Source organism: Triturus cristatus, chromosome 12 (genome assembly GCF_964204655.1).
Source record: "Triturus cristatus chromosome 12, aTriCri1.1, whole genome shotgun sequence".
Lineage (NCBI taxonomy): Eukaryota > Metazoa > Chordata > Amphibia > Caudata > Salamandridae > Triturus > Triturus cristatus.
The window spans coordinates 759,983,561-760,127,739 of record NC_140595.1 but is presented as its reverse complement, the minus strand read 5'-3'; the positions used below and the strand labels follow the sequence as shown (position 1 = coordinate 760,127,739).

The following is a 144,179-nucleotide window of genomic DNA, read 5'->3' as shown; positions in this document are numbered from 1 at the left end:
ATAGAGAAACAGTCTTTAATGATAGCTCTATTTAGGGAGGTCTCTTCCTTTACCCAAATTGCGCGCCACAACACAAGTGGTCTTAGCGCAACGGAGTCTGAAAGATGTTGGATTCCAAACTCCCTATGCACCAGATCGGTAGAAGCCGATGTGGGTAAACTTAGAAGTCTTTTTAGGAAGAGATTTTCCTCCACTTGTAGACTTCCGCTCGGAGCGTGCCCCCAAATACCGGCACCATAAAGAGTAATAGAAAGACACCTCATTTGATAAATTTTCAGCATGTCTTTAAGCCGTTTATCCCCTATTTTAGAAGCGAACTGAAACACCCCGTGGGCACTTTTCGCCATTCTAGCCCTAACATGGTTAATCTCACTGGACCAGCTACCTGATTTGGAGAAAGTAATGCCTAGGTAGTTGAAAGAGTCCACCGTTTGGACCTTATGCCCTTCAATAAAAAACGAATGCGTTTTTTTACAGCCCTTACCACACTCCATAACAAAAGTTTTTGATTTATTAATCTTCAACTTCCTTTCCTTAATGAACAGAGAAAACCTGTCCATTAGGCGTTGAAGGCCGATAGGGGTCCTAGATAAAATAACGGCATCGTCCGCATAAAGTAAAACAGGGACGTGGGAATCAAGGGTTTTAGGGGTGTCAGCCACAACAGTCTTTAAAACAGAGTCGACCTCATTGATAAAGAGTGTAAAAAGTAGAGGGGCAAGCACACACCCTTGCCTAATACCGCGTCTAATAAGGAACTTAGGGGTGCACTCCCCTCCCGGGCCGTAACGAACACTTGATCTAAGATTGGCGTATAGCCGGGCCAAGAAATGAACAATGCTCTCCGGTGCCCCCATTTCTAGTAGTTTCTCCCATAAGATCTTATGGTTCACCATATCGAAGGCACTGCTCAAATCTGAAAAGCAGAGGAAAAGAGAACCTTTCTTGGCCTTCGTATACTTCCCTATAAGAAGTTCTAGGTTGAGGCACTGTTCTACTGTCCCTCGTCTCTTCCTAAAACCATATTGAGAATTTGCCAATATGTTGTTTGAGTCGGCCCATTCTTCAAGTCTAACCAGAAGCACCCTGCTCATGATTTTCACGGAGGAATCTAGAAGGGAGATTGGGCGGTAGTTCTTAACATCCCTCCTCTCTCCCTTCTTATAGATAGGTATTATAATAGATTCCTCCCAGGAGGGTGGGACACCATAACAGACCGCTGCGTTAAACACATTTGTTAATACCGGGCCCCATATCTCTGGTTCTTTTTTGTAGACATCTATGGGCACCCCATCAGGCCCCTGGGCCTTACCTCCCTTACTAGCAGAAATACAATCCTGAACCTCGGAAGTGGATATATCTAAAGGAATGACAGGCCAGTCACCTCGACCTACATCCAAAGATTTATCCGAGTCAAAAATCATGGAGAAGTGGGAGACCCAACATTCTGCACTAACGTTTGCCGTCAGTTCAGGCGTCTCCTCGTTCTTAAGAAAGGGACAATTAACTGTTGCCCAGAAAAGGGAGGAATCCGAAGTTTCAGCCGCCTGGTCTAACTTGTCCCAAGCGTCTTGTCTTAGTTCGGCCTTCCTATTTTTAACTGCAGCCTGATAGGTGGCTCTGAGCTCCCTAACCAAAGTTATATCCCTTGGTTTGGCAACAAGTGCCTCTTTAAGACCCTTAAGGGCAATAGTGCTAGCGTGGTCGAACCACCCCCTTTGCCCGCACGACTTACCCTTGAGAAGCATGGTAAATTTTGCATCAATAATGAGATTGATGTTAATAAACTTGGGAATAATTACATCCGTTAATTCTTTGCTCTCTAAAATAACGGCAATGTCGTTTACACATTTATTAATAATGGAGTTGGACAAAATATCAACTTTATCCCCCTTCCACCTAATTCTGGTTCCGTTGGGTCGGTGGGGTTCAATATTAGCTATTATGTTTGAATTGGGGCCTTGTTTCGCCTTCCATAGTACGGCCTCCATAGTTAGACAGTTATGATCGCTAATTAGATTATCAACTACCAGAGGGGCTGTACACCACGGGTTAAGGCTAGATGAAATGCAAATAAAATCAATCACCGTGTTTGCATTTCGGCCCGTGAATGTAGGGATGGTTTCACCAGAGGCACCTTTCAAGTTCTCCAACAATTCCAAATCATAAGTCATCAAGATTTTGTTTAATGAATCTCCATAGGGATTGTGGGGAAAATGAGAGACGCCTTCCCCCCAGCAATTTACAAAACCACAAACCCTGTGGGCGGGGGATGGACACACAACAATGTTAAAATCCCCTAGCCAAATGAAATCAAACACTATATTATTACCCGTGACTATATCTGCCAATGCGGACTCTAAAGCAAAAACTACCTGCTGCCTGGTATTATCAAATACATTATTATAAAAATTGATTAAAAGGATATTTCTACCCAGCTCCTGATAAAGCCATAAAATCTGGGAATGGGCCCCAATGGTTACATATTTCTTAACAATAAGTGGTACTTCCACAGAAATCAGAGTCAGAAGCCCACCCTTAGCTCTGCCCGAAGTGGAGGCCACAGCCGGCAAATGGTAAGAAACAAAACCCATATAATTAATGGGGACCAGACTCCAGGTTTCCTGAAAACAAATAATATTAAAATTATTAATAAAATCAAACCATCCTAAACATGTATCCTTTTGTGAGAGACCAGCAACATTCCAACAGGCAATAGAACACCGGCCCCTATTGTCTGATATAGTGGGTTTAGTTGGTACAACCCTATCCCTATCGCCAGAGGTCGGTCTTACAATTCCACTATCCACTGGGACATCAATATGATTAACACTGGAACCATTTATACCAATAGTCTCCACTGATTCTGGAGCCCCAGGGGCCGTACTACGCCTTCCCTCTCCCATGGGAACGGTCACAGTCCCTGGGACCACCAGGGGTAACACCAGTCAGTCGTTACAATCGAGGCCACTCAGGGGCTGGAATCTATTAAACGTGGAAATGGTGGGACCAACACACAAGTTCAAATCTCTGGACCTCCCTCGATGACACTCAGCATCAGGTTGAATATCAGAGTCTCTGTAAAAGAACCCAAGGGGACGTAGAGAAATTCCTTCATCTCGTATAGGAAGAGATGCAGCTTTAATCAACACCGTGGAGGTAAGTTGTGGGTTTCGAAAGTTGATAACGATACAATCCCCTCCACATGTCTTGCGGGATTTCCCCACCCAATTAGTTCTTCTTGTACTTAGGATATCCCCTGAAAGTGCTACAGGGAAGCCACACTGCCGGTGAAGCCAATCCACAGTTTTATTCTTTAGTGATGAATGCGATTCATCAGAGCCGTGGTTGCTTCCGGACACTCTTAATGGGGGAACATTGGTTAAAACTGCCACAAAAGGTGCACAGGTCGGTGGTAAATCCGGCTGAGGGCTACTAGAACTATTAAGATTTGCATTGGAACCCACCTGCTTCCTTAGTACAGAGCTAAAGGAAGGTTTAGTTTGGACCGGCAACTGCGGAAGAGGGTTGGAGACTGCAGGAATTACTTCACAATCATTCCCAGAACTAAAATTACTGCTCACGGCCGTTGTTAGAACTAAGTTAGGAGAGTTAAAGGGATCCTCAGCAGGTCCAGGTTCTTTATCGACGGTTTTTACTCCCGTGGCGGCATTTATGAATGTATCCACTAAACCTCCCAGTCTGACTACTTCGTCAGAAATAGTAGCGAGTTTGGTCAATAGGGGTTTAACAAGTAGATCAAGCTTGGCCTCAATAGCATTAAGCAAAAAATCAAGTTGCTCATTGTCCAAACTGATCGTGGAACCATCCAGTACCTTTATTTGGTCACGTTGAGTATTAGACAATGAGGGGTCGGCTCTTTTGGCGGGGCGATTCCCCCCTCGTTTAGGCTGATTAATCTTGCTATTGTTCCTGCATGAGCGTATTAATCTTTGTGGCCTCGGAACCTGCACGTTTGGAACTATTGGATCAGTAAAAGTTTCTGCACCGGATTCTAATTCGTTGGGGGGCCCGGAAACAACAATGGCCTCGCTTATGGTATCATTAGAATCAACCAAAATGGGACTAACCATTGGATTTGAAGAAACACTAACATCATGGTTGGAAATTGACTGGGAGGCTGATCTAATAGGAGAGGAAGGGCACAAGCTTTGAGGCCCCGGCCGTCCTAAGGACTTCCTCCTTTCCTGGTTGATTTTATCCACCATCTTAACCAAAAAGTTTGGCTTTAGGCATTTATATGCCGGGCTGGGCCAGTACCAATAATCAAGAACAGATTAACACCGCAACAAGCAACAACCTATGAACCTGTGCTATATATGGCTGCCCAACAAACAAATGATGGACGGAATGCTGACAATGCAGACATTCTCCCCCAGTCAAGAGATCTGGGTTAAATCCATCGTTCTTTTGCCCACTACACCACCCCAGTTCAGACATGGCCATATGCAAATCAGTCTTGACCCTGTGCCTCATGGGAACAGTCCAGCCCGAACTGCCAAGCCATGTCTTCCCTGGACCGGAATCAAGCATCCTAGGACCGGTTTCTGGCTATCAGCCGTCATCAGCCAGGATAGCTTGACTCCAGTGGCGTAGTGAGCACGGGACCCACGTCTGGGCATACCCATCCCACTTAGGGCGAAAAGCGTTACAACAAACAAATGATGGACGGAATGCTGACAATGCAGACATTCTCCCCCAGTCAAGAGATCTGGGTTAAATCCATCGTTCTTTTGCCCACTACACCACCCCAGTTCAGACATGGCCATATGCAAATCAGTCTTGACCCTGTGCCTCATGGGAACAGTCCAGCCCGAACTGCCAAGCCATGTCTTCCCTGGACCGGAATCAAGCATCCTAGGACCGGTTTCTGGCTATCAGCCGTCATCAGCCAGGCTAGCTTGACTCCAGTGGCGTAGTGAGCACGGGACCCACGTCTGGGCATACCCATCCCACTTAGGGCGAAAAGCGTTACAACAAACAAATGATGGACGGAATGCTGACAATGCAGACATTCTCCCCCAGTCAAGAGATCTGGGTTAAATCCATCGTTCTTTTGCCCACTACACCACCCCAGTTCAGACATGGCCATATGCAAATCAGTCTTGACCCTGTGCCTCATGGGAACAGTCCAGCCCGAACTGCCAAGCCATGTCTTCCCTGGACCGGAATCAAGCATCCTAGGACCGGTTTCTGGCTATCAGCCGTCATCAGCCAGGATAGCTTGACTCCAGTGGCGTAGTGAGCACGGGACCCACGTCTGGGCATACCCATCCCACTTAGGGCGAAAAGCGTTACAACAAACAAATGATGGACGGAATGCTGACAATGCAGACATTCTCCCCCAGTCAAGAGATCTGGGTTAAATCCATCGTTCTTTTGCCCACTACACCACCCCAGTTCAGACATGGCCATATGCAAATCAGTCTTGACCCTGTGCCTCATGGGAACAGTCCAGCCCGAACTGCCAAGCCATGTCTTCCCTGGACCGGAATCAAGCATCCTAGGACCGGTTTCTGGCTATCAGCCGTCATCAGCCCGGATAGCTTGACTCCAGTGGCGTAGTGAGCACGGGACCCACGTCTGGGCATACCCATCCCACTTAGGACGAAAAGCGTTACAACAAACAAATGATGGACGGAATGCTGACAATGCAGACATTCTCCCCCAGTCAAGAGATCTGGGTTAAATCCACCAGTCGAGGGAGGACCTGGCTTGGCAGTTCGGGCTGGACTGTTCCCATGGGGCACAGGATCAAGACTGATTTGCATATGGCTGGGTTCAAACTGGAATGGCATGGTGAGCAAAAAAACGATGGATTTAGGCCCAGATCTCTGTACTGGTGTGAATGTATGACATTGTTCTGCATTCTGTCCATCAATTGTTATTTTTGCATATATGGCTGCCCAGCACAAATAATCACTTCATGTTATACCACCATATAACTCACTGCCCTACCCTAATAGCAGTTACGTTAAGGCGGATCACACAACCAGTTAGGCAGGTTAACAGCATACAATGAAAAGCCAGATTATGGCCCCCTCCTACCCCCTCCTGTCCCGGACTGTCACAGACTGTCCGCCCTTTGTCCGGGCTTCGTCCTGGGCGTCCCGCGGCGCGTCCCGCGCTGCGGAGTCGATTGAAATTAGAGGGATACTGGGGCCAATGGTGGGCGGGTGGGCGGGCCGTGACTCAGGTGCGGTCAGGCACGGGCTCCTGGGAGCTGTAGTCCATCCAGCAGCCCCTTACACCCTCAGCGTCGGCCAGCGGCTCCAGGCACAGCCCCTCCAGACACAGCAGAGCACAGATATGCAAATGCCCCCAGCAGCGATGCGGGACCCGCGCCAGCGGGTTCCGCAAGCGTTTTTAAATGGTTTGTGGGCGGGCCGCGACTCAGGTGCGGTCAGGCACGGGCTCCTGGGAGCTGTAGTCCATCCAGCAGCCCCTTACACCCTCAGCGTCGGCCAGCGGCTCCAGGCACAGCCCCTCCAGACACAGCAGAGCACAGATATGCAAATGCCCCCAGCAGCGATGCGGGACCCGCGCCAGCGGGTTCCGCAAGCGTTTTTAAATGGTTTGTGGGCGGGTGGGCGGGCCGCGACTCAGGTGCGGTCAGGCACGGGCTCCTGGGAGCTGTAGTCCATCCAGCAGCCCCTTACACCCTCAGCGTCGGCCAGCGGCTCCAGGCACAGCCCCTCCAGACACAGCAGAGCACAGATATGCAAATGCCCCCAGCAGCGAGGAGTCAACATCCAGGAGTCCTTGTACCGGGGGTTGAGACTGGCTCTGCAGGTTGCTGGTGTTGTCCTCTGCAGTGAGATCTTGGTCACCTGTGGATCAGATGTGAAATGGTCATTGCAGTGCACCTGGCAAGCTTTGTGTTAGCTGTGTGTCATTCACTTTTTGTACACTGCACAATTGACATATCATCACATTGTTGACTATGTGCAGTACTGTGCTTCCTGACATGATGCAGTGGTATAGGCATTACTTGTCCATCGTGTGAGGTGTCAAGGCATACCATGCGGCCCATGCACAATTGAGGTTAGAGGGACTTGTTACCATCTAGGGCCTGGCACAACATGTGTTTTAATTGTACAACAGAGATGGCCGACTCCTTGAGCTTAATGAGGTGTTCAAATTGTGTGAAGTTTCCAATACTGTCTAAGAAGACACTGGGAAACTTATCAATTACTTTGTCTACCATCGTGTCATCATCCGATTCAATAAAAGATATGTGGGCATCTGCAAAATTAACTGGATTTTCTGACCCTGGAATTAGCAGCCAATTATGTTTCTCTCCTTGAAAGCTATGTACATTTAAGTAATGGCCCTGCTGTCCAGACAAGTAAGTGCATCAATAAAGTAGCACAACATGTTAATTTCCTATTTCCCCAAATGCATTTGGGCTAACATCAGTGTCATTTAACAGAGTCTTCTTCCATTTATCTTTGTACAAGGAATCAGAAATGATCATGATTGGAGCTCCTGAATCTGCCATCATATTTAATGCTGCATCTCCAATGAAAGCCTGACACCAAGGCCCTTTAACTTTGTGTGAAGTATCATTTCCAGTTGTAACCGTCAATGCAACTCTGGATAAATTGGTGGAGCATTAATCAGTATCCAGATCGATGCTACTGACTTAGGGTTGTGGTTTAGCATTGTGCAAACTTCTTGGAAATGGCCAACTCTGTTACACTGGTTGCTACATAAGAATGAACTATTAGCCAAATGAGATTTGACTCCACATCTGAAACATAATTTTGGTTCATTCTTTGTGAAAATGTTATATTTTTATTCCTTATAGAATGGCAGAAATAGCATTGTCTCAACAGGTAAATCCACTGTTGATACTCCCTGCATCAAAGATTCAGCAGCCATATGTTTGCTTGAAGCAATGGACCGCTCAATGCTTTTTGCAATGTCACTTGCCTCAGATAATGGCTGATCTCTACAACTCAGTAATCTCTCCTGAATTCTCTTTGATGAACAACTGTAAACAAATCGGTCCTTAATGCAAGTCATCAAAGTTGCACATTGAGGCTAATTCTTTTAAGGCTTATATATACTCCTCCACCGATTCCTTGTTGCTTTGTTTGCATTTAAAGAAATTAACATGTTCTAATAGTACACTGGACGTTTCTGAAAACTTGTTTGTAAGATGTGTTGCAGCTTCTACATATATTTCACATGTCAAATCTATATAAAGGAGCATCTACTTCCAGAAAGTTATGGAACATTTGCTGCCTCTCTTGTCCAAGATAACTAAACAGAAATGCCATTTTCATCTTAGGGTCAAATTCTGTTGCATCAATAACTATGATATAGTTCTCAAAAGTGCAAAAGCATTGTTTCCATGGCGTACCTGGTTTACCTGCATTTTCCAAAAAAGGTATATTATGCGCATATTAAGGCATATTTGTCATGACTGTTACTAAGTTAGAAATATATCACAACAACTACCAGTACCAAATTGTGAAATTTGAATAAGGAGAAAGAAGAGAAAAAAAACAAGAATTTTGTAATTCATAAATCCTGGTGTTCCAGACATGAATCATATTAATAATAATAATAATAATAATAATAATAGTAATATAATATAATGTAATAATAATAATAATACTAATAATAATAGTCAGACACAACATGAAACAATATTACAAATATGACTTTGTGGCTAAATCAAGTTAGACTGAAATCAGTACTTCATTATGGTGTGCCTTTCACTGAAAATCCATTTATTGAGCGAGTCATGGACAGGCAGACACGTGGAGTGCCTGTCACCCAAATGAAAAAAGTACCTTGTTGTGGTGTGCCTGTCCCCGACGATCCGTTAATTGGGAAAGTGACCCACAGGCTGACAAGCGGCATGTCTGCCACCAGAATAACCTGAAGGCTCTAACACGTGTCTAGAAATTAAGCTAACTGTAAACAGCAAATATTCCTATAACACTGTGTATCCCTGATTGAATATGGCAGCTCCACAGTGGAAATGTCACATTGATAGCTGGCGAATAGCTCATGTGAGCGCTTGAAATCTCACTTGAGCAGCAGTGTGCACCTGAGCTACGCGAATGCTCAGATTTAGGGAAAAATAATGGTGCACCCACGACACTCTGGTCACTGCTGAAATGGACTCCGATGAGAAACAGTAAAGGCTTCAGGATTTTCAAGCACGTACCGCATACAAACAAAGGAAGTTTTGTAGTGTTGAAAGCTTCCATGGTTATTTAGTAGGTGGCACATGCAAATCCAATCAGTTAATATGCCAGAGTAGCGTATACTGAAATATCGTCTGACATTGCTTGATATATAAGGTGAACAAAAATCTTCTTATTCGTGTACATTTTCTATTATAGTTTTGAAAATTATATCAATGACACTTTTATTTGAAACATTTTTCTGACAATGATATTTTGGCAGTGTTGTCCTGGACCGCATTGGCAGTATTAGGGTGAAGTTAATTCTCTTTAGTCCTGGGGAGCAACAAGGTTGACTTGCTTGGTTCTGAAATGATCAGGTGGCTAGCAGCCTTTGAATGTTTTCAGAGATATCAGAGTCATGAGTACTCTAGGAATGTGAGGCTGACAGTTTTAAATGTAGTTCATGCACTTAGAGTGTCTCACTGAGAACAAAAAAATAAGCATTGACAACGCTAATAGAGCTTGATTTTTAGAGGTGATTATCAGGTAGAATTGATGTATGAATGAGTCAATGGGTAGCTCTATGGGTGCACTTCCTCAATTAATAACCCAATTTCTTACAGGGACCATGTCCCTGAGTGCTGTAATAGCAACATGTTCTCCATGGTCTTCCCAGCCAATCAAAAAGAGGGTTCACATGTGGACCATCCTTCACATGCCCCTTGGGGTCAGATAGTGCTTATCTAGCCACTTATATTTTTATAGTTCATTTTCAGGACATATGGACCATGTTCCAGAGTCCTGTAATGGCTGCCATAACTAATTATTCAGGTTGTGACAAGCCAATCAGAATTGACTAGTCCATTTTAGTGTACCCAATCAGATCATATCTGGTCACGAATAGTCTACATATACCTTCATTTTTGGCCCCTTCATGATCACCCCAAGCAACTATGTAAATGCAAATGTATTGAAGAAGGCTGAATATATTTACAATAATTAATAAAAAACATCCTTTCTAAGAAAAGTTCGAACTTTCTGCCAAATTTGGTGTATTGCAATTCAGTCATTTTTTCTGTATTCCTCCCCAAAATTTACAATAGAAATAACATAAGAAATCAGGAGTAAGTAGCAGGCAGCAGTTGAACAGAGCAACATTACAGGCATGTAGACAGCAAAAATGCTAGGAGTGGGTATAACTTGCTGCGTTTCACTCCACCGCCTTCCGTGGAGTTGCATGAAAACTCAGCGAGATTCCGTGGAGTTCCGCGAACGGGCAGAAATTGGCAGAAGTGCTGCTCATGCTGATTCCTAGTGCCGAAGGCTTGTTCCGCACTGAAGAATCAGCGTGACTGAGGGTGCTGCGCCTCGAGTTGGTTTTGCTACCACTCGAGTAGGTTTTCTACTAGAACTGCAGCTTTCTCACAATGAAGATGGTGCACTCACCCTCGGACGCTGGATGAACGACTGCGCCAACACCTTAGCCCCGCTGAAAATGCCCACCAACAGAGACACCAGCAAAAGAGCCAGCTGGTTCACCCCGGAACTCCTCGCTTCAAAGCACACCTGCTGGAAATTGGAGAACATATGGCACAGCAACAAGACACCGGACAGCCGCGCTGCCCACAAAGACGCCATCCGCAACCACCACCACCTCATCAGGAATGCCAAAAGAACCTCCTTCTCAGACCACCTTGACGACAACGCACACAACAGCAAGGAGCTCTTCAACATCGTGAAGGAACTCTCCATCCCCAGCTCCAGCGCCAACGACATCCCGCCATCGCAAGCCCTGTGCGACTCCCTGCCCACCTTCTTTCGCTGCAAGATCACTGACATCCATGACAGCTTCAACCCCCAGACAACCCCTACAGGCCTTGACACGCCGGACCCACCGCACCCCACCAACCACGACTCCCTGACAACCTGGGTCAACGTGAGCATCCCCGGATTGTCTTGTTTGCAGTTTTCGAACTGCCTTGCTTGAATGAAACGAGTCGACAGACTGTGTATTGGTACGGTCTTAGGACTGTCTTGTCTTGAACTTGGTGGGGTGGCGGACCCTTGAAAAGACACAGAGTGTTTGCGAGAAGTCGGTCGGATCAACTGGTAATTTGGCCCATGTTTTATAAAAGGTCTGAGACTGTTCGCGAACAATCTGCCAGGCCAGCTGGAAATTGGTAAACACTCGAAAAGGTCTGCGGCTAGAGCCTGTCTTCTTGAACTTGGTACGGTCTCTGGACTGCCGTCTTGGATGTGATGCAGCCTCCGGGCTGACTTGTGGTTTGCTTGTTGTGTCTGAATGCTACAAGGTCCGTGGACCGACGTCGATGACGGCACTGGCGAAATGCTTGTTTGAGTGAGTAGCGACTGTGCTTTATGGACAGTTGGCCTTGATTCTTGAGTACGTTTTTTGATGTTCTATCTTTCCCTCTATTACATTTGTTGGTGTTATATTTGTCCGTTAGGTACACTGCATGTGTCTTATATTAAGATGCCTTGTTTAAGCAAGCTAGGTTGTTTTTGGATGTCAATGTTGTTATACTGATGCTCGGTTGGAAGAGAGCCAGCCTGCACCTCCGGAGTTAACCTCGAATTTTGACATATATGTCAAGCATGGTATTGGCCCTATTATGTTTAACACATTGTGGAACAAATATATGAGGGACAATACATAGCTACAATGGCCACTTACTGGCTCATTTGATGAACAGAAATTGAATTTTCTGCAGGACAAATTGCTCGTAGGCAGTCTATGTTTGATTCTTTAAGGGTGTGGCAGAAGGAAGCAAAGCAGCGGCGTATGAGAGCAGAAAAGGAGGCTTGAAGGAGATAGACGCAAACTATTACGCAGAAAGCAGTATCCTATGAAAGAGAAAAGATGGAGAAAGGCATAGAGTGTGCAGATAGGAAGTTTTGACTGCAGACTTACAAATGTTATGTCACTAGGGATGAAAGTGATGAGCTTATTAAAGAGCTATTGGATTCTCGTCCCCCACCACCCTATGCCCCTGAACAAATATACACTACAGTTCCGACGTCCTAGTCTTCGGCTTCTAGTACTGCGCTCTCTGGTTCTACTGTGTCTAGTACTACAGCCTCAGCCCCAGCCCCACTTACTTCTCCTTTACTCATGGCAGTAACAGGGGCTGGTGGCGTTACCTCCCATGCCTTGTCTCTTGGTTCGGTCTCCACCGCTACTCCCCCTTTCACCCCTACAACTCTGTGTTCCTACATGATGGTGCCTGTTTCTGCATCTGCTCTTTCCCCTGTGAGTGGGACACCCCAAAAGCTGCTGAATGTTGGAACGCCTGCACGTGGGACACAAGGCGTGAACTAAGCAGCAGTACGAGACCGTATGAAGAAAGTGTTAGTGTGCTCTGCCGTGGGTACTGAGGAGAAACAGATGGTGGTGAATCAGGCAGCTCAATGGGTCCGGCACTCGATCTATAGTGTGGAGGATGTGTGGAGTGTAATGAAAGATTATGAGCCCTTTATGTAGCAGCATGCCCTTAAGCACATGTCAGCCACGTTGATTGAATTGTGGGAGCAGTGCTTGAGGGTGCTGCACCCCAGATCATCTATGACACACGAGACAGAGTATATGCTACAGATATGGCCCAGAATTAGGTTTTTAGCAATGTATCTACATTGAGAGGTTACCGAGGTAGGTTACTCCACAGGGTCCCGAGGCTAGGGACACAGCACCCCATGAGGGAAGTCCACCCTATTTACAATCCTGAAATACAAGAATTGCGCAACTCCACGGATACCGTAATAAGGCCTCGAGTCGATGCTCGGTTTCAATAACAATGGATCTACACTCCTTGAAAAAGGAGTGAGGTCCTTTCTCTGAACAGCCAGTTGCCGGACACCCGAAAAAATCCCCCTGCATATTATAAGGAATTCACAGAGGCGGTCTCCTCCACGGTGATGACATTGGCTGACATAGAGTTATTTTTTGGATTGCTGGTGCCGGTAGATATATGGAGACAGGTCCATACTCAGGACCATGCATTGGAGTTGGGTGGCACATGGGATGAGATCAGAGCATGGGATAAGGAGCGCAAGCCTGGTGAGAAGCCCAAGGCAGAGCTATTGGTTTTGCCGGGGCGTATTAAATCCTACATGCACTCCCTAATCCCCCCGAAGTGAGTGGACTGGAATAAGTTGGCTGGGTGTCGTCAGAAGAGGGATGAGAGTGTGTTTGACTTCTGTACCAGGTTTGAAGGAGTGTTTCTAGATTTTAGTGGTCAGGATTTGTCACAAGAGGGGGGTGTACGTTTATTCATAAACAGATTTGTCACTAATTTGCTCCCTGAGGTTGCAACAAGGATGCAGGCCTCGGAAAGTACTTGGATGACCTCCTCTCCATCAGTCATATTAAGTATGGCACAGTACTATGAGCATAGAGAGAACGAGGACGAGGAAAGGGTGGAGAAGAAGTCAAAAGATTTAAAGACAAGGGTGTTGATGCAGCAAGTTGTAAGGGGAGGAGGAAGAGGACGAGGTTTGGGTTCCGACCCAAAGCCACCTCGCTCTAACAGGGGTTGTGCTGTGGGACCCAATCAATGTGTGTACTGTAAGAAAGAGGGACATTAGCAGAACGAATGCCGGGAATTGTTGCAGAAAGGTGGGGCCTGAGAGGTCGGGGTTTTGGAGGACATGGACGAGGAGGAGGAGGAGGCCGAGGGGGGATGCAGTCAGAGGACACATTGTACAATACGCAGAGCGGGCACTATTTTGACGACCCTCAAGGAAGACAGTACTACTATGATGACTATGATATGGATGAAGTGACGGGGCTATCTCACAGCTAGGACAGCCAGGGGCAGGGCAAAGGACCATTTCTGGTGCCTGTAGATCAACGTGGACCTTACGTTACTGCAGATTTACATGGTGCCACCGAGAAAGTTTTAGTTGATACAAGGTCTATGTATAGCTCTGTTAACCGTTCACTGGTCCCGGGGGCAGCTCTGTCAGGCCAAAATAATGTTTTGGTGGGTTTCTCGGACATGCCGGTTGTTAGCCCCATTTCCAAGCCTCTTGCTTTGACTATTGGCCCCTTCACGGTTGACTCACCATTTTTACTGATATCATATTGTGGGGAGAACTTACTAGGACTGGATTTATTAAAAAGGCTGCATGCGACAATTTTTTGTTCTCCAGACAGTTTTTACATAACTATTGGCCTGCAAGTGGCCCACGCCAAACAATGTTTCACAAAAGATGCCCCCCTTCCCATCGAGTTCCAAAATGAGCCACGCACATTATGGGCTTCTGGAGACACCGATGTGGGGTTGCTCCAGATCCCACCAGGCTCTATACAGATCAAGGATAATGCTAAATTGCCACGAATTCCCCAGTACAAGATATCACAGGCAGGAGAACGGGCATTATTGCAAATAATACAGAAGTTGATTAAGTCTGGTGGTGTGGTTGAGGAGACAGTTGTGAATGTGTGCAATAGCCCTATCCTTCCTATCCTTAAAAAGGCACCCATGGATTCTCCTGATGCCCACCCTGATATTTATCGTTTTGTCAGTGACTTTAGAGAGGTCAATGAAATTGTGGTTCCCCAGTATCCTGTGGTCCCTGACATTACCACGATCTTGACAATGATTCCCCCGTCAGCCAAATTATTTTCCGTGATAGATTTGAAGGATACTTTCTTTAGCATTCCAATCCATGCAGATAGCAGATATCTGTTTGGATTTGCAATAGCAGGTTGCACCTTTAGATTCTGTCGTGCTACACAAGGCTATACGGAAAGCCCCAGTATTTATAGTCAAGCTTTGAAAACACAATTGGACTCTTTGGACCTTCCAGCTGGTAATGTGTTGCTGTAAGATGTTGATGATCTACTTGTGGCTTCAGACACTGAGAAGGGTTGTAAAGAAGCCACAGTTAAATTATTGTTGCATTTGGAACACCATGGACACAAGGTGTCCCTATCAACATTTCAATATAGTCGACAGGAGGTCACCTATTTGGGTTACCTGTTGAAGGAGGGTCGCAGACTAACACCTGAATGCATTGCTGCTATTACTAACATGCCTGTTCCTAGGACCCAAAGCGAGGTATGCGCGTTTATTGGGATAACCTTGTATTGTCGGCATTAGTTACCTAATTACTCTCTATTAACAAAACCCCTTCTTTACCTGACTACCAACGACGTGCATGAACCTTTGCCTTGGACACCCGCATGCCAGCAAGCTTTTGAACAATTAAAGGTTGCGCTTTGCTCTGCTCCTCTGCTTGGTATTCCTGACTACCAGAAGCCTTTTGTGCTTTATGTACATGAGGCGGACGGTTGCGCGCTTTCTCTTTTAACACAGGGTTTTGGTGGTAAGCAGAGACCCTGTGCTTACTTCTCTGCTATTCTTGATAATGTCGCCAGAGCGCTCCCGAGCTGCATGAGTGCTGCCGCGGCCACGGCAGTTTCTATCAGACAATTGGCAGGGCTCGTCCTGGATACTGACCTCACAGTCATGGTACCCCATGCTGTGGACATGCTTTTGAACAGGACGAAGACACATCACCTCACCAGTGCACATCTCACTGGATATGAGTTGACCTTATTTGCTCCATACATTGCCATCAAACAATGTGCTACTTTGAATCCAGCCACGTTACTACCCCTTCCTTCGGAAGAAAAAGACAGTGATGTTCATGATTGTTTATTTCGGACTGAGGAAGAAATGAAGGGACGGGTAGACCTGACTGATGTTCCCTTATCTGACCCCCAAGGGGAACTATATGTCGATGGCTCTTGTTTCAAACTGCTGGATGGCACTACTACTGCAGCCTATGCAATCACCACGCTATACACTGTAGTTGAGACATCTCGTATTCAATATCAGTCGGCCCAAGCTGCAGAGTTAGTTCCCCTCCTTACGTCCTGTGAGTTAAGTGAGGGACTGGCTGGTAATGTCTACACTGACAGCCAGTACGCGTTCTGGATGACCCATCATTTTGGGTGCCTCTGGGCAGAGAGAGGGTTCTTGACCTTGCACGGACAGCGAATACAGAACGGCCCATTGATACATAAGTTGCTGTCCGCATTGACACTCCCCACTAAGTTAGCAAAAGTGAAATGCAGTGCTCATAAAGCCATTACATATGATGTTGGGAGGGGAAATGCTTTCGCAGACCAGACAGCTAATGGTTCTGAGACAGCTCAATATAAGATGAACAAAATGTTTGTGGCACGTCCAGCTAGATGGGTCCCAGACAATGGGATGTTTGAGGACACATTGGAAAACGTTAGGGAGATTCAGAGAGAGGCTACTGTAGAATAACTGGCAATATTGGAAGAGAGGACGGGACATTTGGATGAGGATGGGTGTTGGGCTGACTTGTCAGGGAAACAGAGAATGCTGCTGCCTAATGAGTATGTTCCCCCTGTTTTTACTATGGCCCACAGCTCGGCTCACATTAGTGCCAAGGGAATATGTAAGCGACTGGATCCAGTAGGTAGAATGACAATATCTCTAAGGTCGCCACACATCTAGTAAAGCACTGTATTATCTGTCTGAAACATAATCCTGGTAAGGGCAGGGAATATGTAAGCGACTGGATCCAGTAGGTAGAATGACAATATCTCTAAGGTCACCACACATCTAGTAAAGCACTGTATTATCTGTCTGAAACATAATCCTGGTAAGGGCACCCATACACCTGCAGGTAATGCCATTGCGTCCACCAACTACACCCTACTGGGAGACCTCAACTTCCACCTCAACAACCAACTGGACCCCAGCACCACATCCCTCCTGGACAACATCCACAACATTGGACTCACAACAGGAAACTCCTTCACCTTCAGCCACACCACCGAACTCCCATGGACTGACCATCGATGCGTCCACTTCACCTTATTAATAAGGATAATAATCCACATTTGTAAAGCGCAAACAATCACCCATAAGGGTCTCTAGGCGCTGGGGGGCGTCGGGAAGATTAAGCAAGCTATTGCCCAGAGTCACATGGTGCTGGGCTAATCTGTTGCTTGCGCCCGGGATCGAACCATGATCCCCAGATTCCGGAGTCAGTCGCCCTGGCCGCGGCGCCACACCTCTTCCTTCAGAACACCCACCATCCACAGACACCAGCACCTGCTCCCAGAATCACCGACGATGAGCTAACCTCATCACTCAGCAACTCCACACCAACCATCGTGGAAAATGACGACCCCAATGCCGCAGCCTGAACCCTGCACAGATGGATCTCTGACAGCGCCAACACCATAGCCCCACTCAAGAAAAACAACAACACCAACAAAGCTAGATGGTTCACCACCGAAGTTCGAGAGTCCAGACTCACTTGCCACCGCCTCAAAAAGGCCTGGAGGAACACCAAATCCACAGAAGCCCACAACACCTTCAGAGCTGCCACCAATGCCCACCACCAACTCATCAGAAAAATGAACAAAAAAGCGATTGAAGACAGAATCTCCACTCATGCACACAACAGAAAAGAACTCTTCAACATCATCATGGAGTTTGCCCAACCGACCAGCGAGTCCACCGACATCTCTCCCTCACAAGACCTCTGCGACAAACTCAGCACCTTTTTCCACCACAAAATCAAGAGCATCTACGACAACTTCGAAGAAGACAACAAACACACTGAACCCTCACCAACCACCCCCGACACCCTGAAGCCAGCGATCGACAACTGGACAGCCCTCACCACCGAAGACACACTGAAGACGATGAAGTCAATCCACTCCGGGGCCCCCATGGACCCCTACCACCACCACATTTTCAACAGAACTGCCAACACCATTGCAGCCATGCTCTTCCACACCATCAACCGCTCCCTGGCAACCGCCTCGTTCCTGACAACGGGAAACACGCTGAGATCAACCCCCACCTGAAGAAACCCTCGGCGGACCCCACCGACCTCAAAAACTACAGACCCATCTCCCTGCTCCTGTTCCCAGCTAAAGTCATTGAGAAAGCCATCAACAGCCAGCTCGCCACATTCATCGAAGAGCACAACATCCTCGACTCTTCCCAATCCGGCTTCAGAAAAAACACAGTACAGAAACCGTCCTCCTCGCCGCAACAGACAACATCCGCACCTTACTGGACAAAGGAGAAACAGCAGCCCTCATCCTCCTCAACCTCTCTGTGGCGTTCAACACAGTCTCTCACCGCACCCTAATACGCAGACTTCTCGATGCAGGAATCGAACACAAGGCACTCGACTGGATCCGCTCCTTCCTCTCCGGCAGAATGCAGCAGGTCAGACTCCCCCTTTCCTCTCTCCTCTCGGACCCTACACTTACCACCTGCGGAGTCCCCCAGGGTTTCTCCCTCAGCCCTATGCTCTTCAACGTCTCCATGGCTCCGCTCACCCCCATCGTCAGAACCTACGGACTTAACATTGTGTCATATGCAGATGACACCCAACTCATCCTCTCCCTATCCAACAAACTCAACACTGCCAGACACAACTTTTGAGAATGCATGGAAGCCGTCACCAAATGGATGAAAAAAAGCAGCTGCCTACAACTAAACACCAACAAAACGGAAGTACTCATCATGGGCCCAAACCACGATGCCTGGAATGACACCTGGTGGCCCCCTGCCCTCGGAAGCCCACCCACCCCCACGGACTACGCACACAACCTGGGAATCATCCTGGACTCAGAGCTCAAAATGGACCGCCAGATCAACTCTGTCGAGTCCTCCTGCTTCCACACCCTCCACCTCCTATGTAAGACCTTCAAATGGATCCCGCTCGAACACAGAAAGACCGTCACTCACGCCCTGGTCACCAGCAAGCTCGACTATGGCAACGCACTCTATGCCAGAATAAACAAAAAGCTCACCACAAGCTACAGAATATCCAAAACGCCACTGCAAGACTGGTCCTCAACCTGCCAAGACACTGCCACATCTCCCAGCACCTGCTCACACTCCACTGGCTCCCCATCGAACCTAGAGTCACCTTCAAGATGCTAACCCACACTCACAAGGCCCTCCACGACACCGGACCAGCATACCTGAACAGCCGACTCAAATTACACGCACCCCAAAGGACCCTACGATCAGCCCAGCTCTCCTACGTCATGGTCCCCTGCACCAGAAAGACCAGATCGGGAGGCCGCAACTTCTCCTTCTGCGTGGCCAGAGCCTGGAATTACCTTCCGCTCTACCTCAGACAGACAACATCGCTCCCCATCTTCGCAAGAAACCTCAAAACCTGACTCTTCGACAGACCCCCTCCTTGATGAATTGGAACCTGTGACCCTCCCTCCAACCCCCAGCGCCTTGAGACCCTTACGGGTGAGTAGTCGCGCTAAACAAACACCTACCTGATTGAATGACTTGTATGAGTTGTCTAAAGATCTCCTTTCTGTTCACCAACAGATCCAAGCCACTTTGCAACCAGTATCAGAGGGGCCCGGACACTAGCTGCCGCCCGGATGCTGCATCATGGCAAAGAATTTTCATCGACAGAACAGTTTGGAGCCGAGGTGGAAGGGTTCTGCCCAGGTGTTGCTTGCCACCGTACAGCCGTCAAGCTAGAAGGCAGGAAGAACTGGGTGCATGCTTCCCACGTGAAAAAGGTCCCTCTACCACTTCCGTATGACGCCAGGGTGCGTGAAGGCAATGCCAATCAGGAAGGGGAGCTAGTGCCCCACTTCACTCCTTTCTCTGACACCCAGTTAAGGGAGGCACAGACGGATGAGGAGAGCGACAAGGCCCTATTCGAGGTGATTCCCCCTGAGATAAGGGATGCCCCGGATGCTCTGCTTGTGGTGTAGAGATATCTGAGTCTCGATGCCCAACTGAGCTTGAATTCTTGCCCCTTTTTGTTGATGAAGAAGTGCCTGAGCGTGTCAGGTACAATCTGCGGCTCCGACGGAAGAACTGTGCACCAGTAGGACAGTCCAGGAGTTAGGGAAGGACTTGAGTTTAAGTTGAGGCCTTAGATTAGAGGGAACTACACTAGTGCACTGCACACTGACCACTGGACAGGATCGTTCAGGGTATTTACCCAGGAGGGAGGGTGCCCTATCCTGAAAGAAGAGGATTTGTTTCTCAGCAAGGTCTGTAGTTGTTTTTTAGTAAGAGTTGTGATTGTGCAGCTCCTCTGTGGGCGTGTCATTGATGAACAATAGGAGCCTGCCAGTGAGGCTCTGAAGGACACTGGGTGAAAAATACCCCTCTGGTCGGTTGTATTCTTGTGGCTCCAATTCTTAAAGTACTTTCTATGTATCTATTTGGTCGTACAATAATAAGGGCAGAGCAGCCTTTAGTGGCTTCTCCAGTGCAGCACAGTGGTCCTGGGTGGTCCAGTTGGTCTACCTGGAGTAGGATAGTGGTGGTGCTGTCCAATCTCTTGGTGACGATAACACTGTTTGGGGTAGTCTAGTACTTAGAAGAACAACACCCTGTGCATACTCTGTTAGGGACTACCCCGGCTCCAGTTGAGCATTAGTTTATTACATTGGCCCCGCATAAAGAAAGACATAGACAGACTTATACTCAGAATGCATTCATCCAGATGTTCCATCAGGTACACAGCACTACTAATGCCACGAAGTGTTGGGTGTGTGGGCTATTCCCCTCAGTAATGCATAAAAACGATCTATTGGTATCGCTGCCCCTGTCATATTTAGGTAGCTGTGAAGCTTGGTTTCAACTGCTCTCTATGGTATACATGCATTACTATGCGGATGCGATGAAAATGACACAGGCTGATTATGAGCCGGTTTTAGATTTTATAGTGACACAGCCAAGATATACGCCGGGGGCAGATGGAATGGAGGGTACCCTGCATCCTGTCTAACCCTGGGCATAGTGGGCTTACTGGGGCTACACGGAGCATCATGGAGTGTGCCCAAATCTACGCACACCTGCACACTCCGCGTAGACCCACTACGCGCCGCCAGCCTCCCTCCTGCCCTCATTTTAAAATTACTTAGAACCTTAAAAATAAAGAAAATTACTTACCTGAGCTGCGGCGTCCTGGGGCTCCATCTTCCTGCTTCCTCGATGGCTTCTTCCTCACAAATGCGCATGCGCGGGCGCCCCTCTATTAAGTTCAGCCAATCATGTGACTCTACCGTGGACTGTAAACACGCAATATTCCAGGAAATGTAAGATAACAATGCGGGGCACAACGGTGCCAACAATTCTAAACTACTAGATTGGTTACATAGAGGATCGATCATGCACCCCTTGTCTGGCTGGGTGGTCGGATACCCTGCTAACCCTTTTTTATTTCCAAGTACTGGGGTGCAAGTCTGACTTTAGTCATTCACAACAATCAAACCCACTGAGGGGGGCAAATCTGTTCTCAGTGCTTACTCCCATGCCACCTAAGTTGTCTTGAGCGCTGGGTTTAAGTCCGTTCCTCCTCATGGACCCACCAAATCCACCAGTTCCACTGCCCTGGCTGTGTTGTAGCTTAAAAAAGAACGCATAAGGCAGTGCTTTAATATCGGTGCTATCATGTGAGTTCCAACACAGTTGGTCTGTGAGAAAATGTGACATTGCCTGATTATTAAAATTTAAAATCACACAATCTCCCCTCAGGGTTTTTTAAAGTAGGTCCCAACCATTCCACTCTTCTAGCCATTATGATTTGGTTGCTCAATGTGTCCACCCTGATCCCGCGAATCCCTCTTATGTTTGCTTGATAGGTTAACCAGTGCAAAGATTTATTCATAAGTTGCATGGTGGACTCCAATTGCCCCTCCCTCAAAGGTGGGACATTTCCCAGAATCAATGTAAGTGGGGAAGAAGCCACAATGACCGGCACTCGATGTTGGACTGCCGTCGGCCCACACCTTGCTGTGGGGCTCCCGACTCTGTTCCCAACACCTTCGGTGAATGGCCGCAATCAATAGCCATACCTGTTGAAGCAATTACTGGGGGCTCTTTCCCAGGGTTAGGTATGTGATTTCTATTATTAAACTTGTTACCTCTCGTATTTCCCTGGGTTGGCAATAAAACTGTTATATTCCCTGGTAACTTTGGACCCTCTGCCTTTTGTATCCCTATCTGGGGCCCTCTAATTACCGCTGATTCTGAACCCACAGGGACTACTACAGGACTGGGGTTTAGATTTTTGCACATACGATTGCATTGACATGACCCTGACCTTTCTATCAGGCCCAATCGCTCCTCAATTGTTGTTAGTTTTCTTAGGAGAGGATTAAGCAAAACGGTGACCAAATTCTCTAGTCTTTTCCAATGATCGGTATCACTGTCGAGGCCCACTGTGATACAGGACATACTAGTGGACTTGCTAGCAGTAAACAGGCATTAATCATTTTCTGTCACCGTTGGTCCCGAGACCCCTGGTTTTGTAGTTGGTTGCTTAGACCTGGCTTTATACTTCAGTGAAGTGCCTCCCCGACTTCGTTTTGCGGGTGGCTCATTGATAGTTACAATAGGCGGCCTTGACACACCATCTCTCCGAGATATTTGGAATCTTGTTGAATACTCGCTACCCTCTAAATCACAATCCACTGGTGGGGAGGAAGTTACCAAAATTTCAGTGGTTTGGACCAAGCTGGCTCATTGAATAGGGGGTGTTTCCGATGATAAAGGTGGTAGTGCATCTCCCCCCCCCGTAAGTCAATGCCTGATGTTTCCTCTATGGTTATAGCGTCATGGTCACTCAATACAGGCTTGGGATCAGTTAAACCCCCTTCTCTGCCATGCTCGGAGGAACAGCAGGCTTGTTTTTCTAACGGGGAGGGTATAGGTGATTTGGCCATACCTATACCTCCTAGCGAGGACCGTTTCTGGATAGCTAAGGTGTCCAGTGAGAGACATTTTTCAGCTATCTGAATTTCTTTAGTTAGGACCGACTCGGCCCTTAAGAGAAAGGCGTCTAAGGTCCCCACAATTCCTCCCCCCAGAGGTGCACAAGTTTCTTTTCTTTTGCCCATTGTCTTAAAAGTGTACCTTTGTGTTGAGGCTCCTCGTACCTTATTCAAAACGTTGGAGAGTGTGCCCAGCCCGGCCACTTCTGGGCTCTGATGGGCGCAGATGGGCCCGCCCTTGGCCCAGGCATGCCCGCGCACGTCCCGCGTTGCGGGAGCCCTTCGGTCATTATAAAGCCAGTGCTTAATTTGTAAAATATGAAGTCCAGGTGCTCATATTTTTGTAGGAGACAACACCCATGTCCCCTGGCTCCACCCACTTCCTTTACTGGCTGCACCCACTTACTCTATTGGCTCAACCCACATCCTCAACTGGCATGACTGAAAGCCACATTTAATACCCAATCTGAATTCCAACCTTGGTAATATGATGCTTGACTTGATAGCGTTGGTTTTCAAGCTGCTTGGAAAGAATATCTTAATAAAATCAAGGCAAAACCGCAAAAGAGACTGGATGTCATGACTTTTGGAACCAAAGATAATGAACTTTTTCTGACCATTAAAGTCCTGACTCCAAACTAATTCTGATATGACTATCTACTTATGTTGTATTTTGTGTCTCCCCAGGCTTGACCCTAAACTGCCCCAGACCAGTCTATTACTAAAAGATAGTGGGATATATGACATTATGGAGCTCAGAGGTACAAGTCCACTATGAAGGCATCTATCACATTAAGAATATATTGGACTCTGCTAGAGGCACAATATGCACCTCCCTGGCAGATGCACAACCTGTAACTGATTTATGCACATCATTCACTCATGTAATATGCCCAATATTCTAATTGTAATTATTGTGGTACTTTAAAATTTGGGACCGCGTAGGAGGCAGGGCCCTACCCCTGTCTCTTCCGGTATTAGCAAACCGCGAATGGCCAATGCGGTATGTACAAGTGCTTTATATAACGTTTCATTGATAAATGCACTATGTATACGATATTATACATCACTACGTGGGTTCCATCTTAGAGCGGTGGCCATCTTATGGTTGCCCTCACATAGGCTACATATTATGAAGCAAATACGGGCCTTTAGAGCACATGTGCCTTCCTTTGACTTCTCTTTGACCTGGGCAGCTTGGCTCTGCTGCCCCAGGTCAGTCCGGTCTCACGAGCTCCCCGTCCTCTGGCCACCTGTGATTAGCATCAGGGTTTGACACACCATAAAGCCTTTTCATCCCACACTAGCCTCCGGCTAATCTCTTTCACACCTGACTGTTCCTGCTTTATGGCCTGTTTTGCAAACAGGAGCTGACCGTGTTTATTGGGGTCTGCTGATATCTGATGAGGGATCTGAGCCTCGCTGGGTAAATAATTGTGGGCTGGTTGAACAGGAATGTGGGATTGTCACCATGACTCTGCCTTTTCTTTGAAGCCAAAATATGTGAATGACCACTTGTAAAACAGGGGCGGTGTTGCCCAAAGCGTAATATTCTGTATAAAATAGAAGACTGGTTTTTGTTCTGCAGACTGCCTCATTCAGTTGATAAGGCTTCTGTGCGACGTAGTCTCACTCATTTGAGTTTAATAAAGATGTCTTTTTCATATTTCAGCTTCTTCTGCCAAGTTCTTTGTTACATTACCATGAGAGCGTCTTTTATAATACTACAGCAACAGGATAACCCGAAGTCATAGGGTGCTATCCCTGACACCGCTGGGGTCCTAAAATCCCCGGTACTTCAGTTGATACAGCATTTCCACCCCCGACGACATGTCAAAGCACTTTTCGGTGAGTAGCATGTGACTCCGGAACCCAAAAAGCATTAGTGGTGGGTTAATATAGGGAAATATATTTGAGCAATGGACATGTGAGTCTGTTAGTTTCATTGAATGGGATAATGGAGGGATAGAAGAGGGAAGCGTCTAGAAAGTGTTATTTAGGAGATCATAGTAGTAATATGAGGTTTGGGATGGGTCGAGGGAGGGATAGAGGTGGGGAGAATCTCGAAAGGGTTATTAGGGAGCTCATACTAGCAAGATGAGGCTTGGGATGAGTAAAAGTACAGATGGAGTAGGGACAAGCCTCTAGAAAGGGATTTACTCTCACAAGTGCATTGTAAATAGGCAGAAACCAAACATTTCTTACCCCAATTGGCAATCCTTAGCCCTTAAAATAATGTTCCCAACATTCAACAGTGCCTTTTGCTCCCTAGCATGAAGGTAATACACAAAGATGTAGCTGTCAAACCACCAACCAGCACAGAATACAATTGAAAACAGACCATAAAGAGGTCTTTATCTGACAGGGTGCATAGAAGAAAAGACATTGGACTAAAATTATTTGAATGTTGATACCATCCTGTTTTGTTTTCATGTATAACAAACGCGACATTTGAAGGTTAATAAACACAACTGTACAAAATGCACTACACACAATAATACACTAGGACACTAGAAACAGCCAAATACGCTCTGCTTGATTTGAGAACACGTTTCACATTTTGTCATTTTAAAACTTAAAACGTTTAATGGTTCAATACATTTTGTAACAATCAAACCGTAACCTTGCAACTGAAAAATTAAGGAAAATCACACTAAGCCTATATATTGGTATTTGTCTTTTTATTTTTTTTTTATTTTTAATCAAATTTAAAAAAAACACAAATTTGTCTTACACTTAAGAAAATTAATGAAACCCACAGCGTCTGTGGCCAAAGTGCATTCTGGCTGCGTTGAGTGCCATGTCAGAGCAGAGTTCTAAAACTTCTTTGTGGCCAAATTAGCTTTCATGTATTGGGGGCGAGGGAGGGATGCTGCAGCTCCTTAACTTCTAATTGGGCAAAGATATTTGGCTTTTATTTCATAGTTGGTGGTCTACAGCTGTGGATCACTATTACAGGACACAACCTAGGTAACAATTTTTCACTTGAGGCCTAATGAAGTAAGCCTTGAGAGGTTCTAATTGATTGAAGATTGATTTTATGATGTTGTGTTATTGGTGGTCTTTTATTTGGTAATTATATTATGATATATTAACTGAACACTAAAGTTTACTTACTTACTTACTTACTTGGTTCAACAAGCTCTTGTGCTGCCTCTCCAGAAGTAATGGTGTTGAGGTAATGGCCAAATCATTCAGAAAACATATGTTTCCTCTGTCTGCATTGTGATGTACCTTATCATAGAACACACCTTCCACAGAGGGGTGTGGGGGGGGGGGGGTCAATTCCTGTGTCCATGCATATGCAAGCACAATATTATGTAAATTAGAGGTGCGCCTGCACATGTACCAACTGCACCCTTTAATTTCCCGTAGCCAATCTCTGAGCATGCCCTCTGTGTGTAAAAACAGTATCATATTTTTTAAATGCAGCACATTTTACACATGCTCAAAATTAGCTTGTGAATAGAAGCTTGCACATCATGTGCCTTCTTTATACTTTGCACTTATTTGGGATGCATCGGTTGAAAAACAATATGGGGAATATGGCCCATATTTCCCAGACGCAGGAATGAAGGTCAAATGTGCTTTCGGAAAAAGTGGAGTTGTGACTCTTGAAAAGTACTTCAACTGTATAGCTATTCTGCAATTTCTTGTCCTAATCAATAATTTACCTAAAATTATAACATTGTCTGTATCACAAACCTAATTAATATATTGACCCACTTCTAATAAAAGCATGCAATGTATAAATATGTTTATGTTTCTAGTATTTATAAGTTAAGTACAATATAATCAATATAAAGAGGGAACATTTTCTATAACACGTTTGAGAGGATTAAGGGTTTTTACTGTAGCTTTACTTGTGGCTCCAACTCAGAAGATAAATGTAAAGATGATATACAAATCATGGCTGCAGATGATATATCCATATATGTCTGGTGGGTGTATTGGATATTGTTATGATAGTTTTAAACATATAGCATTTACACTGAAGTACAAAATCCATGATGGTTTTGCTGGTGATTCGTTCACTTGCTCATCATATATGCTTTAGAATTCATCTCAGGCCTCAGTAGGATAATGTAGCATTTGATGAAAAATATGCAGAACACCAGAGAACAACTGGAAGACAGAATGGCAAAAATCTCCATGGCCACCATGTACTTCCCCTTGGTGCTGAGGTATGCTGGAATAAATGAGATCCAAACACTTAGAAAAGCGAGCATGCTGAAAGTGATAAATTTAGCCTCATTAAAGCTGTCAGGCAATTTTCTTGCTAGGAATGCCACTATGAAACTCACAGAAGCCAAAACTCCAAGGTATGCCAGCATGCACCAGAAAGCTAAGGAAGAACCTTCATTACATTCAATTATAATTTTTCCAGGCTGAGAATAAGTGTTAATTTCAGAGAAAGGAGGAGAAATAACTAGCCAAGAAATACACAGAAGAACCTGAATGAGTGTACAGATACTGATGACTGTATAGGAGATTTGCGGTCCTATCCACCTCCTTAAGTTGCTGTTGGGTTTGGTGGCATTGAATGCGATGACTACTGTGATGGTTTTGGCCATGATGCAAGAGACACAAAGAGAAAAGATGACACCAAAGCCAGCCTGGCGGAAGAGGCATTTCCCTGTTGTTGGGTAACCAATAAACGTCAACGAAGAGAGAAAACACAAACTGAGGGACATGAGCAGGAGATAGCTGAGTGAGCGGTTGTTGGCTTTGACTATTGGAGTGTCCCTATGATGGATAAAGAGTGCTAGGATGATAACTGGAATTGCTGAAGAACAAATGCTGGTTGCAGTTAATGTAGCTCCTAAAGGCTCCTCATAGGAAAGAAATTCAGTGGTCTTCTTAATGCATCTATCTTGCTTTCTGTTGGGCCATTGGTCCCAGGGGCATTTGGAACACTCAACAGAATCTGAAACAGAAAGCCAACAGGATTTTCAGTTTGGGCCTGATTACAGCTCAGGTAGAACACAATTAGGTCTTACAGTTCTGGTTTCATATATCAGCTGAAGTTGTTTGCTTATATAGTAGTTACATTTATGTTCTATTATTTGCTTTATCAGAATGTGGATTTGCACATGTGGCTAAAAGCACGTTCATAGAAAGTCTTTTTAATTTCAGGATTTTTTTCCCTGAACATATTTGGCAAGGAAGTCTATACTTTGTATCAAGATCCAGGGTAATTTTCTTCTTGTTGGGATGGAAAAGTCCTCTGCACGGAAAAAGATGTGTACCTCTGTCCTGAGTGCTCAACTGTAGTGTTGTCTGGATCCCAAATGCTAAATATTTGTCATAGGGGGATCATGTGTGTGCACCATAACATAAACCTGTGTCAGGTATTGTGGTCTTGTTGGATCAGGAGTGAGCCGAAAGCACTATTCTCATAGTGGTGGAAGGCTTCCACCTTCACCAGGAAATTATCAGCACAAGCGCAGTGGTGGCAGCATACCATGTAGTGATCAGTAGTAGTAAACAGGACCTTTCTACTTTGTGTCACTGGAGTGAGGCCCAGAGCCTCACCCACCTTTTTAAAACTTCCACTGCTGTGTGCTTAACTCACCCTTGGCCTGCACCAGGTAAGTCGTGGAGTGATGCACAGTACAGGAATAGTCACTCTGTGTTAGTTGTATATGTGCCTGAAAAGGAAAGGGTACTGCACAAGGATGGTGCAGTATTGGCCAGTGCATGTGTGGTTTGTAAATGCACTGGGTGTATGTATGCCTGAGAGGAATACATTAAATGAGAAATGAAGTGCATGTGTGGATAAAACATGTGCTGAGTTCATGTGTGCTTGCGCGGAGTGCAATACATGAAGGATGAAGTGTTGTGCAGCTTGCACAGTGAGTGTGTGTGCTGACAGTGTGTGTGTTTTTAAAGAGCACACCCTGGTTAAGTACAGAAAAGCTTCAGTGCTGAACAGTGCACACAGACTGTGTGTGAATGATGGATGCACGGGCACTTGTAAGGGTACAATGTATGGAGGAAACAGTGTCACGTGGCCCACAGGGTCATTACCGTTGTTTTCTCTAAGTTAGCATGAGTATTGTAGACAGTGCACGGCTTAGCACACGTTACTACATGACTTTATTTTTCCAAAGACTTTCTCGGTACTTTTCACATGAGAACTGTCTGCAGTGTTCGCTTTCTGCCTGTTACTGGGATTTAGTCTGAACATGATGTGCAAGGTCGTATAACAATTCCCCTTGTTATTCTGCTCTGATTAGGCAACTAAACAAAACATACCAATGCAGCTGTTGTTTGGAACTCATACTTTGATATTAAGATGATACATGCAAAGGGAGGACACACTTGGAGAGGGACCGTTCCAGGGAGAAGAGCGAGACAGCACCGATGAAATAGAACTTTCATCTATAGTCTGAGGTATGGAATCTGCACACAAAACCCAGAGATCTTCTGATATATAATAATATTGCTTCTTAGTACACGGAAGGAGTTCAGGCTCTATTGTCCTTTCATTATGACGTCTCCCTTTTGATAGATGGACTAGCTGCTATGTTGACTGTATTTGTATTATGCATTTTCTCCTCATTGTGGCACGCATACTGCATGTTAGAGCATGTTATTTAAAATACATATTTTAAACTGTTTTGTGTCTCTGTCAAATCCTATTGTGGGCAGGTACAAGAGAGCGAGTGAAAGGGTGTGTCTTGCAACCCTGAGTCCTGAGAGATTCGGGAGTGTTGTGTTATGGGGTGTCTAATCACTTGTTTCTCTGTGAGTGAGTAAGAGGGCAAGTGAGACACTATAGCTAGTTGATCCTGGGCTCATGGGTACTAAGGTGGTAGGATGACTCAGTCCCTGCACACAAAGGCTCCCATAATCCCACGCATAGTTCTGTTCTTGGACATAATCCCTGCAACAACAGAGCTGGACCACAATTGTGCAGTGAAGGTACACTGAGTGAGCCTGCATGCAATGCCACATTGTATGGAAGACCCTGGGTTTCATTTTGGAAAACCTAGGCCTGCTTGCTGAAGACATGAGGAGGAGAGGAATCCAACCAAACAATTTTTGGCTTTGTTGCATTCCTTTGAGGTGGGTGGGGGCACACTGGAGGGAAAAGGAAGAGACATCATTTTACATTTGAGAAGAACCCTCTTTGATTCTGTGATAGATCACAAGAAGGGGGCATGGACACACCTCAGGAAGGGAGATAGGGCCGATAAGAGAATCATCAAGATTATGGCTGGGATTAATATTTTGATGCATATATCACTGTGGCTGACATCCATGTGTGAACTCTGGTCTCTCCCAGGAATTGTGTTGTGGGCAATCACCTTATGAGCCGTGCCTGCTGTGACAGACATCTTTCATGAAGGAAGATGATAAGGCGAAGTGTCCCACTTCAAAAGAAGCAGAACTCCAGCATAAAAATTCAAAGACCCAGACCCTAAATCACATTTGCTATCTGGAAAAGGTCTGTGAGACAGGGTTGTTGAGTCCCCAAAAATGTGTCATCTGATTACCAGCCTTAAGGGCAGAGCAAGAACAGGAAGCTCTGCAAAACTTCTGCCTGTGATCAGGACTGGGGGCCAAGACCTCCTAGTCTTCCCACTGAGTGAGGGGACATCACCCAAGGAAACCAGGACTACTGGCTCTGGAGCCTGGAGCACCTGCGCCAGCTTGCTTGCCAAGACCAAGAGGAGTTGGATTGAGTAAGGCCCAGAGGGGAGCCCTATTGTGAGGGCTCTCTGTATGAGATCTGAGGATGTGGCTATGCACTGATCGTGCCGTTACCTGTGTGCAAGATTGTTTTTGGCAAGCTCCGTATGCTAGGAGTGGACCAGGGTAGACTGAGTCATGTGATGAGCACCGTGGGGTCACCTGTAAAGTTAACGCTTCAACGATGGCCAAGACTTCTAAATGTCTGGGCCGGGACCCGATTGCTGGGAAAGCCTGCGACCATAGGGCCACGCAAACCACAGCAACCCTGAATGCAAAATGGGGCTGCTGGTACCAATGATGCCGTAGTATTTGGTCCGACACCTGAAGGACAGACTGTATTTCTGATACACAAGTATTGATCTAAAGTGCGAGGAAACTATCCCCGACTCACCACTGAGGACTGCAGGAGATGCTGTGGACAATGTCACACTCTCACAGGTTCCAGTCAGGAGCTGAACACGTATTTCTTCCCCCTAGTTGAACAAATTCAACTTGCTGTGCATTCATGAGCAGGAAGCTGTTCCAACATCTGGGAGACCTGCAGCAGAGCATCTCAAGAGAGAGAGCATGTGTCACCGGGTGCTGTTGCATGGGCCGCAAGAAGCCTGACTTCTCTGAACATAGTAGGACTTGTTGGTGCACGTTTGAAGGTACCTGCTGCATTGTTGAACTCATAAGTGCTCAGAGAGTGGGTAAGACGGGAACTGGGAAATTAAGACGCCAGAGGAACTTTGCTGCTAATGGTGCTCTGCCACCATAGACACTTTTGACTTAAGGGTCAAAAGGGAGAACTCCTTAGTAAGGCCTAAAAGTTTGCATTCCCTGACATGGCCACCAGTGAAAGGGAATGGGGAATAACACTGAAGACATTACACAAAGGAGAGTGTGACAGGGATTTGCCTGACATCTACAAGAGCCCTGACATCAAGGGGGATTGTGTTGTTGCATTTGAATGTGAAAATTATTTGCACATGTAGAGTTAAATATAATACAATTTTTTCTTATAAAAGCAAGTAATTGGCCAGGCATTGATTTATTGTCATACTGTTTGCACTTTAAGTAAGAGTCATGTTCACTGGCCTGTATCTACTTTCCCCGAGGGAGCCTTGACTGTTGACCACAGCTACCACTGAGAGTCAACTACAGATTAGTTGGCCTAGTTGTGTGGATCCATAGTAGATCGGGCCCAGGGACATCAGGAATAAAAGGCCTCAAACACCACAGTTGGGCTCAGTAACACCTGTGTGCCCCATGGCACTCCGCAAGTGTGTTTTTCATATTTCTGTTGACAAAATAAAAGTAGATGCAGGTATGTGAGGATTGATTATTTTTTTAAGTTTAGGGATGTTAATTCAGGCACTATTTTGAGAGTGATCAAGACATTCTTTTCAATTGTGGGAGCAGCCACGTTTTTAAGCAAAAGTGACCTCTACATTTGAAACTTGCTGTTCTCACTTTGGGAGTGATGTTTTGGATCCACTCTAGCCTAGATGTTTCAGTGAGTTAACACTTCTGGCTAATAACTTCTATGGCCTGCAGGTCAATACTTTATATTCTGCATGACTAACCAAGTCTTTCAACTTTGGATTACTGACATAATATTGATCACAAACATACTATGAAACAGAAATATTACGTCGAAAATGTTGATTACATATAAAAGTAAGTGCAAAATGAAAAAGAAAATCATTTCACACTAATATTGTTAAAATAAATACAAAAGCTAGTTTTTAATATGTATATACAGTTTAAAATAGCAAATATTAAATATTTTATTATATAACCAATATATCGTAGATTAAATTAATTTAAGTAAACATGTAATACTATATATATAAATATATAAATATATACTTATATAAACATACACACATAAATATATATTATGTCTGTGTATGATTATACATGCATATATATATTAAAACACTCTTATAAAAATGCACTTGACATTAAATCTGTGTTTTTTAATTAACAACTATAAAAAAGCATCTATGTGCGGAGAGCAGCAGGACGAGCCGAGAAACAGGGGGAAGCGCATCAGTGGAGGCACGCAGTGGTGCGGAGCAGGAAAGTATACATGCTCAGTGCTAGGCAGTAGTTGGGCAGCAGACGGAGGTCCTTAAACCCACCAGTGGATCTGTGGTAACACCTATGCCCCTGGTCTGTGCTAGACTTGCCCCTGGCTCACACTGCAAGCCAGGGCTGCCCCCCTACCCCTCCTGCTTCTAGACCCCCACCACCTGCTCCCTCTAGGCTACAACCAGGAGCCAGAAGAGGTAGGAAAGGTGACCAATGCAACCAAGTTGAGGTGAGGTGAGGAGGAGAGGTGCCTGAGCCACAGTGGTAGTAGATACCATCTGCCACCTGCCAAGCCCATGAACCCTGGTCTGGGTGCAGCTTGCAGGAGGCCTGGCATGCCCTCGCTCGGGGTCCACCCAAAACCTCTGTGGAACCTCCATGGATCCTCCTTCTTGAACGTCTGGCAGGGTCTGGTGTTTGCCACTGTTCACTGATAGAATATTGATTCCCAAAATATCCCCATACACAAACATTGCTGCAAAAATATTGATGGCAAAAATAGCGACACCTATATTTAAAATTGTAAGTACAAAAATACCGAAACAAAAATATCGATGTAAAAAATATAGATGTACAAAATATTGTTTTTTTTCATTTAAATACAAATTAATGTTAAATACATTAAATAATGAAATTAACTTAAAAAAATATTTAGATTTATTATTATGCATTTTAACAAATATAATAACATAAATGTAATTTAAAAAATATTTAAACATACATTGATAAAATGTAATATAAATATATATATTTTCTTTAAAAAAAATATTAAACTATTCATTTCAATTTATTTTATAATTTTATACATCTTTAAAAATTTACAAATATATATATATATTTACATACACTTACAACATAAAATCTAATAAAAAACATTATATTATAAATGAAAACATTAAAATATTTAATAGTCTTTAAAATTGCATTTTGCACTCCATTGAGTGCAACAGTAGGGAAAGTGTTGGATAGCAGAGGGGTAAAAATTACTATTCATACTACAGTGAGTGCAACAGTAGGGAAAGTGTTGGATAGGGGATGGCTAAAACTTAATATTCCCTCTCCAGTAAGTACAATAGTAAAGAAAATGTTGGATAGCGTAGGGGTAAAAATTACTATTCCCACTCCAGTGAGTGCAACAGTAGGGAACATGGTGGATAGCGGAGGGGTTAAAATTTCTATTCCTACTCGAGTGGGTGCAACAGTATGGAAGGTTTTGGATAGCAGAGAGGTAAAAATTACTATTCCCACTCCAGAGGGTGCAACAGTAGGAAAAGTGTTGGATAGAGGATGGTTAAAAATTACTATTCCCACTCCAGAGGGTGCAACAGTAGGGAAAGTGTTGGATAGCGGAGGGATACAAATTACTATTCCCAATCCAGTGGGTGCAACAGTATGGAAAGTGTTGGATAGCAGAGGGGTAAAAATTACTATTCCCACCCTATTCCCCTATAAACCCACAACCAGCTACAGCACTTAAAAACTATAAATGTAATTAAGATAAAAATAATAACTACTAAAAATTTAACACATATATTAAAAAACAAAACAAATTCTTGCACAAAAATATAGATCACATACTTTTAAAATACATACTGAAAAACATAACACTAATTAAAACATAGATAATTTAAACAACTATATTTTTGCAAACACTATTAACAACTTCGATATTTCCAAAAACTATATTTCTTACCTGCAAGTCGATATTCTTGACCACGATATTCTTGCTGTCGATATTTCTGTATTACGATATTTAAAACTCGATATTTCTGTATGTCCACATTTTAAACTCAATATTCTGTCTGTGCACCCTCTGCCACGCCCCTAGCTCTTGCAGTCCGATGCAGAAGTGGTCAAAGTGAAGCAAGGTTAGAGGAACTCTTGGGAAACTCGGCAGTTTGGTATGGCCATCAGGCTCTGACCCTAGCAATGCACGAAGCCACGCAATGGGTCATACGATGACCAGAAGCCTGAAATCGGCAGCAGCAGTATAGGGGCGAGTGCTGCGAGCCTTAGTCGGCTGCAAGAGGATGCACGCCCGGCCGCCTTCGCAATTGGCCCGTATAGACACGGGTGCGTCTTGCAGGTGTGCCGGGTGAGCATCACTTGCCCTGCTGCCAAAGTAGTTTGTGCTGGGTGAGCACCACTGACCCCCGCCAATGATGTTTATGCTCAGGACCTCAGCTCCTCTGGACATGATACAGGAGCCCATACCCAGCACCCACCACCCACTTGCCACCTGCAAAAACACCTCCTAAAAGAAAAAAAGATAAAGGAAGCTTGGCACACTCAAAATGTCATGCAGATTCAGTTAGAGGCGCATCAAATCCAACATCAGACTGCAAAAAGGCAGAAAGACAAAAAACTATACTCCAGTCAAAATGAAAAATGACAGCAAAGACATCAGGAATTACCTAACCTTGACAATTATGAAACAACAGGAAGTACAGTCCATGGACTAGCTCCCCAAAAATAATGAGCCCAAAAGCGCTAGTAGAGGCACTTATATTAAAAAAACTTTCCAATACCTCTGACCCCAGAAGTAATAATCTAAGGAAAGGGGTAAATAGCACCAATAGTGCCAAGATTGGACCCAGATATGAAGGCAGGGTAAATAAAGGAGAGTATAAAGGAAAAAAACTTTAAAGGGGGCTCTATCTGAAGAAGGAGCCAGGACTTCTCATGAGAAGGAAAATCCAGCGGATAACCAACAGGGCTGAATACATTCAGAATCTGCAGAATCCCTGGTTTTCCAGTTTCATAATTTATCACCAATATGGGTTTCATGGACCAGAGCTAAGAGCCCGACGACCAATACAACGAGCCCAAGGAGCTCGATGGGAAGTACTAAGGAACTAGAGCAAAACAGAGACCAATTGGGAGGAGCTTGTCAAATGTTATGCACTAAGTTAACGTTGATACCAGCTGCTGTCTCTCAAGCTACTCCCAATATACATGACAACAATATAGAGAAAGTGACAAGCCATATACAAGCTAAGATCGACACAAGTAACATCTCAATAGTGGATTTAAACCAGCACAATGAAGAAATAATATTGGAGCAAATAGCAATCCAAACATAAGCAGAAGTAAAGAATATAACATTGAACAAATAGGAGATAGAATCTCACTAGCAAGCTGGTGCACAAACCTGTCAAACTTGTTGAATTCCTGTTTTATCACCGATGAAAATGAGGTTACCACCACAGGAATGGCAATAAAGGAAAAAACTTGACCCCGCCAGTGAGAAAAACTTAGAACCTCCTAACAAACCTCTCAAACACTTGTTTTATTATTCGGGATAAAGAGACCCCAGTAACAGGATAGGTAAGGAGGGAAGAAAAGTCTGTCCTATCTGCTCCAAACATTGAGAGCCTCCTAAAAATCACCAATACGGCCAGAAGCACAATAGCAATCTCAGCATGCATGCATGTAGACATGCTGGAAGATGGTGGCCAGCTTAATCTCTGGTACAGACAGCAATTTAGACCCTTTGAACACCTTTATATTCAGAGTTCACGAGATGGAAGAGCTGATCCAAAAGCAAGAGGCATGTCATTGAAGCTCAATATTAAAATAACTAGAAATACTGCCTGGAATGAGCTCTCTAATTGAGGACTTGAAGGAGGAGGCACACAGATGACCACAGGGAATTGTGGTGTCGCAGTCTAGTTCTCCGACCACCACATGAGGTATCGCGATGCCTTGTGGGATAGGCGCGCGGCAGTGTGTAACGGGGCACTGTTAGCAGCGGATGCCCCGCACTCTCCCTCCGCAAATAAAGAATGCCTGTTACCTACACTGCGTGTCAGCAGCTTCATTACGGGGAGGAAACACTACTCTACAGGAATAAATTCAGTGCTACAGAAGCAACAGAAACCAGACCGAAATGAGATAAAACAAAAAAAGAGCCCTCATTTCTGAAATTAGGACATAGTGACGAACAAGCAGAGGAATCAGGGAGAGAATCAAGTTAACTACACACAAGGTCCTAGAGACACGGCAACAAAAGCTGTATGAGCCCGAGTGTGTCACCCTACATGGAAACACCCAAGAAAGCGACACTAAACAAAACATATAAGGAATGAACAAGACAAAATACTCGAGCATGAAAGAGCAGACCCCCGTACAATGAACAATGCATAAAACATGAAAGAAACAAATAGCCCCAAAAGATTCCCCATGAAATGCCAGCCCATACCAAGAAAGAACAAGAAAATACAGAAAAAGCAGAACAAGTGGAAGAAGGGCAGAGAGGGACCCCTACTACAACGGTTTCAAAATGAAATCATGGAAAATAAAGAGTAACCGGAGCCTGTCATAAGTTGAACTCAGAAAGGAAGAGAGAGAGAACAAGCTAGGGGTAGCCATAAAAGCCAAAATAGCTCAATAGGAGAATTGTACTCAAATAAAACAACAGAACAAGAAGCAAGACAAAATATGAAAGTGCAATACCTGGAGCAAAATATACCAGAGGATGATCACCAAAAAACACCGGATGCAGTAAAGAGGTGGGAAAAAGCAACTCCAAATCAAAAACAAATGGAAGGCAAAGGAAATAATGCCAAACCAGGAAGTAACACAGAAGCAGAGCAAGGGTGGCTGCATGTTCCACTGTACGAACAAGCAGAAGGGGAGACCAGAGCGGTCGTAGCGCATCTCAAGGCACGCTATAGTCAATAAGCATAGAGGAAAAAGGCATCAAACCCACAAACCCTTAATAAACACTCAAACGGCAGCCACTCAGGTAAATACAGATGATTTAATCAGGATAAATCAAGATCACAGGATATTCAAAACCACTGGACAAAGTAAAGACAACACACAACAATCGCAGAATATGATAGAGGGAGATAAACCAAAGTACAATGACCCAACAAACCAATTACGAGACAAGCCTTTTAGCCACCGAAGCCAAACCCGAGATCATATGGAGGATGAAAATGGCTCCCCACCAGCATAGTCATTACAGCAAGATAAGCCAAGCTACAAAAATGAAGCCAGAAGATCTAGAGGTGATACTGTACCCTGAGTACACATCGCAAGGGAAATGGGATGTGCTTAATAGAGGGAATATCTTAAAACTCTACTGTTATCTGCCATGTCTAGAGCAAATGAGCTCATCTGACTTCAAAGCGTGGTTTTCTGCCCCTTAAACAATAATGACAAAAACGAGGCTATGGAAATTGCCTTCCTCAGCTCGGGAATGGCAAGCCCTAAGAAAGAAACAAAAACCAATTGGAATGCTGGGGTATCCAGATTAGAGAAGCAGCAACATTAAGGTACCCCGCTTTCCTAAAAGAAAAAGAAAAAACTGATCAAGTAAGCAGGTTAAATCACCAAGGAGATAGTTATAAGAACATGGTAAGACCCGGAGTAAATTCCATTCTATATTTCATCAGAGAAGGGTCAAGAACGTTACCACTGAGAGAAGGATCCTTGCAAATTACAATGGATAAAGAAGGAGGCAGTCACCAATGCACGAATCAACTGAAGAATTCTCAAGATTGGACCTGGCTCACCCGAGCTCTTGCCCCAAGTGCCTAAGAATCGGACGTACAAAAACAAAAAAGAGTCCTTTACTCCAAATTAAAAAATCTGTTCCCTGAGTACACATGGGCTAAATAATGACAAAGCTAAAATGCCATCAATACATCAACTAGGGAGTTTCGATGTCATCGAGCTACAATAAACCTGGGCGCTGTAATCAATTCCCTGGCCGGATATTACAGTCTACGACTTAAATGCAATAGCCTCACTAGCAGGGGCCACCCTTTCGGGGGGCTTTAAATTTATGTGAAGAACAACTTGGCAGAACAAGTCACACTATTGAGTAAAGGCCAATGAGATTATGTGTTACTTAAAGCATCAAGCAACAAATCAGGCCAGGAAATAACTACAGGTATCCTAGGCAGAATGTACCTCCACCCCGCCAGGGGAAAACATTAAGCTACACTGGGCAATTGGCTCCCAGCAGTGAGGGATCTCTCGGCCCAGTTCCCATGTGACATGTCAGTAATAATGGGAGACTTCAACGCAAACCTCATGAAGACAGATTCCAACATCCTTTTTGTGACCATGGATGATCAAGTGTGTGCTGTACTGGAGGTGTGTAGTCAGCACCAGAGGCCAAGTAAGCACGGACCAAGGATAGCATTTTAACCAACTAGGCCTACGTATCTTAAACAGAAGCTCATCAACGAACTCGCCGGCAGCCAGGACCCACACCTCATGCTTTAGAATGGCCACTTTAGATAATATCTTAGTGCCGGTTGCACATTTTCATACCATCCAAAAGTTTGCATGCAATAACACCATCCATGGCCACTGATCATGCAATGCTAACTTGTGAAATTCCAGGTCAAAATTATCTGCCACCAAAGGCCAGCCTGATTGGTGGAGAAGATATATTAGAACCAGTGAAAATGTAAGATGGTCACTGGAAAATCTAAAAGGCACTCAAGAGAAAAGTGGAGGAGTTTCTGAACAAATTACATCAAGTGCAAAATGACGAAATCACGTCAACGTCATTGGAGCAAATTCTGGAAGAAATGAGGAAAAATGAAACTGCTGTGTCAAAGCGAGGCACAGATTAACGAACAACAAACCATCAACTCACAAAATTCAAACAAGCAACAGCAAATTTAAAATGAAAACTAAATACCATCATGCACAGTATTACTAAAGATAAGTGCAAAAATAAAACACTACTCGCGAATGTCATAGCAACTCGCCAGGAATATAGAAAAGCTGGATGTATCTACAGTAAAAAGCTCAAAGATCAGCGATGGGAAAACGCATATGAAATTCTAAAATCCAAGGACCAAAAGAAAATTTTGAACATGGATGAATACATTCTTTAAGCTGAACCAGCAGCCAACTGTAAAAAGAACAATTGATGGACAGAATGCAGAACAATGTCATACATTCACCCCAGTACAGCGATCTGGGCCTAAATCCATCGTTTTTTTGCTCACCATGCCATTCCAGCCATATGCAAATCAGTTTAGCCCCAAAACCAGTCCTAGGATGCTTGTTTCCAGTCCAGGAAGGACCTGATTTAGCAGTTTGGGCTGGACTGTTCCCATGAGGCACAGGGTCAAGACTGATTTGCATATGGCCAGGTCTAAACTGGGATGGCATGGTGAGCAAAAGAATGACAGATTTAACCCAGATCTCTTGACTGGGGGTGAATGTTTTGATTTGTTCTGCATTCTGTTCATCAATTGTGTGTCTTTTGCTTCCTCGCCCTAAGTGCGCCGGGTATGCCCAGACGTGGGTCCTAGGCTCACTGTGCCTCTGGAATCAAGCTATCCTAGATGATGAGGGGTAAAAACCCAGAAACCGGCCCTAGAATGCTTGTTTCCAGTCCAGGGAGGACCTGGCTTGGCAGTTCGGTCTGGACTGTTCCCATGAGGCAGGGGGTCAAGACTGATTTGCATATGGCCAGGTCTAAACTGGGGTGGCATGGTGAGCAAAAGAATGGCGAATTTAACCCAGATCTCTTGACTGGGGGTGAATGTTTTGATTTGTTCTGCATTCCGTCCATCAATTGTGTGTCTTTTGCTTCCAGCAGCCAACTGTGACAAACTTTGAAATGTCCATTTGGGAAACTTATATCAAAGCACTCTATGTGGAACCCCCTGGTGCTGAAGGTGCGAGAGATAATGATCTAAAGAAACACAAGGGAGACAGAGAACCATTAGAATCTACCACAACAGCATCAAAGAAATGCAGGCAAAATTCTTTGAGGAGAAGATTAGCCTGGCCCAGAACTCCTCAAGGGAACTGTTCTCGGTAGTCATGGCTTCAAACTCCCCAGCTCAGGACTCCCACCCAACAGAGACCTCAGAGGAGACGTGCAATGATCTAGCCACCTACATCCGCTCTAAAGGAACAGACATATACAGCTCATTTAGGGTAGGATGGGAAACAACCACTAGGGGGGAAAAGAATGAGGTGGTAGTTCCCCCCTTAAAATCCATCACCAATCTACCGCTAGTAGAGGCAGAGGGGGTAGAGTCATTGATGAGCAAAGTGAAGTCTGGATCACCATTGGACCCAGCCCCGCTGCATATCCTCATAGCAGTCACACCTGACATCCTTCCTCCTCTAATTAAGATCATGAACCAGTCTCTGGTGACGGATGAGGTCCCAGTGGCCTGGAAGCATGCTGTAATCAAACCCTTGCTAACAAATCCAGTGCAACTAAGGAATTACCGCCCAATCTCTTTGCTGCCATTTGTGGGCAAGCTATTGGAATAACACTTCAATAGAACCTTGTTGGAGTTCTTGGAAACGCACCACTGTCTTCACTCCACCCAGATGGGATTCCGTGCCCAACACAGCATGGAGTCTGCTCTGCTGGCAGTGGTGGAGGAACTCATAACCTCGTTAGAACGTGGAAGCTCAGCTGCCTTACTCCTCTTGGACCTGAGTGCTGCTTTCAACACGGTGGACCACCACACCCTGAGAAGCAGACTCTGGTCCATCGGAGTACAAGGTACCATGCTTCAGTGGCTAGCTTTGTTTTTGGAAGGAAGGACCTTCCAAGTCTTAGAAAACAGTAGCCTCTCTAAAACCATGTCATTAACGTGTGCGGTGCCACAGGGCTCCTCGTTGTTTAATGTTTATTTGGACCCTCTATCTCAGATCGCACAAGAGTTCGATATCTTTATGACATCCACAGCTGGTGATCGCTCTAGACCCCAGAAACAATTGGGACTCCAAGAGGTTATCACCCTGCATAGAGAAAGTCATGGAGTGAATGACCAACAGCTTCTTAAAACTAAACAGGGACAAAACGGAGCTAATGATCCTCGCGAATAAGACAATCCCTAGGCTATCCATTAGCTGGCCTGACTGCTTGGGCAGCCCATCCATACCTAAAGATTCTATTAAGAACCCGGGATTTTGGCTAGAAAAGGATCTCTCAATGGCGACCTAAGCCAAGAAAGTCACTGCCACCTGGTTTGGACTACTAAGAAGTCTTCGGAAAATCCTTGATCCGATTCCAATACAGCTTAGAAATACGGTAGTCCATTCCTTGGTCACTTCGCACATGGACTATTGAAAAGTACTATTCCTAGGGGCGCCAAAATATGAGTAGGCAAAAAAGCACCTTAAAGGGCTACATTGCCAGAGTCAAATTCAAGGCAATGGTCATAACCCACCGAGCCTTACACAACATGGGCCCTAGAAAAATCCGAAATCTGGTGTCCCCATATATCTTAAATAGGAATTTGTGATCAAGCTTGGAAGGACTCCTAAAACCAAGAGGGGTCAGGAAAGCGAGGTGGGGAGGCAGATCCTTTTCCCAACTAGGTCCCAAACTCTGGAACTCCCCAACACGGGAAAATCGGACCCTGGACATAGAACTAGAATTCCAGAAAGCGATCAAAACGTGGATGTTCAAGCAATACCTTTAACATCGGTCCAGCCTCAACCTGCACCGTGTCTTCTAACACTGGGAAGCCCTAGGGCAGCCATGCACTCTACAAATCACACATAATAATAATAATAATAATAATCACCTGAAGGTGATACCTCAAAAATACCAAGAGTTTAAATAGCATACACTGATGCCCAAATGGCATTCCAGCAAAGGTGTATAAAGGGGCAGCGCTAAAATTGACCTTAATTATGACCCCCCTATTCCAGGAAGGCTGATTGGGAGGAGGCATCCCGGAGATATCGCGTGGCTTGCTGTTAGTTCCGATTCATAACAAAGGCTCCTGGATGTAGAGGAGAAGTGCTACACCAGTATTTTGCACCAATAACTGAAGCAGTGGACAGAAGTGCGAAAGTTGATCCCCTGCTCTCAAACGGGTTTCCACAAGGGCTGTGTCATCAATGATAACCTAATTTGCATATCCCACCTGATAGAAGACACACTAACAAAAAAAGGGAAGGCTGTATACTTTGGGTACATTGATTTCCAACTTGCATTTAACGGATCACTCATAAGACTGTGGGAAAAAATAAACAACTGGGGCATCCCACGGACTTAACTAAATACAATTATCACCCTATACTCAGACACGTGTGTAAAAATGAAAGTCACCTCAGGCTGGGCTACTACCAATAAAATCAGAACCAACAAGGGCCTAACTCAAGGCTGCATAGTGGCTCCAAGACATTTTAACTTGTATTTGATGAACCTCCTAGAACACCTATCACGAGAGAGAACATTCCCACCAAAGCTCTTGGGAATTCGAATTAAATCCTTAGGGTATGTGTTGATGACACAATACTGTTAGACCAAACCCCAGTGGGGCTCCAGAGGCTGCTGACAGCCTTGACATCGCACTGTACTGTAAAGAAAAATCTCAGAAAATAAATATAGCAAAATCGAAGGTGATGATAGTAACAAGGTGATGATAGTAACAAGGTTTTTGGTACATAGAGGGGAAATCCATTGAAGTAGTGACCTCATACAAGTTCCTCAGCGTCTGGCTGTACCATAGAGAAGTGTGGAGAAGTGTGGCTCAATGGTTAGAGTGGCAGACCTCGATGCAGAGCACTGGTCCGGGACCAGGGTTCGATTCCCGACGCGGCAGGGTCTCGGGCTATAAATTCCTCGGACCTGATATTCTCGCATCAGTGCCTATCCTAATCATGGGTCCCACGCTGCAACTCTGGGCAATAGCTTGCTTAGTCTCCACAATGGCCCCAACAGCGCTGGGATGCCTGGCTTCACCATGGGGGTGCCCAGGAGTGGACACTTCACACGGATAGCCAGGAAGGGTTCCTACAGCGGTATGAGTACAGTGCAGAGATACCCCCAGGGGTGATTCGGAGCTATATAAGCACATACACACATTTACATAGAGGACAACTAACAGACCACATTTCTGCACCGCAGGGGGTAACAAACTCTCTTGATGGAGCATTCTGCAAAGTGAGACAATCCATGAGTACACCTGCTTAAGGTAATGGATTACATTTTGTTACCAACAGTGGCCTATGGGGTAATGATCTTCAGAGATAAAATGGCAGCCTGGCTGGACAGGGCACAGTTGTCTTGCTACTGAAGATTCTTCTTGCTAACAAATTCCACATCTCACGCACAAATCCATGTGGAATTCAAGCTGACATCACAGCAGTGGCTACTAAAAGCTAAGTTTGCAGCCTATTTCTTAAAAGCCAAGCAGGCCCATGGGAACACTTTAAAGAGCATCGTTTGGTTACTAATAAAAAACAGTCTGTGCAACAGTATCGAAAGTGTGTAGTTCTGAGAGGTATGATTTACTATTCCCACTCCAGTCTGTGCAATAGTAGGGAAAGAGTTGGACTTTGGAGGGGTAAAATTAACTATTCCCATTCCAGTCTGTGTAACAGTAGGGAAAGCGTTGGTCTCCGGAGGGGTAACATTTAGTATTCCCACTCCTGTCTGCGGAACAGCAGGGAAAGCGTTGGACTTTGAAGGGGTCAAATTTAGTATTCCCACTCCAGTCTGTACAGCAGTAGAGACGTTACTTTGCTTCAACCACATAAATTATTTAAATAACCCTATTTGTTTAAAAGAAATATTACACTCTCAAAAGGAAAACTATATATATAAACACAATTTAGATGGGTATTAACAAAATGTAATAATTCATTATCAATTAAAAATGTAATTAGTGTATTATTTATTCATCTTCCCACACTATGCCCGACAAACCTTGCAGCCCACACTAAAAATGAATAATTATTACCCAATTCACATAATTAGTAATCACTCACATAATAATCAAAAAGCTAATAATTAATTGTTAATTAATTATTGCTTAAAAACTTTCCACCCATGCCCCTCCAAACCCAGAAGTCTGCACCTGACATATGACTTAAAAAATGTAATGTTGACACAATTTACATAATAATTAATTAAATAATTAATGATGAATTAATAAAAAATGGTTTATTTATTATTACTTAATGTATTTCCCACCTTATAACCTTACAAACTCAGCAGCCCACACCTAATACATAATAAATAAAAATATAACTATTGCTCAATTTACATATTTATTACCCAATTAAATTATTAAAAATAACGTATTAATTAATTGTTTATGAATTATTACTCAGTGACTTCCCTCCTTATACCCCTATAAAATCAACAGCCCAAACTTAATATATAATTTTAAAAAGTTACACAATTTACATATTTATTTCTCATTTGAATAATTACTAATACATTTATAATTATTTGTTAATTTATTATACTTAATTAACTTCCCACCCTGCACCCATGCAAACCTCACAACCTGTTATAAAACACTTAAAATTACAAACTATAGTTAAAAATAGTTTTAACAATTATAAATGCAATATTTAACGTATACAATATTCTTTACAACTATATTATTGAAAACGATATTAACAACATAGATCTTCTTGAAAATTATATTACTGACCTAAAAATGGATAGTCTTGACAATAATATTTCTGCATCACAATATTCTTATATCATGATATTTTGTTTCTGATATTTTTAATGGGGAAGAACTACTTCTGGCATTCTTCTTCTAGACGTGTGTTTTATAGAACATGCAGCCAGCTGTCTGAAAGCTTGTAGGGTTGGGCAGGTACTCTATTAGCCAGTGGTGGCTTTCTTTCATAAAAATGATTTAGCTATAGAGAGATGGCCCTACTGCTATTTAAGAATAATTTCAGGCCTGATTACGACTTTGGTGATGTGGGAATGGACCGCCATACCAGCATCTCGTTCCCACACAACCAAAGTCAACCGCCGCACACCAGCGGGGGTGCAGTTCTAAGGCCCATGTGTGAGCCTTTGAACTGCAGCTCTGAAGGAGGACCAACACAAGTTCCTGCACAGCATGGACTGTGCAGTCCACGCAGTCCAGTAACTGGGGTGCATGCACACAGGGTGTACACCATGTGCCCCCCTGCATGCATCCTCATGCACTGGGGCACCAGTGGGCACTTTAGGTAACCCTTACTATCCTGACTGCCACACTTTTTGTTACAAGATCACCACCATTAAAAGAAATGAGGTCAGGAAAGTCGTAATATGCTTGGTGGTGCCGCAGCAACACAGCAAGCATATTGCTGCCCATGACCGCCAATCTACCGCTGATGGATCGCAGATCCCCTGTGGTCAAGGCGGTCCATTGGCGGTTCGACCACCATAGTCATAATACTGTGGTCGGACCACTGGTGCGGTGGTCCCTAACCGCCACTGCAAGTTTGGCAGTTCGATTGACCACCAAACTCATGCATAGGACCCTAGACTGTTTCAGCAACTGGCTGTATAGAACTGCAAAGAGTATAGTGCTTGAGTTGACACTAAACCTACCAGAATACATTTGACAGGTTTATCACTCAGAGGGCGACTTCATTCTTTAGAAACTTGATACAAAATCTTGCTTGTTGGTGGGTTGGTGATTTATTGTGGGACCTGGAGATCTACATCTAGGAGCTGTTTGATTGCATATGAAATGTTAACACTTCATGCCCCTCAAGAAAGACTGTATCCTTCTGAAGAATTCAGAAACCCGAAACAAACACGACACAACAAGGACTACTACAGCACTGGATTCATGTGAATAGTCAAGCTAACACCAGGAAAATTCTACACTGGGACAAGCAGTTGGTTCAATGGGAGTGGACATCTGGGTTGGACATGTGACCCAAAATGTGCGATAGAATTAATATTTCTCACTGGAACCTTTTGGTCATGGAACTGTTCCATACGGTATATAGTGTTTAGAGCTGATTTACCTGAATTGCTGTTTAGCATTCCCTAAGCCCAACATTCGGGACTGCTGTACAGTACAACTCCTTGAGGGTTTGAACTATAATCAACCTAAAAAGTCTATTATGAGAAATCAGGACCCTTTTGCAGTGCCCGCACATTTTTTGCTTTCATTTTGACCACTAGATGCTGATTTTCTGACTCTGACTGTGCTCTGCTAGATGCTGGGTTTCTGACTCTGACTGTGCTCTGCTAGATGCTGGTTTTCTGACTCTGACTGTGCTCTGCTAGATGCTGGTTTTCTGACTCTGACTGTGCTCTGCTAGATGCTGGTTTTCTGACTCTGACTGTGCTCTGCTAGATGATGGGTTTCTGACTCTGACTGTGCTCTGCTAGATGCTGGTTTTCTGACTCTGACTGTGCTCTGCTCGATGCTGGGTTTCTGACTCTGGTTGTGCTCTGCTAGATGCTGGTTTTCTGACTCTGACTGTGCTCTGCTAGATGCTGGTTTTCTGACTCTGACTGTGCTCTGCTAGATGCTGGGTTTCTGGCACTGGGGAGGCTTCACCTGAGTCCTGAGCAGTCAGGCAGCTCAACTGTCAAGCAGCAGGTTGCCACCACTGCATTGATAGAAGAGAGAATAGAAGAAGGGGGTCGACACAGGATGTGGTATCCCCCACTTTATACCTGAGAGCTTCTAGGAATCCACAGTTGCCCCTAAAGCAGCTCAGCCAGTTGTCCGTGGAGAGCTGAGGGTGTGGTTCTGGATACAGACATCTGTCAGTAGCCTCTGCTGGGTGCTGGCCCTCGCAGTAGCACTGTACTTGTCATGGGAGGCAGACCGCATGGCCAAAAGTAAGTTAGGTCATCTGACCCTGTGTGAGAAATCAGGACCTGTTTGCATTGTCCCCCCTCTTTCTGACCCCATTTTGACCACTAGATGCTGAGTTTTTGACTCTGACTGTGCTCTGCTAACCAGGCCCATGGCCAGTGCTATGTGTAAAACGTACATGGCAATTTGGTATCATTACAATTGGGAACGTCAGACCCATGTATGTCCCCAGTAGATAATAGGGCAAGGGGATTCAAACTGCCTATGAGTCCCTAGTATATAATAGGGCAGGGAGGTTTAGAGGCCCAGTATATTTCTGTTGCCTGCTGTCATTTTAAAGGCTTTGCAGACCCTCTTTAAAATTAAATGTGATGCAAATTTGGCTCTGGATTTAAATGTACCTTCAAAGTGTCAAACTACCTTATCTTTATATACATCACCCCTAAGGTCTCCTGTATGTGCCCGAGGGGTAGGATGCCGTGTAACTATAAGCAGGGACATTATAAAGTATGTTATATAGGCCCAAGTAGGAGAAAAGTGCCAATTTCATGTTTCCCTCTTTCTAGTGAATGGCTCCATGAGCTAACGCTGTAATATTTTATTGTAGTATACATATTGTTAGAAGCCATGTAAAAAAACATACTTCAATATATCAAATTAGCAGTAGAGATAAATCCAACAACGTGCCACTGTTGGATGTGTGCAGGAAATACGTTATTACACTTTCTTTCCTGTGAGCCAAAGTCCAGCTTTTCAGCTGCTCTCTCCTGATTGGCCAGGTCCTGTCAGAGGGCACTATAGGTTTCCTGTGGATAGAGAAGCACAAGATGTACAGCAGATGGCGGGAAGGGGGAGAGGTGTAGCCAAACATGTCTGCGAATGTCACTTTAGGACAGCACATACCCACCTCTACATCCTGATTTTTCAGCCACACAAAAGACTCTGTAATTGGATTAGGGAGAGGGTTGGCAACGGAGTGTTTTGAAAAATTACCCACACCAATGGAGAATTCCTCCATGCTGGATTTTGAAAGAATGTTGCTTTCTGGGACACATTATGCCACACTTTAGAGGAAGGGCTCATGCCCCTGGGTGGCACCCTGCATCCCATTGGTCAGGGGAGCCCCCTGCTTGATACCCAGAAGCCATGGATAAATATTGGGGATCTGCATAGATCCACAGATCTTCTGCATGAAGAAACAAGACAAAAAAGGACTGCTTTCCTGACTCCCTGGCCTGCACCAAGACGAATGCACTCACCAAGACTGCACCTGCTGCTCTCTGTGGGACTCAGCATCAGACGGACTTTGCCTGACTCCGTGCATTTAAGGAGTGGACTCCCTGAAAGCTTCAGGTTAATAGAGCCCAACTGCATCCTCCGCATCAAGACTGGGCTTCATTTGCTACCCCTCCTTCACTTACACAGAACTCTGTTCCATCCTCTACATGGAGAGGAGGACTGGCTGTCCCCTCTGCATCCGCCAAAGACTCGGCTTCATTGCCATTGAGGATGCCAGGGGCACAGTACAAGCTCTGAGCCACTGACAGGGTTCCTAAAGAGCATATGTTTTTTCCACTGTGCTGCCACTCTATGGTTACTTGAGTCATTAGCGCTTCTGCCGTGCTCTCACAAAACACCTCAGTAGGGCTGCCCCACTGCTGAGTGTGACGTGCTACCCCTCCATCACTTACAAGGGAATCTGTTCCATGTTCTACGTGGAGAGCAGGAAAGCCTGTCCCCTCTGCACCCGCCAAAGACTGGACTTCATTACCATTTAGGAAGCCGGGGGCACAGTACAAGCTCTAAGCCACTGACATGGGTTCTGAAAGTGCATTTGCTTTGTCCCACTTAGATGCAGGTATTGGAGAAAAGTAATCCACCAACTAGTTTTAAATATTTTTACAGCTATGGAATTTTTATTGTGTGGTCTATTAGTTGAGTTTCCTCTAGGCATTTTGTCTTTAATTAGAACTTAAATGCCAAGTGGACGAGTGTTTGCTTCGGAAGGAATAGTTTCCGAAACCATTAAACTGTTGAGCCTCAGTACCTGTTACACTGTCAGGACTTCAACGCATCTTTAACATTGCTTATGCAGTACAAAGTGAACTCTGATCGAATGCTTGATTTTCAGCTCTGTTTAAGTCTGTGTTTAGGTGTTGCATCGTTTTTCAACTGCACAGCGGCAAAGAGTCACCTCTGCCTTGGTTTTTTGAGGGAGGCTTTGTCTCCATGGTGAGCTTGGCAAGGGTGTGCATAGTGATCAGACTGTTTCCACATGACTACCTAAGAGCTTCTTGTTGGCATCCTGCTCTCTCCCAGGGAAGCCTGCATTGTCCAAAGTAACAACACTTATGTATCACATTGATATGACTGATTAAGGTTCCGATGAGAAAAAGTAAATGTTCTCAAACTACATAAAATAGTTAAACCAGTCCCCTATCCTTTAAAGTTGTCATCTAATCCCCCTAATTTACTTACATAGTTAAATTGGACGCGCATGTCAATGCAAGGGGTCCTTTTTATAACTTTGATAGGTGGAGACGTATAGGAATGCCAATCATTTGCATCTCATGAATTCGCAGCTTTTATACAGTGCTTCATGGCTACAGTCAAAATACATCAAAACAGTATGGATACTGCGATCCTAAGTAGAATGGGACAGGCCGTCACAGAGTGCACGAAATGTCAACTATTTTGTTTACCTTTCACCTATATATGAGGCAAACACCGTAGATGAGAATAAATGCCAGGTAAACTCATCTATGAAATATGTTGTCCTGGTACAAAAGCTCCGGTGGTTAATGCATTCACTTAAGATATCAATGTCTCTAGCTGGAGGGTCCCCGATTTGAATCTTGACTGGTGCACTGGGGAAAGTGACAGACATATTTATAGAGCTGTGGCGTCAGAGCCTGCGACAGAAAGCACGGTGAATATGGGAGTCTTTAGTTATGAAAGCAAATTACAGACTGCAGGTTGGCAATCTGCTACACTTTGATGCGTTGGTAGACCAATCTAACATTCATAGGTTCAATTCCTACTATACCACATACGGACTCATATCTTGCACGCCAACCGGAATGCCGTGGCAATAGAACCACCAACCCATGCGGATGTACAGTACCGCACCGCCATGGGCAAAGGGTGGACACTAATCATCTGGTTGGCAAATTGGAGAACACATTCAGGTCCATCTAGCCTGGCTTTCAGGAGAGATGGGAGAGGGAGCTTGGGCAGGCCTTTGCTCACAAGGAATGGGGCAGGGAGCTGGCCTACCTGGCCTCTGTATCTAGGAGTGCAAGGTTTAAGATTATCCCATTCTTTGTGCTGCATAAGATGCATTTATCTCCTGCCAAGATTAACAGGTTTTTCTCTGGGTTAAACGCCAGCTGTCCTTGTTGCAACCTCCCAGCTCAACATCAGCACAGCACCACCTTCGCATCAGTGCACCACCTCCAGCACAGCCCCATCTCCGCACCAGCACAGCTCAGCATCAACACAGCGTCACTTCACCATCAGCGCATCAACTTTCTCTTCTTTCTCTTTCTCTCCTCTATTTCTCCATGTCCACTCTTCCTCTTGTCATTTCCCCTCTCCTCTTTTTCTTTTCCTCTTTGCTGCTCTTTTTTCTGTCCAACTCTAATCGTCTGCCTTCTCTCTTTCTCTGTCTGACTATCACCTGGGCACTCATCTTCTATTTCTTTAATCTCTCCTGTGGTCTCTTATTATGACACGATGACACGTACTATCTGTTCCCCCTCTCAGTTTCACTCATTTTCTCTCTCACTTCCTCTATCTGTCTCTCAAGCACACACACACACACACACTTGCTTCCATTTTCTCTCCCTCTTATTTCTCTTTCTATGTCCCCCTTTCTCTTTGCCGTGGTTATTATTCTTTCTATTTTCTTGCCCTCCTCTCATACTACCTAAATCTCCCATTCTCACATGTTTATTTCGTTCCCCTACACCCTCTTACCTCAGTGTTTCATGCTCTATCCCTGACCTCAATGCTTCTTTTTATATTATTTTGTACTGATTTCAGACTCTGTCCAGACAGTTTCTAATATGCCCCATTGACATAAGTTCAGTCTGCCCCCGGACTCTGGCATCTGTTGATTCTCTACTAGTGTCCATCTGCTGCTCCTGGGCTAATGCAGGTACTATTTCCCAACCTGCACCCTCCCGTTGTTTTTACCCTACCCCCCCCCCCCCAAAAAAAGCTATAACAAAAAATATTACAATGGCAGGAATAAGTTACCAGCATTGCAAAGACAAGGAAAATAGAAGACATATTTATGTTCATTCATTTTTTTTAATCAGGTCGTGCAGTTGTACACAATGTCTTCTTGGTTAGATATAACGTAACAAAAATGCTAATAACACTTTTTTATTATAACTTTTCAACATGCTGCTTGCTTAAAGACATTGCCAAAGGCAATAGCTGCTGCTAAACACTTACAAGGTCCAAAACGCAATACCTATTGTCTATGCAATGCTTGTTAATATTGGTGTTTTTTTAATGCTTTACACAACTGTGAACTAAGTTAAGCCTGCCTGATGGTTGTCAGCTACCAACAATTGAGCAAGGGAATAATTTATTGAGACCCTAACTAAACCTTTTATTGCGTCTGTATATTTCTATACGTTGCTAGCAGGCAGTCTGTACCCAAACCTTTTCAAAACCATAGCTAAAGGTGTTGTACTCAGCTAAAATAAAAACCTCTCTTTTGGTGGTAGTGCCCGCCTCTTGTTAAGATCAAGACTTTGAATCTCAATGATATCAACTCAGATATCAATCCTTATATGGTTGAGAAAGTGATTGTCATGAAATGGGTACTATTAATAATTGATGTCGATGCCATTTTGATACTAACTAATATATAAATCAAATACTGCACTATTAACAGCCATACTTCTTTCTTATGAACTGTATCAACAGCTTGTCATTCAATAGTCCACATCACCTGCCATCCCCTGCAATGCCAAGTCTATTTCATTATACTAGAGAATGCCCTAAACCAGTGGTTCCCAAACTTTTGACTCCTAAGGACCCCCATTGAGTCCCCACTGGAAGCCGGGGACCCCCAAGCAATTTGTAGGATTTAAATTTTAAACATTAAAACAGTAATTCGAAAAACATTAACACACGTGTGCACACAAAACAAATACTGCAATTACTAATGATTTTAGGTGCATATTTACAAGCCCCTATCACCATGGGAACATCACTTTTTGAGATGTTCCCGTGGCGATAGGGGCTTTGCCTTATTTACAAGGAAGCGTTAAGCCACTTAACGTGGCTTAACGCTGCCTTTTAAAAAAGACCCCCTTTCACCCATTGTTTAGCGTGAAAGGGTTGGGCAGTGGGTGTTGCGGTGGGCGTTTCCCCTGCAACACCCATTGATTTTGACGCGGCACCCTATTGACAAGGGCAGCGTAAATAGGAGGCAGCGCCAAAATTAAGACCAGGGAAAACCTGGTCTTAACTTGGCGAAACAAGGAGAAATGCTTCATTTCTCCTCGTTTTTGCAAAACGCCTTTATTATTTATGTTCAGGAAGGTGACCCTTCCTCCACATCAACAATCTTTAAAAAAATAAAAAAGACATTTTGTAACTTCCATATGTGCTGCATTAAGCAGCACACATAGAAGTGACAAAATGACATTTCATTTTTTATGTGCAGGAAGGGGGACCTTCCTGTACATAAACAATCTTCCCCTGTTAAGTGTAGCACCAGCGCAGGGGAAATGCAGGACTGCACCATATTCTTGTAAATATGGTGCAGCCCTGCGTTTCTGAAGTTGTGGAGTGTGTTGTTAAGCCAAGGAGGCTAACGACACTCTCTGTTGTATTTTATATTGAAAGCATTTGCAAGAAGACGAAAGAAGTTAATGGGAAGGTTGGTGCTGCATCTCCGTGACTAACTTTTCAATGGTTGTTTTTATTTCGCAGTACGAGGCTCCTGCTCCTGCCAGGGCCAGACTGGAAATCCAAAGCAGCCCTGGCAAATTATTTCAGACCAGTCCCCATATGGTGCACACCAAGTGCAGTGAGTGAGCCTGACCACTACAAAGGGGGCTTTGGGAGGCTCTACCCCCAAAACATTTAGGAAACAATGGTGCAGTCTACAACACATTTATCATTATATATTGAATTGTATTAGCTTTTAAAGAATAGTAAATGAAGACCTGACCATGCACCAGAATACGACAATCTTTCTGGGGGGTCTTCAATGATTCCCCCACTATCACCCTCCAACAGTGCTTCTCATCTCCCCATAGCCCCTCTGTCACCTGTATTTCATTTTATATAGCATCTCTCATACCATTGTAGGATGTCTGAGCACTTTACATCACGCACATATAGAGACAGTGAATCATGCGTGTAAATCAGTGTATAGAAAATGTTACATAAGGCAAAGGGGACTACAAGGTGAAGAATTCACATGTCATTCATACTGGTAGGCATTTTTAAAGAGTGCTTGGTCTGGAGAAGCACACACGCAGGATTCAGAACATAACACAGTGGTTAGCATTGACTTTAACAATAAAAATGTATTTCCACCCAAATAAACCTTTTTTGCAGCATCAGGATAATGAAAGACTGGGAAAAAACATAAGTCACTAACTTGTACCTTTCAGTTTGCAAGCAGCTGTTTGATGACAGTTTATAGGTCACTGTGCTAGATTACGATTGTCACTTATGAACTGCACAGTAACAAAAGAATCTCTCTGGCAAAAGCAGTAACTCACTGACCTATGCATATAAAATACTGTTTTTTAAAATGCATGGTACACGTTCTTTGCAGTAGGCATTTTAACCCTCTGCGCTACATTAGATAAGTCAAAGCTGCCACTGGACAAAACTCTCATCTCTCTCCAGCAGGGACATTAATCACTGGTGTCATCTTGACACTTTTATTGTTCCTTGAAAACTGCTAATTAAACAAGATACTTTGCAGTGCTTTCAAAACTTCTGCCTGCGGACCCCCTAGGAATGTGTCAGGGACCCCTGGGGGTCCGCGGACCACAGTTTGGGAAACACTGCCCTAAACACTCTCTCTTGCACATCCCCAATTCCAAAACACTTACAAAGCTTAGGAGTGCACTTCACTATTTATGTTAACAACACTCATCATAGTATAATATGATGCAAGGTCATATTCTACCATGTGTATATGTTTGCTAATGTAGTTATTCGTGTACTAGAAGCAACACAATCACGACCTGGGTCACCAATAGCATAGAGGATACCCCAACACTCATGAGGACCATTCACTCTGGGGCCTCGGCGGACCCCTGATCCCACCATGCCTTTGACAAGGGAGCAATCCCCATCTTCCACATCTCCATCTCCAAAACCTCCATCAGTACAGCCACCTTTCCAGAACAATGCAAACATGCAGCCATCAATGCCCTCTTAGAGAAACCTTTAGCCATCCCAACCAATCTCACCTGTTACCAACTGATATCCCTCCTTCCCTACCCATCCAAAGTCTAGGAAAAAGCCATCAACAAGCACCTCTCCAACCATCTCAGCAAAGACCAGCTTCTCAGTGCCATTCAATTAGAATTTAGGCCCAACCACAGCATGGAAATGGACCTCATAGCTTTAGCAGATGACATCTGGATGATCCTGGACAGAGGAAAACTGAAGGCTTCATCCTTCTGGATCCATCAACAGCCTTTGACACCGTTTCCCATCTGATTCTAATCCAATGACTCCACAAAGCAGGCATCCAGGGAAACTCTCTTGAATGGATTTGCTACGTCATCACTGAAGGAAACCCACCTGTCAACATGACCACCATCCCTCTAAAGCACAAGAAATAATCTGCCTAGTCCCACAAGGATCCTTGCTCAGCCCAACCCACTTCAACCTTTACATGACTCTGCTTGCCGACGTCATACAAGCTTACAACTGCCCAAGTCAAAGCAGTGGTCTCGTCCTTCCTCAACACTCTAAGGATGCTGAAGAAAATCTTCAAGTGACTACCGGACAACATTAGGAAAACAATCACCCAAACTCTCATCGCCAGCAGACTAGGCTGGAAACACACTGTATGCAGGGATAATAAACAACCTGCTAATAGTAGACTGCAGACCATCCAAAACACAGCAACAAGACTAGTTCTCAACCTTCCACCCTGGGCCACCATCACACCAAACCTTAGGGAACTGCAATGGCTCCCGATACATAAGTGCACATACGTCACACTCCTCAATCACACGTACAAAACATTCCAGAACACAGGGCCTGCCTACCTGAACAGCCGCATTCACTTCCACCAACCTTCCACTCTGCCAGTCTTAGCACACACCCCACGCATACAAAAAAGCAGAGCAGGGGGCTACGCCGTCTCTTACTTACCCCCCTAAAGCCTGGAATGATCTCCCATAACACATGAGAGCCTCTTCCTCTCCTCTTTACTTTCACAAGATCCGAAAGATCTAGCGTTTTGAGTAAGCCCTCCAAGGCTGGCCTGACATACTTGCTACAGATTGCTTGGATACCCTCACAGGTGATTAGCCCACTATAAAAACACCAATAACATAACATAACAGAGAAGTAATAATATTTAGCTTGTTGACTTACTGTGGCTTCAAGGGCATTATTTTACAGTGACCTTTATTGTTATTTTCACTATAATGTGAGTTGAGAAAAAACTGTCATAGGTACCTATTTTTACTTACAAAGGGTAATAGGTGGCAGTACTGACCGATCTGGAAACCCAGTGGTAGTGATAATAATCAAGTCTTTGGAGGTACTGATTTGTATTAGGATTAGGATTAGCATCAGCATTAGCAATAGGTTTGTGATTAGGACTAGGATTTGGATTAAGATTAGTATTAAGACGCGCACCTTTTGTGGGCACCATGAGCACCACTGACCTGTAGTTTCTGTCTTCCCCTGGACTCCACTTGCCTTCACCCCTCCTGTTGATCATAACTGGATGTCATGTGACTCACTAACACATTAAATACCACAATCACATAGGCCTCATTTGCCTAGAGAGCTACAGTAGAAAAGCAGCAGGAAGAGGCTATATATGTGTGTTTTAGTATTTCTAAAGTGCAAACCTAGCTAGCTAGCAACAGAACACTCTAGAAGGGGCAAACCCATGGGAAGACACTTGGAGGGGAGAAGACAGAGGAGCAGTTGGAGCTAGCGAAAGGGGGGAACATTTCTTCTATTTGTGAAAATGTTCCTTGAAAATGTAAGTTTTCCTTTATTTCCTGAATTGTAAAAGAGTTGATGCTGTTCTGATCTGGGAGAAGATGCTGTTCCAAATTTCTTGCTTTCCACTTCCTGCAGTGTTTAGTCTCTAATATCGGGACATTAAACCTCCTCACTTGACCTTGATCCCCAGATATTGTTACTTTGTTAGCTAGGTAAACAGAGATCTATGGGTAGAGGACATTGTAACTGATGCATACAATCTAGAAGATGTTCTGGGCTTGCCGGGGGAGTCAGTGTAAATCATTCCACTACCAATTCAAAAAATCTGAAAATAATATTCAAAGGTTATGACAGATGTGGGAATTTCCTATAGTATACTATTCTCATAGTTGAAATGTAGAGATTGGATTATTAGTTGAGAGGGGTGGAAGCCTACTAAAATAATAAACACAATCCTTGTAAGGGTGAACCACAAAGGTAACTTAATTATCCTGTGCTTAACCCTCTGGTAAATGGCAATGTGTAAAGCATTTATGAAGCACCCAAACAGTCATAAACACAATGGAAGAAAAATTTGAAACCAATTTGGAACAATAGATCAAATCTTAATAAATCAACTTAGTAATCATTAGAACTAGAGATATTGAGTCTTAAAGTTTTTAGTAAAAATATCTCCAAGAAGTAGAAAATGCCACACGTGGCTATCTGGTCAAGTAGATTGGGGGAGAGCCCCAAGTTCAGTCCAACAGCAATGGAGAGGGGGTCAGATACAGGGACCAGGCCTATTGAAGGAGGCCTTGAGGAGGAGGGTTTCAGGGTGAATAGCCAGTGAAGCATAACTGACGATTGTTGCTGTAGCTCAAACAGCTGGTCATAACTGGAGCTTAATGTGGTTGTTCTTTGGGGACAGTTACTGTCGGTGTGAAGAGCAGGTCCGACTGGAGCTTCATATTGGTGGTCATTACAGGTAGATGATTCTTGGCTGGAAGAGGTCACTTTGTGATTGCGATGAGCTCACACTTCAGGATTTTCACCTTTTCTTTAGGAGGCATTCACATTGATGCCATCCAAGGATCCAGGATCTTTGAAGCATCTCTTGGAGATCAGGACTCACCCAGCAGAGGCCAGCAGAAGGCTCAAGCAGGTCCAGGCAGGAGCAATGCATGCTGGTTAGCTGAAAAGTTGCAGGGAGGCTTCTGCAAGCTTGTGGTGACCCTCTAACTCACACAGAAGTTCGGTCTACTGACTGTTGGAGTCACTCTGGGTAGTTTCAGACAAGAAGGTAGTCATTGCAGTAGCAGGGAAGTTTTTGGAGTAGCTGGGCAGTCCTTCTTCTGATTCCTCCATTGGTCCACTGATTAGTAATCTGAGGATCCTATTTTTATACCTTGTGCCAGCCATTATATTGGGTAATCCCCATGATCATCTCCTTCCCTTTGTTCTGGCTCCAAACGGTCTAGGGCGACAAAGGCAATTGCAGCCTTGGTGTCAGGTTTCCTTGCTGGTGCTGTAGGCAAGGCCCTTTGAAATGTAATCAGGGCAGGGTACAGTTCTTCCCTAGCCATCCTTTAGGAATAGCCTCTCTCCTCACACCTAGGCTTCCTTTGCCTCACAGTCTGGTAGCAATATACAACTCACAACAGCAAAGTCATTCCCAATCATGTGACATAGGACACTGTCATGAAGGCATATTTAGTTTAGAGAAGAAAATGCCAACTTTCTAAAAGTGGCATTTTCAGAATAGTAACTTTAAATCAAACTTTACAGTTAAAGAGGATTTTAAATTACAATTCATTTGAAAGTAAACAACACATCTCTATCAGCTTCCAATCTGAAGGTAGCACTTATTAAGTGCAATAGGGCAACCCAGTGTTAGTCTGTGGAAGAGACAGGCCTTACAATAGTGAAAAACAAATGTAGGGATTTTTCACTGTCATGACATGTAAAACTTAAACCGACATGCAGGCCTGAGACATTTATAAGGCTACTTTAGTGGGTGGCTCAATGAGTGCTGCTGCTCACTAGTAGCATTTAATTTACAGACCCAGGGTACATGTGGTGCCATTTACTAAGGACTTACAAGTTCATTAAATGAAACAAATGAGAAATTGAAGGCAAAACAGTTTGAGGGAATATCATGCCAAAAATGTCAGGTCTAACATCACCTTACTCAAAATCAGTCTTCTTATGACCTATGTATTACTCAAAATTGGTATCTTAAGGAAGACATTAATTTAAACACCCTTTTCACCACCACCTATACCTCCAACTTTGTGTGACTTGACTCCATTGTTTGGATCCCTTTCACACACTCCAATCAGCTTGCCTTTAATCTAGTTGGATCTGACACTCTTACCTTCAAGATACTACAAAGCACATAGAACTATTGTCTAGTGTCATGACTGATTTTCATCCCTCTTTGACCGCTTTTTGAACACTGTCTTTTGCTAGGAATGCTGTAAATCAATAGTTTGCTGGATATAAAGAGCATGAATTTATCCTCTCAATCTAATTACCACTTGTATTTCATTATTTCTTTAACTACACAACACTTAAGTGTCTGCTATTCAGTGAACACTCACATTACATGTCCGTTCTAACTGCACATAATCCAGATGAACGGTCACCCAAACTCTTATCACAAGTAGACTTGATCACAGAAATGCCCTCTACATCAAAATTCCAGCCCATGTCCTAATCTGACTCCAAGCCACCCAGAACACAGCCACCACACTCATATCAAATATTCTGCAAAATAACCTCATCTTTCCACACTTTTGACAGTGTCCACTGGCTCCCAGTAAAGTAAAGATTTAAGTCCAAACTACTCACTCATGCTTATAAAGCTCTCCACAACACCTGTCCAGCTTAATTCAACCACTGCCTCAACTTCCACTAACCTACCAAACACCTTCGATCTGCGTCTCATTTTAGAGCACACCACCCTCACATTAAAAAAACAGAAGTGGAGGATGTTTCTTCTCATACCTAACAACCAAGACAGGGATGGACCTCAGAAACATCTCAGAACCTCTACTTCCCACATGGACTTCTGAAGGTACCTGAAGACATGGTTCTTCTAAATGAAACAGGCATTCTCTCTTCCTCCCCCCCTCAGGCCTGCCCTACTCAGTGCCTGGATACCCTCACGGGTGATTAGTCATGCTCTACAAATTCACATAATATAACAACCCACAAAAATCTGGAATAAGAAGGGCTCTCATTGAATCTCTATTGCTGCTTGTTCTTGGTTTCTGGTGGTCATTCACCTCACCAATGACTCCATTATCTGGTGGTGCACCCCAAAGCGATGTCCGAAGATTTCTACTTATTTGTCTCTACATCTCTATGCTACCTCCCTGAATCACATCATCTCCTCCTTCAGATTTTCGCACCATTCATACACCGATGAGACACCAATGCCCTTCTCCTTCCCTCCTTAAAATTAAACTATCTCAAAACCATCACACAATGTATGGCACTACAATTCCCAATGCTCAACTTCTGCAAGACATAATATTTAACTTGCCTGCTTCTTGGGCCCCCACAAGTCTGACATTCCATATCACTTTCACCCCAAATACATTTATACCATGGTCTGTCCTGGAACAATTTGTGCGCTATTCAGTTGTTACAGAAAACTAGTCTAGTGCTGCAATAGCTTGCTGGTAGGCTTCCTCAACATACATTTTCTCCTGTGAACAAGATCATCATCTTTACTACACATACTCTTTAAAATTGCCCAGGTTGATGCCCATTCCTTACTACTGGCACTAATCAGGACAGCTGTTAGCCAAATACTATAACACCCCTACCTGCTATATTGCCCATTTTACTTTAATTTCCTAACTTCATAAATGTCTGTTTGTGTCACCTCAAGTTTCCATTGCTTTGAAGTAGCTGGACCATTCCTCCTTAGCTTCTAAAAGCCATTTGCTCCTTTGTGTAATTTGGAAAAGCCCAAAATCCACCTTCTTGCTCTTGGGCACTTGACCAAAAGATAAGACTGTCATTTGAAAGCAAGTACATTGTCAACAGGTAAAATGTGTAGTGATTACACCCCATGCACTCTCCAAGCCTATATCACCCCTTGCGACCACCACATTTAATCGGTTCTTTATATAACCACCATGTCTTCAACCTTGGTCCTATGTAGGATCTTAAAGCTATTTACTCCAGGTATGTTTCATAAAAAGAGTTGTAAACTACACCCACATATTTTTCACCTCACATGATGCAGGTCCAGGCAGTTTCAAATGAACAAACCTTTGCAAGATCCTTCTGGAAACGTGCACCTTGCAGCTTTTCAGGAGTATTCCTGAAATGTTTTGAAAATGTATTTTTGACAATCTATAGATGCATATATTTTTGCCTCTGGAAAAAAACAGAGCTTATTCATAAGCATATGGTTTTTTTTCAATAGGGAAAGCATGCACATCAATTTTGGGGTTGTTCTCTTCCTATCCTGGGAGGGGTTTATTCCCATCCTTTGCAGCAGTAAATCAGCAATCACTTCCAGAGTAATAATGATTAGGAAAATGGCTTGTGAATACCCAAACTCAAATACATTTTGGGGAGTTTGCAAAATTTCTAACCAGTTACGCTCACTATCACCCAATCCCTTCCTACAAGCAAAGCTTTACTCCTGAAGAAAGTTCTGTGTCAGTAGATTATTTTGTCATTCTGGAACTAGTGGAGTGCCCATTCAAGCTGTATATGCCTGTGCACCTTGTCCTTTAATTTCAGACTATTTTTTAAGAAATGTTCTTAATAAAGTTATTGTTAGACATTGCTTTTTTCAGCAGGCTCTATCCCCAGACTTATTGCGTTTTGGACTCCTGTTTCTGACCAGTTTTTGTTGGTTTTAAGAACTCTGGGCACTTAACCACTGCTGATCAGTGCAAAAGTGCATATACTCTCCATGTAAACTGTGTTAATGGATTGGTGTTTCCTTGATTGGCTTATTTGAATTACTACTAAGCCCCTAGTACAGTGCACTATGTGTGCCCAGGGCCTGATAGTCAAATGCTGCTAGTGGATCTGCAGCGCTGATTGTGCCACCCATGCAAGCAGCCTTTTAGAAGGGTCCCAGACCTGCCACTGCAGTGTCAGCACCCAGTTTCTACTGCGATGTCAACCTGGCAAGTGGACCCACTTGCTAGGACCTAACCCTCCCTTTTCTTATGGTTAAGAGACCCTTGAGGTAGGCCCAAGGTACCCCTGTGGACAGGGTGCAGTATATGGTGAAGGTAGGACATATGCAGGTGTGTGTGACATGTCCTGATAGCAAAATACAGTGTATTTCGTTTTTCCCTATGGAAAGGCTATCTGTCCCATAGGATAGCATGGGAGTATATTTATAACATCTTATAAGTACAACTTCCCATTGGGACCAGGTAGGAAGTTGGAGTTTAGTATGCCTGAATTCGAAATATAAAAATGCATCTTTTATTAAAGATGATTTTTACATTGTGTGTTTGAAAATACCACTTTTAGAAAGTTGGTATTTGCTTGCTTAGCCATCCTGGGTGCCTCTGCTGGTTTGTTGATTGACTGTTTGGCTTTGGAGTGACAGGGGCTGGGGATGTGCATTCTCTCAGGCAGCCCCTGTGGAGGTTTAAGTGTGTCTTGCCTTTAATGAATGAGTCAGAACTAGGCTGAATAGGCCTCGGTTGCATTTAGAATAGGGTGAGGGGATTTCCCTGTGCATGAATAGGCCAGGTCTGCCTTATACAATGCTGTCTCCACCTCCTGCCAGAGAACTGGGCCAGAGAGGGCAGAAATGGTTTGTCCTGAGCACAGACCCTCTCTGCCACAAGAGAACAAAGAGAAACTGAGTATAAATATTGCGACCCAGACCCTAAGACTTTAGATTACTTCTGGACTCAAGAGAAACCTCTGCCAAGAAGAAGAGCTGGGAAAATTGAAGGAGAAGTACTGTCCCTTTGCTGTGTGCTGTGTGGGGTTGGCCTGCAGTGGCTGTTTCTGTCAAGGAGAGACTAAGACTTTGCTGTGTGCTGTGTTTCTGCTTGAAGAAGATCTCCAAGGGCTTGGTGCAGAGCTTGCCTCCTATTCTGAAGTCTCAGGGAGTCAAAGTTCATTCCCTCTGTTCTCCTGCACCTGGAAATGCTGTTTCAGCTGCCACAGAGGGAAAAAGCAACACTGACGCTGGCAAGCGATGCCACGACCTGCAGCAAAGCCATGGGCACCGCTCGGGAAGTGCATAATGCACCACTCCGATTTTCACCGACGCCCTACACCTGCCGACACTGCACCACACCGACTTTGACACCATCACCGAGGCCGCTGCCTGCACTGGAGCCGAGGGCACTGCTCGTGACGCTCATGGCGCACTGCCCGCACTCGCACTGCAGCCCCAACCTCACTGACACCGGTGCTTCATCATCGCAGTGCTGATACCTGACGTGGGTGACCTCCCGAATCTATCGACCCTGCATTTTTGCAAGGAACCAATGCCTCGACGTTACCGCGACGTCACCTCCCTGGCAACAGTAAGAAACTGATGCCTCACCTCCCCTGCATCGCAGTAAGGAACCAACGCCTCACCTCCACTGTGTTTGTAAAGTACAGATGCCGCCTGGCGCGAACAAAGCATCAGCACACCGACACTGAGCACCGTCTCTGTTTTCATCGTTTGCCAAGGTACTGTTCTTAGGGGACCGTGTGACTCCAGGTCAGATACCGCGCACCTCGCGGTTGGCGCCATACTTTGAGACTTTCATCTATCATGAAGTCGTAATAGCCCCAGGTGAAGCGCTTTGTTACTACAAACTTTATTTTTGTGAATAACTATTTTTGGTGAGATTTTGATAGATGTATGGTGGATTTTAGTTGTTTTGGTCTTTTTTGTTTAGATAAAGATTTCCTATTTTTGGAAACTAGTGTGGTGTCGAATTGTAGTATTTTCACTGATTACTGTATGCGTGGAAAAATGCTTTACACACTGCCTCTGAGATAAGCATGCTTGCTCGTGCCAAGATACGAAGGGGTGAGGAGGGGTTGTCTAAGGGCGTGACTCCCTTACCCTGACTAGAAGAAAGTGTCCTTACTTGGACAAAGGTGCAAACCATTGCCTACTGGCGACCCCATTTCTAACAGTTATGTTATGCACTAGATAGTAGTTTCTAAAGCTGTGAATTAAATTACTTGGTTTGATTTGTGTAACATGGGGTTTTTCTTTTTTAATTTGTGAATTAGGCATTTATTAATTGTGTGATCAGTTTATCCATATGTTTTATATGAGATCTGGTCACCTGAGCAGGGTGCAGTTACAAAATGATATGCTGGTATCAAGGCTTTTGATTGGTTCTGCATACATACCTGTTTGGTTGGATATTTCCCCTGGAGGACACGGCACGCATTGGAAGCAGCAGGCAGGTTCACCTTCTCTGCCTGCCTTTCTCATACCCAGAGGGCAGCTGGGACTGCACACAGAGGTGGGCACCTAAATGCATTGACAAAGAATATTGGAGATAGTAGAAAGCAAATTTGACAGCAGGCATATTTGCATATCAATTTTGGTAAATGGAGGACTTGCAACAATGTCTACAAATGTCAGAAAATGGGTGACCTGAAAACATACTCTGTCAATGTATTTCCATTATAAGTTAGTAGAGAAATGGATAGTTTGGTGTAACCTCAGAGAGAAATCCTGAAGCAAGCATTTGTTGAAAATGTGCAACATTCCTTTTGTGCACCATTCTGGCTGCTTTCCTATTAAGACATGTGCACTCAGGTTTTATCCCCTGCATGGTACATGGCAATAGGTACTCAAGAGAAACAAGAGCACAACATTTTGCAGCCATTGCTAAAATGAATGAAGTGTCTAGGCATGAGTGCAGGAAGATGTGTAACTTCATTCATCGGGTTCAAAATGAATTGCAAATGTAAAGGTAACATTTTGGAATTTTTAAAACTCTACAAAATAATGATTCACACTGTGCAGTGAAAGGTGAAAATGCAGTGCTGAACATCAAGAAATCACAAATTTAGAGTTTGAAACACTAGCCTCTATAGTTCAGGAAACGTACGGTGACTAGTCGTATAATTAAAGACCTGCCTGACCTGTCAGTAAGTATGTGCAAAATAAATGTGGGCTGCCTGTATGCGTAGGTACAACCCAGACCTTCTTCCATGTTAGTATACGAAAGGGTTTTGGAATGCACATATTATACACATCATTAAGACGCATCTTGCCAAAGTATGTTCAAGACCTCTCACTTTACAGCGTTGGCACAAAAGGAAACACGCCTGCAGAAAACAGGAGGCATTGAAACATGCCTCTAATCGGCGCATGGCCTGACGACTGGAAGTTTGATACCTAAAAGGTGTTTCTGGCTTAGGGCCAGAAGTACGACTTGATTTTACATGTGCAAAATCACTGTTGGACATGTACAATTCCTAAATAGCGAGTTGCAATTTATGTGCGACTCGCTATTATGGAATTGTGAGTCACAATTAGGAAGGGGCATCCCCTTCCTAATTGCGTCCGCAATGCTATGTGTCACAAATTTCCACCCTCTTCAAGAGCTTGGTAATGCAGTCGCAATTTGGAAGGGCATCCCCAGGGGACCCCTTCCACTTTGTGACTGTCTCTAAAAATATATTTTAAGGGCAGGCAGTGGTCCCAGGGACCTTTGGCTGCAAAAAATGAAAAGAAAACGTTTCATATTTTTTTTTTTAATGCATCCCGTTTTCCTTTAAGGAAAACAAACTGCATTTAAAAAAAAAAGCTGCTTTATTAAAAAGCAGTCCCAGACATGGCGGTCTGCTGAGCCCAGCAGGCCACCATCCCTGGGATGACTGGCATTCCCAATGGGCTCCCAAAAAGTGTAATAACACTGTTGTACATTTCATTTAGTGCCTCACAATTTGCGACTCACAATATGTCTCAAATTGAAAGGCGCTAAATGAAAGGGTTGTACATCTGGCCCTAAGGAGCACATGCATCAAGGTAGGCTTTTGCGATTCCTTAATTGCGATTATTAAGAAATTGCAATTATGGTGGGCGTGGTTAACGCCTTACGAAGATGGCGGCTCTTCCCTGACGCTCCCGGAGTCGGGAGGACAACGCCGACTTTTTCTCTCGTAATTACGAGTACGAGGATGCCACAAAGTGAGGACAGGCTGTCTGAACATCCGGAGCACTGAATTTTGCAGTCGCTATGTCAGTAAGCTGCATTTAATCCTCTTTAATTCCCTCGGAGGCCCCGTTTTCGGAACGGCCGCCATTTTTGTTTTTTCGCCTGAGGAGAATGTAAGCTGTTGACTTGAAGAAGCATGCTGCAAAAGTGGTTTTTCTCCCTTTTGGCTATTATTCTGCTCAACTCTGGCTTTTGTCTTCATCGCTTCACCAACTTTGGACAATCTCAATGACATATTTCTGGAGAATACGAAAGGTGCGTAGTTTGTGCAGCGTCTTCTTCTCCGATTCAGCCGCCATTTTATGCACGCACTTCACGAGCGTGTTTTTCTGTACTGTTCTCCTCAGATAACACAGTTCTTCCTCATTCATGGCTGTTCTTGACGAGTGTTCTTGTCTCAGATATTGAAATAGTTTTATGGAACTGCCTCATTTTTACGGATACGTCAATTCAATGACTACTTCTCTAACTCAGTTCAAACACGCGCTTCAATGAGGCTTCCTGATACTTGCTGGATCTGACAGTGATGTTAACCATTTAACTAGTGATACTCTCCTTCTGGGTCACGTCTCTGCCCCTCTCGCTCACCTGGACTGTTGGACTTGCCTCTTATGGGGAGAACGAAAGGCTCACTTGCTAAACACCCTACTCCCAAGTATACCCTTATCAAAAATTCAAAAGTTTTTACTGCCTTCTCCAAACTAGAGGATTCACTGTTATCCTCACAAGACCCCACGGAGAATATGGATCCCTCTCCCTCGCCAGTACCTGCTGTGAAGTCTGTCACCAAACGTCTAAAGCACAACCCGCCTTCTCCTCCTAAATCGACCTCGCCTATTTCTATGGAAACACTACTGGAAGAAATCAGGGCCCTTCGTCCCTTTATGGAGGAAACAAATAATAAACTACAAGTCCTCACTGACTCTTGGGCTCAACTTGATACACGAATTACTGCAGTGGAAAGTCACATGTCTTCCTTTACGGACACTAACACCAATGTCTCTCACCTTCAATCTCAAGTGTCTGCCCTCCAACGCCAAGTCGAGGATCTTGAAAACCGTAATAGGCGGAACAACCTGCGTATTTATGGTCTGGTGGAGGGATCAGAGGGGTCGGACCCTCCTACTTTCTTTAAAACTTTCCTACCCAAGATTCTCCATATGCCAGAAGACACCGCTCTCAACATTCAGCGAGCCCATAGGTTAGGGCGTCTTCCATCGAGTGCATCTCCTTCACAGAGGCCGAGAGGTGTCATTTTGTACTTTTTGGAGTACACGGACTTGCTAAAGGTTTTATCAGCGGCCAAATCCTCTCAACGAGTCACCTGGTCCGGTGCCACTTTGTTTTTCGCTCAAGATTATGCCAAGTCCACAGCCAACAGACGTAAGGCCTTTCTTGATATGAGACCTACTCTTCGTGCCATGGGAGCACGTTATGGTCTTTTTCACCCCTGCCTCTTTAAGGTCACGTTTAATAACAAGACAACATCCTATGAAGATCCGCAGCAGTTACAGAGTTTCATAAACTTTCACAGGACGGAGACCATGGAAGCTTCGGGACCCTCGTCGTCAAATGTTACTTGATGTTCTGATGATTTTTCTTATGGTTCTTTCATTCATTGTTTCTCTTTATCACCGTCCCTCATGTATTCTTTGGTGTTCTTTGTAGTTTGGATGGTCTTCTTAATTTAATTTGAGTTGGTACCTAATCGTTTTGCTCTGTTTTAACTCCCCTATTCCTCATCGCTTACTGTGCTAAATAGTTTTTAACGTTTTTGTTTTTTGTTCCCTCTCGCATCCGTAGATATTCTATTTTATTGGCGTTTTCCCCCTCGTCCTCCGTCTGGTCAGCCTGGATGGGCTGTCTGTCTCGTGTGGCTTCTTCCCCTCCCCCTTGTTCTCTTGGATCTTCTTCATGTAAGTATGCCCTTTGTTCATTTTCTACTTTTATGCTTTCTGTGCTGTTCTCTGTCATTGTTTCTCTTCTCCTCTTTTTCTTTTTCTTTTCTCCTTTTCTTTTCTTCCCGCTTTCACCTCCCTCTTTCTACCCCCTTCTCCCCTTCTTTGGTCATTTGCAAATCCATATCCCTTGCTTCTGTTCCTTATCCCTTATCGAATTTCTTAATTCCATTGTTTTTAATCTCTTCCTCTCTTATCTTCTCCTTTGTACACTTCTGAGTTCTCATTTCTCTACTCTTTCCAATCTCAACCCTATTTATCGCATTGTATGTTCATGGTTTTTGAATTCAATCTCATCCAGCCAAGTTCAGAGTTATCACATGGAATGTTAAAGGATTGAACAATCCCATTAAAAGGCAACGAGTTCTTTCCCACTTAGCAAAGTTAAAAACTGATGTTGCTTTCCTTCAGGAAACCCACCTTCCTGAGGCTGAAGCATCTAAATTAAAAAGATGTTGGGTAGGTAATGTGTTCTCTTCTCCAGCTTTAGGTAAGAAAAATGGTGTTCTTATTCTTACTCATAAAAAGTTTAATGTATCGGTGATTTCTCAAGAAACTGATTCTGAAGGTCGTTGGTTAATTGTTAAATTACTTATTGACAAAATACCAGTGGTTTTCTTCAACGTTTATGCTCCAGTTTCAGTTGACAATGTTTTTTGGTTGCATATTTCTGATAAGTTGCTCTCCCTTACAGATGATTATATTGTTTTTGGGGGTGATTGTAATCAAGTTTGTGATCCCATTTTCGATAAGAATTCCCCAGTCAGATTTGTAAACAACAAAATGCACTCACAATTTGCTTCCACCATCCGTCAAAGGTCTTTAGTTGACATCTGGAGACTATGTCACCCTGAACTCCGTGAATATAGCTTTTTCTCCCCCCCACACAAATCACAATCCCGTATTGACTACCTCTTTTTAAGTAAACCTCTAACGCAACACGTACTTCATTCAGAAATAGGCTCCATTTTAATTTCAGACCACGCCCCGGTTTCTGTTGATTTTGACCTTCTTCCTCACACCCCAGGTGCTGGACGTTGGCGTTTTAATAATTCATTACTTACAGATCCTAATTTTTCCAGCCAGTTCAGTTCTTTTTCGTCAGAATTCTTCACCATAAACACTACTCATGATTCCTCCCCTGCTATGATTTGGGATTCTTTTAAAGCAGCTGCCAGAGGCTTTATTATTAACTTTGTTTCTCGGAAGAAAAAAGTTTTTGAGAAACAATCGGCTCAATTGCTTGCCAAAATTAAAAAATTAGAATACGCCTACTACCACTCGTACTCTGAAGCTTCTTTGAAAGATCTTATCACTGCCAAAATTACCTTCAACAAAGCATCCACAGAAGCGGCTTCTTCTTATCTCCTGAAGTGTAGTGCTCGTTACTATGGAGGTCAGAATAAAATGGGGAAACTACTGGCCAACTATCTAAAATCTCGGCGAGACAGAACTAGGATAGAGTCTCTGAAGAATTCCAATGGTGACACTCTTCTCAAGGATGAAGATATCTTAAATGAGTTTGTCTCCTTTTATAAAACTCTCTACACCCCTGAGGCCCAACCTCTTCAATCTGATCTTTCCTCCTACTTCCAATCCATCCCTTCTCCTCCCTCGCAACATATTGATTTTGATTCACTGCAGTCAGATATCACACTAGCAGAAATTTCTCATGCCGTATCGGTTTTGAGGCGAGGGAAAACCCCTGGTCCTGATGGTTTTACCATCGAATTTTATGAACACTTTTCGAAACTCCTCCTCCCACAACTTCTTCTTTTGTTTACTTCTTTTATCGCAAACGGATCATCTCAAGGTACCTTCCAAGATGCTATGATCTGCCTAATCCCCAAAGAAGGCAAGGATTCCTCTTTCTGTAAAAACTATCGCCCGATATCTTTAGTGAACACGGATTATAAAATTTTTGCTAAAATTCTTGCCTTACGTATTGACCCAATCTTACCTGAGCTTCTTGGTTCGGAACAATCGGGCTTTGTAAAAGGTCGCTTATCCTCTGATAATTCTAGAGTCTTTTTTAACATTCTTAGCAAGGCCTCTTCCTTAGACTACCCGCTTGCTGCCATAGCTTTAGACGCCGAAAAGGCTTTTGATAGGATTGGCTGGGACTTTATGTTCCGCGCTCTTCAATGGATAGGGTTTCCCTCTAAGTTAATTTCCTTTATTTCTCTCTTATACTCTGGTCCTAAAGCGTCTATTTTTGCTAATGGTAAGGTCTCCGATTATTTTTCTCTTTCAAGAGGTGTACGGCAGGGTTGCCCCCTATCCCCTCTCCTATTTGTAGTGGCATTGGAGCCTTTCCTTACCAAAATTAGACAGGACTCCCTAATTACAGGATTCCATTTAGGTACCCTCCAAGTCAAAATGTCTGTTTATGCAGACGATATTCTGTTATACTGCTCCAATCCCGATACTTCTCTTCCTCCTTTCCTTTCCCAAGTAGATGCGTTTTCAAAACTCTCAGGATACCGCCTAAATCGTGATAAATGTGAAGTCTTACCCCTCAATGTTTTGTGTCTTAAACACTATTTTGATCATACCGGTTTTTCCTGGCAATCCTCTAAATTAAAATATTTAGGATTATGGTTCTCCCCGTCTATCTCCGAAACTCTCAAACACAATTTTGATTACATTACTAAGAAGCTAAAGGACTCTATTACCAAGTGGCACCCTCTTTTTCTCTCTTGGTGGGGTAGGTTAGACTCCATTAAGATGATGCTTGCTCCCATCATTTTATATTCCCTCTCAATGATTCCTGTACACATCCCAGATTATTACTTTAAGATATTAGACCGCACTTTACTAAAATTCCTCTGGAAAGGTAAACCCCCTCGGATAGCCTTATCTACTCTCAAAAAAGATAAATTAAATGGTGGGCTTAAGTTTCCTGACTTTAAATCTTATCACCACGCATTTTCCCTGAAACAAGCCTCTTCATGGCTTTCTTCGGACCTTCCTACCTATCCTCCAATTTGGCTTAGCATCGAGAAGTTTTTTACTTCCCCCTTCGCCTTTTTGGAATCCCTTGCCTTCTCTGCGCACACTTCTTCTTTGCGTCATCCTGTTATCTCTCACACGCGAAAACTTTTAACTCCTCTCCTACCAGCCTCTTATCCCTCACGTGACTCACTTTCTCAACAACCTATTTGGCATAATAAGTTACTACGTATTAAAAATCGTGCTTTCTACTGGAAGATATGGCACTCCAAGGGCTTGAAATGGATTTCCCAACTCTTAATGGACGGTACACCTCTTCCCTTCTCAGTCCTCAAATCTGACTTTGCCCTTCCTAATTCCTGTAAAAAGCAATATGACCTTCTGCTTCCCTCTCTTCACCAATATCTCTCATCGCTCCCACCTTCTCCAAACCTCCCCACAACTTGCTCTACTTTGTTTCCATTGATAAACGCTTCCCCTTCTGCATCTTCCCTCTACAATGGTCTCTTATCTCTGGCAACGCGGTGCAAAACAAGGACTGAACTGGCATGGGAAAAAGATTTATTACATTCCTGGTCTGTCCCTTTGTGGGATAAGCTGTGGTTAAAGATTCATAAAACTTCGCGGGCGGCCAATACCACTCAGACTCTTTATTTTGTATACCACCGTGCATTATACTCACCCGCACAATTGGCTTCCTTTTCTTCCACCACTTCATCACACTGCTGGTCCTGCTCATGTTTAAAGGCTGACTTAAAACACATGCTATTTGATTGCCCTAACATTGCTAAATTCTGGCTCTTAGTTTGGTCTCAAATTAACAAGATATTTAACACTAAAGTTCCTTTTTCCCTTTCAAATATATTCCTTGGTTCCCTATCCCCCTCATGGCCTCATCCTTCACCACATTGTCAGTTAATAGATTTGTTAATTGCTATAGCCTTACATCTAATCACCCTGAATTGGAAACACGCGGATAAAGTCACTTACAGAGCCTGGTGGAACGCCATCTGTTTTAATCACAGACTTGACACCAACTATGTTACCCCTATATCACTAGCAATTAATAGGGATTTGTTATGGCTTCCTCTCACTACATATTTATCTGCTTCCCCCCCCCCCAAATACTCCCATTACTGTTATTGTGAGAACATCGGACGATGTCCGCAAACCGCCTTGATTTAATTTCGTTGTCTTTTGTTTGAATAATTTATTATTGTTCTTGTATACTGTACTCCTCCCTTTACATCACTATATGCGTTTTAGAGTTTTACAATACATGCAATGTAATGCTTCATTTTACCTCTTTTGTTGCCCTTGATTGCTCTGAACTCTCCCCAACGAAATTCTTATTGCTCCCTCCCCCTCCCTCCCCCTCTTTTCTTTTTCTCTCTCCCTTTTTCTTTTCTAGGTCACCATGTTTATTGTACCCTTTATGCTTAATATCCTTTATTGTTCATAACATAAGTACTCATGTTCTCTGACCGGATTTTCATTGTGTATTGTATTTTCTTGCTGGTCTCAATAAACTTAAACTTAAAAAAAAAAAAAAGAAATTGCAATTATGGAATCATAAAAGCCTATGCATGTAGGAATCGCTAAAAAAAAATAGCGATTCCTACACATTCCTTAATTGCTACTCGCAAATGGCCCATAGGAATGAATGGGAATTGCATGCGCAGTTTGCGAGTAACCAGTACGTACTCGCAAATTGCGCATGCAATTTCAAGGGTGCAAGGGTACCAAAAGGACACCCTGTTGCACCCCTGAAATGTGCATGTGTGCAAATGTTGCACACACACACATGCCCCAAGGGCATGTATGTTTGTAACATGGAACTTTAAAAAATGCACTTTAGTTTTTACAAATTAACATCAAGTTCAAATTGATGGTAATTTGCGACCCCTAATAGCAAAATTGCTATTTGAGATTCCTTCATGCATTGCATTTAAAGAATTGCAATTTGTGATTCCCTAATTGCAATCGCAATTTAAGTAATCGCAATTTTAGCAATTACCTAAATTGCGATTTTTGCATTTGGGATGATGCATCCAAAATGCAAAAATACCAGGCGCAAAGGGGCAGATTCTGAGAAATTGCCCGTTTGCGACCGTTTTTTCTTTCGATGCATGTTGCCCTTAATGCTTTATTTGTTCACTCCTCCGGGATACGAAACAACTTTCAGCTCCATTTTATCTTGGGAAGTATTTTTGCTTTTTTTAAAAATGCTGTTGAAAATTAACTTTCCTGCTATTCTTGGACTGTACAATGTAAGAACAGGTCTCTTTCACTTTTATTCTTTTGTCGATTGGCAATATTGAATCTTTTTCACATTCTGTTGAACACGCCTTTGCCTGGTCGCCTCTGAGAAGACCAGTGCTGCACATTGCCAGAGAAGAGATCATATATAAGAGAGGCCGGCCACTGACAGGCTGCACATCATTCTTATTTTAAGATAGGGAAGACAGATCTTTGAAATGCGATTCTTTGAGTTTTTTATGAATTTTAACACAAACTACTTCGTGATTGTTTATTAAAGAGTCGAAAACATTCACAACTTTCTGCCAATTGCTTTCTTTTTATACATCTGCTCTTGTTGCCTTTAAGTAATGTTTCTTTTTTAATGGGATTTGCAACAAAAAAGCAAAAGGTAGCTTAGAACCTTTTTATGGCGAATGTAATACTTAAAGAAAATAAATCGATACACTTGCAGACAAATGAGCAAGCAGCCGCATACAGAGGTAAACACACACTGAATAATGGATACACACTGTTAAAATGCAACCAAGGACAACAATAATGTAAGCAGAATTCAAGCAAAAGCATTGAAAGTTTCAATTTGAAACCCCAAAACCTAGTTGAGTGAGCCTAGCTATGTGACCAAAGGATCCCATATATTCAAGTGCATCTTATTTAGTCCTTAAATAGGGACAAATTAAAAAACAAAAAACAGGGCAACATAGAGCAGCAACCAAAGCTGCAATTTGTGTAATGTAAGGAGAAATAAAAACATTTCTCAGACTTTGTGCCTGCCTCAAGCAGGTGATATTTTTTGATGCAAGGGGAGATCTGACAATCATTGTAGGTCTAGGTTTACATCAAAATTCATGAGTGAAAATGTTGGGATGCCCAAGGACCACCCATGGAGCAAAGTCTTGAGGCAATTTAACACAATGTAGCACTAATTGCTAATTACACTACAAGAAGGACAGTTTTGCAGCTTAAAAAGTTCTTCTGTGGAAAGAAGTGTACTATCAAGAGCTCATTCTGCTTTGTGCCGCTTTGCCTGTCTTTGCGGTAGCGCTAAGTCTTGATAAATCTGACCCATAGTCTCATCAATCCTATATTGTGCAATCCAAATCAATCAAATGGTCACAACCAGTACCCAAATCCCCCCTCTTACCTGTCCACTTACAGTACAGACTCACGAGAAACACACCTGAAAAGCACCTAAAATTTTGGAACGCACACTTCAGGAAGCACCAAAATTCCACAGATAATTGATTGGTGGCTGCAGTTTCATTATGACGGCTTCAGGTAAATAAAAAGGAACATCTACTGCACTGTTAGGTGCTGAAAACCCATATCGTCTCACTCTTCTTTAATGGGTTCACTCTAGCCATTCATTTTCACTCCCTCCCATATTTCTCCCCCAATACGATAAACGTCCCTGACCATTTGACGCACTGAAGCAGCACCTTGATCTGCAAGAAGTCCATTACAAATGTTCAGTCAAGAATTTTAAATTGTAATATGTTTTCCTTAAATTTTGGGGGAAAGAAGAGTTGTCTGTCATCAGACTGACAACCAGATATATTTTAAAAGGTTATGAGTGATGCTCCAGATCAGCAGTGGCGGGGAATAATTACCTAACTTGAATTAGGCTAAAAAAGCAAGCAAGACTAGCTCTGTTTTTAGTGAGCTCAATGGGGACCTCCCCAAGAAATGTTTGAAAAGAAGTCTAAATGGTGCTGTACAGGACGTTTTTTCACATAAACTGATAGCGCAGGAAGCCTTTTTGACCTCAGTTGGAAAAAGTCTCTTTTTTCCTAGCTCGCATACCAAGCCCATCAACAAGGGCTGCAAGCACTCTTGGCATTGTAATATTTAACAGTGGAGGGTACCAGAAGCAGTGGTGCCTCAGAAAAGCAGGGGTATCGCTACTGAGTCAAGCTGAGAGAGACAAGGCACGGAAATGGAACAAGACACATGTATTATAAATCAAAGAAACATTTTATTCTTGACAAACATCAGAATTTGAGTTTTTCCGTGACTGTGCTCATAAATGTCTTAGAATAAGTAAAAATGCACATCTATGACAGCCTAGCCCTGGCCAAACTGTCAGCCATGCAGCTAAAATGACTAGAAAGGGTTCTCTCTGCTACAGTATAAGTAGCCTCTGCCAGTGTGCTTGGGTTCCTCTCTTGTCTTTTATGGAACTAGCATTTGGCACTTCCTACATGTTTTTATGCATGTTACGTGTTATCGTCTGTTGTTTGCATGGGGCAGAACGTTTTTTTTGTTGGATTTAATTGTTTTTTAGAAGGAGTAAATTGCAAAACGTCTATTGGTTTTATGGAAGGGTTTCTAAAACTTAGGCAAACAGAGCAGAGTACTTTTCTTACACGGACTAGGAGCCTACTAGCAATGGTTTGATTGTTTTTTAATGTGACCTTTTAACTTTATACTTGGACTCTTTGGGAACTGAGGGTCAATGTCAGCCTGACAGATATTACTTCTGGTTAGCTCAGACACCCAGGCGCTGTACATGCTCTACATGCGCAGGGGCCTGGACGCCTGAGCCAAGCTTTGTCGAGATGAAGATTTCACTACCTGAGGGCGCGACTTCATCAGCTAGGCAAAGTCCTTTGAGAGCTTCCCCCTCTTGATGAGGGGGAGCTCTCTGATAGCCTCAGACTTGGGTGCTTCCATTCTAATCCCTGAAGTGCCTAGGGCTGAGTGTCTCTCATGATGCCTCTCATAGAGTAGGGTGGGGTCAGCAACTCCCACTGACCCCTTCGAACTTATAGGAAGGGAAGTTCAACCTCCATTGACTGGCCCATGACAAGGTCAGCCAAAGAAAGAAGACGGCGGGATCATTCTGTTTTGTCTTCCATCCCCGAAGCATCCAGCTACTTCCGATGTGGTCTGCTTTCCCAACTGCCGCTTGCTAACCATGCATGTACTTTAAAAAAATATTTCAGGTGTATGTGTGCATGTATGAATGTATGTGCACGGGCATGCTTTTAATGCATGTGTGTATATCCTTGTGAATGGTGGGTGTATGTGTGCGCGCTAATGAATGGATGGGTATGAGTGAGTGTGTATGTGGATGAGTGTATGTTGTTTCTGCCTGCCCTGCAACTGCCTCAAACTACGGCCTGCTACAGGGACCACGGATTCCACCCACAAAACTTGATGGAGAAGGGGGATAAAAAAAGAGAGCGAGTGTGTGCTGTATGTGTGTGTTTATGTTGCACATTGAGTGCATGAGTGTTTGAATGGGTGTGAGAGTGTGTTCCTTATAATAAGAGAATACATTATGTAAATATATTTGTTTCTTAAAGGGGTATCTTCATAAAAACGTTGTCCTTGTTCGATATATGAGTTTGTGCTGCAACACCTAAAGTAAGAAATAAAATGTTGACATTTGTGTATTATGTGTCAATAGGGGGCTACGTGTGAGTCCAGGGGAGCATTGTGGGCTTACCAGGTGTTGTTGTGGCTACTCTTATCATAACTGAGACCCATTCCTGCTATTCCTGTGACATAGAGGTCAGACTTGTTGACATTCTGGCTGTCATCGGGATGATAGAGACCCATTCCTAACATAGTATGGATGTTCTTGTAGTTATCCCTGCCATAACAGACGCACAACCTTATCATATGATAGGCATTCTTAACATGATTGTGATGCCTGAAATAGCAATACTTGACATATAGTGGATATTACTGAAGATATTTGAGCTATTCCTGCAAAACAGAGTCCCATTATTTACCTTCAATGAGCATTTCTAGCTATTTCAATCATAATGAAGCTCCATTCTTGACATATGATTGACATTCTTGGTGGCAATCAGAAAAACAATATATTATCATCAGGAAATCTAGTGGGCATTTTGGGTGAAATATTGGTTCTTTCACACCAACACAAAATCATCCTTTACATACAAATGTCATTCATGGTATCTTTCTAGTTATTTCTGATATGACGGACATAACAAGATGAATGACAGAGTGCTGACACTTTTCAACTACTCACCCCCAGTCACAGATCTGGGTGTAGTCCATCAGTCTTTTGCTCACCATGCGACCCCAGTTTGGACCCAGCCATATGCAAATTAGTCTTGACCCTGCTTCTCGTGGTAACAGACCAGCCCGAACAGCCAAGCCAGGTCCTCCCTGGACCTGGAAAAAAGCATCCTGGGACCAGTTTCGGGGCATCACCCCTCATTAGCCAGGCTAGCTTGACTACATTGGCATGAAGAGCATGGGACCCATGTCTGGGCATACCAATCCCACTCGGGATGACAAATGCAAAAAGGACAATTGATAGACAGAATGCTGCAAAATGTCGAACATTCACCCCAGTACAGAGATCTAGGTCTAAATCCATCTTTTTTTTGCTCCCCATGCCATTCCAGTTCAGACCCAGTCATATGCAAATCAGTCGTGGCCCTGTTCCTCATGGGAACAGTCCAAGCGGAACTGCCAGCCCAGATCCTCCCTGGACTGGAAACAAGCATTCTGATATAATGCAGACCCATTTTAAAGTCTATTGGATATTCTTTATAACATTCTGACTATTGCAGATATAAAAGAGGCCCCTTCTAGAAATTTAGTGGCAATTCATTGTCATTTTATTGCTTTCTCTGACACATGTCCTTGGTCTGCATTGGGTCTTGTTCTTGACATTGACAATAGCCCTGATAAACCAGAGACCCATCTTTGGCATATGATGACTTTCTTAATGATATTCTGCCTATTCCTGGCATAACAGAGCACAGTTATTGGCATACGGGCAGCATTCCAGCTAACCTTACAATTATCGATCCCATCCTTGACATACCATATTAGACTCTGCTTGTGACATTCTGACTGTCTCTCATGGACTTCACATTTGATGTGTATTCTTTGTGCCATTCTGGTTGCTACTGACACATAAGAGGACCACTCTTGACACCCAGTGGGAACTCTGTGCAACAACTCGCCTGTTCTGTTATAAGACAAGTTCATCTTTGAAATCTAGTAGGCATTCACAGCAATATTATTACAATGCCTCACAAATACTGACCATTCCTTGACAACCTGTGAGCATCCTTATTAGCATTCTGGTGATCTCTTCAATAAGATAGGAAACAGTCAGGCTACCTGTGGGATAATAGTTGTCATCCTTAGCGTATCGTTCCCACGTTTCGCAACACTGTGACTATCCCGTAACCCATTTTTGACATATTGAGAGCATTCTTGACGTCATTGTGTCTGTCAGATTTATAAAGTTAGGAGTGGCACAGTGATGCCAGTTTTTGATTTCTTGTGGCCATTTCTGACTTAATTCTGGCTATCTCTGGCACAATGGTGGTGAACATCTAGCCTGTATAATATTAAGAATCTGATGGTAATAATGAGCATGAAAGGCATAATCTGTCCATGTGCGACAATAGTGTTCTCTGCTAAGTGTTCTCTACTAGGTTCTGCTGGTATTTTGATTATGTGCATTGAGAGATCATTAACTGCTTTACAAGTGCATAGATTCCTCTTAAAACACAAAAAGAGAGAGATTGCATGATCCACCATAAGAATGCCTATAGATGTATGTAATTGCACTGTGTGTGGTTGCTCATTTACAGGCGAAATGCCTATGTTTCGCATTCTGGTCGCCGAGCTAAGAGCCGGCGAGAGAGCTTCAAAGGACTGGTCAAATCGAAATGAAGAGCATGTGAAACAGAATTAAGATTCACATCTGCTTTTCTAGTGGCAAAAGGATCATAGGTCATCAAACCAGTTTGGGTGGGACCAGCATTGTTTACCATGGGGTGGATCAAATGTAAATGGACATTTATTGGACCATAGTGTGTTACCTATGAGATCTGTGATATGAGCTCTGTGTGAGACAGTGCCTGCCAGCCTCTCACTTCAACAAGGCATGCGTGTGGTTCTGAAAGAGGATCAGATTGAGCTCATCACCTTGTGGTCCCCAAGGGACACACAAAGAGCAGCAAAGAGATATCTGCTTGTGAGTTTGTATATCAGACTGTCTGGCAATTTTTTTTTATAATATAAATATTTTGTAGCAAGAATAGTAACAACAGAAATGTTGAGAAGGTAAGTATGTACAGATAATACTAGATTTGGTATTTGTAACTCCACATCTAGAGTCCTTAAAGATATATACATACTGGGCCACATTTATCAAAGGAAAAACCGGTCACAAACGGGCAGATTCTCAGAATCTGCCCCTTTGCGACCGGTATTTTTGCTTTTGGGATGCATAATCCCAAATGCAAAAATTGCAATTCAAGTAATCGTAAAAATAGCAATTACTTAATTGTGTTTGCATTTAGGGAATCACAGATTGTGATTCCCTAATTCCAATGCATGGTGAAATCGCAAATAGTGATTTTGCAAATAGGGGTCGCAAATTGCCATCAATTTGAACTTGGGCTCCAGGGAATCCTTTACAATGCATAACTCAAGGGAGGGATGGGCCTCTTAAGGTGACCTGCTACGCACGCTGCCTTTCCAGCGGCAGCCGTTACTTAAGGGTGGTTCTTCCCCGGCTGGGGTAAGAGCCAGGGGGGAGAAGGGAGGGGGGGTTGGGGGGGGAAACATTTAGTAAAAATTGTTCACAGGCTGATGGGGAAGAATGTTGTGAGGACATATTAGCTTTATTTTTGAGGCTTATATGCACAAGTAATAGGAAATATATCAGGGTATCTGGAGATGGGTTTAAGGTTCTTATCGTTTACAAATGTATGAAATAGAGTGTTTAGCTTGGAACGTAGCGGGGCTGAACAGTAAAAACAAGAGATCTCTGATTACAGAAGAACTGAAACTACACAATCCTCATATTGCTCTTCTCTCTGAGACACATATTGCTGGGAAGGATAAGAAATTACTTAACCAATTGGGTCACGATATTGTGGTTTGTTCTACCCTCGGGCACTCCATCAGAGGGGTGGCCATTCTTAAGGATAAACGATTTAGGACTGAAATATTACAGACCTTCTGTGATAAGGACGGCAGATGGGCGGTTCCTCAGCTCAGCTTTGAGAACCATAAATATGTTTTATGTGTTGTGTACGGCTCTAACATAGATGAACCGATGATTTTTGATCAGTATTAAACTCTTGGATTGGGAGGGAGAACTTATTATCATGGGGGACTTCAATTGTATTATGGACTATAAAATAGACACAACTAGGACTGGTAGTTTTCAAAGGATGCGCAAAACTAGGTCGTCTATCTTTGACCTATGTCGTATCCATAACATCAAAGACGCTTGGCGACATTTATATCCAAAAGTACCGGGATATACATATTATTCAGCGCCCCATAAACTGTGCTCAAGATTGGATATGGCACTAATAAGCGATAACCTACTAAAGATCAGTACTATGGCCTTATGCCCCCGAATTTCTTCGGACCACAACGCAATAACCTTTATAATTACTATACCACATACTAGGACTTTGCCTAGACCATTCTCCTTCCCTAGACACTTAGTCTCAGATTCACAGTATGTGATGCAGCTTAAATTGCACCTTATAGAATTTATAGATATTAATATGGACACAGCTATATGCAGCATGGTATGGGACGCTTGCAAAGCAAGCATTAGGGGCTTCACTCAGGCCTATGTGATCAGACAAAACTTGGAACACAGAAAGTGCAACGCCCTGCTGATCTCCAAAATATTTACTCAAGAAGAATTGCTGGTCTCTGCACTTCGATCAAACTCACCAACGATTACAAAAATAGGCCTTAAATTGGCCTGTTAAAAAATGAAGCAAAAACTAAGTTTATCCAGAAGAGTAGTACTAGCATTCATAAATTTAAAATAGCACAATATGAGGGTGGGGATAAAATTGGTAAAATCTTGGCCTATAAAGTCGCTGAGGACAGAGCTCGCACTCTGATTACAAGTATCCGGGGGGACGACAATAAAATTTACAATCAGCCATCAGACATGGTAGAACAATTTGCTGATTATTATAGAATATTATATACCCCAGAAAGTATACCTAATCCAGATACAATTCGGGATTATGTTGACAAGCACTTAATAAACTCACAGACCATTTTAGGAATGGATTCATTGTCTGACAACATAACCATGGCAGAATTACATCAGGCTATAGCCCTACTGCCTGTAGGGAAAGCGGCGGGGGAGGACACAATACCTTTGGAGATATATAAAGCGTGTCTAGCTGAATTGGAATCTCTGCTATTGAAGGTAATGCAATCTGTTGGGCTTAACGGAAAAGCCCCTAAATCATGGAACAGGGCGAAAATAATTTTTTTCCTGAAGAAAGACAAATTAAAGGAGGAGAGAGGGTCATACCGACCCATATCTTTGATAAACACTGACGCAAAAATATTTGCAAAAATTCTAGCATCAAGATTGTCTCCTATTCTGCCTCAAATTATTAACCCACAGCAAAACGGGTTCATAACTGGGAGAGACACTACAACGCATGTGAATATGGCCATTACGGCATTTGATGTAGCAGAGATAGAGTCCACCCCACTTGGCATGATCTTATTAGATGCCGAGAAGGCTTTCGACCGAGTGGGGTGGGACTATCTCTGGTGTGTCTTGTCTAAAATGGGGTTTGGGGGGCAATTTTTGCGGGGCATACAGGCTTTGTATGATAATCCAACGGCTTGTACCAGCTATGGGGGCCTGACCTCTCCAGATTTCTTAATCTTACGTGGCACTCGTCAGGGATGCCCTCTATCACCCCTCTTATTTGCCCTTTCATTGGAACCTTTCTTGTTTGCTCTGCAGTCCCAAACCCAAATTGTACCTTTTAGGTCCGGTTCACAAGTGCTAAAAATAACAGCATATGCCGATGACATCGCGGTCTACTCACAAGATATTGTGGAGGCATTACAAGGTATCGTCTCTGAGGCTGGTAAATTCGGGAATGTTTCTGGGTATAAACTTAATCTACAAAAGACCCAAGTTATAGCTAATTACATCCCAGCCGTGGCGTTACCCGAGATTTGTAAAAGTGCTACATATCTAGGGGTCAAATTAACGGCAAAAATTCAGGAAATTAACAATATAAATTACAACGAATTAATTAAATCTACTATTCTACTATTAAAAAAATGGCATAGACTACCTTTGAACTTAATCGGAAGAATTAATCTAATTAAGATGAAGGTACTGCCTAAATTTGTGTATCTATTTCGATCCATCCCACTGGCTTTAAACAATACGTTTTTTAAACAACTAGACGGTGCATTCAGCAGCTTCATTTGGGGCTATAAAAAAGCGAGAAGGTCGCTGAATCTTCTGAAAAACAATACGAACATGGGAGGGATTAACTTTCCTGATTTCAAATTGTATTTTTGGTCTGCTTTTGTTTTGCGTATCCGCTCTTTACTAAACAGAGGAGGAGCACTTTTCTTTCACTCTTTTATGTTAAAACACGATTCAGATATGTTTTTGCTACAAGCTAATGACCCTAACTACTTCAAAAGAGTCAAATTTAAGACCGCAAGAGACTTAATAAAGATCTGGGGCAACATTTTAACTTTCTGCAAAACTACTTTTTTCCACTCAAAGTTACAGCTGTGGGGCAACCCGGGTCTTCCGGGAATCTTTAATGACAACAATGCTCATAGCTGGTCTAGGTTAGGCATTATTGTCTTAGGGGATCTATATGGCACGCAACAGTTTGTAGATTTTAACACTCTCAAATTGCTATATGATCTTTCCGAAACTATGAGGTACAAACACCTACAGATGCACGACTATTTGATTAACAAAAAACAACTTCTGGAGGTTTCAGATAGCGACATATGGACCTGTTTATACTCTTTAAAAAACAAATCAGTAATTAGTGACACTTACAGCTTCTTAATTAGTTTGAAACCAAACGATTGCTCTAAACTAGCTGATAAGTGGGGTAGGCTATTAGGCTCAAATATTACATCAAGAGAGATAGAGTGTTCACTATCAAATATTAATAAGCGTGTACGATCATCCAGTTTAAGGCTTCAACAATTCAGAACAAGTTGTATGCTATACTACACGCCCAAAATAATCTCTAAATGGTCTTCTAACAATTCCTATAGCGATCGCACAAAATGCCCTAAATGCTCTGCCGAGGCCGCTGATCTGGTACATATGCTGTTCTCCTGTCCTACTCTTAAGGCCTTTTGGGGGGACATCCAGAAGGTCTTAAAAATTAAGTTTATTCAGCTACCTTCATTCACTGCTGCCTCGGTACTGTTAGATATCTATCCCATCTCTTTCCCACAGGCTGCCCTGGCCTCAATTCTTATGTCTTGTGCTAAATTAACTCTGGCCAGAGCCTGGACCTGTTCTGATCCACCCACGGTCTGGGATTGGTGGGAATTGGTAACAGAGATCTATTCGATGGAGTTAGCATTAGCAAACCTTAGGGGGATACGCTCTCGGAGCAAACATGAAAAGAATTGGGGAACCTTTATGGAATAACTCGGTTTTGTACTGTCAAACATTTCTCCTTTTTTTTTTTTTTCTTTATAAACCTGTTTCCATAGCTCTGTATTTCGGTCCCGTGTTGAAAGAATGCCATAATTTATTATATTCTTTGTATGTCTGTAAATATATGTATTAATGTATGCTTTACTTGTCAGCCTGTTTACAAATAAAAACTTTAAAAAAAAACACAAAAAAAACAATGCATAACTCAAATGGCACCCTTTTCTTTGGAAAGGCATGAATGCAAACAATCTCAAACAATCTCATGTCATGTGCTTTTTCACTGTTATATTGCTCCATAAGTCAAACCACATTATTTTTTTTTGGGTGCTCTACTTGTATCTTTATGTAGTTTATTTGTGTGTCCCTAAAAGACAGATGATTTTTATTCTCTTTATATCTATGCATTATTGTCATTCATCTGTTTAGGTGTGATAACCTGTGCAACTGTGCAGTCTTTACCTGCCTGCCACCAATCGCCCACTGGACTGCACTGATGTTGATGAGGAGGTGCTGCTCCGGGGAGATTGTAGCGTCATAGCTGCCCACCTTCACATGTCTGACAGTGCCCGAGGGACCCAGCTGCCAATTGACAATGTCATAGCGTGCAGGAGGGTTGCCACTTCCATCAAAGAATGCTTCTGTGCCAACAAGATTCTGGAAACGCACCTTCTTAATGTAGTGGAGAAGCTAGGAGAGCAGAAACAATGAAAATAAGAGACATTTTAGTGGATTTCCACCATAAAGGAATATTCAACGGCAGAGTAGACAATTTTCCTCTAAAAAGAATGTGCCTAACTGGGTAGCAGAACTGCATTTGCCTATAATGCGGCAATCCACAGGTACCACCAGTGACCTGTAACTTATCTAAACCTGAAGAAGCTGCAGGCCCCACACTGGAATATGCCAAGTGAAGTCAGGAGGGGACCCTTGGAGCCACAGACCCTCAATACTCTAGTGATTAAGGTTGTGCTTTTACATTTTCATGGTGTGGGTAAGTCTCCCTTGCCCACCAAAGAGGTAAACATTATATACAGAGGTTTTTGAAGGTTCACATTCAATATATACAAGCAATATCTACTTGATATTTATTCAGACAGGTATGAAGAAAGACTGCTAAGGAAAAAATATTTTTGTTTTGTTTTTGTTTTGTTTGTGCCAGTTACTGTTTCATGATATACAGCCATTCCTGGATACAGACAACCCATGTTTCATCACCCTGCTGGCACGCAAGCCTGGGGCTTTTTCAAGGCATGGATTGAGATGACTCAACTTTTTGGGGCTTTGTAGTATTTGGTCTGAAATCTTATTTGGGTGGTCATAACCTTCAGAAATTGACGTGTTAATGTGACGAAGAATATCAGGTCTAGCGGGCCATTGAGAGTGGAGAAATCTGTCTGGATCTCCGATCAGAGATGCGCCTCAAGACTTACGCTTTCTAGGAGAGATCATCCCAGATTGAATTAATTCCGAAGCCCACTGCTCGTTCCTGACACCCTAACTTGCCATAACATTTTTTACTCTTAATGGCCATATTTTTTCTTTCTAAATGTTGAATTTTTCCTAAAGTTACACTCCTTCATTGAGGAACATTGGTTCCTGAGTGAAGAACCCATGCTAGATTTTCAGTCCATCCAATATAGAATACATTTCCACAGAATGAATCCTAAATGGCGATCAATATATAATTGATATGGCTCCAGTCATAGTAGGCCAACGAAGGATAGCCATTCTCTAATAGAAGGCTAAGTGGTGTGCATTGAATGCTTTTCAATAGTAATTGTGAAAAAGTCTTACCTGCCACAGGTGCAAATTATCTCTATCTGCACAGATAGCATTTTGAAAGGGGCCTTCTCCTGGTCTGCAGGATATCAGATCCTGTAGAGCCGATGCTATGGCATGAACTGCTGTGTAGACGTTGAATGTGATTCGTAAATTGGTGAAATCAGTGAAGACGCTGTCTAGTCTTTCATCTCCTTTGCATGTTTTCACTTGGTTACCTTCTGGACCTACTGTGTTCTCGGGTATAGGCCATTTGCAACCAAAAGCTTCTTCCCAGAATTCCCTTATAAATATATCATCAGTAAACCTTGAAAGGCTGATATTGCTAAGGTGCTCCTTGAACCCTGGCATCTCGCCACTGTTGATTGCAAAGCCAATGGTGCCAGTGAGTAAATCAGAGTACTTCACTGTGGATAGGAGAGCAGTGGTAGACCATGACTCGCTCGCAATCCAAATCTTCCCGTTCACATTTTGTCTCAAGATCTCATCCATGACTGGGTTTAAGCTTGTTCCACTAGAGAATATGACAACAGCTTTTGCAGTTGAGTGTCTGATAACTTGTACAATCTGTAAGGCATTTCTGTCAGCTCGTCCTGTGAGAATAGTTTCAGAGAAGGCAACACAAACACCAGCCTTATCAATCTCCTGCCTCAAGATCTGAATTCCTTGCTGTCCATAGTCTGTGTCTTCAGCAAGGAGACCCACCCATGTCCAGCCAAAGTGTACGATGAGCTCACCAAGCCCACGGGATTGGAAGTCATCACTGGGAATTGTACGAAAGAAAGAAGGAAACTGATACTTGTCATTTAGGAGTGGACTCGTTGAAAAGTAACTGATCTGTAAAAATGAGAATGCCAAGAATTAAAAATCAGCAAAGATAAGGATACCTCTGGTTCATACACAAATCATTTTCATTGCAGCAAGTCCTTCATTGTTTATTACACCACAGCTACTGTGAACCATATTGCCAATCACTACAATACTCCTCCTACCACTGTTAAAATCTCTGTCCCCGGTAGGTAACTTATTTATACCACTATATCAAGCATATTCCTCATGAAATGCACCCAGTTCTGCAAAACATGTTTTATCTCAACATAACTAATGCTATACCTATTGATGTTATTTAGACTTTGGAGACTGTCCTAGCTGAGGCTACACACCATATTTAGAGAACTTCGCCAGCCTAGCTAGGATATCTCAGCTCTCATCTCTCCCAGTGGCTCCCTTCACAGCTGTAAGACCTGGCATCATTGGCGTGCTTTCCCCTGACTTTTTGCCTCTACCTCCTGTATTTTTGACACTATGCTGGATTTAGTTTTTGATGGTTTAGATGCTTTGGGCACTTTGTTACCGCTGATCAGTGCCAAAGTGCACGTGCTCCCTGGTTAAATTGTAATTGTGATTGGTTATCCATGATTGGCATATTTGTTTTACCAGTAGGATCCTAGTAAAGTGCACTGAGTGTGCCAGGGCTGGTGATTTAAATGCTACTAGTGGGCCTGCAGCACTGATTGTGCCACCCACAGGAGTAGCCCTAAGATGGTGCCTAAGGGCTGCCACCGCAGTGCCTGTGTACAGTTTGTTAACTGCCATGTTGACCTGGCCAGTGATCACATTTGCCAGGCCTGACCCTTCCCTTTTTCTTACACATAGGACAACCCTATGGTAGGCCCAAGGTACCTCCTTGGGCAGGGTGTAGTGTATGTGAAAGGTAGGACATGTACTAGTGTGGGCAACATGTCCTATGTGAAATACTGACAATTGAAAGGCTATTTTGCCCATAGGACAGAATGGGGAATGCTGTATAACAAGTTTACCTGCATATCTTCCCATAGCAGCAAGATAGAAATGTGGAATCTGGTATCCCTGAACTCAGAATTTAATAGCACATATTTTAGGGAGGATGGTTTTTAAGTTCAGTGTTTAGAAATAGCACTTTTAGAAAGTGGCTAATTTCTTTTTCAACCTTTCTGTGTGCTTCTGCCTGTTTGTGAATTGACTGTCTGGTTTGTGAGTGACAGGGGCTGGGGTGGCTCCAGGAGGCTGGGTGAGTCAGCACTAGGCTGAATAGACCTATCTGCACTCGGAGTGGTGGGAGGAGTAGCACCTGGGTCTGAATATGGCTGTGCCTGCCTTCCACAATGCTGGCTTCACCTCCTGCTGTGTGTCTGATGGCCCTGGCCCACACTCACAAAGGAAGAAGTTGTGCACTGGCAGAGTGCACCCAGAAACGGTTTGGACTGGGTCCAGGACCCCTCACACATGGAGAACAAAGACTTTTGGGGTATAAATATCAGAGCTGAAACCCCTAAACTGGAGACTATGAAACTTTGTGATCAAGAAGGAATCCCTACCAAAGAGAACAGCTGAAGAAGACTGAGGAAAAGTTCTGCCATTGCTGTGTGTCTGGGGGCCGACCTGCAGTTGCTGTTTCTGCTGAGGAAGAGGACTAAGGGACTTTCTGCTGTGGGCTGTGCCCCACTACTTGAAGAGGAACTGTGCTGTGTGCTTTGTTCTTCTGAAGACAAGAGTCTCCAAGGGACTTCACCCAAGCTTCCCTGAACTTCCTTGCTGGGAGTTCTGACCTGCCAGGAGGCGCCTGTAACTGTATGTGATGCCTTGGAGGTTGCTTCAGCTGTTGGGAGCTGAAAAAAACTAAAAAGAAACAAGAAAATCAATTTCGGACGCCGTCAACGCCGCCGCTGCGACCTGCATCGGGGCCCGGGGAGCCACTCGTGAAGTGACGACGCAGTGGTCAGCCTCCGACACCCTACGATGCCCGCCGATGCCAGCAGTGATCGGCTGTGACCGAGGCCAGCGCCTAGCATCCCGTTATCGCGGCGCCGATAACCGCCAAGGGTAACTCCAGAAACTCACTGATGTCGCATCATTACCAGAGCCAATATCGTTGTTCCTCGACGCCATGCATCATCACCTACATCATTTTTTAAGGTACTGTTGTTCGGGCATCTGTGTGACTCTGCGCTTGACACTGCAATCCTCGCGGGCGGTGTCGTACTTTGGATTTTGCCCTGTCCTGACGTCGTGATAGCCCCAGTTGGAGCTATTTGATTTCTATAAGCCTATTTTTGCAACAACCTTTTTAAAGACATTTTATTGAGTATCTGTATGTTAGAATTTTGTGGTTTTGGTATTGTTTAGTTTAGATAAAGATATTGTAGTTATCTAAACTGGTGTGGTGTCCATTTGTGGTGTTATCACTGTGTAACTGTGAGTGTTGGTACAAATACTTTACACATTGCCTTTGGGATAAGCCTGTCTGCTCGTGCCAAGCTACCAGGGGGGTGAGCAGGGGTTATCTAAAGTGTGTATCCCCCTTACCCTGACTAGAAGCAAGGGTCCCTATTTGACAAAGGTACCTACTTCAGCCAACTAGAGACCCCCAGATCTAACAACAACACTGAAGTTTGCTGAGTGGGCTCCAAGGTTAAAGGACCCACTTGACAAAGTTTTGTGTTTAGAGAAAATTACCCACAAAATTGGAAATGTCGTTTTTTTGAATAAGAAATAAATGGTCAAATGCACTGGGATTTGTTTGCCTTGAATGCAGGACTCCAGAAGAGAGAAGGGTTAGTGGCTGGCCTCATGTTTGAGCTATAGGTTGCAACTGGTCCTCCGCTCAACCTTGCTGCTTCCCTCTGCTGTAGTGACTCCTAAGGCCCCAGTGATGCCCATCAAGTCCTGGACACTTGACTGTTGTTAGAGTGTACTTCTCCTGTCCCCAAACTAGAAGAAGTGGGATTTGAAACCGTTTACCAAATTTTTGCCTAAAGAACCGACAGAGATCGGGGTCGTGGGCAAAGCTGCAACTGGTGGAGTTGAATTGCCGGTCAGCTTTACCTTGCTGGTTTGCACCATTAAAGGAGATTAAGCCTAAGTGAAGTTCGCGGAGATATGCTACACGGAACTCCACAAAGTGACTAAAAAACTCTGCTGAGCTACGAGGAGTTCCTCAAGCAGTGGACTGCATTTGGTCATGCCGTTCACTATGATTTTCAGTGCTGAGTGTTTGTCCTGCGCTGTAAAGTCAGCATAAACAGCACCACGTGCAGCGCAAGAAGGCGCTTCTTCTTTTCTCAACACGAACAGAAGTTTTCTCAATGCAAGGGGTCGGGACCATCTGTGACCGCCTGCATTGAGAAATCCAACCGCCCACGTTGAGAAATGTCACCAGAAGGTGGTTTTTCCTCTGCTGTGCTCCTCAACTTGACATTGGCAAGGAAAAAACTTTGCTCTGTTATGCAGAGCAGGGTTTTTCAGAACTCTGCATGTTCCATAGAGTGTGGAAAACTCTGCAAACTCCACGAATGGGGCGGAGTTCAGCACCCAGGCCTAAAGTAGATCTTAATTCCAGAGAAGTTTCAAAGTCCAATTATAGGGTATAGGGCTTGCCTGAAACCGTAGCCCACTCAAAGCTTTCCTGCTTTCATCGTTATGCCCCACTTTGGATCTAACTTGCCCCGTTGATGACTCTTTGACAACCACTTTCCCTATAAAAATTTTTAAGTTAGCCTTGGACCTGGCCCTTTTCACAAGGTCTCCCCTAGATGTTTCCTTCTGTTGCTGCACTCACTTTTGTTTGCATTGGCACTCTGTACACCTTTTTCCTGCTAATCAGTGGTAAAGTGCTTTTGCCCTCTTCTAAAACATGGTAAAATTGGCCTAACCCTAATGTTCACATTTAATTTACTTCAAATTCCCTAGTAAATAGAACTACATGTACCCAGGACCTGTAAATGAAATGCTATTTGTGAGCCCGCAACAATCATTGTACCACCCACTTAAGTAACCTTTTAAAACATGTCACAGGCCCTAGTTCAGTTTTGAACTGCCATTTTGACCTAGCAAAATAAATCTTTTGCTAGGTCAGTCAATCAGTCAGTCAGTCAGAAACCTTTATTCGATTCCAGATGAATCATAAAAGTTCACAGGAAAAACATACAATCATAAAATAAGACAATATTTACAAAAGAGCATAAGAAATATCTTCGAAGGCAATTAAACACCTAATTACATACTTTTACATTGCATATTGTTTCCTTATTATAAAAACAATTTTTATAAAACTAAGCACAGAGCTGCATATGGAGGCATTTGCTAAGGAATGTAAATAATTAAAACCCTCTTTATGGGACCGAAAACAGCTTTAGTTTAAAATTGGTCTAAGAAAGCGCACCCTGGGGTATTTATATAATGTGCAAAATAGCATAAGGTGCATAGTATTTTGTTGGGCTGTATTATTACAAGGACACGGGGGTAGCCCCTCACACCACCCCACCTGTTTTGGAAAAGCCACAAGAAAGTGCAGTGTGCCTAAAGGAAATCTTGTCATTAAAAAATGTGCATTGCCCTGCAAGCTAAAAGACAAATAAAATTGTTGCTGTTTTAAGAAAGGAGGGTCCGGTCTATCTGTAAGCCTAGATGATATACTCAGCTCAGATCCAAAAGCTTCTTTTATGGACATTTTCATGTTTGGCGGTATATACTCAGGCTTATCATAAAAATCTTCTAATCCTATCTTATAAAAGGTCTGTTTAATGTAACATAACCAAGGGACCGCCAATGCATTGTCTAAATTCATGCAATCTTTTAAGACAAGTCGGGAGAAATTAAGGGGCATATTATCAAGCAGGACGTTAAAATTATCGCCGCTTTAGCGGCGGGAAAACTGCAGCTAAAGTGGCGATAATGGGCTTGATAATATGCCACAGAGAATTCCCATAGAAGCCCATGTTGACACAAGAACACTTTTGATATCCCCACACTCCTGCACCGTAAGTTGCTCCTGACAAACATTTTGATTTATAAAGTGTTATCAGCTCTGCAACAGGCTTATGGCCAAGTTTGGCCGCAAGTCGAAACAACCCCTCAATAACTCTTGAAGTTTGTTGCTCCCGGGATACTAAAAGTTGATCCCAGTTTAAGTTAGAGTTAAAAACATTCCCCAAATAGCTAGCATTGTTTACCTTCTCAATAACTAACTGTCCCATTCACTGTATATTTTCTTGTTTTCGTTAATTTTGGCCCACATACCATGATAAAGGATTTCTTACAATTCACCTTCAGGTATAGTGACGTCATGTATTCGGTGAAAGCATCCAAACATCCCTGAAGGCTATTGGCAGTCAAGGCCATCAAAACTGTATCGTCAGCATGCGACAATAAAGATACTTGGGCACCTGCCATTTTTGGGCAGTCCAAGTGTTTGTTTAACAGAAACTGCTCCAGCCCATTTGTATAGACCAAAAATAAAAACGGAGCTAGAATGCAGCCTTGCCGGACCCCCTCTGTCAAAGCAATGGGCTTGGTCTTCTCTCTGCCTGGGCCATAACGGATAACTGCAGAGGTGGAAGCATGTAGTCTGAGGAGGAGAGTGACAAATGGCTCTTCAAAGCCCAGATCTTCCATCAGTGCCCACAACATGCTCCTGCACACTGTGTCAAAGCCACTGGACAAGTCCATGAAGGCCAGGTGGATCGATGCCCCCCAAGCCTTCATGAACTTGCCCATGATCATCGACAAGTTGAGGCACTGTTCGACAGTTCCCATTCCCTTCCTAAACCCATATTTGGTATGTGATATTAGCCTTGCACTGTTAGCCCATAACTCCAGGCGTGCCAAAATTACCCTCCCCATCACCTTGCATGTGGCATTTATAAGGGAAATCGGCCTGTAACAGGTCGGATCGTTTCTATTTCCCTTTTTAAATATTGGCACTACCACAGCTTTCTTCCAAGATTGTGGGGTCTGGCCCGTTATGGCAGCTCTAAAAACATTTAATAGTATGGGGCCCAAGAGTGCCAGATTTCTTTCAAAAAGGTCAAAAGTTACCCCGTCTGGGCCTGGGGCTTTAGAGGCAAAGCCCTTTCTAAGGGCCTCCTCCACTTCGCCTAAAGTTAGGGATACACTTAATTGCCGGGCTGATTCAGGATTAAAAAGTTATATCTGACTGACTGACCTGTGGACTAATGACATTTGGGTTAAAAATCTTCGAAAAGTGGAACTCCCAAGCTAAACCTGTTATATTTGTTTCCACATTCCTGCTTACATCAGTGAAGAGTGGGCGATTAATCACCTCCCAGAAGGACCTAGAATCTATTAGCATTCCTGCCTTTTCTAAATCTTCCCAGGCCTGTCGTCTCAATTCTTCTTTTCTACGCAATATTGTGTTTTTGTAAGACCGCCTAGCTTCCTTAATCAAGGCCCTATCCCGTGGTACAGTGCTTAATGCTGTTTTTAAAGCTCTATTTGCCGCTGAGCACACCGAATCAAACCATTTATATTCAGGACGATTCATTTTTTTTTACTGATTTAAGCAGATTTTTTGCCACATCTTCACATATGATTTCAAAACTCCATATGATGGATTCCGGGGGGGCTAAATAGGTTAAACAGGTCATCACATCAGTTAAATTAGACTTAATTATATTCTCCTCAAATTTGAATTGATCCAGAATATTCCATTTCAACCTTACCCCTTGATTACAGTTATATTTTATAGGACAGTTCACAGCCATCCCCTTCGGGCCGTAATTTTTAGAGAGGCTATTAGAGGGTTGTGGTCACTGGCAGGGTTCGGTTCAACCAGGAAATTTTCTAAAAGATCGGAATACCTCCTGGTAATTCATATAAAATCACTGGTTCTGCCCCCACCCTGAAATGTCGGGAAGTATGCCACCGAACTGTCCACTAGATTGTTCGCCGGGGATAAGTCATTAAAAAGAATGATTGAGTTTAATGCATCCCCCTGGGGAGTATGTTTAAAATGGGCAACCGGTGAATCATCAAGATCAGTCAACCCGCACACTTTGTTACTGCTTTGCTGACATAGTGTACAGTTGAAATCTCCAACCCAGATAATACATAAAGGGGAGAATTTTAATGCTATTTTGCCAATTTCCTCTTGTAGGTAATTTATGACCCCCGTGCTTTGCTCATCGAAAATATTATAGTACCAATTGATTAATAATAAACTTACATCTAACAAATTAAAACACATGATCAGTTGGTACCAGGGTGAATCAATTACCTTTTCGATTACGAGCGCCTCATACCCCACTGAGATCAGAGTTACCCTTCCTGACAGTGATGGTTCCGCTAAGACATTTAGCGACAAATATCCATCTATGTTAACGTCCGTTCTACTCCATGTTTTCTGGGTACAGATGATATAAAACGTTTTAATATACCGAACCCAAACCTCATCTGTTAGCTTTGGAATGATCCCTGCTACATTCCAGGAAAGTAGGCGTAGCTGGTGACAATTTCTTTGGAAATAAGGTGCTTGCATGGCTTGTCCGTTAGGGCCACTCAGGGTCTGGTCAGATGGGACAGTAATTAAACCCATTCCTCCCAGACTCTCACTCATATTATGTAGCTGGGATAAAGGGTGTTTATCAAACCCTTGACGCGACTTCGAAGGATGTTGCCCAGAATTAGCATTTAGTACCGCAACACCAGTTTTATGAGGATCAAAAATGTTTTCCTCCAACCTACCCCCATTGGTTGGCAGTCAATCTATTTCAGCCAAATAGCTCAGCAGGGCAAATCAGTTTCTATGGAAGCAGGGTTGTGTCTCAGAGTGCTTGGGGCGCTGGTAGATCGAAGTATGTCTCACTTCTTCCATATTAAGATTTAATGGTTTTGGTGGAGGATAAAAAAGCCTAACGGAAGTACCGAGATAATATGATTATACCCAATTTGATTTTGATTTGTCATCACGTCAAGTATTGTTTTGACGAAGCCTGGGGATCTAAATGTCAGCACAACACAGTCTCCTGCTAGATTTTTGGTTGTTGCCCCCACCCACCTAATCCTACGGGCCATCTTAAAGTCGGCAAATAACAATTTATTAGCCAATCCTGTTTTTGTATTTAAAAAATGTAGTGCCCTATTCCTCAATGAGGACCAATGTTCCCTCTGACCTAACAGTAGTGCCGGGACATTAGCTAGGATGATGATATAAGGTGTAGCTTGTCGCGGGAGGTGCAGATTAATATCAACATCACTTATGATCAGATTGTCACTCTGCTGACCCATAGTGGGGCCTTGACTTAAAGGATTGGTGACTGATTTAGCGTGCTCCGGGTTTACCCTTTTCATATCGGAAGAATGATTTTGTGTGGACTGTCCATCTCTTCGCATGGGATCCTGGATCTGTAATGCTAGGTGGCTATCATATGGGTGGGCCTTCCTTTGGTCTAAACCATCCTGTAACTGTCCTTCAACTGGGGGAGTCATGATACGTATTTCCTCCCCAACAGCCCCAACCGCATTTTCTGTTGGCTTATGCATGTGAGCTAGTGAAGGAGGGGGGGTACATGGATTTTCTCCTCAAGTAAATGTAGCCTATTCCCAATCTCAGTCAGTTTTAGGAGGATAGGGTTTAAGTGTGCTGTAATACCGCTTGTAGCTTGTCCCAAAAAAGCCCCCCTTCCACTGATGGCGCGGTTATTGTGGGGGCCACCTCTACTTGCGATATGGACCTATTTGCTTCCAAGTTATGGTCATTGTCTACGTGCTCACTCTGATCAATCTCTAGCCTAGGTAATACGTCGTCGATTTAAGATGTTTAGTTACTACCTGCCCCTTTTTTTTCCTAGGCTGTGGGGCCTTACTCCCGCCCCCCTTATTTTTTAATGACTGGCCTCTAATTATAGTTTTTGGCCTGACTTCTTTAGATATTTGTGGCGTAACATTCTCTGTTATTATGTTTTGTGAAAGCAACCCGCTGCCTTGTAAATGAGATTGGCAGTCGTCCTGGCCCGAAGGCAATCCCAGAATGCCAGGGCTAATAAATGCCAGTACCGGTAAAGCAGAGGGATCCATAGACAGGGACAGTCTATGTTCTGTTAGCTCTATTTCATGAATAAGTGCCGATTCTGCTCTTATTAGGAAGGCATCCAACGTACCTACCACCCCCTGCCCTGCTCTGGATTTGGTCATAACTTGTTCCTCCCCTGACACCAAAAATAAACTGATCAATAGAGTTGGTAAAGTCAATTAAAGTCAATTGGATTGGTCAGGTTAAAGAGTAAACCCCAGCCAGCCAAACAGTACCTTTTCTTAAGCGCGATGTTTGTCTATATGATCTCCGGGATAGGAGTTGAAAATGGCATGGCCCTGCCCGGCCTCCTTCAGCCTTTAATGGGCCCTGCGGAAGCCCTTTAGTGTTTTTGTGCGCCTACGGGCACCTCCCCTTCCTGCTGGTGCCTCCTGGTGCAGAGCCTTATGGGGAATGTAGTCCGGGACAAAGTACGGCGTGCCTAGTTGAAGGTCCGCGCCCCAAAGTAAGGTGCGGCGTTGCAGGTCAGGACCCCAAAGAGCAAAGTGCGGTGAGTGCAGATGCAGCAGCGTCAGGACAGAGCTCCCCCAAAAGTCACAAAGTCACAAAGGGGGAGCACCCCCCTCCTTTCTGCTTCTTACCTTATTCAGCCTTGTTCAGCACGTTGCCGCCAACAGAGGAGCTCTCCTTTTTCAAAAGCAACCAGAATCCTGCAGCAGCCGCTTCAACCCGCTTTAACCCTCTCCACGCCTTAGTTTCCCTTCTGCTGGAGACTCATAGGGAAGATTACTGGGTCAAAACAGCCGCCCTGAGCGAGCAGGGGAGATCAAAGAAGAGCAGCCCGCCACCCGGCACAGCCTAGGTATTAAACCTTCCTTTTTAATATTTATAAATCACCACTAAGGAAGGCCATAATGGCTCATAGGGCAAGGTAAATGGCATTTAAAAAGTTGTACATGTGTACTTATGTTTGACATATGCTGGCAGTGAAAAACTCCTGAAGTCGTTTTTTTTTACTGTAAGGCCTATCTGTCCCTATGACTAATACTGGTTTACCTTACACTCAAATGAATTTCACTTAAAGTTGTCTTTAATAGCAAAGTCAGATTTTAAGCCACAATTCTGAAAATAGGACAAATTGGCACATCTTGTCCCAACCATTTGGGCTTTCTGCTGGTTACTTGGGTCAAATGATTGTGAATAACCCTGCTGTCAGGGTTTGGTATTGTTTACAGTCAGTAAAACAAAAGAGGCTTAGATGTGGACAGGATGGGCTTTCTTGGAAGGAAGTCTTGGAGAGGAGTCGTGCCCAGTCCCACTTATACTTCAAAGGGCTTTGCCTCCTGCACACACAAAGGAACCGGACACCAGGCTTACCGTGTATTTTGTCACCCACACCGTTTTGTGCCTAGCCAAGGGAAGGTGAAGACCTTTCCAGAACCAGATGTGGGGTTAAGACATGGAGGCATCCACCATAAAAGGCTGGCACCAGGTATTGATGTTGGACCCCCAGAGACACTCCTCAGAACAATCCTGGACCTGTAAAAAATACAGAAGAAGGACTGCCTGACTGTCAGAGGACTGCCCTGCTGCTTGAAGGATTGACTTGTTGTCTCAGAAGGAAGACTGGACCTCCTTGTGGTCATCCCAAGCTAACTAGAGTGACTCCAAAGGTCAGTTGGCGGACCTTCTGTCATCTACAAAAACACAACAAGCTTCAGAAGACTCCCTGCAAAAGGCCAGCTGGCCTGATACAACTGGACCTGCCTGGACCTGCCTAAGCCCTGATGGCCTCTGCTGGAGTGAGTGCCTGATCCCCATGAGACACTTCCCCAGGTACTGGACACTTGGCTGGCATCCGAGTATACTCCTCCTCAAGAGAATGCAAAAATCCTTAAGTTTTAGCTTCTTGTGACCGTGATCAGGATGGTGCACTCAAAGAATCTGCTACCAGAGACAACCACCACTGTATAGCTCCAGTGAGAGATTATCTTCACATAGATAGGGACTGCAAGTGAGGACCAGAAACACAAAAGCCTCATATAACACTACTGCAATGACAGTCAGCGATGACTGCCAACAAGAAGCTACAGCAATCACTGCCCACAATGCCCAACCTCCTCTTTGCACTACAGCAACCGCTCATGATGGTCAGCCTGCTCCTCGTGGCCTCCTCCACCACAAATGAACCCTTTGCTTTGTAATAAGGTAACTTTCCAGTGCGACTAACATGGTTCCTGTATATGACCCACGCTCCATCACAATTGGCCTAAACTTGTGACCTTACCCCAGTGTAGCATGACCAGATGACAGAGAGAGGCATTTTAAAAAAAATCTATTAAATATTTTCGATTCTATTAATTGTATTTTTGTCATTCTGGTATCATTTAATTTATTAAAATGTAGTCCATATTTCAAAATTAGTTTGAGGGTTTTCCTGTGTTGTGTTTTCACTTTAATACTGTTTGTGTGCTGTCTAAAACCTTTACATATTGCTTCTAAGTTAAGCCTGACTGTTTTGTGCCAAGCTATCAGAGGGTTAAGCACAGGTTAATTTAGTAACTTTTGCGGTTAAACCTGACAAGGCTTTTAGTTGTGTCCTGAGAGGGGTTTCCATCCCCCTAACCAGCAGTGGCTCCTTATTGAGGGCTACAGGGACCAGGCCTGTGCCTCATGTGAGGCCTCTGTAATTTTTTTTTAATTTAGCAGTGTTCTTGAGAAGACACATCTTGTGTTTTCTTGAGCATTGCCAGTGTTGACGGCAGCCCCCTCTGCCTCCTCTCCAGGCTCCTGATGATAAGATGGGGGGGGGGCATGAGCCAGCTACAGAGGTTGTATCAAAATAAAGGACCCTGTAGATGGACTATTGGATTGTGCAAGTCTATGGGGAGTAGCTCAACTCTGATACCCTCACACATGGCTTATTGGTTCCAATGCCCAGCACCAGATTCCTGTTTTGCTGCAGCCATGGAGCCTCCGAGTTGCCAGCTAAGTAAGCGAGGTAAGTAAAAAGAATGTTATTTCTCTATGCATGCGTGCATGTGTCTGTGAATGTGTCTGTGCGTTATTTTGAGTGAATGGGATTGAGTTAAAGTGTGTGTGTGTGTGAGAGTGTCAATGAGAGTAAACGTGTGAGAAAATCTGAGTTTGAGAGTGCAAATGAATGAGTGCACACAAGTATGAGGGTGTGCATAGGATTATGAGTGTGCTAGAAGGAGTGATTGAGTGAATGTTGTGAAAGGGAGTGGAAGTGAATCAGGGGTGTAGCTATCAATGGTACAGCTGGTGCAGTTGCACCAGGGCCAGAGTCAATGAGTGTGTATAAGTGTGTTAGTAAGTGAGAATGAGAACCAGAGGATATAAGTATGTTTGTGTGTGTGTAACAGTGGGTGCGAGTGAGTATAAGTGAGAATGAGCAAGGGAAAGAGAATAGATGTAAGCAGGAGTGAGCCTAATTAAGGGAAATTTAGAAAAAAGGGGTAAACTCCAGGCCGGTATTGCACCCCACTAAACATAAAAAATCACCACCTGCAACTGCCCTAAAAAAATAAACCAATTTCTTACAGCCAGACAGTAAACTTTCCACCTGGATATACCTTGTCCCTTTATGTGACCTGTGCTTCATCGAGGTTAACTTTTGACTTGATCTAGCGTGAACAGATACCCACGGTTGATGCTTTGTGATTTTTGGTGTTATGCTTAACTCAAATATAAAAAAAAACAAAATTTCTGGTTGTACTTATTGGGTATTTTTCTAAATAGGCTTGAGGTGTTTCTTGTGCAGTGTTGTCACCTTATTATTGTTTTAGTAGTCCATAAATACTGTACACATTGCCTCTAAATAAAGCCTTGCTGCTCTTTGTGCCTTAGCTGGCATGTGGTTGAACGGTGGTTTGTTTAATGCCTTCTGTGATTACCCAAGACAATGATTTTGAATATTATTTAAGGTGGGTTATTACCCAATCAACTAATACTCCAATTTCTTACAGTTTTGAAGAGTTTCCAGAAGTGCCAGCCTTTGGTTTTGATCTCAAGGACTGAATGGGTAATTCTACAGACTGCGGTTTTAAACTCCAAGAGATCTGCATATGTCCTCCATTTGTCACAAAGACTTTCTATCACTAATTATAGCTCCTTTAATTAGTTTTAACTTATCTCACTATAATACACTTTCAGTTGTCATTCTCACTTTTTCTATGAGATATATAAAAATGTCCTGCAGCGCACGCCCAACCTAAAGTCACATTTCTTTACATGATACCTCCTGTCACACTCTAGCACTAGCCGCACTTAAGACGTACCTCCTTTCTCTACTTTACTCCTCATGTTATGTTATATTTCCATTAGACATGGCTCTTTCATTAAGCATTCAACTTTCAATCTTTCAGGTATCCTCTCCTCCATGACCCATACATTATTGTACTATGGCTTGCATCCTGCTACTATTGAAAGCTCTCTCTCTGAGGGTACTTCTTTCATAAAACATATGTCTGTTCATAAGACATACTTTATCTCTACTATCTATGCCTCATGCCCTTAGCGCCTCTACTTTCCTTGAGATATCCAAATCCTGTTACAGCTTCCATCCAATCACACCTACTCCTACACCTTACCTCTTCTCTCTGTCTCACCTGAAACCTTTTGTCTCACTTCTTTCCGAGAGACATATCCATCCTCACTTTAGGTTAAAATCAGCCACTACCTAAACCTCTTTACATGAGACCTACCTCATATTACTATATTGTCCCTTCAAGCTTCATGTTAAACTTAAATGATCTATGTCTTATTGCTTCATCACTTTATTATACCTGTGACCCAAACCCCTTACCACATGACATACCTCATTTAATGTGATTGTGGTGCACTTCCGACTACTTCTAATTCACTAATTCACTTTTCATCACCAAGGATGTCACCAGTTTCTTACCTGTGGAAACCTGTAAAGGCCAAGCACTCTTGCCATTGGAATGGTAGCTGCTGATCCAGAGTCTCCGACAATGCCCATAAGAGAAGGCTGCTTTCGGCATTGATAGTTGGCCATTGGCTCATTTTGTCCTGTGAGCATCCACATGGTTCCCTGGAGAGCCCGCTGAAGCAGTGTGCAAGAGTCAAAAATCTGGAAGCCGAGGGTGATGTTGGGTAAGAGTTGTGTGCTTCTGTTTACCTCCTCAATGGCGAATATCATTGCATGGATCCACTGGTAAATCTGAACAACAAGCCTAGGAAGTGAAGTGAGAAAAGGGACAGATTGTAAAAAATAGTTTCAGCAATTCTAATACAAAACCATCTTCACAATGCAAGCTATAATTTCACAGATGTCTAATAGCGTTTTCTGTTTGTCTCCTATAGTCAAATATTCACCAGAACACCAGCAGCTAAATGGGATCGTTTTAATACTGAATGATTGAGATGTTTCCATTTCTCACCAACTAACATCACATTTACAAAGGTAATGAAGGTGGCTCCCAACTCTCCTTCTTACAGAATGTTCTTGAGAACTGAGGTACCACCAGACCACACATAAACAAGAAGCATTTCCTATTGAACAATCCTCACTACATGAGAATTCTTTAAAAATTAGTCATTAGTTATGTGGACTGCTCATGTAATGGGTCTACATTTGTACTTTACTGGGAACCAAACACCCAATTGTAGCATTTGACTCTCATAGGGAAGGGAATCAGAGCAGTCCAAGGCCTACTCAAAGGAGAGGGTCTGGGCTAGTAATCACCATTTACAGATATGCAGTAATTACATTTAATAAATGATTGTCTGCTCTGTGCATTTTGATTTGAAAAAGGTAAAAGTACATTTATTGCACACACGCTACTCAATACTATGCAGCAATTTACAAATATACACAAGCTGATGCAAATACTTCTTGATGACATTGCATAATCATTCTTAACCTGCCAACGGGGAAGGTAGTCTAACTCCACAACTCACATATCTAAAAATGATGAACATAGCTTGGAGTAAGAGAACTGAATACTGGCACCAGTGCGAGGGTCTGTTAACCTCATTACCTGAACAAGCATTTAATTATAGGAATAAGCATGACTGGGAGAGCTGTATTCTCATCATGTGCTAGCATGAATAACACAAGTTAATCTCAGCCTCTAAATGACATCACCTTTATAATTTCATTATTAAGAAATTATAGATATTTACCCTTACTTTTGAAATACATTTAGCATATAATATTGCCCTTTAAACATAATCCCTAAAGAATCTCATGTTTGTTAATAGTAATACACGTGCAATTACTACCTTCACCCCTGGAGGATGGCTCAACATGAAAACTCTCATTGTATACTTTCAGGCCACAAAGATTGCCTCCACAGTCTTTGACACTAGAACACACTGCACTTCCAGTTGTAGAGCAAAGGCTACAGCCATGGAATAGCTTGGAAATGCATATAAAAGCTGGGAAGGTGATGATTTTAGAGTCCCCCCAACTGAGGGTGAGGACCCCGAAGAATGGTCTGATGAGCATGAGCACGTCGTGTTGAGCAATTTGGTGGTGGTCTCATCACCCTCAGACAACCACAGGCTGAGATATGGGCAAGAAGCTAAATTGCGCAAAAGGCCCTGCAAAGCATTATGGGTTGAGTTTCCATGAAAAGGGTGAATTGTTTAGCAGCAGCTCTCCCATTGTGCTGGGGAGAGCCGCTTCGCTTTTCCTCCTTGCTTTTGTTTGCTTTTCAAGTGGCCTCTTGTCGCACTTTACTTTTTCTTGGGGTGCCCGGTGCCACCCGGGCAACCAGTAGGTATCCTTTTTGTTAGAGGACAGCCCAGGGAGCCCACCCCGGGCTATCCTTACTGGCGAACACCATCATGTTCTGCTGCGGGTTCCAGTGAATGCCTTCTAGTCTGCTGGGAAGATGCATTCTTGCTGGCTGGCCTTCTCGCTCCCTCCAGACACAGACAGGAGGAGTGAGAAAGGTGGGTGGCACAGGGGAGTTCAACAGCACTCCCCATCCACTTTGGAGGCATTGGGGACCAGGTATTGGGTCCTGGGCCCCTTCTGCCCTCAAATGGGGGAGCGTGATGGCACTCCCTTGCAACACGATCTTCTCGGGAACCAGGGATGGGGTCCTGGACCCCTTCTCTGAGTTGGGGGAAGGTGCAACAAAACTTCCCCTGTGTTCTCTTGCTTCTTGGGGCAAATCCCGGGCCCTAGCCCATTTCAGGGGCTGAACTAGAACTGGCAGCGAAGCCCCGCATTTCATCAGTGGAAACAGGGTCGAAGGTCGTCAAACCGCCAACGGTCATAACTCGGGCCCCGTGGGGCCGCTTTTAACAATTATGGTTTTGTTTGCTCTTGGTGGTGAGTCATATCCACCTGGAACACTTTCTTCCAGCCTCCTGGCCCCAAAAGGACAAATTTGGCAGGGATTTTATTTCACTGGCTCCCTGCACCAGTGCTTCCCCATCTCCTGGTACAGAAGCCCAGTCTTTACCCCCACTGATCCTCAGGGGGCATAGGGTAGCCAGTGTCTCTAGTCCTAGGGTAGTGCGCCACTGGTCCTGGGGTCAATCAGAGGCAGAGTCCTTAGTCCAGGTGCGGTCAGGGGGTTCCTCCTTTCAATTGTCCATGGCATCAGCCTCCAGTCCCAGTGCTCTGCAGAAAACAGTCAAAAGAGAACTTTCCCTCCTGCGCAAGACCATTTAAGAGGGGGTGGGAGGTGCCAGCATGGTTGCATTTCTGGTCTATCCTGAGGTGCCACATCACCTCTTTGCCCCTGTTTCAACCTTCCTGCACGGCCTTCTGGGATACTTCAAGATGGTGTCACCCAGGAGTCATTTGCCATATGTGCTCAGGGGGTCTCAGCTCCACCCCTCACTGACATAACTGCCAGGGCCTGCCTCAGCAACCCTTCAAGGGAGCCTTCCTGCTGGTTTGGTTCCAGAGTCTGGGCTCCCTCCACTTATTCAATAGGCTTGGACCAGGCCTCTTGCTGGTGCAGGATGACAGCTTGCTGATTGATGTAGAGCAGTGCCCCCACCCCTTTATTCTGAGGGGCTGACCTAATCAAGGGTAATTGATCCTTTTGTGGTGGAAGGCCTTTTTTCCTGCAGCTGGAGAGAAAAGTAATTAAACCAATCCAACTGGGTTACAACAGTCCTGGGTTCTGATCCTGAGCTGAGCCAGAAAAACAACACATTCCTGGATGACCCATAGGCTGTACAGTTATGACATTGGACTTTACAGGATTGTTCTTTTCAGATGGGTTACAATGTACAGTGGTGTGTGTAGATCCAAGGGGAGAGGAGCTGCACTCTAAGGCAGTCCTCCCATAGTGTATAAGTGAAGGTCACTGCAGGCCAGACAGTAAAGCACACTGACTTTCCCTATCAGTATACACCAGCATTATAAGGCCTATCCCAGGTCAATACCCAACCCTGCAGAGTCTTTTCTGTGCTAGGCTACCTGTGTGTAGTTCCGGGGCTTTGCATGACAGGAGTCTCCCACGCACAGCCCTTATGTATGTGCACACGTGTTCACGTGTAATCAGAAAAGTACCCCTTACCCTGGCTGCGTTGCAGCAGCCCTGTTTAAAAAGGGGGACACTGGTGGTGAACATGCGCCGCCCACTTTACCATGAGTTTACCGTGGGTGAGTCACAGGTTATGAGGCTCTCCCACAGTAAAATGTTAAAAAAAAGGTGATCAAAAAGCGAAAAATCGACCCATATTAGATGGTAAGAACCACCTTCTCGCAAAGGTGCATTCTCATCATCAGCCTTCACCGGTCACTCTTTCTGAAGAGGTCAAAGTTTATGTGACTTCATTATTATTGTTTATGACATGTTTATGAGGTTTATGTCATGTGTACATTTATGTTTATGTCATGCTTATGTTTATTGATTTTAATACGCGCTACTACCTGGATTGTTTTTACGTCTGATTGATAATTCTTCTGAATTCGTATGCGTGCTCCTGGGGCGGCGTTTTCATTCAGAACGTTATCAAAACCATTGCTTTCTGCACATCCTTCATGAAATGTGTCCCCCTGGGCACAGCCATGGATCATATATTAGTATTTCAGGCTGTTGAATATTCAAACGTCTTGAACGGAGTGAAATTTCAATACATGTATTTATTCATACATTGCGAAATTTTGTGAAATTTTGCGAAATTTTGCACTCAATAGGTCATATTCAATCGTAGTTTTAGTAATACATGGACTCTTTTCCAATGCATTTCGGGTATAATTACCGTTCGTCAGGGATCAGTCCTGTGATAAAAAATGTAAGTATCAAGAAAAACTATGCACTGAGGTTTCTATATTAGTGTTGTGTGGTGTTGGTCAGTATCGTGGGTGGTTATTGTAAAAAATATCTGAAAACGATCAACCGTTTGTTACATCGAGAGTTAAACGTGAGGATTAAATGTGTGAATTAAACGTGTGTCACGAAGGTAAACGTGCCACTGTACTCCGTTGTAGAATATTGGGCTTAAGTTTTGGTGAACATTGAATCCGTGCTCGTTTATACGAAGAAGCTCGCAGATTGTGACGAGAAGTGCACATGTAGGTATTACATTTTTCGTGGTGCATGGTAAATGCATTAAGGCAATGTGATGTTTAGCCTTCATATATAGCGTGCTTGGTCCTGGTTCTGTGCATTAGTGACTTTGGTGAAGTAAACGACGAGTAAATGCTGGTGGCTTAACGCGCTATCAGGCACATGCATCAAATAGAAAAATTGCGAGTTCTTAATAGCGGTTTTTAAGGAATCGCAAATAAAGACTCGCAAAACGCGATGCACCTAAAAAATTGCGAGAAAATAAAGAATCCCTAAAAATCGCAAATATAATAGCGAGTCCGGTAATTGCGAACTCGCTAATAGCGATTTCGCTATTTGCGAAATCGCAATTACCAAAGTCGCATTTTGATGCATCCTGATGACATCACAACCAGGAAGTGAGCAGCTCCAGCCTCATTTCCAGTGTACAGTCTCAGGGAGAGGAGGGAGCTGAACAGGAGTGGGACAGAGACATTAGAAAAACTTCCTCAACCAAATGGAAGCCTCACAAACAGCAGAGGAGAGCCAAACAGGCAGGAAGCGCAAAATAAAGTTTGCAGAAAAAGAAATTGACACCCTCATTGAGGGATTAGTCCACAGCCATGATAAGCTGTTTGGAAAGGCATCATTAAAAGTGGCAGAGCAGGAGAAAAGGAAAATCTGGCTCCAGATCCAAAACAGGGTCAATGCCATTGGGGTGACACACCGCACCATTGAAGAGCTGAAAAAACGATGGTACGACTTGCGCAGTCGGGCTAAGGTGCGCATTGCTGACCGGCTCAAGGAGGCGAAAAAGACAGGAGGGGGAACACCAACAGACACTGGGAACACTCCCATGGAGGACTTGGTGGAATCCACCATCCAGCCAGAAGCTGTTGTAGGTGTGAACCAGCTTGACACGTCCGGAGCAGCAAACACATCTGAAGGTAAGATGAATGCATGTTACCATTATTCCCAAATTTAAAGGTAGAACATGACCACAGTACAGCCCAAGTGCACACTTTGAACATCCAGTACACAATGTATTCATTAGGGGAGGTGCATTATGGGAGATGTAGTCAGGTCAAGCAGTTACACTGACAAATCTCAGAGGAACAACCCAAAATAGTTTAATAGATTATAAATTCATTAACAAAGTCAAAAATGTATTACTGTGACATATTGATCACAGACATTAAATAATGCAGTTTTGCACTGTTTCACCTCACAGATGCTCAACGTGTAGAAGCTGTGGATAGCGATTCCCCAGACATGCAGGACACCAGCGCAGGTGAACATATGGACACACCCGTGGTGCAAATAAATCCATCACGTGCCACAAACTCACGCAGGGCAACTGTCCCATCCCTAGTCACCATGGAGTGTGATGATGAGCCTGATGCAACACCAGGTGCCAGCCATGGCCAGACAACTTCCATCCCACAACCACAACCACAGGTCCCCAGAACCAATATCCGAGTCCGGCGTAGAAGAGGGAGAGCACTCAGGACACAGCAGGAGGAGCAACCAATTGATGTCTGGGGTGGTCTTGAGGGACAGATGCTCCGTATGCAGCGCCTGCAGACAAAAAACACACGTGCAGTGCAATTCCAAATAGGCGAGATGGCAAGCAACATAGCAGTACTAACTGAAAGTGTGCAGCAACTGAGCAAGGTGATACAGGAGGGAAATGTATCCCAGAAGAGACAGCATCGTGAACTAATGCAGCACCTCAAACTGTTTGCGAAATCAAACAATAGGCTGGCCACGACCCATGGAAGAAACACAGCAGATTATTTTTGTGTTTCATTGATGATATATTTGTTGTATGGAACGGACAACTATCTACATTAACAGAAGCACTTCAAGACATCAATCAAATTAATGCACGTATACAATTTACACATGACATACAAAATGAACAAATCAACTTCCTGGATGTCCAAATATCCTTGATCAACAAAAAATTTGAAACAGACATATACAGAAAACCTACGGACCGAAATAATACGTTACATTATGCTAGATTCCACCACTTAAACAACATCTACCCTACTCTCAAATGCTTTGAGTCAAACACATAATATCTAATCCTCAAACCACCATCAAACGTCTACAAGAAACCACAGAACGTTTCCTACAAAGAGGCTACCCACCAAAACTATTAGAAGAAGCATGCAACAGATGCCAATTAAAAAATAGGAGTGACTTATTATCCAAATCAACACCAGACAAAAAAAAACCTTTAGTGATGGTGTCTAAATTTTCCACAGGAAGTCAAGATATGAAACGCATAATCAAATGACATTGGCCTATGTTAACAATGGAACGTGACTTCAAAAACCTATTCAAGGGGGAAATGCTCAAACAATCCAAACAAACAGATCAAAACACCTATAAAGGAACAGTGGCATGATACAACTGCAATAACTGCAATAACATTATAACTGGCACAACCATAACACACCCAAGAAAAGGCAATACAATAAAAGTTATGGTCACAGACACATGCGACACAACCAACGCAATTTACATGTTAAAATGCCCCTGCAGCAAGATTTATGTTGGAAAACAGAAAGAAAGATCAAGACAAGAATTAATGAACATAAATCTAACATCCGTACCAAACAACTCAAGTCAGTGGTAGCCCACCACTTCTATGAAAACAGACACAGTCCTGGGACCAGCTCAAAAATAAATGTATCGATTGGTTGCGCAAGCATAAGGGGGCAGGGTGGGAGATTGCTAATGATATCCTAATGGTGCGTAGGGTGGCCTGGGTGGGACCCTCCAGTAAAAACATCATGGGAGATTGCATAGTTGTGACCCTAAGGTTTCCCTCACTGGCGAAACGGCTGCAGAATGCCCCATTTGATCCGTTCATCAGTTCCACAAACATCACCCTAGTACCATTGTTTTTTTTTTACAGACCTCAATTGAGAGGATATAACACTGCCACCCAGATACCACAGACACTCAACAGGTTTAGCGCCTTATCAGATCTAGAGAACCAGGATTGACCAAGATATAGACCCGTCAGTGTCGAAATAGAGCAATTGAGTCCTTTGCAGGATCATTTAGACATAGTTGAATGTAGCTCTATTGAAAACTCCCAAGAACTATGTCAGGTAGAATCATCATCGGCCACTTCCCCTGTGATCATTGTATCAAGACTCCTCAAACAAAACCTGAATATACTTAGTTGGAATATTGCAGGCTTAAAAGCCAAAACGACCATAAAAGAATGGGTTAATATGGTTAGTCGATTCGACATCCTGATGTTCCAAGAAACCTGGTGTACTAGTGGTTTATTACTTGAGGGATTCGCCTGCTATAATAAAATTGTTCCTACTCCTGACTTTGGCAGACCAAGTGGGGGCCTATCTATTTGGATAAAGATCACTGAAGGCAATATCATAAAACCTATAGAGACCAATGATGACAATTTCCAGGCCCTGATTTACACGCAGGGAATCACAGTATGCCTAATAAATTTTGATAATAATGATTTCACATCACTGCCTAATAAAAATTTTACCAAGCTATTTGAATTCATTGATAATTTGGCAGATGAGGATAAACAGGGTAGATTAGACGGTATTTGTCTGGGGGGGGATTTTAATTCCCACCTGGATAATAGTACAGATATACCCGCTATCAGATGTGCCTGGAAGATCTCCTGTAGAAGAGGTGAAGAACTGTCCAATTACCTATCTACTCACGATCTGGTCAATGTAATGGCAAAAGCTGGACATGATCCAGACAACCGTCTACTGCCCACCTATAGAGGTCGTGGCTGCTCATCCACCATTGATTATATCTTCATTTCATCCTCCCTTGAGAATTTTTTAGTAAAGGCCGAAGTTTTAGGTACTAGTTACAGTGACCATAACCCAATTTTAACCACTATTAGATTTTTTAATAAATTTAGGAAACGAAAAGAAATATGGGGCAAAAGATTTGATACCATTCACTGACAAGTTGAAAGTGATTTGGAAAGGTATAGATAATAAAGTTTTACTGGCGCGTACCATAAAATCCTATCGATCACTTATAGAGATGTGCCTGTCTAGCACATGCCCTGGAACTGATATAATCCAGGCCTTTACCAGGTTATGTGCCGGAATTAAACGTGAAATCTCCAAACCTGTTACGACCCAGGGCAAGAACCCCAGATGGTTTGACGGCACTTGCTCCAGGGCTAACAGGGCCCTACGTGATGCACTAAATGCCGAACCAAGGGACATGGTATTAGTAAAATCCTTGAGAGAGCGCTACAAGAAAGCAATTAAATTACGCGCAGAGGTGGTGTTAAAGGAACGGTGGGACTCCCTTGCCTGCGCCGCTGCCCTCAAAGATGTAACGGGGTTTTGGAGAGAGGTGAAAGCGATGCGATCTATGGGATCGAACATCACTCCCCTAAACTGTAACATACCAAGTAATACATGGGAGGAGCACTTTTCAAAAATATACTCAGCTAAAACAGTAAGCATCGATAGTTTCCCCCCACCCTCCAACATGATTATACTATTATCTGAAGTTGAAGATGCAATACATGAAAGCGTAGGGAACAAAGCTCCAGGCCCAGATGGCTTGTCAATTGATCTTATCAAATCCGAACCTGACTTTTGGTCCCCTCTTTTATGTAATGTTTTTAATAACTTGGCCAATACTCTAATTCCAAAACCCTGGTCCACGAGTATAATAGTGCCCATTTTTAAGAAAGGGGACAGATCTAACCCTAGTTGTTATCGCCCAATATCTTTGATTAACAATACCTTGAAGATTTTGGGCAGGGTTGTTTTTAATAAAATCAGGAATTGGTCAGAAGAAAAGCAAATCATAAACTGTTGTCAGTTGGGTTTTAGGAGCCATGTCGGAACTGTTGAACAGTGCCTAAATCTGAACCTTATATTGGGGAAATATACTGTAGCTAAAAAAGTACCTTTATATTTGGGTTTTATGGATTTAACCTCGGCCTTCGACTTTGTTAACCGCTCACGTTTATGGGAGATCCTTTTAAATTATGGGTTGGACGATGCACTTGTGCACTTTTTGGCATATTTGCACAGAGACCTAAAAGCGCGGGTGAGGATCAATAATGAAGGAGAGGTCTCCAGGGATATTTTAATTGGCAGGGGGGGTCAGACAAGGGTGTGTTCTGGCCCCCCTGCTTTTTGTTCTTTATATTAATGAACTGAATAACTCCCTCATTGAACTGACTAGTGATGTACCGAAAATTAACGGTCAACTCTACCCCGCACTTTTATATGCAGACGACGCGGTCCTTATGGGCCGCACACCTAAAACATTACGCATTTTAATTTCAGGCTTTGTTTCTTTTATGGCAGAGTTGGGACTTTGTACCAATTTTAATAAATCTTTCATAATGTTATGTGGACCTAAAAAGCACTGCATAAAGAACATAAGGACTGGAGGCGACCTTCTAAAAAGCACTAGCACTTTTCCCTACCTGGGCCTAGTCTTTTCTGACACGGGCTCATGGCGATCGCATGTAGCCCGAGGCAGAAATAAACTTGGTATGGCAATTAACTCTATAATTAGCCTGCGACAGCCCAGGTAGGCAGAGGTGGTGATCCCATTACTGCAGATCAATAGAACCCAGTGTCTGCCCACTGCAACCTATGGTGCCGAAGTGTGGGGGCACGTAGACTGCAGTGGTATACAAACAGAGGAAAATAGATTCTGCAGAAGGGTACTTGGGGCACAAATTTCATCACCCACCTTTATATGCCATAAGGAACTGAACCTACACTATGTGGAGGATTTTATCAAATCTCGTCCTGCCTTATTTTGGTTAAAGTTATGGCGAAACCCTGCTGCAACTCTAACCCAAGGAATCATTACAGATTGCCTTAAATGTGACAGGGGTAAATATATACCTTGGCTTAGCGCTGTACATAAAAGCTTAGCTAGCATTCATTTAGAACACACTTTCTTTCTTCCCTCCGCTGCTGAAAACATAAATTTAAAAGCAGCGGGGGGTGCATTATATGATCTATATCGTGAAGACAGAGAAAAGACCGAGCTTCGTAACCCATCAATCATTAGATATATTCCTATCCTGAGGACATCAGGTAACGACTATTATAAGCCACAGGAGTATCAAAGGAAAAATATTGGGACATGGAATAGGAGCTTGCTTTTCCGCCTTAGGGACAATAGCGTAAAATACTTACTCTGCTTTCCGATTGGTTTTAACAAAAATTTGGAGGAGACATTCTGCCCATGTGGCGATGGTTGCAAACAAACAATGCCACACTTTTTGTTCTCTTGCAAATTTTATGTAAGGTACACAAAACAATACCTAATCCCGTACTTTAAGTCAAACGAGATGACCGACCATATCTCGGCGTATCAAGAAATATTGCAACTGGGTTGCGAGGACATGATCCACAGTGTAAACTCTTTTTTACGAGCAGCGGTTAGATCACGAGCCTCTATGAACGCCTCTTGAAACACATTATTAATTTGCAATGCTTTTTATCTGATTACGTCCATTTATGATGTGTCTATTTTGTACAAAGTCGGATGTCATAAATTGTCTATTTGCACTTTGATCAATGTTTACATTTCTGTGATTCTTGCACAGTAATGCTGGCGGCACTTGTATGGTCTAAAAAAGGCAACTTATCGCTTATTTGCACTTTATCATCATAGCTATATACTGGGCTTATGCTATTTTATAGATTGCAATACATGTGACAAGCCTGTTTTCCACATAGTTGGATGTTTACAAATTGTCTATTTTGCACAGTGTTTAAAGTTTACATCTTGCGTTTTTGCACAGTAATGCTGCAGGTTTCTGTACGAATTATTGGTTAATTTATTTGTTAATTTGCACTTTCAACTTGCATGTTGGCTTTATGATATTCAATTCTTTTTTTACGAGTTTATCGTCTGATCTTATTTTTAACTATTTTTATATTGGAGAGAAGATTGTATGCCACATGTATATTAGCAGTGATGTTGTACTTTTATGGATATATATTATATTCGAATAAAGATGATTGACTGACTGACTGAAAACAGACACAATATTAGCCAACTTTGTTTCTTGATCCTTGAAGTGGTACAGAAAAAAAGAAGGTCGTGGCAACAAAAAATACCTACTGCAGCGAGAAAACTACTGGATTAAAAAATTGGACAGTGTACATCCATTTGGGATTAATGAACGTATTGAATTTGCTTGTTACCTCTAAATTACTGATGTCCTATCTTCCAACTTTTTATTTGATGTTTTTTAATGCTTTTTTTGTAATGTCTTTATTTAACATCATTTTCAAACACCTAGCACTTCACTAACACACTTCAAAATGGACCCCATAATCATTGGACTCTAGTCCTTTCACTATGTTGTTTATACATACGAATCCCAACAAAAGATGGCCACCGATTTAGTTTCACGCATGCCGGCAATGAATAGTCACACACGCGGAGCGCTTATCGGACTAACCTATTACGGTACGTAACAGCATGACATCAATTCCATTTGATAGTTAATGGTCTCTTATTATACAGTGCGATATTTTTTGGCACATACTCGCTGTTCACTAATTCCTTAAAGTTTGCACTTTCAATTCACATAGCGCATTAACCCACCAGCATTTACTCATCGTTTACTTCACCAAAGTCACTAATGCACAGAACCAGGACCAAACACGCTATATATGAAGGCTAAACATCACATTGTCTTAATGCATATACCATGCACCACGAAAAATGTAATACCTACACGTGCACTTCTCGTCACAATCTGCGAGATTCTTCGTATAAACGAGCACGGATTCAATGTTCACCCAAAACTAAAGCCCAATATTCTACAACGGAGTACACTGGCACGTTTACCTTATTGACACACAACAAACGGTTGATCGTTTTCAGATATTTTTTACAATAACCACCCACATATACTGACCAACACCACACAACACTAATATAGAAACCTCAGTGAATAGTTTTTCATGATACTTACATTTTATCACAGGACTGATCCCTGACGAAGGGTAATTATACCCGAAATGCATTGGAAAAGAGTCAATGTATTAATAAAACTACGATTGAAGATCACCTATTGAGTGCAAAATTTGGCAATGTATGAATAAATACATGTATTGAAATTTCACTCAGTTCAAGACGTTTGAATATTCAACAACCTGAAATACTAATATATGATCCATAACTGTGCCCAGGGGGACACATTCCATGAAAGATGTGCAGAAAGCAATGCTTATGTTTATGACATGTTTATTATTTCATGTTTATAGAATGATTTTGTGTTGTGTTAAACTTTCTGTTCTTTTGTACAGCAAGAAAACCTGTTACAAGTGGTCTGAAAATCTGTGCCCTTTATTGGTTACTGACCTGAACTTTTATATGCTAAGACTTGTACTAACTTAAATTGAGTTGCAATGGAATATCCTCTCATTTCTGAGGAAGCTGCTAAATTCAGACGATTAGCACTGCTGACTCTTTTACATCACAATGAGCATCTGTCTTTATGTTGTGTAATTCTGACTGATCAGGAGGAAATGTGAACATGGATCCTTGAAGGTGAAGCAAGCCTGCCTTACATAGACACTACAATTAACCACTCTTTTCGCATCCCAACCAGCCTTCTAAGCCAGTGCATCCCAAACGTTTCACTCCTGAGGACCCAATTGAGTCACTACTGGAAGCCGGGGACCCCCAAGCAAATTGTATGATTTAAATGTCAAACATTAACCTCTTCTATGCCCATGACGAGATAGTCTCGCCATTGAGCGCGGTTGCGCTGTGCCCATGACGAGACTATCTCGTCATGGACCCCGCCCGCTAATGAAAGGCCCGGCACAGGAGGGGGAAAGGGCGGGGCACTCAAGGGGTTAAAACTGTAGTTCAAAAAAATAAACACACTTGTGTGCACATCAAACAAAGACTAGACATGAATTACTAACGATTTAGTATTTTTATAAGAAAAATATTTGCAAAAATCAAAAAATCTTAACAGGAAGGTTGTTGTTGCATCTTGCGACTAACTTATCATTGTTTGGTTTTATTTCGCTGCCCGAGGCTCCTGCTCCTGCCAATCGCTGGACTGGAAACCTAAAGCTGCTCTGGCAAATTTTGTCACACCAGTCCCTGTACAGTGCACACCAAGTGCAATGAGTGAGCCTGACCACTACAAAGGTGGCTTTGAGGGGCTCTCCCCAAAGAAAAATTGGGGGAAAATGGTGCATTTTACAACAAATTTGTTATTATATATTGTATTATATTAGCCTTTAAAGCATAGTAAATAATGACTTTACTATGCACCAGGATACAACAATCTTTTGGCAATCTTCAATGATACCCTCACTACTACCATGCAACAGTGCGTCTCATCTCTCCATAGCCCCACTGTCACATGTATTTAATTTATTTTATAGCACCTCTCATACCACTGTAGGGTGTCAGAGCACTTTACAAGACACACATACAGAGACAATGAATCATACATGTATAAATCAGTGAATTGAAAATGTTACATAAGGCAAAGGGGACTACAAGGTGTAGGATTCACATGTTATTCATACGGGTAGGCATTTTTTAAGAGTGATCAGTCAGGAGAAGCACAAACTCAGGATTCAGAACATAAACACAGGGGTTACCATTGACTTTAATAATAAGGATTTATTTCAACCCAAAGAAACCTTTTTAGCAGCATCTGATAATGAAAGACTGAGAAAAAGCATAACTTACTAACTTGTATCATGCAGTTTGCATGCAGCTCTTTGATGGCAATTCATAGCTCACTGTGCTAGATTACGATTGAAACGTGTGAACTGCACAATAACAAAACAATCTCTATGGCAAAAGCAGGAACCCTCTGAGCTATGCAAAAAACAAAATACTGCTTTTTTGAAAATGCATTGTAGACATTCTTCGCAGCAGGCATATTAACCATCTGCACTTCCTTAGATGAGTCAAAGCTGCCACTGGACAGACCCCATCTCTCTCCAGCAGGTACATTAATCACCAGAGTTATCTTGACACTTTTATTGCTGCCCAATAACTGCTGAATATACAAGGAGTGTTGTGGTGCCTTTAAAGCTGCTGCCTGCGGAACCCCTGGGAATGTGTCACGGACCCCTGGGGGTCTGCGGACCCCAGTTTGGGAACCAAATCTCTGGTTGGGACATACCAAACAAAAAGCCAACTTGACAAAAACTGACATGGTACCTCATCCCTGAGCACTTTCGATGTACCAAGGTAAAAAAGCATTCTTTTTAAATCTCCCTCAAAAAGGTATATGAGTTTCAAGCTCGACTCACAACAAGAAAGTGTGAAGCTCAAAAGCTTTTAAAAGTGTGAAGAATCAGTGACCGTTCTCAGTAGTGAAAAACTGTTCCAGCTGCCGCAAGGGATGCATGCCTCTTCCCACCTCTCCCACATCACAGCCCCACACTGGCATGTCCCTTCCCACACCCAAGCAGCTCTAGCCCACTTACCCTTGACCCCTGTGAGAGTGCACTCTCTCAATTATAGGATTAGCAACCTTAGAACCCCAGTTTCATGCTCTGTTCCATAACATGCCCCTTGCTGCAGATCAAGTGCTTAATTTGAGGCGGTGCTTTCCGGTGGGGCCACCGCGACTTATTTTTGGGGACATTATTTTTCTATTTTTCATCATTAGACATTTGCGAGAGCAAGAGAGGGAAAAAACAAAAATTTGTAAAAAAGGAGGACGAGAAATGCTACAAAAAGAGTGAAAGCAGGAACCTGCAAGAGTGATATAAATGGAAAGCGAGAATCTGGCAGTGAATTAAAGTAGCCGGAGCTGGAATCTGGACTATGCAGCCTTGGCATTCAGCATTGTGATATTTAATAGTGCAGATCACATTCGGCGATGTGACATTTAACAGTGTCATTTGCGGGCGTCTAAGCAGCGCTTTGGGCACCGGCACTTATTAGTTTACAAATTAAGCACTATTTATTTATGTATCTATTTTCCATCCAGCAGTATTTGCTGTACATCATAGGTGGGAAATCTGGCTGGGGTGCAAAGCCCAGCAGAGAGAGTCAGAGGACCGGACACTTCACCTCAGGGAAGTGGGTAACCATTGTCCAACCCTAATTACCATGGAAAAACATAGAAGATTCTCATTAAGATCACCACTGACCAGTGAATACATTTGTGTACCTCTTCCTGAAGTGCCTGAGTGGTGAATTGGCTGACAGGGAACTGAAGATGCCTAACATGGAGATCGGCTTAAAATGTAGACATTGGAGACACCGGTGGGAGGATGAAACTTCCATCTTAAACAGAGTGTCCAATCGTAGATGCCAGGGATTCAGGACTAATACTAACAATGGAAATGAGTTTCATTTCGATGTATTTGGAAACTCATAAAGGTTATAAAGAAACTGCACTGAGCACACTCATTGGTCACTGGTGAGAAATGTTCACATGCGCCTCTCAGGGGGTGATGTGGTGCACGCTCCAGCACATTCAGTCTTCTCCGGTGGAAGCAAAGCTCACTTCCTGTTCCCATAGTTAGGTGCTGAACATGCAAATGAGATGTGGCGTTGGGGTTGTGCCAAAAATGTGGTGCAGTCCTGAAGCTGGACCTCATCTAATACATTAATTTTTTTAAACCCTGCCACAAAGAAATTGGCAACAAGGAGAAGCATGGTAGTAGATCTGTTGGTTGCAAAGTCTACATTTTAATATATTTGATTGGGTTAAGGCATCTGCTGTGAAGGTGCACAGTAAATCTCAGGGAACAGTAATAATGGTGACATAACTCTGGTGGTTAATGCATCTGTGTTTTGTAAAGTCCCAGAATTGAATCAAAGTAATAGAGCAGTTAAATGTGTCTCCTGCAAATCACATCATCTAACAAGCAGATGACAGCTTTTTAATTTATGTAGATAGTAAAGTGGGGAGAGGATGTAACCTTACGGCTAGAGCGGTCGACCTCGAAGCTGGGGAACCGGGTTCGAGTCTCGGCAATGACGATCAACATTCTGTGATTCAGGGCAAATCGCTCCCTGTGCCTAACAAAAATGAATGAGACCTCATGGAACAAAACTGGTGCTCATGATACCCGAATTCTTGGGTCTAGTTCACGCTATATAGAACTACAAAAAAAGTGGGCTACTGCTTTTGTTACCTCCAATTCATAAATTGCAATGCTTCTAATAGACCACTGTGAGGTATGAAGGACATGTGACTCCTACACCTTGTAACCCTCACTGTCTCATGCAACTCATCTTTTACATTGATTTACACATGTACATGATTTATTGTCAATGTATAATGTGTATGTTACGTAAAGCGCTCCACACCCTACATTGGGTTGCAAATGGTTATTTATGTAAATACTGGGACAGACTAACACACCTGACATTCCTACAGTGCATGCATCTCTTATATACAGGGACTGAAAAAAGGCAAAGGCATGCCTCTCTTATGTACTTGTGAAGGGATAACAAGCTGTGTGCCTTTGTTTCCCCTCCGTGCCATTTACATTTAAGTGTGAGGTTCCAGGCCACCTCCAGTCAGGATATTCAAACAAAAGGAGCCCTGATGGTCCCTTAACTTCGGCCCAGCTGAAGGTGAAAAAAAGCTCCCTCGCTGCCTGTACGTTGCTGCTGGGAACTGAAAACAGACAACGTACATGCGCTGCAGAACGTGTCCTGGTGTCTGAAAATTTCACCGAGACAAGTTCAACATATTTCTGTGGGGCCCAACTTCTTGGCAGGGGGGACGGCGTCCACCCTGTGAAAAGAGTGGGTGGACGCCGATTACTTGTGTGTACCCCTGACTTGTGCCCTGAATGCTACCCTTATTAAAGCACGTGGCTCGTAGAAGACAATGCATAACAGAGCAAGGGGTGCACTCCACTACTGCCTTTAAGATAACAAGTGTGTGGCACTGAACAGCAGATGGTTATTGTTACCAAACCCAACGGTACTCCATTTTTAGATCTCGGATGGATGATCAGTAGAATCCAGCCTGCAACAAGTAGATCTAACACAGATTCCTACAGGGGGCGCTTTCGCCAACTCTGCACCAGGCCCAGCTTACAGATGTTACCTGAAGCTGCAGGAACCCTACCTGGTCCCATGGCTGGTCCTTCACTTGCCACAGACCCTGATTGTGAAAGGAATGCTGCCACCAGTGTGAGGGTGATGATCTCGCTCTCAAATACGGAGTCACACATCATTAAGTCAACCACATTGCATTTACTGTGCTCCTGGCAGGATTTCTGGAAAGTCTAGCAAACAGCTGGCTCTCCTGGACCTGCCTTGGAGACCACTGATCTAAAAGATATCACAGCTCATTTATTGTACAGAAAAATTCTAACAAATATAAACTGAGGGGCATATTTATGAAGGGGTTTGTGTCACACTTACACCACGCAACGTGTTAAAAAAGCGATGCAAACCCAAAATGCGTTTTACTTTGCATGGTCCTGAGTGCCCTCCTAAATCTGGACTAACGAAACACAGTGCAAATCACTGCGTTGCACTCTGCCCTTGGCAGGCATTCCATGGGCATTGCTTGGGGGTTCCCACCAGCTCTCATGGCTTTTAGCGCATTCCCAGATTTTTCAGAATTGGCAATCTTATAAATGCACCAAAAAGTTACGCCTTCCCAAAGGGGGTGTAACGAGGAGAAACATCTCTTTCTCTTTGTTTCCTTTTTGCGCAGGAAGGTGCACCTTCCTGTACAAAAACAATCCTGCATGCAACACAGGCACCCTTGCAGCCTGGTGCAAGGGTGTCTGTGTAGGTGCTAGGCTGCCAAAAGGGCACCAGTGCAGGGGAAATGGCAGAAATGTGCCATCTTGCCTTAAATAAGGCGCATTCCTGCCTTTTCTCTGTCACGCAGCGCATCAAGATGACTTGCAGCGCTGCACTGCGAGACTTCTTCATAAATGTATTTTGATTACGGGCACGATTTATTCGATTTGCTTAGTTCAATGACACTCAGGTAATCAAATAGCATACTTTATGTGCATTTATTCAACAATGGTGTAAAAGTACGAGCCATTAAATCTCGCAGGGCGGCGCCTGGAAAAGGCAGGATTACATGTGTTTCCTGTTTGGGAAAGGAAAGGGACACCGCCAATCATTAGAGGGGAAAGTTGCTTCTCCAGTGGCTAAATATACGACCCTGGAAAAGGAGTATTCAGTGGTAACCGAATGTTGCGTTACATTTATTCATGCGGAAATGTCCTTTGCTAGATTTCCTCATTCATTGTTCATCCATCTTCACTTTCTGCATTGAACCACCTGGCGTGCTCCAGGCTGACGAGAGCAATTATGCCCCAGTAGAATGATGGGCTGCAGTGAAATCTGAAGATCTCCTCAAGCATGTATATCAAACACCTGAAACATGACCTCTTAATCATTCAGGCCCGGAGGCCGAGGGCACTCTCGAGGCTGGACAGACTGAACACTGCGTTCTTTTAAATTGCGAATGATGAATGCCCGCAGGTGCTTCAGGGGTCTTGGCTCAGTCCCACTTTGGTGAACAACACCCATTCCAGAGCCACGCAGCTTAGGAGATACGGACAGCCTGGCACCCGCTCTCACTCCTGACAGAATCGCGACATATCTTTCCGAAAGCGCCTTCAGCACTGCCCTTCGTGCCCTGGCACTCTTGCACAGGGGCGGCACAACATCCCTGCTGGCTGGCATCTTTGACACACATTCGGCACTAACAAAGAACTCCCTTCGCATGACTGCCAGGCTCACTGGAGTTCGGGGTCATGCTTGGAAGCTCCACGGGGGCCGCAGCCCAGCAGCCTCATCTTCGAGGTCTAACTCGCTGTCATTTACAGTTACATCCAACACGCGACCCTCTGCGGCGGAGCGCCCGCGAGGACAAGGGGCCAGTCAAGCACACTTACAGCTTGAGGATGAGCCCCCAGAGTCCAAGTGGTTGAGCATGGAGGAACCAAGAAGAGCAGCTTTCTACTACTACACCGCGGGCTTGCATCCCTACGAGCATCCAAGAGGCATCTTCACATCACGGGCTTGCATCCCTACGAGCATCCAAGAGGCATCTTCACATCACGGGCTTGCATCCCTACGAACAACCAAGAGGCATCTTCACATCACGGGCTTGCATCCCTACGAACATCCAAGCAGCATCTTCACATCACGGGCTTGCATCCCCACGAACATCCAAGTAGCATCTTCACATCACGGGCTTGCATCCCTACGAGCATCCAAGAGGCATCTTCACATCACGGGCTTGCATCCCTACGAGCATCCAAGAGGCATCTTCACATCACGGGCTTGCATCCCTACGAACAACCAAGAGGCATCTTCACACCGCGGGCTTGCATCCCTACGAACAACCAAGAGGCATCTTCACACCGCGGGCTTGCATCCCTACGAACATCCAAGAGGCATCTTCACATCACGGGCTTGCATCCCTACGAGCATCCAAGAGGCATCTTCACATCACGGGCTTGCATCCCTACGAACATCCAAGAGGCATCTTCACATCACGGGCTTGCATCCCCACGAACATCCAAGTAGCATCTTCACATCACGGGCTTGCATCCCTACGAACAACCAAGAGGCATCTTCACATCACGGGCTTGCATCCCTACGAACATCCAAGTAGCATCTTCACATCACGGGCTTGCATCCCTACGAACAACCAAGAGGCATCTTCACATCACGGGCTTGCATCCCTACGAACATCCAAGTAGCATCTTCACACCGCGGGCTTGCATCCCTACAAACAACCAAGAGGCATCTTCACATCACGGGCTTGCATCCCTACGAACATCCAAGAGGCATCTTCACATCACGGGTTTGCATCCCTACGAACAACCAAGTAGCATCTTCACACCGCTGGCTTGCATCCCTACGAACATCCAAGTAGCATCTTCACATCACGGGCTTGCATCCCTACAAACAACCAAGAGGCATCTTCACATCACGGGCTTGCATCCCTACGAACATCCAAGAGGCATCTTCACATCACGGGCTTGCATCCCTACAAACAACCAAGAGGCATCTTCACATCACGGGCTTGCATCCCTACGAACATCCAAGTAGCATCTTCACATCACGGGCTTGCATCCCTACGAACATCCAAGTAGCATCTTCACATCACGGGCTTGCATCCCTACGAGCATCCAAGTAGCATCTTCACACCGCGGGCTTGCATCCCTACGAGCATCCAAGAGGCATCTTCACATCACGGGCTTGCATCCCTACGAACATCCAAGTAGCATCTTCACATCACGGGCTTGCATCCCTACGAACAACCAAGAGGCATCTTCACATCACGGGCTTGCATCCCTACGAGCATCCAAGAGGCATCTTCACATCACGGGCTTGCATCCCCACTGCACCAGCGTACATCCTATCCACACAAAGGAACATCTCCCACATTCACAGCACCAGATATCGATTCACTAGTGAACTGCAGTGATGCTTGTCATGTGCTCAGCTGCATTATAGCGACACACGTACATACACATACAATGTACACAATGAGAGGTCTGAGGCTCTCATGGAGACCCCAAACAATTCTAAAAGAGGGATTTCACTTGAATCGCATATAGGGGTTTACAATTATTATAAGCATTACGAACATAAGACCTATCATTGGTTAAACATTCTATGAATAATTTGCCCCAGTGTATTGACTTGTGAGCTCTACGACCACCCGCTCACGACGCCTTTAGGAAACAAGACTATAGCCCCCCCCCCCTTACCTTTGACAGCGGATCGGTGAAGGCTGTTCTGTAAAAGTCACAGCAGTTTCAGAATATACCCGGTACACGTGGACGGGGAAGACGCCACCCACCAGGATATCACCACCTCTGGAGAACCCGGTGACTGCGGGTCGGTGGAGCTGGCACCCTGGTGTTGTGTGCTGACCAACTGAGGGCGGCAGCAGGCAGGACAGAGCCAGGAATAAGGCGGCCTTGTGGTAGGAGGGTGGTGGGATGGAGTGTCCTAATGAGAAGCTTGCAATGGCTGCCAGGAAGACGTGGTCCATGGCACCAGAACTGGAGGGTTTCAGAACCTTGTCTCCTTCCACCATGAACAGAAAAGGATGCAAAAATGAAATCACTGCCTAGGACCGAATCTAACAGAAAAGGTGCAAATGAAAGGCAGACTTAAAATGGGTGTGTTATTCAGGAGTGAAACCCCAACATGTGCTGGGAGACCTCAGGATCTGCCCCCCGTGGGGGCAGTGGACAGCTGTCATCACGGCCCTTCCGTGAGTCCTTCACAGGCCCTCTAGAAGTGGCCTACTGTTGCCCACATCTGGCTGAGGACTGTGCCTGCTCGATGGTGGCTTTATATGATTATCCTGCCTCCAAAGTATCTGCACCTGTGGTGTTTGCAGAAAGGAGGGTGGCATGCAGATGGGGGCTCTAATTAAAGTAATTGCCTGCAATCTTTCAATTACATTTAATTTCAGCGACTAAAATGCTCATATGTCCAAGTTGCTACGTTTTACTTAGGATCAACTTAACGCAAGAGGATTGTGTGTCCAGCCAGTCCTATGTGAGGACTCGGGACCTGAAACAAACCGGAAACCAGTCCCTCCAAAATGCTAAGAGCGAGGCATCCAGGCTCTCTCTGCACTCCTCGTGCATTTTACAGCTCCTTATTTCCTTAATTCTGAAACGGTTTGATACTGGGAGCAGGAAAGCTGCTGCACAGTGAAGAGTCACTGACACAGTACGATCCGGGCCTGATTTTTTTCATAATTCATTGGCCCAAAAAATTGTTATTCCGAAACAAACTATTGACAAGGCTCACATCGGCTTGCGCCCGTTAACTGCAGCCATGAATTTCCTGATATGACGTGTTAGTGGTATGCATGTGGTAGGGAGAGTCTCAGGACAGGACCCTACTTTTGAGAGAATTGACTCTACAGAAATGCGAGAGAATCGCTAGCCTGCTGACACAAGTTCAGAGTTGCTGTTAGAGGGCATGTGATTGGCAGTGTGATGGTGGGAAAGGTGGGGAACCCTGTAGACTATAACCATGGCCTTGAATTTGCCTTGCGTTGTCACTGGAAGAGAGTGGGAAACGTGTCAACGCTTCAGAGACAAGGTCTGAGCTGGGCTGCAGCATCCTGGGTGCGCTCTAGCACCCCAACAAGTAGCCCACCATGAAATACCTTCCAACACCAAGAGACAACAGCACCGACTGTGGTAACTTCAAAAGGCCTGTTCATTTACTTGCTAATGACTGAGATGTTCTGTGCATTGCACTATCTTTATTCTTTTTAACACGATTTGTATGATTGTTTGCCATTTCAGAAAAAAAACATGAACTGTGGAGAAACGTGATGCTGGCGCTTTGCACTCATGCATTGAAAGGGCAAATGAGCAGGACCAGGGCCAAGTGAGTCCCAAAGGACTGGAGCCCCAGAGCAAATAAAGGAAACCTTCACAGGACAATGTATAAAGTCAAAACCATACATGTCTATTCAAAATGAAGAGCCATTACAGAGGGCAACATGTAGTTAGTCAGATTCAACTCAGCACCAACAATGCAGAAAAATAAAGCAATGATGAGAGGTCTCAACACAAGGGAGTTATTCCTCATCCAAATTTAGCTCAGTAATGAGCTGACATAAAACTACTCCGTTCCTGGTAACTGGAGAGTCGTATTCATAGATCCGTCAAAACAGACAGGCATACAGATAACTCGTAAAGAAAAGAAGGAACGTTCTATAAATCAAATAACCAGACAACTCTTGAGTCTGTCTTCGTAGAAGGTCTGGCACACAACCGAGACAAGGCGCATGTTATAGTTTCAGAGAAGTGAAAAAGAGCTCACAGTGTGCTAACAAAGGTGCATGACATAAACCAATCAACAGGGTAGAAATCATGCTACAAAAAGAAGAAATGCCTAAATCATTAATAAATAATAACCGACTTTACCCTGCCAAGAAGTGAAATGAAATTGCACTCTTAAAGCAAACTAAACAATGAGTAATTTTAAAAATTAATATAAGTACAGTTGTGGCTCAGACATCAACAGCCTTAATTAGTGCAAAACATAAGAACATATCAACATAGCTTCCTCCCAATGTTCAGCACAACGTCATCTTGAGTAGGGGTGGGCGGAATTTGCGAAAGTGACTTTCGCAAATTTTCGTGAAAATGTTAAAAATCTCCGCAAACACGCGGAAATATCGCGAAGATACAGAAGTTTTTTTCCCGCCCGTTCGCGGTATTTTCTGCGTGGTCGCGGCTCGCCAACTTACCCATGCGGCTGCTCGCGGGCGCTGCCATCTTGTTTTCACTCTTCTCGCGGTGCATGATCACGAGAAGAAAGACGTGATCGCGCGACCAATGACATTACTGTGGGCGCGAACTGTCGCGAGACAGCGCAAATGGCTACCAACAAGCCAACATCTCGTGGAAAACGCGACCGGATCGGGAAAACTTGTCGGCTAACGCGGGGATTCAGGTAAGGCGATCGCGCGCAAACGAGAATGTATTATTTTACAGCACGTGCAAGAAACAAATTATCATTAAGCAGCGGAAATTTTGACATTTTCGCGCTCTCCGCGGAACGCGAAAATGTCAAATTATCGCAATTTCCGCGAGCGAAACAGAAATTTAGCCCAGGCCTAATCTTGAGGTTTAACAAATGCATTGCTCCAAGTCAGTCGGGCTGCCTGCGTAAACTGGCCCGAGGGAGAGAAGTGGCTCACACTCATAGTCTGTGATCCCTACATGAAATGTAGATAGGGTTTCTGAATTGTGTAGGTCCTGGCATTTGACAACGGAGTGCCTCTCTCATAGTGACATATCTAGTGAAGTTGAAGTATGCATCCTTCTGGGGGCATTGCAAAGGAAGTTCAGTGGTGCAAGCCTTGCTTCAGCTCAGACATTGGTTCAAACTTTGTTGTAATTTCCTACAAAAACATGAAATGGGAGAGAAACAGATGCTGGCGCTTTGCACTAATAAATTGAAAGGGCAGATGAGCAGGACCATGGCCAAGTGAGCCCCAAAGGCACACGGAGAGATGCAGTGCAAGAAAGAAGCCATTTCTACTATGTTATGAAATGGAAATCACAGAGGAGAAACATGCAGATAGGAAACTTGTTCCTGCAACTTTCAAAACCACATGTTATTCTGCAACTTTAAAATGAATTTCAGAGCAACCAAGCAAAGGACCAGCAAAACAATGTGCAGCTCAGTTAAACACAAATAAATAAACATTATTTTTAATTAATCAAAACACTATGACATAAAAACATGTTCCATTCAACAATATGTTGCTAACGTTATATGCCATAAATAGGTCTGCAGGTGGTCCAAGTCCTCTTGAGGGCAGTGAGGATATATGATATGTGGTAAAGTTGTATTGTCTATGATTAGTGTTTGGAGTCTAGGGGTAAGAAACAGGTGCCCCATGCCCAGTGGTGGAAGCCATCTCCTGGTGTTTACACCTAATCTAATTAATTCCTTAAGAGTCCCCTATAATGTAAATCCTTTCATATTGCCTCCTTTACCTTCATCTTTCATGGGAGCTCTGATAATGTGGGCTTCATGAGCCCGTTACTTCTATGCCTGGCCTGTGGCTCATCTTATTCATCACGCTGGAGGGTGGGAGGGAGGAGGCCATAGGTTCATGGAGGCATATCCTCAGATTTGTTGTCAAACATATTTAGGAACAATTCCCAAGGGTTATTCTTTTATGTATTTCATTCTCTTTTTCAATTAGGAACGCTTTGTTGGCAGAAGCCAAATGGATCATATCTGTTCACTAATGATAACTGGGATGGGTATGGTTTTCCACCCCAGCGTTAATCTGCCTTTTGTCAGTAGGCAAGAAGGTTTTTGAATCTACCTTTAGAATTAGTTTTTGTAGTGCAGAAGAATTTCCACAGCAAGCACATTTTGGAGAACCTAGTCAAGTGACCCCTCATTGCTTCATTAATGTCCTCCATTATTCTCGTCCATTATGCATGTACAACTTGACAGTTCTATACCATGTGAATATAACTGGTGCCTGCAGTGTGCCATCTGTGGCTACAGCTGGAGTTAGTGCCAAATATCCTTTAGAGTACAATGGGTGTGAGATTGGTCTGGTGAAGATAATTAAATTGTATAATTTAAATCTTTTGTTCGTCAAGGAATGAGATCATACTGTTCCCAGTTTTCTTCACTTATTTCTGCGCCCCTAACATCTTCTCCCATTTTGCCTTCAAGTCTGCAAGAGGGCAACCCATGGATTCCAGGAGAGAACCACACGGATGTGAGATAGCTTTCTCGCCATCCTATAACAACAGTACAATGTTCAGCGCAATGTCAGCTAGAAGTTCAACAAATCCATTGCTCCAAGTCAGTCGGGCTACTTGGATCAATTGGCCATAGGAAAATAATTGATTACTTTTTTCAGGGAAACTACTGTATCAAAAAACAATGTTTTTCTATGCTGCTGTTTGGTGCATTCCATATTTGAACTCTGATATTGAGACAGAGTTCTTAGTCTACCTCTGATCCCTTCCATATCATCAAAATGTAAACTACAAACAAGTTCAAGTAGCTTGTATTGTGTAAATATTTCCCTATCTGTTGGGACAACAAAGCTGAATCCCAGACTACCTCATACAAAAAGTTTGGGTTAAGGCTGGGCAAACTTAGGGCCTGATATAGATGTTGGCGGGACAGCAAAGGAGTGTCCATTTTTGGCAGTCTTCCCGCCTGCCTACCTGGCAGTGAGGCCACCTGATTTAGATGCTGCATTGAAATTGGTGAGAAGATCGCCGCCATCCTGCCGACTCCAAAAGGACTTCGCTCCCCGTCCCTTCGGCAGGGTGGGTTGTGGGCGGCTGCAGTGGGGGTCCAGCGGGGATTACCTCTGGTGGTATTGGGTTCTGGCTTGTTTCAGAGGGAATCCCTCCTACTTCGAGTCAACGGAAATAGATGAAAAGGGGTGAATATTCACCTTTTTAGGGGGTCAGGCTGTGGTTTCCTCCTCTTCTCCTTCATTCAGGTCTCTTCTGTCCTGTTGCACCTTGCCCGTGACGGACTGGCACTCCGTTTTGACAGACTAGAAGGTAAGTATTGGTGGTGTGTGTGTGCATACATTGCATTGTGTGTGAATGTTGGTAGGGTGCAGTGCAGAAGGTGCACACAACACATATCCCACAGACACGTAGGTACACCTACACAACATATATGTGATTTAGGTAAAATAAAAGTCACTTACCTGTCTCCCCACCTCCAGGGTCACCCCATCAATATTCCACTGACAGGAGACCGACAAGCCAACGACAACATCCAGATCTGCTCGGTGGGACCCCGCCAACAGGATAGAAATTGCGGGTGGTTTGCCGTACATAGGAAAAATGGCCCAAGAAAGGAAATACAATATACAAATCACAACATAGATACAAAATCAAGACTGAGACAAAAATGTATTTGTTGCTCTTAGTGTTTAATTCACACTGAGCATAGATTTGTTATTGACTTTGTTCACATATTTTATATACAGTGTTGTCCCTAGGTGGGAAAAAAAGGAAAAGACAGGGTGGGGTGATTGTGAATCAGGTACGGATAGGGTAGTGACTGCAAAAGAGTAGTGTGCATCAAAACAATATATCACTTGGAAAGCACGTGGATCCTTCTTCGAGTCCATTAATCACAGTTTACACACAAAAGCTTTTGTAGTTGCCATGGTTTCAGATATTACCACAGTGCTAAATCTCTGTTCCAGCTGGCTTGATTGAAAAGTGTCGACGTTTCGACCCCAATAGATCAGTAGGCTAGTATAATCCTTCTGCCGGGGTCTTCATCAGGACTGGGGTGTGGGGGTGGGTGAGGGGATCATAAGTCACCTCTGGAGAGAGGCTGATGTTATGTGGGGACACGTATGTCTCCTAGTATACGGGAGCGGGGAACCAGCACTATAAAAGTAGTTATCTCTGTGTCATGCCGGATAAGTCGGCTTGAGATAACAGGAAGATTATTCGCTGCTCTGAAAGGAGGAATGAATCAGTGTGAGCCAGCACAGAAGGCCGCCGCCGCAGCAGTCTTCTATCTATTTCGTATACACCTCGATAGGGTAGGCGGACTGCAGTCAGCTCAATGGTATTTCAGTGACCGCAGCAGTGACGGGCAGTGGTCGGACCACCAAGCTCTTAGGTTCTCAAAGCAGTAGATTAAATTATGACATAAATTTACATTTTAGTGTGTTATTTATCAGGCTAAGTCGCACTATTTCCAGTACTATCCGTGAGTGAAATATAGCTGATCTAGTTGCAAAAATTACATTTCAATTGTAAGACTGGAATAAAGTTTGATGCACATGTGTACAATCTTTTTATCTACTTTGACTCATCCTGTTTATTCAATGCATCAATGTAGTCTTGCAGGTGTGAACTAATATTATTTGTAATGTTACCAAAATGTGCTCAAGAATGTTTTTTACCCTTCTTTGCATTGAATGAGCGATTGTTAGATGCTGATTGTGATATGTGTGTTCATTTGAAGCAATATCCATTTTTGGTGGCTGATGTATTTCCTCCTTGAGACTTATCCGCCTGCTATTCTGTTCCTTGAAGAAACTGTCTTTAAACTGCCTGTTACTCCAAAATGTACTGCAGATTGCCACATCTCCTCCAGCTACAATTTACCTCCAAAAATCTGGAGATCCTTCCATGAATACCACTGCTGTCGGCTTTTAACCCAAATAGTTGCTATGAAGCTAATTGTGATTCCTCTTACCTACAGTTCATGCTAGTTTTGGAGGTATTTTCCTTCAGGAAGAGGATGGAGTTAGCAAGCCGATTTTACTTCACTGACAAGGTTTGGGGTAGTTTAAGCTGGGGAAAGTTGTTACTTGTGGATTTTATAACAACATAAACATATTTATCAGAATTGCACTCACAGTAGCAGATTTGTGGAACAACTATTTTGGAAACTTCATTTAGTTATAGATTTTGACGCGTTTAAAGTAAGTGCAGCTGTAATGTGCGCAGTGTACAATGTCTGAAAAATGACATGAAACTATGCATAATTGCACAAAATGCAAGACTGGCATTTGTCGATGTATTTTAGCACAACATGTGTCCTTTGTCCATTATGGGTGAAAGGATGCACTTTGTGCTAAAATACCTGAAAAAAATATTCGCTGCATACAGCATCCACCTGTGTTCTGTTTGTTCAAGTTATGCCATGTGCTTGCACTAAATGGAGTAATTAAGTCATTTGGGGAATTTTGCTGAACACAAATTGTACGCAAGCTACACAAGATTACACTCACGTAGTAAAAATTTCACCTGGGCCTATATTTATTTTAATGAAAGGATTAGGGGAAAAATCTTCCCTGACTGTTCATTTTCTGTGCGCTTCAGATTGTTATGAATTCCATCTATTTCTTCCAAACTAACAGGGTCCATAGCAGCTAACACATTCAATTCAACATTATTAGGGTTGAACTCTAAAGAATGCCCACAACATGTTCCTTTAGCTTGCAGCTTTGCCTTGTTGTAATCTTCGTGCAGGTAATGCCATCCTTTTTAATGTGAGTTACGAGGTGTTTGGTAGTGGATATGGCATTTATGTTTTGCCGTATAATCTCATAGGTGCTGTTTTTAATGTGCAAACATGTACAATGGAATTGGGCACCAAATTAAATAAAGAGAGTTTGCCAGGACTGAGTCAACAAGCAGTTTCAAACATTGTTCCAAAAATGTGGCTTTTTTTCTGCATACATTGCACTGGCCATTTCACGAATGGATTAATTGATTAATGGATGAATTGTTAACTGATCTGCCTAGCTAATCCTCTGCACAAAACACTGTTCCTGTGCTGGTCCTTTCCAGCATCAGCTCTTAGAATGAATTATCGTCAGCAGAGTTCAAAAGTCTAGTAGTATGCTAGCCCATATAAATGCACACAGTATGAAACACTTTGCTTTTATTCCACAACTCTTCCGACACATTTGTGACAATTTCTAATGGCTGCAAGGCAAGGATGTCTAATTGCTAGACAGGACGACAGATCCCTACTGCTGACTTATTTGGAACATTTGCATTGGTTCTTTAATAACATTGCACTTCAGATACTAAAATGTAGAACTGAAAATTGAGATAACTAATTGCACTACACATCGAATAAAGTCGACACCTCAGAGTCATGATTCTATATAATTCTCCCTAATATTTTAACTCACACTTTGATTCTTCCCTAATCCCATTCATTTGTTTAGGATGCCAATGCAGACTCAGTGCTGAATTTAATGTGTGTGTTAATATGAACTAAAATCTATTTTTTGGGGGGTGAAGTATTTTCTCGATAATCAATATTTGCAAGGTATTTTGATCCTAAAATGATCTCTTTGGACTGCCCATTACACTTAAATTATTGGACGTAATTACATATCCCTCACCGACATTTTACCTCCAAGAATTTGTAAATCCTTCCTTTGTTACCACTGCTGTTGGTTTTTACCCCGAATGAGTTATTATGAAGCAAATTTTTTATCTTGGTTACCCACAGTTTTCTTCTGCAACGTTTGAAGTTTTTTTTTCCAGGCATAAGCTGGAAATAGCAACTTTATTTTGCTTCACTGACAAAAGATTGTGGTAATTTAGGCTGGGGAAACTTTGTATATTTTTGCCAATTTTAGATGATAACGTAGAATACACCTGGGTACCAAAATAGCAGTGCCAAACGATCATCTGAACAGAAACACAGAGGAAAAACAGAAAAATCATCTAAATTTAGAAATATTTATTCCCAGGAAAGTTCACAGGCCTGATTATCTGTCAGCACATAGCAATATACACAGCAGTGACATTATTTGCTATTAACTCCACAAATTCAACTCTACAACTATTCCAACATATTTGCAACTATTTCTTAATGGTTGAAGGCAAGCACCTTTAAATTATCATGAGAACAGTTACTTGATGCCAAAGACGTTATTGGAACCTTTAAAAGTGGTTCATAAATTATATTACATTTAAGATACTAAACTGTTAAACTAGACATGGAGGTAATTAATGGCACTAAAAATTGAACAAAATTGGCACTTCAGACCATTACACCATGTCTTGTGTGAAGAAGTTGATGGGGAGGATAGAAACCGTTTTAGACATTGCTTCTGATAACCATAATGCTTTTCTACTAGTGATTAAGGGATATCTGGTTAACTAGTAGACGCTACATGGCTCTCACATACTGGATGCTGTGAAGGTCTCTCTAGTTTCCTTCTTGATTGCCGGGAGAAAGAGAAACATCTGACAGAAGCCACTGGGCCACCTTCACTGTAATGTACATATGGATGGAGTCAAGTGTCTGTAACCTCTTTAGCGCTGTGGATGAACAGTTCACATCCACCACACTACCTCCGCAGTAAAGGGTTTTTGAACAGCTTGTCCACTGCATAGCACAATAAAAAGCTTATTGTTCAAGTCCAGATTGATTTTCTTTCTCAAAAAGAAATTCAAAGACCTAGGGAAGAGCTTCCTTCTCATCCTAAACAGTTTTATTGTCACTGGACAGATCTGTGTTCACAACCTGCTGACATCACAGTGAGTCAGTGAAAGCAGCGAGCGCCATTAGGCTCCTCCTGCTTCAAATGTGATTGTTGCACGGGGTGGCATAACTCTGCCCTCAAACACTGATCAGTGTAGAAGAGGTCTCACTGGAAAGGGTTCTATTCACCCTTTCACCAATACCATTGTGGATCCCTGCATGGTGATCATCCTCAAAGGGTGATCCCCAAGTAGGTCTCCCCTACCAGTCACAAGGGATTTTGTTTTCGGATGTATGCTCTGTTGGCAATAGGCATGTGCTTCTCCCTTAAAAAAATACATATTTTTACCATCTGGGGCAAAAAGCTTGCAAGCTCCAGTGATGGCATTTGTTTTTTTTAAAAGAAGGTTTGGTAGCTGAGCTGCCTGCCCTGGCATCGGGCCTGCATCCATCCCCAAAACAACAGCAGTCTTTCCACCCCTCAAAGAGAGGGAGAAAACTCACTAGACACCAAGGAAATCTAGTTAATAAAAAAGAAGGGGGCATTGGGCAACAATAAGAGTCTTTCTGCTCCCTTGGGGGAGGCAGAAAGCCTAATGGTTATTACAAAATATGGAGTGAAAAAGTTCATTAGCCACAAGTGGATCCATGTTTTAAAAAAACTTCAGGTTTTACCCCCCAAATGGCCCCTTAGTGCTTTGGGTGCCAATCTACCCCACGCCCAGAGACAGCCCAAAAGGCACCAGAGATATTTTGTATTTTTAAAACATTGGCATCCTCCACCAGGCTTTGGGTCTGACTTCACTCATAAACACACCCACTGTCTTTCTGCCCATGTTGGGAGGAAGACAGCCCAAAAGATTCTAAGGATATATATTTTTTAAAAAGCAAACAGTGGGATATGGGCAGTCTGCCCAGGAAATGGACCTTACACCACACCTAAAGACCAGCAATTTTTCTGGTTCCCCTCAGGAGGCAGTTTGCTGGATTTACCCCCAATTGGCCTTTGATGGTGCAGAAAGCAAACTGGATGCCAGTGCCATATGGTTACAATAGGCCGGGGCAAAAACACCACCATTTTAAATGCAAATGTTGAGAGTTGACATCTTTTCTTGAACTTTGACATTTTACAAATATTTGCTTGCATGCTTGAATTAATAACGTTCAATGAAATAACTTTGCTCTCATTTACACATCTGCATAGGTATATCATTAGAGGCTTGAACATTCTGTACAAAAGCTACATTTCACTGTGCAAAATGTTGATGAGTATTATTGTTTGCTCAGCGACAGCTTTGTCAGGATAGAATCAATAATGACGGCCTGACTGGGACTTCGGCACGGCAAGATGGGTGAAGTTTATTACATAAACAACATCAATCCTTTGCATGGTAAGAGGAGCATTTTGCTGACACTGTCGAGGTCGCCCCATGCTAGATTTCCAGTCCGGATGAATCCTGTTACCGCATACAAATGATGCTTACCAGCTTTTCATTGAGACAGGCTCCAGCTGAAAGATACCCACTGGTAACTGGGGAGTTAGATCACCTTACATGGATTCTGACAAATTCACCCACCTTAGACACACTAGGATAAGAAGCGTTAGATAGGAGCATAACTATCACTATATGTATGTGCAAGCATATATTAATTGTAACAGCACAATGGTTGAATTGATCAATTTCTTTACCATTCTTGTGAAACTGATAACTCTGTTTTGCTTCCTTCTATAGATTATTGCAGCACATGCATTTTACTCAAAAATCATATTGCTTCAATAAATATTGTAATGCCAGTTCGAGTATTTCTTTTGTCTATCTTTGGGCATGCATGAGTTACCAAGTACAAGGGTTCTAGATCTATTTCCACGATTTCCTTGGGCAGTCAGGATTGTCATGTTTTGAGGTTGCACACACCACCTGTAACCTTGCTATGTTAGGGATAGAGATGGTGCACTGTGATCTAGCCAGGACTCACATCAGCATATCCTGATGGTGTGTGTAGAATCAGCCTTGCACAGTTTTGAAGTTTATGTTGTCCAAATAATGCACTGAATTACTGAGAAAATATGATTGTACGACACCAGGGACATTTTTTTAAAGAAATAGAGAGGGACCCAGCCCATCCTTACATCAAGCTGCACCCCCATCCCTAAAGCCTCAACAGTCCCCCTTGCGGTCTAGAGCATCCCCATGGCAAGCAACAGGACATTTTGATTTGGGTGTCATTTTGACATATGAACCAGCAGGTAGGGGGTAAATAAAAATTTCCTCTCACTTGCAAGGTGAATGACTGCATTGCTAGGGATCTGGGTCGGCCAGCAACTAGGGAGCCCTATCAAATCTGGGAATTTCTGAAACCTAGAAACCTAAAAGGATCAGTGTGGTGCCTAGTATGTTTTCTTGCCCAGAATTGGCCTACCATGAGGCAGGGAGTGTGATTGAACAGACTCTGGAACTGACCAAAACTGATCTATGCAGGAAATGATATCACAGGAACAAAGGCTGTCAAATTGAATTGGGTACTTGAGGCAGGAAATATTATTGTAGTAACCACGTAAGATAGGCATAGTTATAAGGCTAACATGGCAGGTGAAGGAAGAAGAACCTTTGTGCCTTCACACTGTGCAAACTGCCTACTGCAAATTGCCTCCTGCACTCCATGCTCTGCAATGCTACGACTGCAGAGACACCAATTCCAGCCGTATAGAGCAAGGAAACAACTTCCACCACGGATAGTGCACGAGAAACAAAAATGCTGTACCTTTTTCTTGCATAACGTAAGGCCAGGTGAACATACTGCACCTGGGTAGTCCTGCTCTGAGAAGGGATGTATGTCGTTACAACGCACACTTTTACAACGCATGCACTTACAACGCATTTTTTACAACGCAAAATCCACTACAACGCATTCCATTACAACGCAGGACACTACAACGCATTTTTAAAATCTACCTTTACAACGCATTCCATTACAACGCATACTACCTTTACAACGCATACCATTACAACGCATAATATTACATTGGATTTAAGGTAAGTATTGGATAGTATAGGGGTAAAAATTACTATTCTTACTCCAGGGGGTGCAACAGTAGGGTAAGTGTTGGATAGTATAGGGGTAAAAATTACTATTCTAACTCCAGGGGGTGCAACAGTAGGGTAAGTGTTGGATAGTATAGGGGTAAAAATTACTATTCTAACTCCAGGGGGTGCAACAGTAGGGTAAGTGTTGGATAGTATAGGGGTAAAAATTACTATTCTAACTCCAGGGGGTGCAACAGTAGGGCAAGTGTTGGATAGTATAGGGGTAAAAATTACTATTCTAACTCCAGGGGGTGCAACAGTAGGGCAAGTGTTGGATAGTATAGGGGTAAAAATTACTATTCTAACTCCAGGGGGTGCAACAGTAGGGCAAGTGTTGGATAGTATAGGGGTAAAAATTACTATTCTAACTCCAGGGGTTGCAACAGTAGGGCAAGTGTTGGATAGTATAGGGGTAAAAATTACTATTCTAACTCCAGGGGGTGCAACAGTAGGGCAAGTGTTGGATAGTATAGGGGTAAACATTACTATTCTAACTCCAGGGGGTGCAACAGTAGGGTAAGTGTTGGATAGTATAGGGGTAACAATTACTATTCTAACTCCAGGGGGTGCAACAGTAGGGTAAGTGTTGGATAGTATAGGGGTAAAAATTACTATTCTAACTCCAGGGGGTGCAACAGTAGGGTAAGTGTTGGATAGTGTAGGGGTTTTAATGTAATATTATGCGTTGTAATGGTATGCGTTGTAAAGGTAGTATGCGTTGTAATGGAATGCGTTGTAAAGGTAGTTTTTAAAAATACGTTGTAGTGTCCTGCGTTGTAATGGAATGCGTTGTAGTGGATGTTGCGTTGTAAAAAATGCGTTGTAAGTGTAGTGCGTTGTAAAAGTTGCGTTGTAAAGGTTGTATACCCTGAGAAGTAACAATGGCCTGCCTTTTGTTGTAGAACCTCTAAATGTAATATATGCCATCCTCCCAGACACCTATAACTCTAGCCACAGGCTAATAAATAGCCTTATGTTGTACATCATTTGTCCTTGCTCAGCACTTTGTTTTGTTTTTTGAGCTCTGAACATCTAGCTGTTTGACTCTTATGCAGCCAGTACTGCTGCTATGGGCCCTAAGGCAAGAATTTAAATCGGGTTCTCCATCCTCTGGTTTTGTAGTAAAAATAGTCACTAGTTGGGATGCATTGGTCCCCTCATACTCCGGGCCTTGGTGCTAAGTGCTACACAACTGGGTGCTGCTAAAAAAAAAGCTAAATGCGCTGCCTTAAATTGAAAGTCCTATTTGTGTATTGTTAGACCTGACATCCTTGGCGTGGGTTTTTCCCCTATCTTTTGCCTCTGCTACATGGATTTTTGATGCTGTGTTGGATTTTGTTTTGCTGGTTTAGATGCTTTGGACACTCTGCCACTGCTAAACAGTGCCAGAGTGTAAGTGCTCCCTGTGTAAAATATCGTATTGATTGGATATACCTGATTGACATATCTGTATCACCATGAAGTCCCTAGTAAAGTGCACTGTGTGTGCCAGGGCTGGTGATGACAGATGCTACTAGTGGGTCTGCAGCGCTGATTGCACCACCCACCTGTGTAGCCCTAAAACAGTGTCTCAGGCCTGCCGCCGCAGGCCTGCCTGCAGTCCCCGGACTGCCATGTTCTCCTGGCCAGTGTCCACACTGGCCGGGCCTAACCCTTCCCTTTTCGTACATGTCAGTCATCCCTATGGAAGGACCAAGGTACCCCCCTGGGCAGGGTGCAGTGTATGTAGAAGGTAGAGCATGTATGAATGAATGAATGAAACGGAACTTATAACGCGCAGACTTAGCCCAATGGGCGTCAAGGCGCCTAACATAAAAGCTGACTGGAAAAGAGGGAAGCGCCTTAATCTCTAGAGGAAGGCCATTCCAGAGTAGAGGCGCAACGGTGGAGAAAGCTCTGCTCCCCCATCTGGCTTTTTTAGAGCGGGGGACCACAAGCTTGTTAGCGACTGCAGAACGCAAAGACCGGCCAGGGACATATCGTGTAAGTAGAGACCCCAACGCATTTGAGGGGCCAGCCTGCACGGCCCTGTAAGTGAGACAGAGAAGTTTGAAAGAGATTCTGAATCTGACAGGGAGCCAATGCAGGTTCCTCCTGGCCATCGTCGCCGAAGAGTCCCTGGGGAGTCCTAGAACAAATCTAGCGGCAGCGTTCTGTACTACCTGCAGACGTTGTATCAGATATTTATTAGACTCCGCATATAGTGCATTGCAGTAGTCTAATCTGGAGCCCACGAGGGCCGTGACTGTCTGTTTTCGTGCCTGCGGGGACAGATAATGAATAATGCGTTTAAGAATTTTAATAATTCCCCAGCAAGTAGCCACGGTTCTGTTAGTCTGGCTGTTCATGGCAAGTGAGGTGTCAAAAATGACCCCAAGGTTCCTAGCCGTAGAGGAGGGAGTAGGGCAAGTTCCTAGGGAAGGAGGCCACCACTCATTGGACCAGATGTTTTGATCTTTGCCGAACACAAGGACCTCCGTTTTGTCGGCATTAAGCTTTAGGGAGTTAAGCACCATCCACTCAGCCACCATCTGCATACAGGCCCTAAAGTTCGCGGCAGAGACACTCAGAGAATGGTTAAGAGACACCATAATCTGAGTGTCATCTGCATAGGATACAACCTCCATCCCCTGCGATCTAACTAATCTTGCAAGGGGGGCCACGTACAGATTAAATAGGGTAGGGCTCAAGGCCGAGCCCTGGGGCACTCCACATTGCAAAGATTTGGGAGGGGAGAGGTAATCCCCCAGCAGAACTCTTTGCTCTCTCTGGTGCAGGAAGGAGTCCAAAAGGCTGAGAGCCTGTCCTGCGACCCCTGCCTCTCTCAACCGAGATGTAAGGGTGGAGGGAGACAGGGTATCGAATGCTGCAGTCAGATCCAGCAAAACAAGAATCGTAGACTGACCCAGATCAACTTTACGCCGGATGTTATCCACTACCATAGTCAGAGCAGATTCGGTACTGTGAAGTTTCCTGAAACCATGCTGTGAACTATCTAAGAACCCAGAGGAATCAAGGAAAGCAGAAAGGTGAAAGTTTAAATGGGCTTCAAGCATCTTTGCAGGAGCAGGCAAGAGGGAGATGGGCCTAAAATTCTTCATCACTCCCGGATCCAAGGAGGATTTCTTTAAGAGGGGTCTCACTATGGCCTTTTTCCAGACCACTGGAAAGCTGCCCTGAGTCAAGGCCGCGTTCATGACTGCCAGTAGTGGAGGCAGAAGTGATTCCCGACAGTCCTTAAGAACTTTCAACGGGCAAGGATCGGCCGGGGAGGCTGACTTAATCCGATCCAACAGTAGGTTGAGATCCTCGAGAGAGAGAGGCGGAAAGTAGGAAAGAGAGATGAGTGGATCTTTCCCCCAGCATTCCGAGACCTTAATGTTATTCAGAGAATGCTCATTCAGCAACTTCTTCTGATTGTCAAGGGCCGAGTGAATATCCGAGATTTTATTATAGAAAAAATCGGAAAGATTGTTGCAGAGCTCCTGCGAAGCCACCACAGGGTCAGGGGTCTGAAGCGAGCACAATGAGTCCACAATCTTAAAAAGCTCCTTAGATGAAGGAAGCGCCATTGTCAACTTGGCAAAATATTCCTGCTTCTCCTTGGTAACTTGAGATTTATATTCGCGCAGTGTCCGTTTGTGATCATCTCTGTCAGAAGGCGCCCATGACTTACGCCATTTCCGCTCCTTAGTCCTGCAGGATTGTCTTAAGAGTCTAAGTGGCTCCGTAAACCATGGTGCAGATGGTTTCCGCCGCGCGACATAGCGTAGAGAGGCGGGAGCTAGCGTATCAACCGCAACGGTGATAGAGTTAACCAGCTCCTGAGCGGCCCCATCCGCATCTCTTGAGCCGGAAATACCACAGTCTTTTAGGAAAGGAACAAGGGCATAATTATTAATATTCCTATAACCTCTTTTCAAAGTTTTATTGCAAGGCGCGGCAGCGAGAAGATCCTTAGTGGCGCATAAAAAACCTAAGGGAACCGCAAAGTGGTCCGACCAGACCAAGGGGAGGGGGGAGCCAACAGAGAGTCTGGGATCATTGGTAAACACCCCGTCCAAGGTGTGGCCAGCCCTGTGCGTCGGATGTTTTACACGCTGAATAAACTCGCAAGCTTCCAGCGCATCAATGAGCTGGGCAGAATCCCTGGAAACCACATCATCTAAATGAAAGTTGAAATCCCCCAGAATAGAAAAATGAGGTTTATCAAAGTAAGGTTCCAGGATACGGAACAGCTCAGAGCAGAAGCTGGTTCTAGGGCCCGGTGGTCTATAGACCAGGATACCCGTAAAGGACTCTGTCGGAGAGCAAGTTATACAGAAGTATAAGGCCTCGAATGCGTCTTCAGGGTCAGACAGTGTTTTAGTGGAGCACAGGAGTGGGGCCCTACAAATAATTGCCAACCCCCCCCCTCTCCGACCCACTCTATCCAGTCTATGTAGGGTATAGCCCTCTGGGATTGCCAACACCAGATCATGGCCCGACGAGGCAGATGCCCAAGTTTCAGTTACGAATACCCAGTCGGGTTGCCTGTCATTGACAAACTCGTGGAAGGCGATGTTATTTTTTATGAGCGACCGAGCATTAATCAGAAAGCCGGTTCTAGGGGGTAAGGGAGTCAGAGGTGACGGGAATTTAGCACGTACCTTACCTCGAAAAGCCAAGGGACAGAGCACCACATGACACCGTGAACAGGAAGAGTAGCGTGTAAGCTCATCTGGCGACCAACTGTAATGACAGTGTCGAGGCGGGGGTCTCAGAGCTAAGAGCTCATGTACTAGGTAACATCTCCTTGTAAGTGCGGGAGGCACGGAGGTGCTAGAGTCGAGCCCAGCCTGCAGCCCGTCCTCAGCGCGGACGGGCGCAGACGGGCTGAACTCAGGCGTAACTCCGGCGGAATTACGGCGGTCCCGCTGCGCGTATCCGCTGCGCGCCATCTTCCGTCTAAAATAGGCGCCTAGTGTCCTTGTGACAACTAGCGCGTCACCCTCCAAAATGGCGCCGGCAGGCGTCTCGGAGTTCCCCCAATATGGCCGGCAAGCGCGAGCTGTCAGGGAAGAGGAGCCGCTCCAACGCGGTGAAAAACCAATTTAAAACACTAAACTAAAATAAACAAAAATACAGAACAGGGAGAATTAAAAAAGCGCACCAGCAGTTCTGCGCGTGTCAAGCCACTCGTCAGCAAAGCGCGAGATACGCGCGTTAAAATGTCAGGCAGCACACCTAAACTGTTCCCCTTAAATAGGCGCCTAGTGTCCTTGTGACAACTAGCGCGTCACCCTCCAAAATGGCGCCGGCAGGCGTCTCGGAGTTCCCCCAATATGTCCTTGTGACAACTAGCGCGTCACCCTCCAAAATGGCGCCGGCAGGCGTCTCGGAGTTCCCCCAATATGGTGCAATACTAGTGCAGGTAACATGTTCTGGTAGTGAACACCGGCCATTTTGTGTGTTCACTGCTGCAAGGTTATCTTACTCCATAGGCTATCTTGGGGAGGCTGGTGCCGATGGCTATCCGCCTATCTTCTCATAGGAACAAGATAAGACATGAGTGTTTTATATCCCTGAGCTCAGCATTTAATAACACATCTTTTAGGAGAGGTTGTTTTTAAATCCTGAGTTGGAGAATAGTACTTTTTAGAGAGTAGCTGTTCTCTTGTCTGACCCTTCTGTGTGCCTGGACGCGCTTGTGGATTGACTGTCTGGTTTGAGAGTGACAGGGGCTGGGGATCCCCTGGGAGGTTGGCTGAGTCAGCCCTCTGCTGAATGGCGACATTTGCAAAGAGAGTGGAGGGAGGAGATAGCACCTAGGATTGAATAGGGCTGTGCCTGCCTGCCACTCTGCTGGCTCCACCTCCTGCTGGGCGGCTGACGACTCTGCCCCTCGCTCTGAAAAGAATGTAGAGGCCAGGAAAACAAAGTGCTCCAGCAACACCCAGAACTGGATCAGACCGGGCTCAGGACCCACTTGTACAAAGACTTCAAAGACTTTTAGGGGTATAAGTACAAGACCCCTGACAACAGATTTTTAGATTCGACCATCGAGAGGAAACCTCTGCTGAAAGACGGACCGCTGAAGAACTAAAGGAAGATTGCTGTGCTGTGTGCTCTAAAGGCTGACCTGTTCTGCTGTACAACCGAAGCTGAGGAGAAGAAGGGGTCTTGCTGTGTGCTGACCCTATCCACTTGACTGAACAAGACTTTGCTGTGTGCTGTGTCTTCAACTGAATCTCCAAGGGCCTGAGAAGACCTGGCCTCCTGTTTCGCAACCCAGGGATAGAAAGGTTGCCAAGAACTCAAGACTCTGCTGTGTCCCACCTGCGCTGCCATGTGCCGCAGGGACCATGGACTGTTCTGCCGAGCTTCTCAACATCTGCCTGTGAGGTGGGCTGGCTGCTCTCTGTCTTGCTGGAGAGTACCGCACCGATCCGGGCCTGACACCGGTGGCCGCATCAAGAAGACCGACGTGCTCATCGGCACGTGCCTTGCCGCGACCCGGTGGCCTGACGCAGATCGAGAGTCGTATTTCCCTGCTCTACGAGGCCGCGCTGTGAGTGGCTGACTCCGGTGACGTCGACATCGTCACTGGGGGCTCGTCGAGGGAGTTGTGGAATCCTTGCACCGAACAGCCCGAGGAGCGCTTGTACAACAAGTGCAGTGACACCGCCGGAGCAACGTAGCTGCCTAAACATCGAGAGCCTACGAACTGATTCATTCTCAGTGAGTATCGAATCACTCGAGAGACTAGAAACTATCGTCTGACGATCCCATCCAACCGAGAAAGCGAATATTGTGTAAACCTGTGATGCTTGATTTCAACTGCGGAACCTAGATAAAGATATATTATTTTTGATATAACTCACCTGTGTGGTCTAAGTTTGTGGTGTGCGGAGGGGGGATCATTGTGGTGTCTACGTGCAAATACCTTACACATTGCCTTGGGGATAAGCCTGTCTGCTCGAGCCAAGCTACCTAGAGGGTGAGCAGGGGTTATCTACCGTGTGTGTCCCTGTACCCTGACTAGAAGCAAGGGTCCCTATTTGGTCTAAGGTGTATACCTCTGCCAACTAGAGACCCCCAGATCTAACATTGGTGGGCAGCGGTGCGGATTAGAATCAGTATTTGCACTTGACCTGCAGTGATTCTTCGTACATCACTAATCTAGTAAGCAGTTGCATCGCACGACGTTGTTTGCGAAAACTATTCTTGGAGGATCGACGAAGCATCATGTCTCTGAATGGAGTAGGTGAGGAGTCGGAATTGCAATTCGAAGTGGAAAAGTTGCTCACGTATAAGAAGGAGCAACTAAAGCAATTCTGCAAGCAGCTTGGATGCCCAGCGAAGAGCAGCGCCAACAAGACGGAGCTACAGAAAGCTCTAAGGGCCTGGTGGGAGGCCAAGAATGGCGCAACAGAGGAAGCTACTGGAGGGGATGGCACACCGGAGCACGGATTTGGATCCGATGATCTGCCAGTGAATAGGCCAGCATCTAGGGCTGGCAGCGCCCATTCCAGTAGGAGCCTCTCTCCAGAGGAGCTGGAGGAAAACCAGAGGGTTAGAGCCCATGAGATTGAACTTTTTAAACTCAAAGCTCAAGCGGAAGAACGGAAACTACGCCTTGACAGTGAGAAAGAGGCGGAGGAGAGGAGGAATGCTCTCGCTTTGGAAGAGAAGAAACTCCAGTTGGCTCATGAGTTGAGCATGAGGGAGCTGGACATTAAAGCCAAACAAGTGGCGTCCAGTCCGAATGGTGGCAGCGCACAACCAGTACAGGCGGGTAAAGTATACATACCGAAAGATTTGGTGCAGAATTATCAGAGGGGTGAGGATATCTATGCGTGGTTTAGATCCTATGAGCTTGCCTTGAAGATGAATGAAGTGCATGAGAAGAGTTGGGGAGCAGGTCTGTGGAAGCATTTTGAGGCCTCTGGGAGGGATGTCTTAGCACCCTTAGAAACAGCAGGGACCTTAACCTACCCCACTATGAAGGAGGCCTTATGCCTCAGGTATGGGCTTACACCAGAACAGTACCGCCAGAAGTTTAGGAACTTCAAAAAACTTGATTCGAGTACGTGGGTGGAGTGTGTGAGTATGTACACACGTGCACTGGAAGGTTGGATAAAGGGCAGCAAAGTTACTGATTATGTGGGGTTGTGTCACTTGATTAGTTGGGAGCACTTGAGTAGTCTATGTGTTCCAGAGCTGCGCCAGCATCTTTTAGACAGCAAGTTAACTGATCCCAGTGAGCTTGCTAAGGAGGCAGACCGCTGGACTAGCACCAGGGTCAACAAAGGGGTGGTAAGTATGCCAGCCAAGGGTGGACAGGGTCCCCAGCAGAAAGGTGGGGAGGACAAGGGTAACAGTAAGGAGTTCTCTAAAGGGCCCCAAAACAGTTCCCAGGAGAAGGAGTCCCAAGCCCCCAAGCCGAAGAGGTCTTGGCCCCCTAAGGGCAACAGACCACCGCCTACTTGCTATGCTTGTAGGGAAGTGGGGCACATCGCCCCTAAATGTCCCAAGAAACCCCCAGCACCAGCTGCTGCTCCAGTCCCAGGGTTAGCTAGTGTAGCTTTGGGAGGGGATTTGATTTCCAGTGGGGAAGAGGGATTAGCTATGATGACCCTTGTCTCGTTAGGAGACCAAGAGATGGTCCAGGATACCTTGATACCCACTAACACTAAGAAATACGGGCAAAAGGTGACCATCAATGGGAGGGAGATAGAGGCTCTGAGAGACACCGGGGCTAGTGTGACATCTGTCAGGTGTCAGTGGGTGTCTGAAGAGCAAGTCATTCCCAATGTGCTCCGCCCAGTAGTGGCAGCTGACACTTCAGTTCGCCTCTGCAAGATGGCGCGTGTTCCCTTTACATGGGGGGGAGTCTCTGGTACCTTGGAAGGCTGTGTCAGTGATGCCTTGCCGGTAGATTGTCTGTTGGGTAACGACCTGGAGAGTTCTCCATGGAAGGACGTAGAGCACAGAACTCACTTGGAGATGTTAGGACTGCCAGCGTGGATCTGTGTATCCACACGTGCCATGACAGCCAGTAAGGGTGGATTAGTAGAACTGGAGCTTGGAACAATGGCCCAGGAACCTGCCAGGAGAGGAAGGGGCAGAGGGCGCGGGAAACCGGCCCCCACTGTTCCCACGGTCCAGGAGGAAGCAGAACCTGAGGGGGATCCCCTGGAACCTACAGGGGAGCAGGTGGCCGAACTGGGGGAGTTTCCTGAGCTGACCCATTGGCAGCAAGAGGGTGGCCCCTCCAGGGAGGAATTCTGCCAGGCTCAGAGGGAGTGCCCTTCTCTCGTCGGTGTGCGGCAGCAGGCTGCAGACCAGGCAGCAGGCCTAGGGTCCAAGGAACATTTGATTTACTGGGAGGACGACCTACTGTATAGTGAGCCTAAGTTCACTGAGCCCGGTGCAGCCCGTGTGCTGGTGGTACCCGAGCACTTCAGGAACTTCTTACTGGGTCTGGCTCACGACGTGCCTCTCGCAGGACATCTGGGGCAAGACAAGACCTATCACAGGCTTGTCACCCACTTCTACTGGCCCCAGATGAAGAAGCATGTCAGTACCTTTTGTAAGTCTTGCCAAACCTGTCAAGCCAGTGGTAAGAGCGGAGGGAAGTGCGTGGCGCCCCTCCAGACGTTTCCTGTAGTGAGCACCCCTTTCGAGCGGGTGGGCATTGATATCGTAGGGCCCCTGGATCCCAAGACCGCCTTAGGCAACAGGTTTATCCTGGTCTTGTTGGATCACGCCACTCGGTACCCGGAAGCAGTCCCTCTCAGGACAATCACAGCGCCCGTGGTGGGCCGTGCATTGATGGGGATCTTTTCCCGTGTGGGGTTCCCCCGAGAGGTGGTCTCCGACAAGGGTACCAACTTCATCTCTAGGTATATGAAGTCTCTGTGGGAGGAGTGTGGAGTAACTTATAAGTTCACCACTCCTTACCACCCTCAAGGAAAGGTTGAAAGGTTCAACCGCACCCTGAAAGGTATGATTATGGGCCTAGCGGAGCCCATGAGACGGAAGTGGGACGTCTTGTTACCATGCCTGTTGTTTGCCTACAGGGAGGTGCCTCAGAAGTCCTTAGGGTTCAGCCCCTTTGAACTGCTGTACGGCCACCCTGTTAGAGGACCTCTCACACTGGTGAAGGAGGGGTGGGAGAAATCCCGTGGGAGAACCCCCCAGGATGTGTTCAGCTATGTGCTGGCCATCCGCAACCAAACGCAGCGCTTCAGGAAGCTCGCTCAGGAGAACCTAGAAGCCAGCCAGGA

At 44.0% G+C, this 144,179-nt stretch overlaps 1 protein-coding gene across 1 annotated transcript; it reads right to left on the bottom strand.

Moving 5' to 3' along the window:
- Positions 1-26,993: 26,993 nt before the first annotated feature.
- Positions 26,994-121,167, bottom strand: LOC146782736 (vomeronasal type-2 receptor 26-like). Its single transcript, XM_085638117.1, has 6 exons — positions 121,069-121,167; positions 99,754-100,045; positions 85,765-85,855; positions 83,699-83,928; positions 63,804-63,927; positions 26,994-27,889 (listed from the first exon to the last, which is right to left on the bottom strand). The coding sequence occupies exons 2-6, from the start codon at positions 100,009-100,011 to the stop codon at positions 26,994-26,996; spliced, it is 1,599 nt and encodes a 532-aa protein (XP_085494243.1). The 5' UTR covers positions 100,012-100,045; positions 121,069-121,167.
- Between the last annotated feature and the right edge of the window lie 23,012 nt (positions 121,168-144,179).

What these genes read in the sequence shown, in the direction of transcription:
- LOC146782736 (XM_085638117.1), bottom strand. Translation starts at nt 100,011, where the DNA reads ATGATATTCGCCATTGAGGAGGTAAACAGAAGCACACAACTCTTACCC. An exon ending in GCCTTTACAGGTTTCCACAG is followed by an intron (nt 85,856 to 99,753) that starts GTAAGAAACTGG and finishes TCATTTTTACAG; the next exon opens with ATCAGTTACTTTTCAACGAG. An exon ending in CAGTGATGACTTCCAATCCC is followed by an intron (nt 83,929 to 85,764) that starts GTGGGCTTGGTG and finishes TTCTGCTCTCCT; the next exon opens with AGCTTCTCCACTACATTAAG.